At 44.0% G+C, this 144179-nt stretch overlaps 3 protein-coding genes and 1 long non-coding RNA gene across 7 annotated transcripts in view; 3 read left to right on the plus strand and 1 right to left on the minus strand.

Annotated features, from left to right (window-relative positions):
• Nucleotides 1-3577, plus strand: part of gabra4 (gamma-aminobutyric acid type A receptor subunit alpha4) — a 39400-nt gene extending 35823 nt beyond the window's left edge. The window contains exon 9 of the mRNA XM_015948856.3: nt 1098-3577. Within this exon, the coding sequence (XP_015804342.1) occupies nt 1098-1634 (537 nt within the window). The 3' untranslated portion in view covers nt 1635-3577. The remainder of the gene's footprint in view (nt 1-1097) is intronic.
• A 23097-nt stretch (nt 3578-26674) lies between these two features.
• Nucleotides 26675-31702, minus strand: LOC139069756 (uncharacterized). The gene is made up of 3 exons (XR_011520454.1): nt 31657-31702; nt 29567-29637; nt 26675-26772 (listed from the first exon to the last, which is right to left on the minus strand). It is a non-coding gene; the product is annotated as an uncharacterized lncRNA (long non-coding RNA).
• A 7279-nt stretch (nt 31703-38981) lies between these two features.
• LOC107378612 (gamma-aminobutyric acid receptor subunit alpha-2) lies at nt 38982-116796 on the plus strand. 3 transcript variants are annotated; one of them, XM_070550350.1, is made up of 10 exons: nt 38982-39381; nt 39804-39903; nt 43828-43937; nt 60091-60158; nt 74858-75078; nt 79277-79359; nt 82451-82594; nt 112153-112305; nt 112580-112782; nt 114026-116796. In XM_070550350.1, exons 2-10 carry the CDS (start codon nt 39830-39832, stop codon nt 114332-114334), a joined length of 1365 nt encoding a protein of 454 aa, XP_070406451.1. In that variant the 5' UTR covers nt 38982-39381; nt 39804-39829; the 3' UTR covers nt 114335-116796. The 3 variants fall into 3 exon arrangements, with proteins under 3 accessions (XP_070406451.1, XP_054594182.2, XP_070406430.1); XM_054738207.2 differs by lacking the exons at nt 112153-112305; nt 112580-112782; nt 114026-116796 and adding an exon at nt 86396-87635 and having other exon boundaries at nt 39005-39381; XM_070550329.1 differs by lacking the exons at nt 38982-39381; nt 112153-112305; nt 112580-112782; nt 114026-116796 and adding an exon at nt 86396-87635 and having other exon boundaries at nt 39759-39903.
• An 11305-nt stretch (nt 116797-128101) lies between these two features.
• The window catches only part of guf1 (GTP binding elongation factor GUF1), a 25731-nt gene continuing 9653 nt past the window's right edge, over nt 128102-144179 (plus strand). Inside the window, exons 1-14 of one of the 2 annotated variants that reach the window (XM_015949141.3) lie at nt 128102-128527; nt 130176-130287; nt 130389-130537; nt 130622-130702; nt 130788-130865; nt 130939-131022; nt 131099-131163; nt 131248-131451; nt 134313-134452; nt 135365-135488; nt 135759-135891; nt 136202-136345; nt 138310-138443; nt 140364-140465. In XM_015949141.3, the coding sequence (XP_015804627.1) occupies nt 128351-128527; nt 130176-130287; nt 130389-130537; nt 130622-130702; nt 130788-130865; nt 130939-131022; nt 131099-131163; nt 131248-131451; nt 134313-134452; nt 135365-135488; nt 135759-135891; nt 136202-136345; nt 138310-138443; nt 140364-140465 (1727 nt within the window). In that variant the 5' untranslated portion in view covers nt 128102-128350. The remainder of the gene's footprint in view (nt 128528-130175; nt 130288-130388; nt 130538-130621; nt 130703-130787; nt 130866-130938; nt 131023-131098; nt 131164-131247; nt 131452-134312; nt 134453-135364; nt 135489-135758; nt 135892-136201; nt 136346-138309; nt 138444-140363; nt 140466-144179) is intronic. The other variant, XM_054738194.2, reaches the window with a different exon arrangement.

Consider the following 144179-nt stretch of genomic DNA (forward strand, 5'->3'; position numbering starts at 1 on the left):
GGTCGACATGGTGAAGGATTACATCCCCACGTTTGCCAGACACCGCCTGGGCACCCTGCGTGTGGAGCAGGTGGAGGCTGCTGGGGAGAGGGCGGTTTGAGCCTCTCTGCTGGGGATGCTACTCCTGTGACCTAGTCTCAGATAAGCGGGTGAAAACATAAGGATGTTACGATGTTTTTCCTCAAAAAATAATGTTAATATTCTAGGTACATCTGAATGTAGAAATCTATAAATAAATGTGTCAGCTCATGGCTAAATATTTAGCTAACAAGCAAATTCAGACCGAAATAAAGGCTAAAAAGTAAACGTGAGGTGGCGACGTCCTCGATCTAACATCTCACATTCGCAGTCAAAGCTCAGTTCACTTTTATTTCAGTACTCTACTACTGATTTGTGACATGATAATAAACCTCATGAGTTGTCCTTAAAAGACTGAAGCTTGGTTTATGCTTGACGCATTCACTTTCCGCGCGGTGATGCGGCTCGCGGCTGGAACGCGCTTCACAACTCGCAGCGTTTATGGTTCGTGCGGCTCGTCTCTGCGGTGAGCCAATATTCTCCCAAACTGTAGGGGGCAGCATGGAGCTCTACAGCATGCATCCAACACTACACCATAGTAGAAGTAGAAATTACTGTTTACAACATGACATTTCAGCATTTTTAACAGCGTTCTCGTCTTTTCCGACAGTGCGAGCTATTTCTCTCCAAGAATTATTAACAACATGTTGATCACGGTGATCTTTGAGAGCTGAATCATACAAATGTCTGTATTTACGAACCTCTGCCGTGCCGGTCCGCCATGTTTTTCCGTGTCCGACCGTCCGCGTGGTTAGAAATTTTCCGAGGTGCGCGTTGCGGAAATCTTGGGCCGTGCGGAGACGCGGTGGAGGGGCGTGGTTGTTAAAATGACGCAAAATGACGCAACTTTTCCACGCGGAGCCGTGCGGACCTCGCGGACGCATCAAGCATAAACCAACCTTTAAGGCTGTGGCCTTCACTTGAATGATTTTCCACATCATCTTGGTCCTCAGTCCAACATGATGCAAGAGTTCTCTAGAACCTCCTTAGCATGTAAACGTTTGTGTCTGTTCTTACAGCAAACCCCTGACACCAACGGCTCTCTGAGAAAGCGACTCAACTACATTTCACACCCGGAGCAGAGCGGTCAGCAGAGAGCCCAGTCCACCACCAACATCTCAGGTTTAGGACGAGGCAGACCACTGAGACCTACAGCCGCTGGCGCCAATGGCAGTTCCTCCACGCTGTCCCGCTCTAGTCCGAAATCCGAGAGTCTGCTGAGCGTGGCCTCCTCCTCCGCCCAGCTGGTGAAGGGCACCCCTCAAGCAGCTGCCTCCACTCCTGATGTGATGGTGGGGACGCCGTGCAAGCAGGACGTCAGCGCCTCGTCTCTGCAGCATCTGCTGGGGCCCAAGCTGGAGCGTCTTCAGATGATGGGGAACAAACTGGAGCCAAAGCAGACGCCATGCTCTCAGCCCACCACTGCTGGCATGGGTGGAACCAGTAAAATAGACAAATACGCACGGATCCTGTTCCCGGTGTCTTTTGGGGCATTTAATATGGTCTACTGGGTGGTCTACCTATCTAAGGACACCATGGTGGCCAAGGATGGCTAGACCTTGCTCTCACAACAGGAATCAGTGTTTTTCTTCTAACTAATAAGGAATATGGGAGTTAGCATTCAGTGAGAAGAACCAGCTGGTTTGACAAATGGATTCTTATCCTCACAAATATGTTCATCTTTTTCCTGGAATGCTGGGAATAAACCAACAAAAGTATCCGACTGAAGAGGAGCAATAGTCTGGAATATTCCCCTGTTCTCTTTATTCCTCATCTGATTATTAAGGTCTTCATCGGTTTCAGCTGCCTGCCTCACAATCCCCGTTGGCCTGCAGCCAGCAAAAAAGCATGGGATTTGGCCATTTTACTATTTTTGTATGCTGCACTAGTTGAGATGTTTGGATCTGTGTGCCATCATCCAGAACTGAACTACAATGACACTGTAAAAACATTCTAAATATCTATATTTATTAGGATAAACAGATTTATAGTTAATGAAAACGTGTTAATACGAGTGGAGCCTTTTAGTGAAGCATGCATTTGACACCAGATGGATGAGAGACCCAAGTTCAAACTTGGGAATAAATCAGAATGAAAAGACTGGAGATGTAGGATTTAAGCTTCCTGTGTAAGTGATTAAAAATATCCATGAGAACAAAAACAGGAAATGTGAAGGCATCTGACGTCATTTCATCAATAAGCTGCTTTATATATTTTTTTAAGGGACTTTTCTTGCTTGCATCATTTGTTAATAATTGAAGCAGGAACATTCAGCCATTTTATTTTTTCTTCCTCCGGCTCTTGGAGAGTACAGACGCTTCCCTCCTCTCCTCCCTGTCTTATCCCAAGGCTCTTTGTCCTGTCTTTGTGTGCACGGCACTTTCTGCATATGTTCTGGAAACTGGAAATGATTAAAAATGGACCTGGTCAGTTGGTCTCTCAACGCAATTGACAAAATTTTTTAAACGATGAGAACGGGAGAAGGGGCTCCCGGATGCCCCTCTGGGACAGAGCCAGCTGGGCACATCATGGACTCCTGGAAGCAGTGGAACCTGATCTGCCTCTCTCAGCTGTCTATAGAGGATTGTGAAGATGTTTGGATATTTTTCATTTTGGTGTCGGGATTCCTGCTGTTTGGCCTGAGCAGTTACCTGGCATACCGGAAAATTAACGAGCTTTCGAGGAATATTGGCTCAATCCCGGAGCTCAGGGATGGATTACACCGTGCTGTGAACTCACAAACTCATATAATTGTCAAGATGAGTCGTAAGCTTGGAACTTTGGCTGAGATTCAGACTCTGGCACAAATGGTGGATTTGATCAAAGAGAGAGTTGACGGATCAGCACGGACTGGGATTGATTAATAACGCCATTATTGGATCTAGAGGGGTTGAAGACCATCAGAACAATAAGGCAGAGAGGAAATTATCTCTGTCCCCAAAACAATTTTTATCTGAATCTGGTGCCCTTGAGCCTGTGAGGCTGAAGAGATAACTCCCCCCTCAGAAGAAATGTGGAATGCTGTCATCGCTATGGTAACTCTTTCTCCCTATCCCAGCCTGGGCGGGACTGTGGCCGGTGAAGGCCGTGCAACCGGATCTAGGAGTCAGTGTGCTCTCTAATGTCCAAACGGAGGTGACGAGCGCTACTCTTGCGGCTGCATGCACTGAAGTGAGGACAGTCCTACCCTACCTCCCCACCTATTGGGCACTTATGTTGTGTAATGTCTGAAGTCTGTTGCATATCTGTCTGAGGTGTTTTTTTGCATAGCAAAGCTGCCCTCTCTGTTGAGGGTAACTCTGAAGTGCCTTTTTTTCCCTCCCCCTGACTCTATCCTCATATAAACCCTCTTGATCTATTAAGGTAGCGCGACTCAGGTTGCGAATGACCACAGTCACCAATTCTTGTCATGTGTCTATGTATGTATGTCTGATCTCAGAATTGTGTGTACTGAAACTCTAATTTCCCTCTGGGATTAATAAAGTATCTTTGAATTGAATTGAACTGAATTGAATTTCCAGACCTTTTTCATTTTCTTTTGGAGAATTAGGGCGAGGCTATCAACTGTTAGTGCGCGTTAACTCTTTAACACTCGCTGACCCACATATAACGGCTGTTTCCTGTAAATCATTTTAAACCAGTCAGCTGAACAGTTGAAGTGACGTAAATCCTTTACAGGATTTTGCTGTTTTTCATGAAAACATCAACAAATAGAAAAAAAAAACAGGCAGAGGTAACTGAACCCATGGTGACTCCCACACAAAAGTTTGAGGCTCACATGTTTTTTGTAAAACTACTGAAGTTCAGAAATCAATGATGTTTGATTTGCTAAACATGATAAAAATGCAGGAAAATGCTGTGATTTATCTGTGTGGGGAAAACTACAGAGACCATTGTCAAGTTTGTCCTCTTTAGGCTACCGTAGAAACATGTCAGTACAACAAGGTGATTTTTGATCGAATTCTCGCCTTTTGACAGTCTGAAAGTGGTACTGTACTCATTTGTTTAATACATTTACAGTGGCCTCTAATAGGAAGAAATTCCAGATCAGAGTTGAGCTTCAGATGACAAGATCTGAACTCTTATTTCCTGATACTCTGGCATCTCGTCTCTGACTGGCTAACAGCAACACAACTCTATCACAGACTGTTTGCTCTGCAACGTTGATGCTTTATCTCCACAAAAAACACAAGCCTGGAGGAGTTGTGCAGTGTGGTGGAGTTGCTAATGCTAACAGTTAGCTTCTACTAGCCTAGATGTTCTCTGATGTTTCTGGGACACTAAACCTACAACAGACTTCCCCGTTGCGAGTCAAGATGGGTGAATCTATGAATGTTAAGTGACAGTTTGATGTAGATCTGCATATCAGAAGCTAATGCAGGAGATGCTAATGCATGAAAAACTCGTAGTGGCCGATAATTGTCCAAGAAATAATGAGTAAAAAATGGTTTCACAGTGAAGTACCACTTTAAGGATGTGCACGAGTACTATAATCATTCTAAAGATAATCTGATCTGATATTCCTGCCGTGTGTGATGTGGTAAGAGTGATCTGGTCTGCTTGGAAGCACGTTGGGACCGCTTCGACCATAAATTGGGAATATTAAACATGTTGGAATGCCTTGGTATGAAATCAAGGACAAACAAGCCTGCTGCTTGTTGAAAATGACATGTAGCCAATCAGACCAACCATGAATGCCTACTCTAACATGACATTTGATCTTGAGAGATTTTGCAAGATTTCCCATCTGATATGGCATTGCTTTTGTGTGAAATACCTGGTGTGTATTTTTTGCTGCTTTGCCACAAACTCACAGTAGGTCCAAACCTGTAATATCTATGACTTTCTTATGTGTCACATTTTGAAAATTCAAGGACCCCAACCCAAAACGACAGGATTTGCAGTCTTATTTTCTGATATTTGGACATCTTGCCTTGGATAGGATAACAGCAACATGACTCTACCACTAACTCTGTCTGCTCTGCAACGTTGATGTTTTATCTTCACAAAAACTGAAGGAGTTCTGCTGTGTGGTGGTCACTTAACCCGCCTTGCCTGCTGGTGGTGGTCGGAGGGACCGGTGGCGCCTGTGCTCGGCAGCCTCGCCTCGGTCAGTGTGCCCCAGGGCAGCTGCAGCTACATCGTAGCTCATACCCACAAGCGTGTGAATGGGTGAATGACTGATTGTGTTGTGAAGCGCCTTGGGGGGTCATAGAACCCTAAGAAGGCACTATACAAATACAGGCCACTTACCATTTACCATTTGTTTTCAACAATGGCGTCCTCCTTGGTCGTCTCCCATGTGGTTCACTTTGGTTCAAACAACGACAGATGGTGCAATCTGACAGTGATGTTCTTTGAGCTTGAAGTTCACCTTGGATCTCTGTAGAAGTTTTTCTGGGCTCTCTTGTTACCATTTTGATTATCTATCTCTTTGATTTGTCATTAGTTTTCCTCCTGCAGCCATGTCCAGTGAGGTTGGCTACAGTCCCATGGATCTTAAATTTCTGAATAGTCACAGGAACATCTAGCTGCTTGAAGTTGGTCTTATAGCCTTTACCCTTAATGTGCTTGTCTGCAATTTTCTTTCTAATCTCCCAAACAACACAGTGGGTGTTTCTAAATGTCAAGGCGCCTGGCCTTGCGAGGCGATGTCTTGCAAGGCCAGGCGCCTTGCTTTTGAGGACACTAAAGAAAACAGTTAAATGGAACAGACTTGTGTCACGTGACCGCAGCTTCCACGGCGGTCACGTAGCGTCATGCGACACGGGAGACAACGTTATATTTTATAAGTATTAGTTTCAACATAAATATATAACGAGCCTTTTACTTTTTAAATTGTGTATATGTTTATTAATTAAAAAATATAAGCGAGTTACTACCCGCTAGCCACCGAAGCTGTAACTACTAAACAACTAACCAACCATAGATAACTTTTTTGGATCTAAAAAATACATTTGAAATTAGTTGGCTTACTTTTAAACTTGTCCTCATAGTAGCTACTCATTGTAGTAGCTGCTGGCTTCTGATCCGCCATCCTCTTGAAAATATCGCATTGTATTCTGGGTAATTTTTGACCAAGGCTAGGCTACAAGACACCTCCAATGTATCCTCGCCCAGTTAGCTAAACGGTAGGGCTGGGGGTAAACGATTATTTTTAAAACGATTATTCTGACGATTATTTTATCGAATAGTCGACTATTCTAATGACTATTTAGAAAATTAATCTAATGATTATTTTTCTATTGCACAATTAACAAAAACCAGAAAATCTCAAATAAATTTCTCAAAAAAATTGATAAATTCTTTCTGTAAGAGAATAAACACTACAGGCCTTCCATTTTGTATAACACTGCGTTTATTGTGTTGGTTGGTTATGTTCTGGTGATGTGTAGAACTTGGGAGAGCAGGCTGCTGCCTGAGAGGTGGTAGAAGGTGGAGTGTCTCCATGCTGCTTTGTTTTGGTCACTTATGTGCGTGAGGCGAGTGGTCTTACGGGTTAAACCAAACTCAGGTGATATTTTACACTAAACCGAAAACCCACAACACTCTAAATGTAATAAAAGGGAGATCTGCACCACAAAAAAGATGAACTCTAAACCAAAACGTAACAGCTTATCCCAACGCAAGAAGCTGTTAGCGAAGATGCTAACAGTAGCTTTACCAACATTAAGTTCAAGTTACCAAGTTTAAATAAACCAAAAACACCCAGCAGCAAACAGACCAGCACGGAGGAGAGACTGCTACCACCAAAACAGCTCTCCTCATGTCTGAAAGAAGCTCCTTAATGAAGGGAGAAGCGCTCCCAGTGATTTTCTACATCTGCGGTAGACACGAAGCAGCGCATCTGACCCCGGAAGTTGTTGTCCGTTACCGGGAGACGAAGGCGGGCAAAACAGGAAAATAATCTAGTAGTGGACGGACGTTGTTCCGGGTCTTCGGTATTTGGCGGAGATGTTAGTGAAGGCGGAGAAGAGGGCGAACTAGAGGAAAAACAGGCAGATTCCTCCTCTATTTACAAACTCCTGGGGATGCAACAAGTGGGCGCGGTGCGTCGACTTCCGGATCTGACGTCGACAAATTTTTAGAATTGAGCCGTCGACTTCGTCGAGGCTTCGCTACAGCCCTACTAAACGGCTAACAAACGGAGAACACACGCCTCGGTAGAACATGAACAATTGGAACACGTCTTCATGGCTGCTTGGTGGCGCAGTTATTAGCACTGTTGCCTCGCAGCACGAAGGTCGCAGGTTCGAAACTCGGCTGTGGCCTTTCTGCGTGGAGTTGCATGTTCTCCCCATGCATGCGTGGGTTTCCTCCGGGTACTCCAGTTTCTCCCACAGATCACAACATGCCCTATAGGTTATAAATTGTAAGTCGCTTTGGATAAAAGCGTCTGCCAAATAAATAAACATAAACATTAACGTATTGGCGGTTACGATGACGTATCTCCTAGGCAACCGGGGCGGGGCCAAGACATCAAGACAAGGTTCCTTGGCATTGAGAAACACCCAGTGACTACCTGGGGTCCTGTATTTAGGCCCACTGACTGATTACAAGATTGTAGACACCTGTGATGCTAATTAATGGACACACCTTGAATTAACATGTTTCTTTGGTCAAATTATTTTCATTCTCTTCTAGGGTTACCATCATTTTTGTCCAGGCCTGTTCTATGAGTTTATTTTTTTTTATTATTCCATTGACGCATGTGTTGTGTCTACCACTAGGGGGGCAGTATTGTAGAGGAGAACGTATGTAAGAGAAGAAAAGAAGGAGTGAGCGAGTAAAGATGGATGCCTGAGACCGCTACATGTGACGCAGGTTGAATAAAGCTTGGGAAAGGAATTCTTGCCGACTCGCGATATTTTCTGAAACAACTTCTGATCATAACAGCATAGTTGAAAATGCTGACTTTCATTGGTTAAATTGCATAGAATTTTTATTTATTTATACTTTTGTCAGATTCAAGTTAGCTCTGTGACCATTGTGGGGTTTTATTTCATTGCATGAAGGGTACCAACGGTTTTGTCCACGTCTGTTTTTCCTTTTGTTTGACGACAACAGTTTGGGGTCTGTTTCCTAAAATATGCAATATAGTGGCACAACCAACTACTTTCTTGCTCACAATTGTTTTAATGAATGGATACTTTGCATATTTTTCACATTTTTAAAGAATTTTTTTGGAGCCGGTATGTGCTAAAATGACCCTTTACAGGGTTACTGAAAGGCCATCCAGCCCCTATCGCCCCCTGTGGCCAGAATGTCCCTCTTGCAACTTCAGAGTTGCCAGTCCAATCTGTTGGACTTAGAAAAAAATTGAGCTGACATACCTGGCACTACAGTCTGCTTCCAGCATGTTTCCTTCATGAACACAGCTGTTTTAGTAATAATTCCCTCCTCTAGACACTAAAGAAGCTGGGAGACGTTTCAGCTGTTACATTAAGGTGTTAAAAAGATGAACGCACAGAGACAAGATAGGTTTTGATTTTGGCTCCACAAACTGACACTAGGGGGTGCTAGAAACAAGTCAAAAAACTGCCTAGTCTCCCTTTAAACGTCTCCAAAAGACTCTCCCAGATCCCAGATCCTCACAGAATTTCTTAGTCAGTCTAATGATTTCTGTCAAACAATGAGTTTTTATTCTGAAAAGTCAAGCTGCAGTCAGGTTACTATCGGGAAGTCGTTGGTTTTGTTAAAGAAACCTTCAGCACCTGTGATCCATGAAGACAGCTGAGACGTGATTCAAAAATTTGCACCCTTTTATTTGTTTTTAAAAATCATTCTAGTTGAGTAATAATTCCACCCTGGACATAGAACGGTTCTAATCCTGAGTTAATCTGGCATCCCTGCCTGTAAACGTCTGACCACCCTTCAGGTGTGTTCCTGACAGGAACAGTTTGAAGACCTTGTGCTGTTCCCAAAGCCGGCACCCCTTGCTGGTAATTCAATTGTCACACAGGTTAAAGGACGCCATTATCCTGATAACATGCGGAAAATTGTCCTTCCTGCTGTTGTGTAACGGGATGCTCGAGGTGACATGGAGGAGTTGCTGTTGTTGGGTTCTCTGTTTGGTAAAAGTGTAATGTTCTGTGTCCCCTTGGTCCCCAGCCCCCTCCTGTTCTTCCTCAGGTTCTCCTCATGTGCCTTCTTGTGCTCCCCAGCTCCCTCTAGGCTTCCTTCATGGTTTCCTCCTAGCCACTCCCTTGTAATTCCCATTCGTTTGCATTAGTCCTCCTCACCCCTCTAGTAATTAGTTGTTTACTTCTGCCCTCAGTTTCTAGGTTTAGTTATTTAATGTTTTATAGGTTATGTTATCTTCCCCTCTGCTTGGTTTTCCCTTCCCATTTAGTTAATTGATTTCACCTGTCCTCCCTCCAGACCTCACTCCTCACACCTGTCACCTGTTCCCCTGATTGCTTCCCTCTGTGTTAAAAGCCTGTCTTGTCCCTCAGTGTTGGTTGGTTCATTGTTGCATGTGTCTGCGTTGCTCGTTCCCCTCTCGAGTCTGTGCTCGTGTGAGCTTTTGTTTGTTTTTGAGTTTTCAGTGAGTTTTTGAGAGTTACCCCTTCTTTCCACCGGAGCCGTCAGCGGCGCGAGTCGGCCGCGTCTCAGGAGCAGCATGTTGCGGCCCTTACGCGCCGGTTCTATTTTCTACGCGCGACGCCTCTGAAACGGGTCAAGTTCGACATTTTTGGGGAAGGAAAGACAGGAAATCGGACGCGGAAACGGAGCGAAGCTACAGAGATTTTCAGAATAAAGAACGTACTGCCTTCCGGTTGCTTTACTTTAAAAAAAACGTTACTAACTGTGCGTCCCCGTGAGAAGTTATCACCTAGCTAGCGGTCTCCTTTGTTTTTCAGGTCCGTATTGGCGATGATAAAATGGACAGAACATAAAACACAAACCACGTTGTAGTTTTCTCCTGCTTGTTGTTGTGTTTACTGACAAAGTCACTCGTGTGACTTCGTGCTCGGTTGGTGACAGCTGCTCCCCTGCTGCTTCGCGTCTCGTGGGAAGGGCCAAGCAGCAGCTTACGCGAGCAAGACGTGCTGCTGACGGCTCCCGTGGAAAGACGGGGTTAAGTCTTATTATTTGTGCTTTGGATTTTGGCACATCCTCCTTTAATAAAGGAATTGTTTTCTTTAAATCTCTCCTGCCTTGAGTCGTTCTGGGAATTTCTCCATCCTGGGTCCAACCTCCTAACACTCAACGTGACTAAAAGTCACTTTCCGTTGTCATGACGTCCTTCCAAAGAACATTTAGCCATCCTATATGTGTAAACGTATACACCTTACAGAGCTACGGTCGGGCTAGCATTGTGAAATTCAAACGTTTGTCTGGCATCTGTGTCAAAAAATCTCAAAGGTGTCTGACATTTGGATGAGAGAAGAGATGTGACGGCAAGGTCAAGCCTCCTTGTTGTCTGGGTTTGAGAGCTGAACAGTTGGTGGATGAGCTCACCACCTGTGTGCACCTCATGGGCGCATGTGAGGACTCATGTCTCATTTCTGGCTCCGGTTCATGTAGTCCTGCTGTTTGGCCTGGGCCGATCAGCTGGTCTAACAGCAGCCATGATGCTGTGTGGACGTGGACAAAGACAAAGCCTGATGGATGGATCCAGATAACGCATTCAGGTGTGAAATAGATTTAGATGCCATACCCTCCCGGTTGGTCTCCTCCCTCCCTCTGTCTCTGTGTGTCTGTCAGCAACAAAGTACAACCTATGTCTCGTTATAAAAAAACACGAGACATCCGTGTCCTAACGAGGAGCCCGACAGCAGCAGATTGATGTTCTGTGTTTAGATTCGGCAGCTCCCAAAGTGACAGTGATGGACGGGCCTGCGGACGCAGGGCTGTGGGTTGCTGCTGCTGTGCTCGTATGCAGATGCTGTTCAGATTAAAGATGCTCATGATGGCTGACTTAGACTAAATATGAGAAGTGCAGGAGAGCACTTTGAGTTTAAACACCTGATTATGAGTCAAGTTTGAACAGAAAGAGGCCTGGGACAGCTCATGTAAACAAGCAGTGGTGTTGCATGCCCTCTAGTGGCTCAACTCATTTATTCTTATTCTTAACACAAATCACCTGGTGTCTGTTTTGTCGTCAGGAAACCTGAAGCTCGTCATGCTATAAATTAGTTATGTCTATGAAAAATTGTTTTATTGACTTTTTAGTTTTGGAATGACATTTTAATCCTTAACTCAGTGATGAAAACAAATATGTGCATAATTAATTTAATTTAAAGAGGTTCCTCACTTACATCAATACATTTACAGTAGACTCTAGCAGGAATGAACGCCTTGTGAGTTGTTTTTCGGGAGGAAAAGAGCTCAGATGCTCCTGTTTGAGGATTCAGCCAAAGGAGAAAGTAGCTTCAGACAGCGGGATTTGGAGTCTTATTTCCTGATATTTGTATTTCTCGCCTCTGATTGGCCAACAGCAACACGACTACCACTGACTCTGTTTGCTTTGCAACGCACACACCTTCCTACCCTCACACCACAGTCTTCTCCTCATCCACCTCCACTCCACAGTACCATCGGGCTTCCTGTTCACCAGGATTTGGGATCGGTGAAATGTCAATGTTTCCTGGACTGAATGGCAAGAACTTTTCATCGGGATCCCAAACTTTTGAGTGGTGAGGTCCATACAATGACAGCTCCAGCAGAGAGGTATCTCCTCAACAACCTTCACCAGCTCCACCAGAAGGATGTCCTGCCCACACAGGCTTGTACAGTAGGCAACAAGCATGATGAGTGCATCACTTCATCTGCCTCTCTTCTTACCCGGATGCACCATCACTCTGGACCAGGGTCCATCTGGACTCATCAGACCAGTTTTTAATAATGCATTGGACAGTTCTGAACCCCGTTTTAGTCATTTCTGCATCTCCTTAGATGTTTTCTCTGCTTGATGCATGAAAATAATCTGACCCTTCTCACACAGACTAACATCTTTCCCACGACCACCAGATGTGTCTTTCCACAGGGTTGTTTAACAAATGAGAAGCAGCTCATTGCGCCAGTTGGGTTAAATAACGTGTTGCATCTGAAAGATAATCACCCATGCAGTAATTGTCCAGTAGAAGGCTCGTACCTATTTGCTTAGTTAAATCCAGGTGGAGCCTTGTTGGGGGTCAGGCCGTACGTAACCCCACAGAAAATAAAAACTTCAAAATCAACATAAAGGATGCTTTAATGGGAAAACAGACTCTCAAAAGAGAAAGATTACTGACCAGGACGCTTTAATCCTGCATTCCTGCAGTAAAAGATGAGAATTGCTCAGAGATGATCCGCCCAAACCGAACCCTGAACCACATGAAAACTGGTTTACTCTACACAGAAGAAAGACTGAGAAACCCTCAGATCAAGTCAGAGGCAGCAGATGAATGGATGAGAATCTCCAGCATGGTTTTAAAAGGGGGCTTTGTCCACATTTAGCTGTGGGAGCTGAAATGGTCCAAACAAATCTCAGAGAGAAAATAAACACGAAACAACACGTTTGCTTGTTTGGACAACCAAAATGACATGTGATGCATTTTGCAGCATCAAAAGACTTTGTGGAGCATTTTTGAAGTCCACCCAGGAACAGTTTGAACCAGGGTCGTTTATGTTTCCACTGCAGGAACCGGGGAGAAACCGGCCTGACATAGCGAGGTAGTGCTTTTAAAAAAACTGGAACTCTTGAAATGACCGAGCAGCGCTGAACATAAAGAACTGCAGCAACAACCAGTTTTCTTGATTCTCCTTGTGGATCAGACTGTAGTGGAAACGTTCCAACTGGAGCCGAAGAAACGATGATGGTTCAGAGTAAATACTAATGGAAATGGAGCTTTTGTGAGCTGTCAACCCGCACCCCCTCCTATGTCATCAGAGAAAAGCTCCAGCTCCTCGTGACCCCTGACAGAATAAAGGAGGTTTAGCTGATGGATGGATAGGTGGGACATAATTAATGGAATCTTATCTGAACGTTGGGTAAACCAAACCTTGACGGTTTTAACCATTAATGATGGTGCATAGATAATGGTGATCACGAATCAAACATTCAGTTTTAACCCATAAAAGAGAAGTGACTGTTTATATGATTTAAACAAAATACACTTTCAGCCTGTCACATTCAGTCATGGTGAGGATTAAAAAGATGGAGGGGTCAGAACGCTTCTGGGGAGTTAGAGGTGGGAATGAGATCGGAAAGTTTTGTGCATCCTGGCTCGAAGACGTTGCCGTTAACAAGACCCTGTTATCAGTCCATCGGGGGTAATTAGAGCACGGATGAAATCAGGGTTGATTCCCACGGTTTGGAGTTTTGGTCAAAAACAGTTATGATTAAACTTTAGCTTGCTGGAGATAGCTGCAGAAACCACAGAAAACAACCACTGGGGGGAGTAAAGTGTTACACATCGCTTCAGTCTGTGACACTCTTGTTTCTGTGTTTTTACTGTAAAGGATGTTTTCCAGGCTTGTCTTGAATGTAATCAACTGTCTAACAAGCAGCCACACTCACAGACGCTACTTCCTGTTACCTGTCTCAACCACCTGGGATGAACCAGGGAGGCTTGCTGCAAAGACAACCGCTTTTTATTCATACATCCTACAAACACAGGGCTCAAGTTCATTAATAAACATACTCCAGAACAAATTTTGTGCTAAATGAGATCAAATGTCCCTGCGATGGACTGGCTCTCTGTCCAGGGTGTACCCCGCCTGATTGTCCGTTGGCCGCTGGAGATAGGCACCAGCCCCCCCCCCCCCCCCCCCCCCCCCGGCAAAATTTGTGATTGGCAGCTGTGTCCCCCCCACTTTAAAAAAACGCCTGCTGATGAGGATTTTTGTTTTACCAGCTCAGATCTTATACCAGGGGTCGGCAACCTGTTCCCATCAAAGAGCCATTATTACCCGTTTCCCACGGTAATTTTGGACGGACCTTAATAAGCAGTGACTTAAGTGAAGCAGGCAGGTCGCGCTAGAAAATTTCGTTTAAAAAGACATCATAAATGTTTTCCCCGTCATTTTTATTTATAAAATATGAAGTAAAAACTCACAATTTAATTTTCATTGATTTGTCATTAATATGTAGTCTACATCCGTGCGTTAAGTGGACCATCTTCCAGTAAACGCAAAGCTCCAGTCCACCTCTCCAAATGCGTAAAATGTGCATCAGCCGCTAGTTAGGCGCGCCGCGCGCACCGTCAGCTACGTCAGCCCAAACAAGAGCAGAGCAACTAGAGACAGAATAGAGGATAATTGTGTCTGGATGTGGATGGAGATTACATTTTACAGCAGCCTGATCATCAATTAAACACGTAACCCATCACCTGTCTTCTAGTCCATGCTATCAGCATTATTTTAATTGGTGCGTGTGTGTGTGTGTGTGTGTGTGTGTGTGTGTGTGTGTGTGTGTGTGTGTGTGTGTGTGTGTGTGTGTGTGTGTGTGTATGTGTGTGTGTGTGTGTGTGTGTGTGTTTTCCACTTCAAACACTGGTCTAACCAACCAGACCAGCGTGTCCAGTAGCATATTAATGTTACAATTAAACAGTTCCACTTCATGTAGGCTAGGAACGTTTCACCTGCCGTGGCCCGACCGCTTCTGCTCCACATAAACTTTGTGCGTGATCAAATGTCTCTACGCGTCATGCGTCTCCATATTAGAGATGGGAACAAGCGCTGTTCAGCCAAAGTTTCATAATTTCATAAAAAGAACATTTTTCCAAGTGACACATCCCTCAGAGAGACCGGGTTTCCAGACTGTTTCAGTGGGAGGAAATCTTATCGCATGCGCCGTGGTTCTGCACTGCGCTGCGAACCCCAGATCTTCAGCTCACTGTCCACCGTGAGCGCTCCGAGCCGCGCTGAACACAGTGTCCAGTATAAAGAGCTCTGATGTTCTGATGGGAATATTTTACCTCCGCGATGTGCGTTAACGATTAAAATGTCAGCTCATCCATGCGCATCAGTGTGCGTTGGGGTAATTCTTTCAAACCAAGCAACATCCTTGAGTTCATCTGTCAAAATAAACAGTCAAATGGAAATATCTGTAACCTGCCGTTTAACTGTTTTGCCTTCTTGTGAAGATTGTTGCAAAGAGAAACAACTAAACTTGATTAACCCCAGAGCCACGCAGACAACCATGCAGAGCGCATGCGGGAAGCTTCCTCCCACTGAAGCGAGTGTTTTCCAAACCCGGTCTCTCAGAGAGACTTGTCACTTAGAAAATGTTCCCTGATGATGAAACTTTGGCTGAATAGCGCGTGTTCCTGTCTCCAATGTGGCGACACATCCAGGAGCCGTCTGAGGAGAAGCCCAGAATCTCACATCCTCTTCAGCTCATAAAGTGCCCATATGATTACGCACAAGCGTGACCGGTCAACCACCGCAGACCGGGTTGGACCTGTTCAGGTTTACGCAGACAATCTACATTTAGAATTGGCATACAGATGTAAAATTAATGCAGTAAAATATAAAGCATTTTATTTAAATATCCATTCATTATTTTACAAGCACAGAGAGCCGCATCAGATGGATGGAGGAGCTGCATGCGGCTCCAGGGCCGCGGAATGCCGACCCCTGTGCTAGCCTACTTTATTGTCCCCAGCAATTCTGAAAACAAACTGACGCCCTTGCTTACATGGACAAGCACCATCTTACATTGGTGATCTTCTTAGTCCCTACACCCCCAGCAGGTCCCTGAGGTCCAGTGATCAAAGTTGTGCAGCACCAGGCTAAAGGTCAAAGGTGACAGATCATCTGCTGCTGTGGCCCCCAGACCCTGGAACTCTCTCCCCCTGAGCCTGAGATCAGTGGACTCAGGGGTCTCCTTTAAAACGCAGCAGAAGATTCAGGCTTTTGTGTGACCTTCATCGCCACCCTCTTCTTATTCTGTTCTTTTCCACCTTTCTCAGGATCCATTGAATTACCTCTTTCCTATTCATTTTCTCTCTCCCCTTCCTTACATTTGGTTTTCTCCTTTCAAACATATTTTTAATCATTTTTTAAATCTTTAAAAATGTTTTTGTTTTTGTGAAGCGCCTTGTGATTTTTATCTTTCTAAAAGATTGTTTTCTCTCTTTCTTTCTTTACATCATCTGCAAAAGCAGAGATTTGATCCTCAGGCCATAAAACAGATCCTCTCCCCACCTTAGCTGCACCTAGAAGTCCTGTCCAAAAATGTTTTGAACAGAATCGGTGAAAACGGGCAGCCTTGGCGGAGTCCAACTGCGAAGGAGCCCAACTTACTGCCGGCAACGCAGACCAAGCTCTGACAGCGGTCATACAGGGACCTAACAGCCCATATCTGAGGGCCTGGTAAACCATACTCCTGAAGGGACGCGGTTGAACGCCTTCTCCAAATCCACAAAACACTTCTTCCTTTAGTTCCACGGCCAGGACGAAAACCACATCTGTCCTCCTGAATCTGAGGTGTGACAGTCCAGCAGACCCTCCTCTCCAGAACCTCTGAGTAGATCTTCCCAGGGAGGCTCAGAAGTGTGATCCCCTGGAGTTGGAACACATCCTGCGGTCCCCCTTTTAAAACAGGGGGACCACCATCCCGGTCTGCCAATCTAGTGGGACTGCCCTCAATGTCCATGCCATATTGCAGAGCTGCGTCAACCAACATGGCTCCACAACATCCAGAGCCTTAAGAAACTCCGGATGGATCTCATCCACCCCTGGAGCCTTGCCATGAGGAGCTTGTTGACCACCTCAGTGACCTCGGCCCCAGAGATTGGAGAGTCCAACCTAAAATCCCCGGACTCTGCTTCCTCACTGGAAGACATGGCAGTGAGACCGAGGAGATTTACTGATAATTGTCTACCAACGAAGTCTTTTGTTCTTTTTTAAAATGATTTGAATTTGAACGTAATGCTGAGTGGAAACAAACAGATAAATTAAAAAAATCAAATAATCACTAATGTACAGTTATTTAGTTATAATTCATATTTTTACTCATTTTAATCCAGTGTTTTCCCTGTAGGGGCCCTCTGCCCGGGGGGGGGGGGGGGGGGGGGGGGGGGGGGGGACTGTTGCTTCCTAGGCGCTCTACAGGTAGTGTGTAATTGGCGGTGGGGGGGTCTATGCTCTCCCTCCTCTGAGCGCACTGACTTAGTTGCTGTGGAAGACCTGATGATGCCGGGGCAGACGGCTCCTCTGATGGTTTCCTTGCCTTACCTTACTTGGCTCATCTGGACTCAGCCGAATTTACATTTTTACTGATGTGTGTGTGTGTGTGTGTGTGTGTGTGTGTGTGTGTGTGTGTGTGTGTGTGTGTGTGTGTGTGTGTTAATGTTTTTAAACTGTTATGGGAATTTGGGGTCTTTTTAATTCTGTAAAGCACTTTGCTTGAAAAGCGCTTTATAAATAAAATCTGATTGATTGACTTATTTGATCCTGTAAAACCACCATTATTGTGCGTGACGGGAGTAGGCGGGGTTTTTGGCTCCGTGTTTCTAAAGCGTGGACTCCAACAACACAACAAGGCAGCACCTGTTAATGGGTTCTAGTGGGTTCTAATTCACACCGGCAGCAGGGAGCCGCCAGTGGTGCAGGAGTCCCTCTCCCAGCATGAGACTTACATATCATCTGTGTTGTATGTGAAGCATGCACGGCGCTGCTGCTGGCTCACGTCTAGGGCTGGATCAGCCATGAACAGCAAGGGTTGGACTTTTGACCAAAACCTCTTCTCCGTCATTGTTATTCCTTTCTCCTATAATGTCCATTACACATACATGCAATTATGCAGATAACTGAATAAGATACGTTATAGAGTTCTGGCTTTTAGGACATCCAGTAGCGACTTTCCTTACCGAGGAGTTGGCAGCACTGTTGGCTATTGCTCAGAGTCTGATTTATTGTTTGCAACTAATTCAGATGGCTGCAGCCCACCTTCGCATGCATCACCGTATATCTCCTTTAGTGGATTCACTTCACTGGCTTCCTGTGGATAATGTTGACACGCTGGCCCTTGATGCTTCAGCCAGGAAGCTATGGTCAGCTCAGGAATCCTAAATCCTAAAGCAGGAGGCTGCAGGAATTTTACTTCATTATTTATTTTGTAGATTTATTCTTGTTGTCTCTTTTGTGGTTAAACTGCTTAAGATGCTGATCGATATTCATTATTTAAAATGTGCTTTTTGAAAATTGAGCTGGAATAACTGGCAATTTACGCTCAAGTTCACTAAGAAACTATTTGAACGTGTTCTTCTTTTAACCCTCTCAGGCTCAAAATAAGTTTTGATAAAAGGACGAACAACTAAGTCCTTCAGGGTAACTTCAGAGTTAAAAAATGCTCATGAAAGATATAAGTATGTGGAGTAACCAGGTAGGTAGGTTTTAATGTAATAATAATTAATAAGAACGCCTGCCTCCAGACGGTTAAAGATGATCGGTCACTCTGAGTTTAACATGCAGGCTAAACGTGAAAATCGTCTTCTAGCCGTTTCCTGCATTAGCCACTGATAGACGATAAACGGGGAAAAGCTCAAATCAGAAAAGCCAGTCAACATTCATGGACTCACCCATCCTCGACTGTGTAACGAAATAGAGTGATGTAACTATCTAGAGTTGTATTTTAATACACTGTAAGTAGATCACTTTTTATAATCAGAAGAATAGGTTGTTTTTATCATCAGGGAGTTCATTTAAACACTCTGTATTGACTTTGAGACAAGAAAAGAGAGAGAGTTGGGATCGTTTGAGAATCTTTAATTTCTTAATTATAAATTCTTAACAATCTACCAGGACTAACTCTGTGATGGATGAAAATGGATTTGGATGTTGTGTTGGTGCGTGTGTGTGTGTGTGTGTGGTTGGTTCAGACTCCTTAGGCTGACGTCATTGAATCTGGTAGTCTTTGTTATGACTAGATATCACGAGGCTTATAAAGTGATGACATGAGCCGCTATTTTGCCGTGTACGTACCCAGTGGGGGGGCCTCCCAGGTAGATCAGGAAATGCCAGGTCCAAGAACCTCGGATGTGTACTGGAGCTGTCGAAGCAGCGGTCGCAGCACGTCAAAGCCCGTCTGAAGGGTCGACCCCGGTACCAATCGGCAGCGTCAGCAGGTGCTCTTACTTTGAAAGGATGTCGTCTGTTTGTTAAACGACGAAAATCTCCAACTTCACAGTTCTTAGTTTAAAGAAGAAAACACATCTGGCCAGGCTGTGCTTCTCTTTGGGATGACGGTGAATAGAACTGAAGTCAAAATGGAACTGAGCTTAAAATGGCGTTGCCTTGTTTTATATCTCTGAATTGTTGATAAGTTTTAGTAAAGCGGATTGGACACTTTAAGTCAACAAGCCAGATTCTCCTGCGGCAGCCAAAAGCTCTGATTGGTTGGAACAATGTGTCATGCGTTTCTATGGAGATGAGGGTCAGTCTGTCTGTGCAATAGTCCTGTTTTCATTAAACACATAAATCATGACATCTTTATTCCAGAGAACATTCACTTGATTATTATTGATCAACATATGTTTTGCTTAATTTTTTTAATCACAAATAAAGTACTTTGATTAAGTAAAAGCGTTCTTCTTCTCCTTCGGGCTCTTCTCCTGGAATGTAAACAGTCTGAGGAACACCCGACCTTGGCTTTTATACACGGGTGTTACTGTGTACAGGGGCAGCTGTGTGGAGCTGAAAATTCCGAACTTCATAACCTTACATATCCCCCCTTTTCAAGGTCAATGTGGTCCTTCAAGAGACCACTTGGTCGTTGAACAAACCCAAGTTATGAAGAATCTTGACAACAGAACAGGATAAGATCCTAAGGGAACAGCCATCTGTGGTGAGGTACGAACCCCACGCCGGAGAACAGTCTCGCATACTCGGGCAATAAAGCAAAGCAGGAGCAAATCTTGAACGTATCCACGAACAGGGTAGTATTCCAATTAAAAATCCATTGTTGTATCCGCAGGCAGGGTAATATTCCAAATAAAAATTGAACTTTGAAAGAGTACTTATCGTAATCCACAAAAAGGGAAGAGCAGTTGACAGTAATCCCAACGAATGAGGTGTCCCAGCAGCCATGCCGGAACCACAGTCGTCCAAGGCCAACGAGCCGGAGCACCCTCAGGAGTAGTCGATGCAGATGAGGAGTCACGGATCCACCCCCAGGAAGCAGGATCCTCACAAGCTCAGCAGAGGAGAAGAGCACAGTGTAGGCACTTCAATGTAGACACGACAAAAGTGCATTTCATGTCATCAAAGAAATAAAAAATAATAAAAACCTAACTTTATGAGTGCCTTTTGTACTATGTGTTAGTTTTATGTGTAATTACCCATGAAGTGAAGAAATGGATGCAGCCCTGACTGTGTAAGATGCAAAAAGGGATGATGCGAGAAGCAGAAAAATGAAAGAAACCCTAACTGGTATCAGTGAATCCTCACTGTAAATACACGCTGTCAGGACAGGGGCAAAATTGGTTATAGCCCCGTAGGATAAATCAAAGAATTGATAATCACAAACATAATTTTCACTGTTAAAATCAACTGGTCAAAGGTACTATAAAAAAACAGAAATGTAAATCAGTACTAAAATGTAAATCAGTGGTTAGTAATCATGTTCATGTTAATGTACCCCTAAGGAATTGTGATTAGTAAAGATAAAAAAAAAAAAAAGTTTTGGACAACAGTACTATGTGGCCTAACCCACTCACTGTTACTTGGCCGTTTACCTGACTCCAGGAGCCCACAGCACGTCCGTCTCAACACACCTTAAGTCTGCACGAGACGTATAACATGGAAGACAACCATGCACACTCACAAACAAACAAATTTGTGTAATCAGAGACAGAAATCTGTGGAACCAACGGGACGTATTTATCATCCCCCTTTTGAAGTCGGTGGATTGTTGTTGTTGGTATCGGCCAAATCTGTGGGACCCTTGTGCAGTTCGATATGGTCCCTGTGTACCCATTTGTAGACGGGCGCCTTGTTTTTGTCGGCGATCTTGATCTGATACACGACCGGAGAGATCTTATCTGTAATCAGGTATGGACCCGACCATTTGGGCAAAAGTTTCTTAGCCAGCTTCCCCGAGGTCGCCTTATTGTTACCCGTTTTGGGAGCGAAAATGTAGTACCAGGCCTGATCACCTACATCGAGTTCGGAATGTGAGGCTTTCTTATCGTAATAAGATTTTCTGCCTTCAGCTGACTTTTCCAGAGATGCCTGTGCGAACGAGAATGCTGCAAGCAGGTGAGTTCTCAGGTCCTGCAAGTATTGGCCGCTCGTACAAGCCGGGGCTGTGTCGGACCAAACCGGTCGTTGATACAGCAGGTGAAGCGGTAGAGTCATTTGTCTGCCCGTCATCATGTTCAAGAAGATGTTGAACTCAGCTGGCGAGTTGGAATAACCAAAAGGACACCAGGTGAAGGTGTACTGCCGGTTGGCAAAGGAGAAAGCAAGTTTGTGTTGGTCCGATTCGTGGACAGGAATCGTCCAAAATCCGGACGCAATGTCAAGTGTGGAAAAGTACTTAGCATCTTTCACTTTTGGAAGCTCCTGCTCCAGGCGTGCCATAGGCCACCTAGACAAGGGGACCTGTTTGTTGAGTTGCCGGTAGTCAATGGTAAGTCGCCACTTACCACTAGGCTTCAGTACCGGCCACAACGGAGCCGAGTAGGTGCTGTTGCAGGGTCGAATGACCCCGTTAGCCAAGAGGCTGTCAATGATTTCCTGGACCGGTTCTATGGAAGCCAGGGGAATCTTGTATTGCCGCACAAAGGACGGCGGTGCATCTGGCCTGGTAGGAATCCGGACTTCATGGATAGTGGTCAGACCACAGTCCAAGGAGTCAAGTGAAAGAAAATCCTGGTACTTTAGCAAAAGTTGTCGTAGCTGGTCTCGCTCGACCTCGTTTGTGAGAGCATCTGCTTGGTCTATTACCTTCTCAATCTGGGACAGAAGTTCCAGGGGTCTACCCGGTGGCTTCGAGAGTGGTGGTGAGGTCGAAATCGCGTCCCCCCACGAAAGACTTGCCACAGAAAGGCGTCCGCCTGTGTCAGGCCACGGTTTGTACGGCTTTGGCTTCCTCACACGTGCAAACAGTTGTCCGGACGTGCAGCTGATTCTAGCGTCAAGGCGTTGGAGACAGTCCAACCCTATGAGCACGGGCATCCTCATCTCCTCGCTGATGTACACGAGGTGTTTAAAGGACATGCCTCCTATCGAGATGTTGACCTCAGTCGTCGCAGCCGCGGACGATGAAGCGCCATAGAAATCGTCAAAATCCTTTGGGCCTGAAATGAGTGTGGGGGGTGAGATGTCCTCCCCCCTTCGTTCGCACATGCTGCTGTAAAGAGCTCCGCTGATGAGCGAGATGTCCGCTCCTGTGTCTAATAATGCGACACAGCGATGTCTCTGATCTACAGTGACCTCCACTGCGGGCCTATTAGATCCCTTTCTCACGACCAGAGGTGCAAGCAAAATTTTTTCAGATACGGCGGTAGCAGTAGTGGTACTGCGGTCGTCATCTGCGGGTTCATCGCCTAACATCGCCACGGATGGAACGACCGGAGAGGTGTTGTCGCTTTCCTTTGAGGTGTTGTTGTTTTCCTGTGAATCAGAACCTGTGAAAACATTAGCCTGCAGCATTTCAGTCGCATTTTGCGGCTTCTCAGGCAAACACGGAGCCTCTGACCGGGTCGCCTGAGAATCACGCACAAATTGTTTGACGCCCTCTACGTCTTTCTGAAGATTGCAGATCATGTTCATCATGTTAGTCATCATTGGAAGGAAAGTGTTTTGCATCGCCTGAAGCTGAGATGATAATTGCATCGTTACCTCTGAGTCCATTTTCCAAGATAGTAATTAGCTACGGTAGGTGCTAACGAGTATTCCGGTAAGGAACAGCGTGGATCAGGCGCCTATTGAATGGAAATAAATTTCCGACGGAGTCTTCTGTCTCCTATTACACAAATGGATGCACACAGTGTCACAAACACCGCGACAAACAATAAACAGACAGTTCCAATGTATTAAACAGGAGAAATGTTTACCCTCAGATGTAGGTCCAAAATGGCCGTCAGCACACGTCAGCACTTAAGGTGTTTTGATGAAACAGCGCCTCCTGTTGGAGGGTGATGAATTTGCACCCCCCAGAGAAGCTGAATGAGGAAGCGCTCGCTTTTTTATTCTGAACTCACACATTGGACCAAATCCCAAAATATGTCTCAAAATCGGCACAAAGTGTAATAAACTGTGCAGATATCATGCTTGGCTCGCCAAAAGTAACGAAATAGAGTGATGTAACTATCTAGAGTTGTATTTTAATACACTGTAAGTAGATCACTTTTTATAATCAGAAGAATAGGTTGTTTTTATCATCAGGGAGTTCATTTAAACACTCTGTATTGACTTTGAGACAAGAAAAGAGAGAGAGTTGGGATCGTTTGAGAATCTTTAATTTCTTAATTATAAATTCTTAACAATCTACCAGGACTAACTCTGTGATGGATGAAAATGGATTTGGATGTTGTGTTGGTGCGTGTGTGTGTGTGTGGTTGGTTCAGACTCCTTAGGCTGACGTCATTGAATCTGGTCGTCTTTGTTATGACTAGATATCACGAGGCTTATAAAGTGATGACATGAGCTGCTATTTTGCCGTGTACGTACCCAGTGGGGGGGCCTCCCAGGTAGATCAGGAAATGCCAGGTCCAAGAACCTCGGATGTGTACTGGAGCTGTCGAAGCAGCGGTCGCAGCACGTCAAAGCCCGTCTGAAGGGTCGACCCCGGTACCAATCGGCAGCGTCAGCAGGTGCTCTTATTTTGAAAGGATGTTGTCTGGTTGTTAAACGACGGAAATCTCCAACTTCACAGTTCTTAGTTTAAAGAAGAAAACACATCTGGCCAGGCTGTGCTTCTCTTTGGGATGACGGTGAATAGAACTGAAGTCAAAATGGAACTGGACTTAAAATGGCGTTGCCTTGTTTTATATCTCTGAATTGTTGATAAGTTTTAGTAAAGCGGATTGGACACTTTAAGTCAACAAGCCAGATTCTCCTGCGGCAGCCGAAAGCTCTGATTGGTTGGAACAATGTGTCATGCGTTTCTATGGAGATGAGGATCAGTCTGTCTGTGCAGTAGTCCTGTTTTCATTAAACACATAAATCATGACATCTTTATTCCACAGATCATTCACTTGATTATTATTGATCAACATATGTTTTGCTTAATTTTTTTAATCACAAATAAAGTACTTTGATTAAGTAAAAGCATTCTTCTTCTCCTTCGGACTCTTCTCCTGGAATGTAAACAGTCTGAGGAACACCCTTGGCTTTTATACACGGGTGTTACTGTGTACAGGGGCAGCTGTGTGGAGCTGAAAATTCCGAACTTCATAACCTTACAACTGTTAAGTCTGTTGTTGGTTTAGCGTCCAGGAAACAGAAGAGAACACCTCAGCTAGTAGAAGCTAACCATTGGCATTAGCAATGCCAACACATGGCAGAACTCCTCCAGGTTTGTGTTATTTGTGGAGATAAAACATCATCGTTGCCGAGCAAACAGAGTCTATGTTAGAGTCGTGTTATTGTTAGCCAATCAGAGGAGAGATGACCGGATATCAGGAAGTCAGCCTCCAAATCCGGCCATCTCCAGCTGACTTCTGCATCCTCAAACTGGTGCACCGGAGCTTGTTTTCCCCTCGAGTACAACTTACAAGGCCTTTATTCATACTAGATCGCACTGCAAATGTATTGATTAAGGGAGTAATCAACAATTTTAGGAACATTAGATTCAAGCATGAGTCATCTTCTTAGTATAACGTAAATACTTTTGGGAATCTTTGAGTCGAAATGGGAAAAAGTGGAATAAACTGTTACATCAGCTATTATTCACTTTTTACCCTCGGAACATGTTTACTTCAACCTTAATCTAGAATCAGATTCATGTGCTGTCAACTCGTCTTCCTCCCAGAAGTCAGTCAGATGGTTGTCATTCAAAGCAGCTGTTTCATACACAAACACAAAAACAGCCGCGCAGCTCCTGCATCAGCCCATTTCTCCAGCCGACTGAGAGGTTTTCCAGCATGTGTCAGCTGACACCAGGTGTGAGAGCCCACGCTTCAGCTCTCTGCTGTTTGCGCACGAGCTCCGCTGTTAAATTTAGCTGCGGACAAAAAGGGACTCATTGTAGCAACTGTGAAGCTGAAGATGACAGATGCAACGCGACTGACAAAAACACAGAGGAATTGCACTCAAATTGGTTGCCATGGTAACCGGAGGGAAATTATAAGCAGGGAAAACCGCTACCACATGAGTTACAGGGCTCGGGTCATGAAACTGACATGGAGCAACACGTGTCTCTAAGTCAGAGGGGGATGTCAGGAGACAGCGTTAGCGTTTTGGAAAGGCGGCATCATCTGGGAGCTGAAACCATGACCTCTCTGTGAACTTTTAATTTTTCTCCATCTGTAGTTCAGAAAAAAACAGGTGTCTTCAAGACCAGTGATGCAGGGGCTCCACCAGAAAGTTTTTAAAGGGGTGCTCAAGGTTTGGCTGCTCAAGCAGGATTCCAGGGTGGATGTCAACAATCCCTTCACAGGTTTCTGGGTCCTCCTTGGTTTTTCTAGGTCTTTCCAGAAAGCGTCTTCCCATAAACCAGAGGGCATCTTAATCAGACCCCTCAGTTGGCACTTCCTGATGTGGAGGAGTGGTCGCTCAAATCTAATCTACCAGCAACCCACGGGAGATCTGGCATCTCGTTCTTTCTGTCATGTTCCAAGTCTTATGAGGACTAGATGGACCAGCGAGTTCAGAGCTTAACCAATCAGCTCAGCTTCTTATATACCACTGATCACACTCAGCTATAAAGTTGTTATTTTGTACCCATCTCTGTAACTTAAGGGTTTGACTGACACATGGCGCATTCAGATTTAACTACGATGGTTTGAAGGTGACCTCAGACCTTGAGAGTGTCAGAAGAGCCTTTTCCCTCTCTCTACATCTCCATTCTGCAGTGCATGGATTGTTGCCGAGGTAACGGGCCTTGTCTGGTGAATCAAGCCAAGCTGGCATGCGGCTGACATAAACATGCTGCATGGCAGGAGCAGGGATTTTCCTCCTGAAATGACTCTGTGAGCTATCAACCACCTGGTGCTGTGATGTGCGCTCATCACATGAAAACTGCCGCTGATGCTCAGCTGCTCTGTTTGGTGATCAGTACATAAAGCGTAGATACATTTGAAACCCCGATGTGGAGACATCTTCTTTAAGCTGTTTCTTTCATCTCCGTTCAGATCTAGGAGGTGTGTTTTCCCGATTGTCTTGCGGGAGGTGCTGTGTGATACTGCGAGCAAGTTTGTGCAGATGGTATGGCCTATCTGTAAAGAATGTACGTTCCTACACACACACACACACGCCTGGATCACATGGAAAGATTTTAAAATAGTCAGACAATGTTTAAAGTCCTACAGTCCTATGGTTTGTGGTATCTGGCCACACGGCAAACACTTCACACAACATGCAATTCAGTTCCACTCATGGATATTTCCTATCTAGACGGGTACTTTTGCTACATCTCTCAAGAGCAAACATGAATTTGGAGAAAAACAAAATGAGCAGAGGAGGTGTGTTTCAGTCAACTCACCTTCTGGTTGGTTACATGACACATTCAACATGTAGCAAGCTTGTTTGTGCTTGATTTCAGACCAAGACATTCCATCTTGTTGGATATCCGACTGGGGCAGTGCTAATGTCCTAAGGTAAGCAGACAGAGCACTCTTAACACATCACACATGGCAGGAATATCTGATAAGATTATCTTTAGAGGTACAACAGTAATCTGGGATGTCCTTAACTCATTCACTGCCAGCCATTTCCTGATCGCTAAAGGCATTCGCTGCCAGCGTTTCTCGCCGTTTTTACTGTGTTTTTAAGAGTCACTGAACGTTACACGCTAGGATGATGTCAACGACAAAGAAACCAAAAAAAGAGAGGAGACTCACCTCTTACATCAGGAAGAATCTGCGTGTTTCAAGCTTTGTCCGTTCTATCATAATCCATTGTGGAATTGTGATCGGCAGACGCTTTTCCGGTTCGCGCCTCACTTTTTTTACAGGTACAGCCCAAAACGATCTCCTAACACATGGATTTTCTGCTTCCTGATCACGTGACGTGTGCCGTACACGGATGAAGATCGGCTTCAGAGCTGAGATGTTTGTTTTCTCGGTGCGGGGGCTCGTTCCGACGCCCACACAGTAAAAAAATGCAAATGACGTCGTCATTCGCAGCAAATGAGTTAATTTTGTCGAAAAGAGACAGTTGAGCCAAATTGGGCCTTTATTTGTTTGTTTGTTTATTCACGTATTCACTCATTCATCCACTCGCCTGTAAAAAAAGCACTCCCAGTAAGTTTTTGTCAAATCTACAACTGACTAATTCGGAGTCAGCCATATTCAAGATAGCCGAAAAAGCTAATCCACATCAGGTAACACAAACATGGCTTCAACTCAGTAGGTGTTACTGCTGCAGGGTTAAATTGGATCTGGTTTTAGTCGAGAACTACAAGGATATTCTGTAATACACATATGTCAATCTCAAGGCCCGCGGGCCAGATGCGGCACGCGGAGCATTTTTATGTGGCCCGCGAGATAAATATCAAAAATATATTAAAACTGGCCCGCTGGCCGATTTTACCACAAATACTTCAACTCCCATGATGCTTTGCGGCGTCAGCGCGGAGCCGACGCGCCCCCTCCTTTGTGTTTTTTCCAGCGCCTGCTGCCGGTCTCTGCAGCTCCGCTGTCTCGGACAAACTACACTCCTCTCACTCAGCGCCGAGTTCACTCAGCTGTTTTCTGACGTTGAAGCCCAGAAACGGAGATTCTAGCTGCTCAGTAATGTGTTCACGACTGAAAGAGAAAGTTTTCCAACTAACGTTCAGACAGAGCTGATATAACTCCAGCGAACAGCGACACGCTCAAACCAGCATGACTCTGTGGCTGCTGTAGTTGTTATTTTTCCTCCCCGACACACAACAACGTGGTCAAGCTGCTCAGACATGTTCATCAGCACAAACCTATGTGAGCACCTGTTGTCATCTAATGTTGTCATTATTATGATGAAGATGAACAAAACAACAGGAGTCTCCTCCTCAGGTCAGATCAACCCCATGATGCAGGTATCTGGCTGGAACAGGTGAGCATCACAGTAAACCAGTGGAGCAAACTGAGCTTTAAATATGTTGGTTTGATGCTCTTTTTCTGCTCCAAAATATGAAAGTTAACAGGTGAGAGGTTGCATTTTCATTTAAGATAAAATGATATTTTATTTTGTTGTTGGCCCGTGAGAAAAGATTTAAAAGATTTAAAGATTCAAAAGATTTTAAAAATGCTGATTATACCACAAGTAATGAATACCACTGATGCCTTTTATTTAAAACTGACTTGCTCGTGTGTAATTTGGTTATTCCACATTCAGTGTTAATGCAGAAATAAGTTTGTTTCCAAATTTAAAGGTTCAAAATTGCATAAATGTTGATAAAGAAAATGTGCAAATTTGCCGTCACTTTTTCAAAAAATAATAAGTTTGGCCCTCGACTCCGTCCCAGAGTTTCATTTCGGCCCCGTGTGAGTTTGAGTTTGACACCCCTGGTGTAATATAATGTGACATTACACATAGTTATTTTCACATTTTGATCAAACCAACTGTAACTCCACTTTTCCTCTGCATATGAGATTTTAGTGTAATAACTGTGAAACAGTGTTTCCTCACACGGAGGCGAGTCACCGGGGCCCCCTTCTAGAGCTAGGCCTGGAGGTGGGGCAAGTCGGCGAGTACCTGGTGGATGGGCTTTTACCCATGGAGCCTGGATGGGCACAGCCCAAAGAGGAAATGTGGGTCCCCCTTCCCATGGGCTCACCACTTGTGGGTGTAACGTGTGATTGGTGGTGGCCGAAGGCAGGGACCTTGGTGGTCTGATCCTCGACTACAGGAGCCGGCACTTGGCTCGTGGAATGTCACCTCTCTGATCGGGAAGGAGCCTGTTGGTGTGTGAGGTAGAGAGGTTCTCACCTTGACGCATGGCTCCATTACCAGAATTAGTTTCCTTGACAGGAGCTGGACACTCTTCCACTCTGGATTTGCACCAAGATGGGGCAACTAGTAGCCCCCCCCCCCCGCGTGCGCGCTCAGCGCTTCTCATTGGGGACTAGATGGACCAGCGAGCTCAAGGTTGCCTCCACATAGCCTCCCTCTGTTGTTTGTGATTATGCACCAAACTACACATCAGACTACCCACCCTTCTTGGAGTCCTTGGAGGATGTGCTGGACAGTGCTCCATCCAGTGACTCCCTTGTTTTGCTGGGGGACTTTAACGCTCATGTGGGCAATGACAGTGAGACCTGGGGAGGTGTGGTTGGGAGGAACGGCCCCCTGATCTGAGTCTGAGTGGTGTTTTGCTATTGGACTTTTATGCTTATCATGGATTGTCCATAATGAACACCATGTTCAGACATGAAGGTGTCCATATGTCTTCTTGGCACCAGCATACCTTGGGCCGCGGCTCGATGATCAACTTTGTTCTCGTCTCATCTGAACTGCAGCTGCTGCATGACTCGACACCTGGGTGAAGAAAAGGGTGGAGATGTCAATTGACCACTGGTCAACTGGTGGAGAGTTGGCTTTGATGGTGGGGGAGGATGTAGGTCAGACCTGGCAGACTTATACATATTGTGAGGGTCTCCTGGGAACTTCTGGCAGAGAAGTTTTAATTCCCAACTCTGACAGAACTTCCAAAATGTTAAGGGGGAGGCGGGGGACACTGAGTCTGAGTGGACCGTGTTCCGTGCTTCCATTGACATTGGTGGCCGACTGAAGTTGTGGCCGCAGGGTTGTCTGTGCCTGTCAAGGTGGCAATCCCTGAACCCGCTAGTGGACACCAAAGGTTAGGGATGCCATCAAGCTGAAATAAAGAGCCCTATCAAGGTTTCTTTGGCCTGTGGGACTCTAGAGGCAGCTGATGGGTACCAGAGGCCAAGCAGGATGAGGCCCGGGTGGTCACAGAGGATAAAACCCCAGCTTGGGAGGAATTTGGTCAGACCATGAAGAAAGACTTTTGTACAGCTTTCAGGAGATTCTGGTCCACCATCCTCAGGTAAGTTTTTTTGTTTAAAAGGGGGGGATGGCAGGATGTGTTCTAACTTCAGGGGGATCACACTCCTGAGCCTCCGTGGTAAAGTCTATTCAGGGGTTCTGGAGAGAACGGTCCATCGGATTGTCGAACCTCAGATTCAGGAGGAACAATGTGGTTTTCGTCCTGGCCGTGGAACACTGGACCAGCTCTATACCCTTAGGGGGGGTCCTAGAGGGTATGGGAGTTCACCCGACCAATCTACATGTGTTTTGTGGAACTGGAGAAGGAGTTGGACCACGTCCCTTGGAGGGCCCTGTGGGGGGTACTCCAGGAGTATGGGGTACCAGGCCCTCTGACATGGGCTGTTAGGTTCCTGTTTGACCGGTGTCAGAGCTTGGTCCGCATTACCAGCAGTAAGTCGAGCTTGTTTCCGGTGAGAGTTGGACTCCGCCAAGGTTGCCCTTTGTCACCGATTCTGTTCATAACTTTTATGGACAGGATTTCTAGGTGCAGCCAAGGTGGTGACGGCATCAGTTTTGGTGGCCTAAGAATTTAATCTCTGCTTTTTGCAGATGATGTGGTCCTGTTGGCTTCATCAGAACATGATCTCCGGCTCTCACTGGAGCGGTTTGTAGCTGAGTGCGATGCAGCTGGGATGAGAATCAGCTCCTCTAAATTAGAGACCATGGTCTTGATTCAGAAAAGGGTAGAATGGCTTCTCCGGGTCAGGGATAAGGTCCTGCCCCAAGTGGAGGAGTTTAAGTATCTTGGGGTCTTGTTCACGAGTGAGGGAAAGATAGAGTGTGAGATAAAAAGGCAGATTGGTGCTGTGTCTGCAGTGATGCAGGCGTTGTACCGGTCTGTTGTGGTGAAGAGAGAGCTGACCCGGAAGGCAAAGACGGTCGACCTACGTTCCTACCCTCACATGGTCTTGAGCTTTGGGTAGTGACTGAAAGAATGAGATCACAGATACAAGCACATGTGGAAATGATTTTTCTCCATAAGGTGGCTGGGCTGGGCCCTTAAAGATAGGGTGGGAACTCGGTCATCCGGGAGGAGCTGGGAGTAGATCCGTTGCTCCTCCACATCGAGAGGGACCAGTTGAGGTGGCTTGGGCATCTGGTCAGGACGCCTCCTGAACGCCTCCCTGGTGAGATTTTCTGGGCACGTCCTACTGGGAAGAGACCTAAAGGAAGACCCAGGACACGCTGGAGGGACTACGTCTCTTAATTGGCCAGGGGAGGCCTTGGATTTCTCCTAAAGTGCTGGCCCAAGTGGCAGGGGAGAGGGAAGTCTGGGCCTCCCTGCTTTGGCTACTGCCGCTGTGACCCGATATGCATGGGTAATTAATAACTTGAGATGCATTTTTGCATTTTGCTGCTCATCAAGCAAAATAACACAGATGGAGACTGCTGCACACCTTTACTGTGTCTCTCGTGCCTTTATAGAACCACGTTTTTGATTACCACACAGTTATTGGGCTGCTCTCCCTCCAACTCAAATCTCACCAGTCGGTTTCTGCTTGTCTCAGCTTGTATCTGCATCATTCTCCTGATATCCTGCCTGTTGAGTGATTATCAGTCCATCCAAATGGGTCCTGAAAGAAAAAAACCAGAGTTAATGAAGTAGGTTTGGTTGCCAGCAGCAGAACAGACTGGTGTTCTCAGCTGTTTGTTAATTAAAGAGCAGGTTCTGTGAGAAACCAATTTTACTTATTATTTCACAATCAGAAAGCGTTTATTACCATATGTGTGAGAAATCACAACATTAGGAAATTGCTGCGGTTCTTGTTGCAAAAAGAAAGAAAACAATAAGAGATAAGGATAGGAAGTAAGAATATAATCATGATAAAATAATCATATAAAATAGCAATACTAAGAGAAACAGCTACAATATGCAAGACAGTGTAGGTCCTAATCAGAGGGGATGAGTTCAGGTACAAACACAACACAGGGTCATGTGACTGAAACAAAGCAGCTGGAGTGGGCAGTCCTGGGATTGTTGTCCATGAGTCCAGCAGCAGAGGAGAGGAAACTGTTTTTGTGGCGACAGGTTATGGTCCGAACGGATCTGAGCCTCCTGCTCGAAGGGATCGAGTCAAAAAGACTGTATCCAGGGTGACACGGGTCAGCTGTCGTCCAACCTGCATGCCTCAATGTCCTAGAGGTGTGCAGGTCCTGTGTGGAGAGGAGTTTGCAGCCAATAACCTTCTCAGCGGAGCGTACAACACGCTGCCGATTTTTCATGTCCGAGGTGGTAGCTCCAGCACACCACACAGTGAATGAAGAGGTGATTGAACAGGTAGTTTTGAAAATGATCAGTCACTCTGAGTTCATCATGCAGGCTGAAAATGGTCTCCTACCCATATTTCCTGCATTAGCTTCTGATAGAAAATAGACGGTGAAACTCGAGGATTAGAAAAGCCCGACAGATCTGTTTCACACTGTCAATCAACGTTCTTGAACTCACCCACTTCAGCTTGCAACAGGGAAGGCTGTTGTTGTTTTAGAGTCCAGGAAACTGCGTAGAAAGTATCGGCTAATAGAAGCTAACTGTTAGCATTGGCAACCCCACCCCACAGCAGAACTCCTTCAGGACTGAGTTGAGTTATTTGTGGAGATAAAACATCAACATTGCAAAGCAGACTGAGTCAGTGGTAGAGTTGTGTTGCGGTCAGCAAATCAGAGGTGAGTTGTCCAGATATCAGGAAATAACACTCCAGGTCCTCTCTTCTGACACTGCTTTGTGTTCTGGTAGAATTCTACATCCTCAAACAGCTGCACCGGAGCTTTTTTTCCACAGAGTACGACTCACAAGGTGTTCGTTCCTTCCAGAGACCACTGTAAATGTATTATATGAGTAAAGTTGACCCTTAACATATCTGTAAGTCTGTGTTACAGAAGTCACAGGAGAGCCAGTGGAGATCCCTGGGGGGGGGGGGGGGGGGTCCCCTGGGGGGGGTCCCCCTCACACAAAGTTGCCCCCACCCCCACCCCCAAAGTTATTGTAAATTTATAAATGCTATCAGTAAACCTGTATTTTCTTCTAAAACCTCAACATAAAAGTTAGTCTGCAAATACAAAACAATGTGTTTTTAATTGTTGAGAAATTATAGTCCCCCCACCACCCCTCAATTCCTCAAGTTGGTACGGTCGGTCCACACGCGCCGTTTCCAACGGGCGGGGCTGCCGGCTCTGCCCCGCTCACAGCTTCACGGCAGCCCGCAGGCTCACAGGAGGCGGGAATCAAAAAGCCAGCGGTTTCCAGCAGTAAGTCATTTATCACACGCTTGTTCTACAAACTTAAATATGTATGTCAGATGTGGTCATAAATGTCAAACATAGACACCGATTATCTTTAGATTTTGATCACCGGTCGGTCGGAGGTCCCTTTATGACAGACCACCACCACCACAGTAAAAAAAAGTTGTCACTCCATGTTCTCTGGTCATTCCAGGATTATTCCACTATTATTATTCCATTCACTAAGGTGATCAAAAGTTCCTTTTTCCGGACACGTACGCTTTCATGGTCTGCCCCTGGAATCTGCGGAGCATTTATAGATCGATGAAAATGTCCGCGTTTCATCCTATTTAGCAGATGAATATGGTAGAATCAAAACTAACTGGTCTGATGTGGAAAACCACAGCGTTTAACCGCTCTTATCCCGTCTTCCCCAGGCTCTGCAGCTGTTTACAACATGTCAAAGTGCAGGTGCAGCGTGCAGCTTAGGGATGAACTGGTAGCAGCAGATGTGTGGTGGAGGCACGTTGCTCAGAGCTCTCAGTGTAAAACATAGAGCCAAAGATCCCGTTGGCCACACAGACCCAAAAACACCATGACAACTGAGAAAAGTGAGAGATCGATTAAACTGACAGATAAACTTTAGAGTGTGTTTAGTGTATTTGTAAAGTAAATGTTTTTAATTTTTATTATTAAAATGAAACAAATATTTCAAGAATATATTTTTAGATTTTGTGTATCTTTTCATTCAGTAGGACTTAGATAAAGTTATTAAATATTACAGTTATTCTCTAATAGCCTACAAACATTTCTATGATTTATTAAAGAGATTTCAGTCATTCTGATACTTGACTTGTGAAAGCTGATTTGAAATTTGTTATTTTTCTAGACATATTTAGAAGGAAAATTTCAACTATATTAAAATCAACATGAAACTATCTGGATTTTAGTAGCTTTCATGTTATGTGATTTAATAAAATTTTAATTTGACATTTATGTTCTCTCTCTTTGTTGTGAAAAAGTTAGATATGTTTTAGTACTTAAAATGAATGCTTTGCATCCGTCCACACGTGTAGCTGTTGGCCAGCTGATAGCCGTGTCATTTCAGGACATGTTGCTTCAACTATTAACTTTTAAATCTTTATTCTGAATTGCTTATTCCGTTTTAGCCCACAGTCTTGTTATTGAAATGAAAACAAAAAGAAAGGATGCTTATGGAGATGTACAAAATTAGCAAGATATTATTGTTGATCAGTATCCTCCAGCTCCGTTCTAATGACAACGTCCCATCTGTGTGTGTGTGTGTGTGTGTTGCTGTCCAACTGTCAGCAGACCAGGTCAGTTGAAATGGCAGAGAAGCGAAAAACAGCAGCCATCAGGTCGTTTTTAATGCTCCAGAACGTCAAGTAAGTAGAAACTTGCATTTTGATAAAGACATCTATAAGAAAGAAATGAAATTGTTTCTAAATGGTTTCATTAGGCAAAGTCCAGTCACTGGAGCACAGGCAGCCAGAGCCGGTCAGACACAGGCACAGAGTGTCAGGTCAGTCTCTTATGAGGACATACAGTGTTGTATGTAGAGAGCTGTTTTTTTTTTCATGTCCCCCCCCAAAAATTACTCTCTGAAGTTTTACTGTTTATTGTCCCCCCCAAAACTGAAATGGGATTTCCGCCCTTGGTGGTTAGCATGAATGAATGAATCAATCAATCAAAGATACTTTATTAACCTCAGAGGGAAATTAGAGTTTCAGTACACACAATTCAGAGATCAGACACACATGGGCAAAGACACATGACAAGAATTGGTGACTGTGGCCATTCGCAACCCTGAGTCGCGCTACCTTAATAGAGATGAGAGGGTAACATGAGGGTTGGTTCAGGTGGAGGGGAAAAAAAGGCACTTCATAACTACCCAAAAAAACACCTCAGACAGATATGCAACAGACTTCAGACAACACAACATAAGTGTCCACTGGGTGGGGTGGTGGGTTGGGACTGTCCCCACTTCAGTTCCTGCAGCCACGATAAGCAGCGCATGTCACCTCAGTGTGGATGGGGGAGGAGCATTAAGGGTTGGAGGTTTGCAGTGACCCTGGAACGTTTCAGCGGCCTTCCCGCAGTCCCACCCAGGCTGGGAAAGGAGACAGAGTTGAGTTGCCATAGCGACGGCACATTCCACATATCTTCGGAGGGGGGAGTTTTCGTTGGAGCCTTGTAGGCTCAAGGGCGCCAGATTCCGATTCGAAATTGTTTTGGGGCCGGACAGAGATAATTTCCTCTCTGACTTACAGTTTGTTGGTCCACAACCTCTCAAAATCCCAATAATGGACATTAAACTATCCCAATCCGTGCTGATTCGTCCACTCTCTCCTTGATGGCATCCATCTTTGTGCCAATAATGAATCTCGGCCAAAGTCCCAAGCTTACAATTTATCTCAACAATTATGTGAGTCTGTGAATTCACAGCACGGTGCAAACCATCTCTGAGCTCCGGGATCAGGCCAATATTCCTCGACAGCTCGTTAATTTTCCGGTAAGCCAGGTAGCCTCCAAGGCCAATGAGCAGGAAACCCGACACCAACACCACGAATATCCACACGTCTTCAGAGTCCTCCACAGACAGCTGAGATAAACAAATCAAGTTCCACTGTTTCCAGGAGTCCATGATGTGTCCAACTGGGTCTGTCGCGGAGGGGCATCCGGGAGCCCCTTCTCCCGTTCTCATCCAGGGGCGGAGTTAGGCCCGGCTACTTGGGCTGAAGCCCCGGATGTTTCATGATAAGCCCCGGATCTAAATCGCGGAAGTAACATGCAGTACCAAAGTCCAACAGAGAGGGCGCAGCTGGCAGTAGTTTGTACACAGCCTGCCTGAGCCTCCACCACTGAAGAAGAAGTCCTTCAGCAGCCGGCTTCTTCTACACTCTCTGCCTGAAACGCATGAGTGAAGATGGACATAAGGACGTTTTTTAGACCAAAAGTACGGCGACAGACCCCCAGCTTTGATGAGACTGGTGCTGACTCAGGTTTGTGAGTCTTACTTGAAAATATTTGTTGTGCTGCTGGTTTGCCTAAAGTTAGCTTACTATCAGGTAAAGTTGTTGGAGAAAGAAAGGGAATATTTACTATCATCTCACACTAAACACTAACAGGAACAATACTCTGCCCTGAAAATGCTGAATATGTAGCTTCAGATTAAAAATTATGCGGTACAAGACATATATATATGATGTTGACTAGTGTGTGTCACGTGTGTGTGCGCGCGTGTGTGTGTGTGTTAAGCCCCGGATCTTCTTCAGTCCTAAATCCGCCCCTGTTCTCATCGTTGAAAAAATTTTATCAATTGCGTTGAGAACCAACTGACGAGATCCATTTTAGTGAATTTCAGTTTCCAGTTTCCAGAAAAACTGCAGAAGCAGCCGTGCACCCAGCACACACAGACAGACAAAGGCCTTGAGGATAAGATATGGAGGAGGGGAGGAAAAAAGCGTCTGCACCCGCCAAGAGCCGGAAGAAGAAAAATAAATAAATAAATAAATAAATAAATAAGGGGATTCATTTAAGCAATGCTCCTATACAGGAAATTATAAAGACACTAATATAAATGAGACACCGGTGTTTTGGTTTGTGTTTATTTGCTTGTTCCTGTACATGAATTTGATCAATGAGAATCATCAGTTCCACTGTCAGACCTGGCAGCAGTCGGGTGTGATGCAATGCATCGTAAGAGTGTAACCCAGAGGTAGTGCACGCCAACAGAAAATGCACGCGCTCTCATCAAATTAACAGTTTACTCTGCTTTGTTTTTTTTTTTTGTTTTTTTTTTTTACTTGACAAAGTGCCCAAGTGCCACTAAATTGACCTGCTTCATTGATCAGCTGCCACAGGTTTGGACAGGAGAAAGATCAACGGAGCATCCTCCCAGCCTGGAGGGATGCAGTGACTGGTGAGTGATGGTGCAACCTTTTAGATCCAGTGGTCTGATTTGTTTTGGTTGGGCTTGAAGGAGAACCATCCTTCCTGACTGCTGAGGGACAACATGTCTGGGTTATTAGCCTCAAGATCTACCTGCTTAATGCCTGCTCGACTCAAATGAGGAATAAGCACAAATATTTTGTAAATTTAGTTTACTATAGTGTTGCTATATTAAAGAATGTTTCATGTGAGCGTTTTGTTCCACTCTTCTTGTAGAGTCGGAGGGTTTTCCAGCAGGAACAGCCTGTTTAAGGTCAGATGTTCTCCTTCAGGATGTTCTGCTAGAGATAAGAATTCATGGTTCCATCAGTTACAGCAAGCGGTCCAGGTTCTGGAGCAGTGAAGCAGCCCCAGACCATCACACTGGCATGCCTCGGCGGGTTTTGGCTGGCCCAGCGCCTTTTGTTCTTGTACTGGCTCGCCTTTCCTCCTGGGCTCAAGGCCTTCTGCTGGGCTTCCTGGTTGTGGTCCACCTTCTTGAGGTATCCCAGCATGTGTGACCCTCTGCCTCTGGTGCTGCTGATGGGTTGTGGCACCCGGGTGGATGCAGTTTATTGTGTCAAAAATTCAATAAGGTCAACTTTCCTGTTCTGCAGCAGATCCGCCATTCTGTCTGCCAAAAGATGTCTCTGATGAATGTCAGACGGCTCTTTGTTTTCTTTTTCTGTCTGCAGCAATTTTCCTTGGAAATCTGCCATAAATGCCATTTTTTACACCACATCTGTTGTTTTAATGTGGGAGCTCTGACCTTAAACTGATCCAAGTGAATCTTGCAGTTTTTAGATGTTATTCTGGGGGTCTTGAATTGTTTAAGAACGAGCCGGGATGTGTTGCTGTTTGAGCCTATCTTTACACCTCTGGGTGGTTCGAGGAGCAGAACTCCGGTTTTTAATTAACGTTATTAATCGCACTTCAAGCACGTTCTGGTTTCTCATCCCTGCAACTTGACATAAAATGCACACTAACCTGCACAAACTGTTTGCACCAAATCAAATAGCTTAACTTGTTTAATTCATAACCTGCTTTTTAGGAGAATGTGTGTCCAAATGGGACACGTCGAAGCCCGTGGATCCACAACAAATAGTCGACTAATCAGCAGGCCTCATCTAAGGTGAAGGCATTTTGTGAGAATCATAACTGGAGGGAGTCAGAGAAATACATGCTAATGGTGAAAATAGTATAATTGTAGAAAGTGCCGAAGAAAACTAAAAAAGAACTGTGTCCGTAGCCCAGCACAGAGTAGTAGCAGGGCCCTGCCTCCCACACACAAACACAGGTGCTAACCACAACACAACACATGCAGCGTTGGGGAGAGGCTTTCTGCAGGAAGTCGCATTAATAATTATAATTAGAACATCACCAGTCATATTAACATTTTCATGTGCACGTGTATTAGGGTTTAAAGAGCACAAGAAAAAACCCGCTTTGGTGATTTTTATTTCTGCACAAACATCAAAGCCTGCATCACCCATGGGCTAGTGTGGATGACATGCAGCCCCATCCCGACATTCCTTTGTGCTGCTGCAAGATTCAGGAATCTGGCTGACTGCCCAGCAGACTGTCTCTAGGACCCAGCGTGTCCCCTTTGTAGTTTTCGTGTGGAGGAGGACTGGGATGTGCTCCTTCTATCCTTCTATCACGATTCACATCGCGGCTCCGAGCTGGAGGAGGATGCTGAAGGGGGTGGTCTGAAACCAGGAGCAGCGCCCCCACCTGCTGCTTTTACCTTTTCTGTTTTTGTTCATATTTATTAGAACCCCCTTTAGTTTCCATCGTACCTCTATTATCATTATTATTATTATTATTATTGTATTCCCATGTTGGGGCTGAGATGAGATGAGAGCCGGTGCGCGTCGCGAGCATCCTCCTTGCTGACTGGAGTCATGAATTATCCAAGCTTTACTCCACAGAGCCGCTCCGTCTGATTCAGACAGGAGGGAGCGCTGATTCCTCCTTAACTTTTCATTTAGAGCATCTTCGACGGTTGCAGCTGCAGCAGCAGGTACTTTTGCACCTGAGGTGAGTCCGTCCTCCTCCTTCCCTTCCCTTGCTGGACGTAGACACAATTTAAGGCTCATTCTTCCATGCTGGCTCTGAAGGACCGCTGAGGAGCGTGGGAGAGCAGCCTCATCCTGCCTCCTGATTATTCCCGTCATTCCCTCCCTATTTAGGCTTTTTCTCTCGGTATGATTCAGTATTTGTTGTGATGTGAGCTGAGGTCAGGTTGGATGTTTCTGGTTAGGTAAATGAAAGCTGGGACGTGACAGTGAATACTAATTACTGTCAGCGACCGTCTCTGCCTCCTTTTCTCCCCCACCCGTCTCTTTCCTCCCCCCGGTTGTCTTCATGTACTTATGGCACGCTGACGGGGACTCCCTCTGAAATCGGGATTATAGCGCCGCTAAGGTCATCGACTTAAACTGAACCTGCGTTCCTTCCAGCGGCTGCCAGGCCAACTGGAGCGGCCATGTGGAGCAGGGAGAGCGCATCCTCCTCACCCCTCATCTGCCTGCTGCTGCTCACGGCGCTGTGGGAGATCAGGTGCGTCTGCTGGACACACACACGCACGCACACACACGCTTTGTCTCAGGGGAGCTCATGCATGGATCTTCTTGACCGCTGATGATGAGCGCAGCTTCAATCATGCTATAAAGCTAAAGGACATGAGGGAAATAATCCAAAACCAGCCTCACAATGCTGGCATGAGCAGTTCTCACTTTTATGGCTGCTAGGGGATCTTTAATTCGACTCCAATTGGGATGAAATGACCTCTTTTTCTTTGCTTTACAATCTCAAACTGACAGGTTTGGGGGACAAAAGTCCAAGCACATGCCTCTATTTTATACTTCATTGTGTTTTATTTGAAAACCTGTTGGACTTAAATGGACCAGTGGCAGATCAGGTCAGGTGCTACAAACCCACTGGGACTATTGGAAAAACAATGTCACAGGAAATGTTACAAACATATTCCAGCCCCATTAGATGCAGCTTACTGGGACATGGTTGGACAACCGTTTTGCTTCATAGACCCAACAAAGAGTTGAAAACCATCCTCAGAGGTTAAGGTCCATACTGATGTGACATCATTGCACAAATATATTTACGAGAGCCTCTAGTTCCACCACATCCTGAAGGATCTTAACTGGACTGAGATCTGGTGACTGTGGAGGCTGTTGGATTCCCGTGAACTCATGGTCATGTTCTAAAAATCAGTTAGAGGTGATCTGACATTTGTGACGTGATGCATGATCCTGCTGGAAGTAGCCTTCAGAAGATAGGTCCATGTGGTCATAAAGGGATGGAAGTGGTCGGCAACAATACTCAAGAAGGTTGTGGGGTTTAAACCAGGTTCCGGTGGGAATAAGGGTGTTTGTCAATGTCAAGGCGCCTGGCCTTGCGGGGTGATGTCTTGCGAGGCCAGGTGCCTTACTTATGAGGACACTCAGTGGCGTGTCTAGATCTATTAAAATGGGGTGGCCCAGGTGAGGCACAACTTTTTGCATGGGTGGCACCAATGGTTATGCTTTTTTTGTTTTACCCTCAAGCCTTTTGTAGACAACGAAAAGCCTATTTAAAGGTAAATTAGTGTGGTGGCACCTGGGGTGGCCAATCATATTCCAAGGGTGGCATGTGCTACCCCAGGCCACTCCCTGGACACGCCCCTGAGGACAACTGTCCTTCCTTGGTCAAAGAAAGCGGTTAAATGGAACAGACTTGCGTAACATCATGTGACACGGGAGAGAACGTTATATTTTATACGTATTAGTTTCAATATAAATATATAACGAGTCTTTTACTTTAAAAATTGTGTATATGTTTATTAAATAAAAAATATAAGTGAGTTACTACCCGCTAGCCACCGAAGCTGCAACTACTAGCAACAAACCAACCATAGATAACTTCTTTGGATCTAAAAAAAACATTTTAAATTAGTTTTCTTATTTTTAGACTCGAAATTTGCCCCCGAAGTAGCTGCCGGCTTCTGATCCGCCATCCTTTTGAAAATACTGTGGTGTATTCTGGGTAATTTTTGACCAAGACTAGGCTACAAGACACCTCCTGTGTGTCCTTGCTCAGCTAGCTGAACGGCTAACAAACGGAGAACACACACCTTGGTAGAACATGAACAATGGAACACGTCTTGGCGGCTCCTGATGACGTATCTTCTAGGCAACCAGGGCGGGGCCAAGACATCAAGGCGAGGTTCCTTGGCATTGAGAAACACCTTAAGTTATGTTATGGCTAATCATTAGCAGCTCTATCACCAACTCTATTTGCTCTGCAATGTTGAAGTTTTATCTCCACAAATAACACAAACCTGATGTTGTGGGGTTGCTAATGCTAACGGTTAGCTTCTTCTAGTCGAGACATGCTCTGCTCTCTCCTGGATGCTAAACCAACAACAGCCTTCCCTGTTCATGAGCAAAGATGGTGAGTCCATGTATGTTCAGCTATAGTGTTAAAAACTGTAATCCTCAACTGTGTCATCATTATTACAAGAACAAAAATCTTCCATTAGGACCAGAATGAATCCTGATTGGGTGGGCCAGTAAGGATACGGCAGCGGAACGTCACTGCTTCAAATAGACGGGAGTGTTTCAAACCATCAGCGAAGCGCCAATTTCCAGAAGCGGCACGCCATGCCGCTAAAGATCCTGGAAGTGGAGAGGAACAACATCATATACGACATCAAACAGCGATATCAAATGTGATTTCCTTTTCTTTTTTTTTTTTGGTTTAATGGCTGATTGCATAAAAAACCGTGACTCGGAGTCTCGAGGGATCTTGTAATCTCACGAGTCCAGCGAAGAGCACAGCAAGGAAGCTGTGCCACTGCCAAGACTCCCCCAGTGTGGAAAGGACCGCTTTGAAGTTGGCGAGTAAACCGTTCCGCTGCCGTTTCGCGCCGCTGATGCTTTCAGTGTGAAACTGGCGTTCGAAAGATGCTGCCCCTGAATTTGCCATTACATTCAGCCATAATTATTGAATTGTTGCACGTGGCTAACTATGGCCAGTGACAACAACTGCTGATTTAGTTTTCATGAGATGAAAAAAATATTAACTAATATTTCTGGTAGCTTTAAGTACTTTTTATTTTTGAGGGTGAAAACCCGTCCAAATACATTTAAAACAGACATTATGACGAGGAACATGGTTGAAAGGAATCAGACATTTGTACTTTTGTAGATGCCTAACTAGCTTTTAGCTTCACACATTAGCTATCCAAATATGAGTTACCATGCTAATGTTAGCTCAGAACAGCTAAATGTGATTCCTTCTGTATCAGTGGACACATTTTGTTACAAGATGGCTACAATGCTTTCAACTGCTAAGGATTTGTTGATCATGTGTTATATTTAGTTTTTGACACAGTATCAGTAAGTGCAACTCAATATTCCACACCAGGGTTTGCATTACAGGGGAGCTAGGAGGAGCCCGGCTCCCCTTAAAGGGAGGTGGGCTCCCCGGAAGGCCTTAACTGACACACCCAGGGGGAGCCTGATAAATGACCCGTCCTACCCTGCTGCTCTTACGACATTCTCACTGGGCTCCCCCAAAAGCCTGTGTGTAATTCGAGCCCTGGTCAAAAATTCAATAATAGAAGCTAATTAAATGGGTATGTGCCAAAATTAAACCCCCCAGATGTAAGCAGTTACTAATTATTTCATATTTAAAGAGCAAGTCACCCCCTACCAGAGTCTTAGTCCACTCCCACTTCATGTTTGAAGCATGCAACAAATGCTGTTGCCTGGCAGATCGAGAGGGCGGGGCCGCCAACAAACACACACACACAGGCTCACAACGACATTGTGACATCATAAGGTACCAACTAACATCACAATGTACATCTTAGCCAATAGTGGTGCCAGATTTAAATTCAAATGCAGTGCAGAGTTTTTACCTGACAATGGCACAACACTGAGTTTTAGGCAGAATATTTAAATTTTAACTAAGATGCGCTTAAGTGCCAAATTATTGACTACACGTGCCTACAGCACGATTAGACACTCATTTATATAGATTATCAGCAAAAACGCTGATTTGGGGGTGACTTGCTCTTTAAAGCTTAAAGTAAAATAAGTCATTAACCTGAGCCTGTTACTGCAGAGCTGGCTATGATTAAAATAAGCTATCGTATGAGACCTTGTCAGCATTTATTTACCAGGAATCTGTGTACTGATTACATTTGCATTTTTGTTGTGTTTTGGCTCTGGGATCAGATAGCTCTTGAATGTTGTGACTTGAACTGGGTCAGCCATGATGAGAAACGTTGTGTATCCGTGTGCTTGTGTGGGCATGTATGCAGTTGCTGCCAGATAAAGATGAGCCCTTTGCTTTTCATAACCCAAAACTCAGAGGAAAACAGAATCTAAACAGATCTGAAATGTGATAAGGCCTTGTCTATTGGATTGTGTGTCTCAGACAATTACGTTGGTTTTAAATAGTTTGCCCTGTTCCATCTAGATCAGTGAATGCTGACGCCGCATCTGATGACCTCAACATCACATTGTTCACACGTATCCTGGACAGCCTGCTGGATGGATATGACAACCGTCTACGGCCTGGTCTTGGAGGTGAGGGAATGATGTTACTGTTGCTGGAATTACACGGGTCCTGCTGGTGCAGTTTCATACAATGTCTAATTGCTGTTATGAAACTGCACGTGTCTCCCTTTTGCTAATGGTTGACAGCCAATTTGTAGTGAGAACACTTCATTTAGCATCAGCCTTCATGGTACCAATACCCTTTGGCAGCAATCCCCTCAAGAATAGACTCATAAACACACTCTGTGTGTGAAACAATGAGATTATGTAATGCTCAGGCCACTTCCCGGTCTCGTTAGACCCTACAGATGGCTATATTATATTATTGCTTGTGATTCTTGTAGGAAACCCCAGCAGGCGAGAAGACTCTTGGATGCTACACAACAACACTGACTTTGTGCTTTAAGCTGACAGTGTTCACAAGGGAGTTTCCAAAATATCTCAGAACCTTTGTGAGGGTTCTTTATTTCATCACGTGAGTCGCAGGGCCTCCAATCATGTGACTTCAATTTTAAACATGTTCAATTTTAAATTTGCATAACTAATTTCTACTCAAAATAGTTGTAGAATCATTGAACACATCTGGAACCCTTCTCGATTCCTCTTCAGTAGCTTCTTAATTTAGTTTCTGACAAGGTTGCAGGTTTGAATCCTGAATGCAGCCACTCTGCATAGAGTTAGCATGTTCTGCCTGTTCATGTGTGGGTTTTCACCAGGTTCTTTGGTTTCCTCCCAAAAACCAAAAACCTGCATGTTTGGTTGGTTGGAGGCTCTAAATCAGAGGTACCCAATCCTGTTCCAGGGGGGCCGGTTTCCAGCACATTTTAGTGGTTTCTCTGCTCCAACATGCTTGATTCAGTGGTGGAATCAGTGGCGGATTTAGCAATTTGGGGGCCCAAGGTGAACACAGACATGGGGCCCCCTTACACAAAATTTCCAACAATCTTACCTTTAACTGGATTTGCGAAACTCTCCCCTCTTCTGACGTGAGTTATTTTCCCTTTTTATTAGTCCTCCTCTTTTTTCCTGTATTTCGCTCCCTTTGAGTGCTTTCAATATTTGCTCTGCTTTCTTCTTCCTGTCAGTGCTCCTGTGCTTTTGCCTTTGTTTTTGTTTTTCTATTTTCCATTTTGCTCTATGTTTTCCTCCCTTTAAACATTTTCCATTGTCTTTCCTTTCTGCTTCCTTGTGATGTTTACATTGAAAAACGACGTCACTTTTGAAAGTGAAGATAAAAGCTTTTTTGAAGCAAGCTGCATCTTGAAGCCACTAGGATAACTCCATTTCATGCTTAATGTTTTGACTACGCCCTTTTGTATCCTACGCCCACGGTAAAATGGACATTTGACCGAATTGTGACGTTTACCCTCTTGCTATTTAACCTTCCTCTCACCCCCATCCTAACCTTAACCAGCTTACGCATGCAAAGCTTTGTTTTGCAATTCATCGTTCCTCTCAAACACGCTTAACGGAAGATGTAGACTGACATACTGGGTTGAGGTTAGGATGGGGGTGAGGGGAAGGTTAAAGAGGTTAGAGGTGAAATGTTGGTGAAATCTCTGTTTTATCGCGGGCATCAGATACCGTCGCTCTGGCACAGCGCGTCGCCTCCTGACGCGCTGGGGATCCCAATGACTCGGAAACAAACGCTTGGTCACACCGCGTCATTTTTTGACGCTTAGGGTGTGAGAATGTGTTGTCTAAATTGTGTGTAGATGTTTGTGTATGTGTGTGTGTGTGTGTGTGCCCGATTTTTTTTTATTTCCCCCTTTGTGAGCCAGCCCTTTAAAACCCACCCTGCAGAGGTTTACTGTAAATTCTATCTATTCTATCTGTTTCCACTATCTGAACTTCAGGGTAATTTTACCATAACTTCCTGTCATGCACATATCTCTATCTTCAGTGGGCAGGCTGAAAAGACGGTTTTCCAAGCCATTTTCAGGAACAAACGGAGTACCAGAGGTGTGGACGCAAGTCACATGACGTGGACTCGAGTCATTGTTTTAATGACTTCTGACTTGACTTGATAAAATCTATAAAGACTTATGACTTGACTCGGACTTGAACGCCACTGACTTGCGTCTTGAATCGACTTGCATCTGTTGACTTGATGACTTGAGCATATTTGACATTTCAGCACAAAAGTGGCACGACGTGGACAAAAATCATAAATCATTATTTGTTCTGGGTTTGATGTACTGCTAACTGCAGCAGCTCTTTGTTTATAATCAGTTTCAGTTGCACTTCCTGCTTGTTTGAGCAAATAAACGAAGCTTTAAGAAGCTTTTATTCTGGAATTTATTTATTATCATTGTCATTAAATTAAAGTTGGACAGATGACTTGATTATGACTTTGAAATTCAAAGTTAAGGACTTGGACTTGACTTGGACATGGTTGTCTTTGACTTGGACTTGACTCGAGATTTGACTGGAAAGACTTGTGACTTGTGGCTTGCAAAGCAGTGACTATTTAGCGACCCGATCCTTCCCATTCCATGCCAGTTTGGTCGGTGGAAAAGGCCCACTGGTCACACCTCTGCGGAGTACCTCTACTGGGGTAGGTATTCAGAATGAGTTGCTGGGTGGGACCTGTGGTGAACTCATGCTGATTGGTTGTAACTCAGCAGGAAATGACTCGGCAGACGTTATCCAAAACAACTGGTATTTGTAAAGTTGGAAGAGTTGCTGTTGAAGCAGAATGAAAGGAAAAGAAATAAGCACCATTCACGCTGCTTTAAAATTGTTGTTACTAAACGCTCAACATTTAAAAATGCTGAGAAAATCCTCCTATAACAATGTAATTCAAGAGGCTTTGTTGTCTCACAGAGCATTGTGAAAAACTGCGCTTTTTCTGGTCATTGAACACCACATTTGACATCACACAGCCACTCTCCCGGTCCTCCGAATAGATTAAATTACACTGTAATTTGACAGAAAACCTTTAATGTCATTGATGTCTATGGATGCTTTTTTGGTGCTGATCGGTGACATCACTCACTCCCAACGCAGTATGCTGGTGATGTTTGTGAAAAGTCCTGAAAGGGCTGAATTTGTATGGAGACAACAGCTGAGAGGACCAAGCCATCGTATCTCCCGGTCAATTTTCCCCTTCCAGAAATTTCCCAGAACTCCCACAGTGGAAACTCGCCTTCTGTAGTTAGTTCAGATTATTTCAGTCTTAATAGCACAGTGCACTTCAACAGTTGCTCACTTCATAAGCCCCAGCGAAGGTATAATTTGCATTATAATACTAACCGAAAAGATCTTCCATGCAGCATTTATCTGCATCTCATTTCCAGATGGCCCCTCACCCCTAAAGCCGAGCTCTTTCTTAGGATTTGGTGCATTTTATATTTCAAACTCCAGCTCAGACGCTACCACATGGGAGCTCAGCTTGTTCTACTGAATGTACAGTAGAGGTATGAGCAGGTTCTTTTTATTGTACAGTTTAAGTAAAACAAACTGAATTGGCACATTTGATGAGTCTGGATGAGGGTTTAGGGCATGGCAGAGGATGATGGAGGGCTCATATCATGGATGTAATTTATGGGGGACAAGTGGGACATGAAAAAATAAAAATACAAATTGCTTACATTACATCACAGTACATGATAAGACGATCACTTTTACGGATTTCTGACAAATCGTACATAATTTCTGAAAGGGGAAAACTCCGGAAAGATACTTTAAGATATTTGTGTCAAATGTGGGACAAATGACATCATAATTACATCCTTAACAGCTTGCATGTGGACCGGGACCCTAATGAACCCCTGGATGAGGAACTTTTTCTTTTCTTAGAAGAGGATAAACCTGAGCTTTTCAATGTTAAATCATGGATTTGTTATTATGACATGAATCTGATATTTACTAAAATTCTGTAAAGCCAGAATATCACTGGGCTGGAACTGTAGCCCAAATGTGAACAGCACAGGACCTCGTTCTCCTGTCACCAGAATTTTGAATCTGTTCAAAATACATGGACAAAAATTGTCTTTCTTAAGTCTCAATGTTGTTCCAGGCGTCTGCAACCATGGAAATGGTAAAATGTCAATCATCAATTGTGTAAAATGACTATTTGCAACCGTTATTATTGCCCTGACACGTGCAATATTTAACAAAAACACACTCCAACACATATATTTTTACACATCACAGCCATTCAGATGTATATTTGCCTTTTATGTGTCAGGTTTGGCTCCAGTGGAAGCCAAACCTCAACGAGTGGTGTCTCACTGTACCTCTCCAACGCACGCAGGCCATGCACCAGGCTGCTGATGGAGACACGCTGAGACATCAGATGTAGTTTTCCACATTGTAGACACATTAGATCTTTATGCTGCATCTGTGGGGAAAATACGTTAACGCTCCACTGGACCTGGGTTTATAGCACATTCATAATGCCAGAATGAGAGGTTCATCACAGCTGTACGAGTGTGCTCGCCCTCACACGCAGTCCTGTCGACTGCTTCACGTTTCATGTAACGTGAAAAAGAGAGAGGTTGGACAAAAAAAAAAAACAAGAAGCCTGAATCCCAAGGTATCCTATTGAATTTTTTTTTTAGCCAGCCTCATCAAACATTCAGTCATTTATTTAGAGCTGCCACACATTTGCACACACGGTCAATAGAGAGCAGATTGCAGAGCGATGTGTCCTGACAGTGATGTAACTCTGTGGCTCTCTCTAAAAATGCTTTTGAGTTTCCTCAGCTGAAAACGGCACTTGAGGACAGCTGGGTGAAGACAAAATGGCTGGAACACTTTGTGATGTTAAACTATGAACTCACCATGTTGTGTTCGGCAGCTACCAATGGTAATTAACCCTCCGATCCCTCGTCAGATATTATATAATGTTTCTCTTGCGTGTTTCGCTGTGTGTCGCTGTGGCAAACCATCCATAGATAAAACACTCTACAGCTTAAATTCATACTAATAGTAACAAAGATGGATGTCAGAGAGTAATCTAGTGCAGGGGTTCACAAGAGTCAACTATTTTTGAGGGTAGAAGAAAAAAGAACTGAAATTGTTTTAGCTGCATTTATTTAGCAAATAATCATGTTAAACAAGGCAGCTAGCTTTGAAAGGATACTTACTTTTAAAAATAGTATATTTGAATTAAAGTCCTTAGCAGTCATCATTTTACTCATAGACGGCTCTCGGAATGGCCTAAGTTCAGAGAAATAATGCATATGCCCTGCCATCCTAATAGAGCTAAGGCCCAATTCACATGCCAAGATAATTATGCGAATTTTGTACCTGATTCTCCTCTTCTGACAGTGACTACGTTTACATGCAGCCAATATCCGGGTTATGATCGGGTTAAGGTCGGTATTCGGGTTTCTGAGTTGATCAGAATAACCCGTTTACAAGCATAAATAGAAAGAGTTACCCCTAACTTGCATAACCCGATTTAAATGCGGACGTTGGGGTAGCGTCAGGACGTATGGACTACGTCAAGACGCAATATTTCAGTTACCTTCTTGTATATTTCGCTGTCTCTGTACTTTCAGCCGTCAACAAAAGACATAATGTTCATACTTTTCACCAGACCGATGAAGACAGAGGTTTCCTCGTCACTCCAAAAGTGCGGTGCTGTGTCGCGACTCGCCATGTTGCTCCCAACTTGTTGTTTACTTCCGGTGTTCTGGCGCATACAAGACGTCTCGCTACTCAAAAGACCAAGATTCCTTGCGAACAGAGCATGTGCAGAACACACGCTTTGATGGGGATATCCCGATATGCGTTTACACGACCAAACATTCGGGTTAGAAAAGGGTTACCCCAGGTGTAGTAACCGGGTTTTTAAAAACCCGGTTATGAGCATATCCGGGTTTTTGGCGGTGTTTACATGGCTGTGCGGAACTGGGTTATTGTGAATATTCGGGTTTTAAAAGGGTTACTGGCTGCACGTAAACGCACTCAATCTTATAGGTGCACCTGATTACAGTAATGGTTCTAAAGATAATCTTATCAGATGACCCTGCCATGTGTGGTGTGTTAAGAGTACTCTCGTCTGCTCAAAAGAATATCAGCCCGCTCTGATCCAAAATGAGGACTACTGAGCAAAAAATGATGTTCAACCTCATGTCAACAGTCATGTACGATACTCTGGCATCGATCTTTTTATAAATGCTTTTACTTCTAATTTTACCAGTTCAGCTTGATTTACTTGTTAAACTAAACGTGTGGAGACTTAATTTGGGAGATATATATTTTTTATTTTTTGTCAAAAAATGTAGCTCACATCCAAATAAGAAGTGTAAACATTTGAAATTAAATGATTGTTTAAAAATGGATGGCTGATTCACAATAAAATGCATAATGTCAGGTCTTTATGTACATATTTTGTATGCTGTGACAAAATGCATATGTGAGATTAAAAGTACAATAAGTATGTTATGGTCGGCAGTTGTATCAGAAAGTATCACGAGTAGGCAATAATTCCTTTTCCAACTTGTGTCACATGTAGCAAAAACAGGCATCCATCTTAACTCTTTCACCCCTTCTCCTTCTCTCACTCACTTACTTACTTTCTATCCTAGCCTGCCCCCTGGTGGTGGACAAGACAAAGTATGATCATATTGGACGGACGGTTACACTCAAACAGATTTCATTCTCAGCCGGCCGGAGGGGTTGTCAGTTTTCCTCCCTTACAAAAAGCTGAAGATGAGTGTTGTCGTTCTTTTAAGTGGTGTATTTGCAATTGACGGAGTTTTTGCATGCAATTGATATTTGTGAAAAATTCCAGTCAGGTTTTAAGAAGGCACATAGCACAGAGACTGCACTGCTCAGGGTCAAACAATATTCTTTTAGCTACTGACTCTGGTGATTTTGTGGTTCTGGTACAGTTGGATTTGTCTGCTGCCTTTGACACCGTGGATCACAGTCTCCTGATTTCACGGTTACAAGAGTCTGTTGGGATTAAAGGAGTTGCTTTGGACTGGTTTAAGTCCTATTTGACTGAGAGGTCATTTTGTGTATCATTAGGTGGCTTCATGTCATCTCGCTCGCCTCTCGTATGCGGGGTTCCTCAAGGATCGGTGCTGGGCCCGTTGTTGTTCTCTCTGTATTTGCTACCTCTGGGTTCTATTTTTACGAAACATGGATGTTCTTTTCATCTATACGCAGACGACACCCAGGTTTATATTCCCATTAAACGTGGCCTACCCAATTCTTTAGATCCTCTTCTACACTACCTCGATGAGGTTAAAACCTGGACGTCTGCAAATGTTTTACATTTTAATAATGTCAAGACTGAGGTCATGCTTTTTAGTCCTAGTGTGTCCAGTGGGCCATGTTCTGCTGACCTTGGTCCACTAGCCCTATTTTTGAAACCTGTAGCGACCAGTCTGGGAGTCCGGCTTGACAGTGATCTGCTTCTGGAAAAGCAAATCAGTGCCGTCACGAAAGCCAGTTTTTATCAGTTAAGGAGGATCGCCAAGGTTAAGTGTCTGCTCTCAAGTCATGACTTGGAGACGGTGATTCACGCGTTTATTACATCACGCCTTGACTATGGCAACGCACTGTACCTTGGTCTTCCTCAGTCTCACCTCTCCCGTCTTCAAATGGTGCAAAATGCAGCAGCACGCCTATTGACGGGTTCAAGAAAGAGGGAGCACATTACCCCAATTTTAGCTTTGCTGCACTGGCTGCCTGTGGTTTTTAGGGTCCAGTACAAGGTTCTTTTATTGGCTTTTAAAGCTGTACATGGCCTTGCTCCGCAGCATCTGTGTGAACTTTTAGTTACTCACTCCCCGCCTCGGTCACTGAGGTCAGCCGACCAGTTTCTCCTGGAGGTGCCGAGAACAAAGAGAAAGCTCAGGGGTGATGGAGCTTTCTCAGTAGCAGCTCCAAGGTTATGGAATGCACTCCCGATCCAGATTAGGATGGTTTCATCACTGTTGGGTTTTAAATTGCTTTTAAAGACTCATCTGTTCTCAGTTGCTTTTAATTCAGTTTGAGAATGCATCTGTTTTTAGTAGCTTTTATGTCAGTTTGATATGTTTGTTTTTGTCATGTTTTTACTTTGTGATGAACTTTTTATATTGTTTTTAGAATTTTTAGGGAACTTCTGTTGTTTTTGGCTTGTTAAGCACTTTGGTCAGCTTTTATGCTGTTGTAAAGTGCTAATAAAGTTGACTTGACGTGACTTGACTTTACAATCTGTGAGCACATGCAGTTGCCAAGTCTGCACCGGCAAAGTGTGCTGCACCAGCATTTGTAATTCCACACCAGCCCGCAAAAAGCTTTGGAGTTGTTGACGGTTACCCAGTAAATAGAGCAGCCTAGATGTTATTTCTTGGAGCCATGGCATCTTTTTTTTTTATTCAAATATCGGGTAAAGAAGGCCAGAGGCTAACGTTGAGCTAACGTTGAGCTAACAATGCTAACAGTGATTTAGAAACAAATAGTCGGCTCTCAAGCTACATTTTTAATTATCAATAACTCAATATTAGAGTGAAATGTATTTAGAAAGAAAAGAAAGAAAGAAACTGATCTTTTATATAGCGCCTCTCAAGATAAAAATCACGAGGTGCTTCACAAGAACAAAAAATGCAATGTAAAAAAGATCCTGGAAAAGGCGGGACCCACTTATACATTTACTGTGTATGACCAGGACTGGACTGAGACAAAAAATCAGCCCGGGGTTTTTGAGCCGACACTGGCTCTCCAGATATTTAAGTAAAAACAATGATGCCTAATTTTTTACACCAGGGGTCTCATTTATCAAACATGGCGTAGAATCCTTACTAAAACCGTACTTAAGCTCAGCAAAAAAAATGTACTTACGCCAAGTAGGTTTGTGATCCATCAAAACATGGAGTATGCACAGCTGCACGCAATCTCCGCTTCATAAATCACACTCTACATAGAAAGGTTCTCAGGTGTTTCTGGGTCACATCCCGCCCTCAACACGCCCACTTTCTGCCATAAATGGTCAATGCAAAGTGCCTCGTGGATTTCATGCATATACATAAGCCGGCTCATTGCAGCGCTCCACCATTAACGATCGCGATCGCAGATCATGGAAGCGCTTTTTCACTGAAGCAGAAATTGAGGTACTTGTGGGTGAGGTGGAGAAATGAAAAGAAGTGCTTTTGCAAAACAAATAAGAGAAAATCCACGGAGTGGCACAGCTTGTTCTGTGTGCGCACAAAGCGCTACAAGTGATAATGCTGCAGGATTTCATAATTTTGTCCTTCTCAGCAGCAGCACTGCAGGTGCTCTCCATGTCCATCATGTGCGTAAACCAGGTCCTTAGTCAGCTTAAAGTTGCGCACATTTTTCCACCACGTTTTTTTTATAAATCCCAAAGTTTGCATGGAAAGTTGCTTACACAGTTTTCCAACCCCGTTTTGTGCGTAAGCAAGCTTGATAAATGAGCTCCTTGACCATGGTCCTCAATATTCCATATCGATCATGTTTTAGTTGCAGGAACATAGATGGACTGATAAATCGAGAGGTTTGCCTTACGGCTCAGCTCTCTCTTCACCACAACAGCACCCACATTACTGCAGACACTGCAGTGCAAGAACCCTAAACAGGTTTATAATTTTAGAGCCCTGAACACATCACGTCTTAGACTTTAGTCAAAGCTATTTATTTGGGATGCTTTAATTAATTTTCTGTAATAACTTCTTTGTAGGAATAATCAATGGGGGCTCATTTGTGTGCTACCAATAAAATTGAGCACAGTTTGTTCGGCGCTGTCAGATCCATCCATCCGTGGCATCGAATAAAAGGTTCACCTCTTTGAATGGATTCCATTCACTCTAAATGCTTATGAATTTATTATTATTATTATTATTATTACTGATATTTATTCATTTGTTTTGCAAATGCTTTTCATCCCATCCAAGCTGGCAGAAGTTGAGCTGACATTTGGATGGTTGCACGGTGGAACGCACTCTCCCTAACACATGCAGGTTGAGTCTTACCAATTAAACATGGCTCAGCAGACCCATCTGTATCGAATGAGTCAGGCGGCATGAAACGCACGTTTCTGGGACTGTTGTTGCAGAATGAAGGAACTTTAGGTTTTCTCCTTGTTCCCGCAGAGCGTTGAATGCACTCCTCTGAACGGTAATCACGTATTACCCATGATGGTTTGCACCTTTTTTGACACTACAAAAACTTTGGGATTAAAATAACCGCAGTCACCATTTGGAGCTTTGCTGTGGGTTTTTATTTCTAATCTGAAATGTCTAAATTCTTTATTTATTTATTTATTTTTGCACTTTGACTGTTGTTATTAAATGTAATGAAAAAATGCCAATCAAGCAGCTTTTAATGAATTTTGACATATTCCAGAAGGGATTCCAAGTCTACGTGTAGGTATGTAGCGGTACAAGTCAGCATAGTCAGATTTCTCTGCACAAAACATTCATCATGGGACAGTTCCCACAAGGAGGTGTAAAAGTGCCACACACTAGCAAGATAATTCAAGAGCTGCATCCCGACCTATGATTTGTCACCTTGTGACTTATTATAAGAAGGAAAATCTGAAATAGCATTAAAGGTGATCTTTGGGAGTGGATTTTTGTTCTTTGTGAGAAATGAAGTTTGTTCTGATCAGACTGACAAGCTAACAGCTAGTGTAATTGTAGATAGATGTCAGAAGTAGCTTTCTAAATCTCAAGTCAGTGAATTTTTAATAGCAGTTATTTTAGCCAAGATATTGTCAAAATAAGAGCAGAAGTGTTACAGTTAAACGTTTTGCTGTAAATAATCTTTAAATTTATTTAAATTACATGTCATATAAAACTTATGCCAGATTCAATGTGTTGTGTGTCAGTGTGACAGAATAAAGTGTTTGCTTAAAAATGTTTGACGATCTGGTTTTAAAATTATAGAAGTTCCCAGTCAGGTGGCACTTGTGGGACTAGCTCATCAATCGTGACACAAGTAGTCTGTATTTTGCCAAACTGAGGCTGTTCAAAGGTATATTTGTGATTAAAGGTGTGGTTGACTGAAAATTGTCCCCTACACCTACCTGCTGCATTAGCTTCTGGTAGAAGCTAATTGTGAAACTCTAGGATTGGAAAATCTTCACAGATCTACCTCACACTGTCACTTAACATTCACGGACTCAGCCATCTCGACTCACGACGGGGAAGACTGTTGTTGGCTTAACATCAGCAGCGGACGTCTCGGCTAGTTTAAGCTAATTGTTAGCATTAGCAACTTCACCATATGGCAGGACTCCTCCAGGTTTGTATTACTGAGATAAAATATCAACGTTGCAAGTCAGATAGTCACATTGCTGCTAGCCAATCTGATAAGATGTCCAAATATCAGAAAATAAGACTCTAAATCCTGACTCGTGTGCTCTCTGCTGTTCTGACGGTAATGTTTCGGACTGCCTATCTGTAGATGGTTCCCCACAAAATGTTCCACCAAAGACCCAATGGCTGATTTTCCTCACCTCCCCAACACACAAAACCCACCTAAGATTTAAACAAGGATAAATGTTGGTTTTCTTTCGTGGAAGGGAACCTTAATGTCAGAGGTGGATTTAAATGAGAATGCATTTCACGTGATCTGCTACAAAATAAATAAATCAACCAAATGGAGGGTTCTGTGTGCTAAAGAAAAAAAATACAATCTATTTAAACCAGCCCCGAGCACATGCCAAGCCCTGCTCTACATAACCGTATATCTCACTTAATGGATTGAACCTATTACCCAGCAACCTGCCACCACCTCCTGATTTATATTAGCTTATAAATAAGGCAGGAAGGGAACGCTCAATAAAACAGCCTGAGACTTACAGTCAAATATCACTGTCTAAATCAGGCACTAATAAAAAAAATTACTGCGTCCTCCTGCAACTTTGACACAGGTGTGGAAACATTTAGACTTTTTTTTTCAGCTTTGTGGTTTCACAAGCACCAGGTTGAAGGATTAAATCCTGCCTCTGTCCCAAAGTAAAAGACAAAGTCAACACTGAAATAAAAAAATCAGCTTGTCTGAATTTGATTTTTGTAAAAATGTAATTAAAGAAATGTTGTAGATAGCTCTTTGAACAACCTCAGTTTGAAGAAACAGAGATCAGGTCTGACCTTATTGATGAGCTAACAGTTAGTCACAGCAAAGCCAGTTCTACAGATAGCTATGGTCGGGGGTGGACTGGGACCAAGTCCCGGACTCTATCCCGCTGAATGTGACTGTGGGGTGGGGGGGGGGGGGGGGGGGGGGTTTGGTTTGTGACGGCCCAAACGGGACAATGCCAGAATGCCAGATAGGCCATTTCACCCCTGGTTGTTGTGTTTTCACATCTGGCCTGGTCCGGTCTGGTCAAGGTAGCGTCGGCCAGCCCCTACGCAGCCAGGTTGTGTTCACGCCTTTTCAGGAACGCAAATGTCTTAGAGCATGTAGGCAAGGCAAAAGACACAATGAGAAGTCCGTGAATAGCTTGGATTAGCATGGACAAATCTGCTGCCCCAGAGGTAAGCAGGATTTGGACTCTTTATTTCCTGATATTTGGACATCTTGCCTTTGATTGGATAACAGCAACATGACTCTGCCACAGACTTGCAACATGGTGGTTTTATCTCTGCAAATAACACGAGCCTGGAGGATTTTTTTTCTGTGTGATGGAGTAGCTAATGCTAATGGTTAGCTTTAGCTATTCAGGACGTTCTCTGCTGTTTTCTTGACGCTAAACCAACAACTGCCTTCTCTGTCGTGCATCAGTTTGGGTGAGTCCATGAATGTTAAGTGACAGTGTGACGTAGATCTGTCAGGATTTTCTAATCCTAGAGTTTCACCGTCTATTTTCTACCAGAAGCTAATGCAGAAGATAGGTGTAGGAGATTATTTTCATGCCTGCATTAAAAACATACAGCGACTGATTATAATCAGAAATAATCATTTTAAAATGTTTTTTTAGTGAACCAAACCTTTAAGTACCACGTGACCTTAAATTAAGCGCGGCTGGATTTGGATTATGATGTTAAACACAAACATACAAGGTGATCCTTAGGGAGCCATATCCTGCTGTGGGTTTACTGCTGTTGTTGTAAAGCTCTTAAGGTGGGATGTCTAAATTAGATTTGTCTAAAGTTGTGCTCAGGATCCCACTGTGGGTTACAAAACACCAGCTTAGAGGTGCTCTCAAGATAATTATGATGATTAGTGGGGAAAACAATCAAAATATTAATCACAAGTGGTTTTTTTTTTGCTTCCTTAATACTTTTAGTTCACATGATGTTAACATTTTGTGGGTCCGAAAATAAAACATTTAGGAACAACAAGAAAAGCCATTAAGTTTATTCTATTTTAAGGATTCAATTAAATTCAATTACATTTTATTTATAAAGCGCCAAATCACGACAAGAGTCGTCTCAAGGCACTTCACATAATAAACATTCCAATTCAGGTCAGTTCATTAAGCCAATCAGAAATAATGTTTCCTATATAAGGAACCCAGCAAATTGCATCAAGTCACTGACTAGTGTCAGTGACTATACAGCAATCCTCATACTAAGCAAGCATGCAGCGACAGTGGAGAGGAAAACTCCCTTTTAACAGGAAGAAACCTCCAGAGAATCCTGGCTCAGTATAAGCAGCCATCCTCCACCACACACACACACACACACACACACACACACACACACACACACACACACACACACACACACACACACACACACACACACACACACACACACACACACACACACACACACACACACACACACACACACACACACACACACACACACACACACACACACACACAAAGTCAAAGTAATATGTCTATAGTTACATTGTGATGTCTTAGTAAATATTATATTTGGTGAGAGATAAACTTTATTGTATTTATCCTAGTGAATCTATAATTAAACGGGTAAACTAGTATTAGCACATCAAAAGTCAAGGAAAGCAAAAAGTTATTATCAGGAGAGGGAGAATGTTTAAGTGGTTAGCAGCAGTGTGCTAGTCGATGGCCCCCTCCATGAGGCCACCACAGCTCAGCAGAACGTCATTGTAGCTTCTTCTGGGGAGAAAAACACTTAGAGAGAAAATAAAGTTAACAGCTGAAATAGCAGGAAATACTAAGAGCAGATTGTAGAAGAAAGTAGTAGAGTGTGGAAAGTGGTCAGTGTATCCTCCAGCAGTCTAAGCCTATAGCAGCATAACTACAGAGAAAACTCTGGATAATCTATCCTATTTAGATGGAGGCATGTTGGAGGCAGGGCAAGGGAGAGCCATCTTTACCGACTGTACACTCCACCTCCCTCTACTCCCCCACTTGTCCAGATTTAGGCTAACATCAGATTTTAACCATAGGCCCTATCAAATAAAAATGTTTTAAGCCTATTCTTAAAAGTAGACAAGGTGTCTGCCTCACAGACTAAAGCTGGGAGCTGGTTCCACAAGAGAGGAGCCTGATAACTAAAAGATCTGCCTCCCATCCTAACTTTAGATATTCTGGGAACCACCAGTAAACCTGCAGTCTGAGAGCGAAGTGCTCGGTTAGGAACATATGGAACAATCAGATCACTGATGTATGATGGAGCTTGATTATTAAGAGCTTTATATGTGAGAAGAAGGATCTTAAAATCTATTCTGAATTTAACAGGTAGCCAATGTAGGGAAGCCAAGACAGGAGAGATATGATCTCTCTTTTTAATTCTCATCAGAACTCTAGCTGCAGCATTTTGGACAAGCTGAAGACTTTTAACTACATTCTGTGGACTTCCTGAGAGTAATGAATTACAGTAATCCAGTCTTGATGTAATAAATGCATGAACTAGTTTTTCAGCATCACTCCTGGAAAGGATGAACAAATAAAAGCATTACATTTTACATGTCCCACATGGACATGCTCTTTGTCTCATATTTTGCTGGTTTGGATGTGGTCATCCCACCTGAGAAGCATCATTGATGTGGGGGACTTGGTGTGGTCCAGAAGGATCCAGCAGATCCATACTCAGGATCAAATATTGAGGAGGTGGTTAAAGTGATAAATGATGAACTGATTAAAATTAATAACTGGTTTGATATAAATAGATTGACACTGAACCTTAATAAAACAAATTTTATACCGTTTAATGATAAAAAGAACAGTGATGTGTCATTGGAAATAGATGGGATTAAAATTCAAAGAGTGAAAGAAACTAAATTTCTTGGAGTTCTTATTGATGAAGACTTGACATGGAAATCCCGTATTAGTTACATAAAAGGTAAAATTGCCAAATCCTTAGGAGTATTACTTAGAGTCAAGTTTTTACTGACTAATTCTGGTTTGTTGGCATTGTACAATCCACTGATTGTTCCATACTTGACTTATTGTGTAGAAATCTGAGGAGCAACATACAAAAACTATACACAACCCTTATTTATTTTACAGAAAAGAGCTCTGAGAATCATCATTTATAGTGGCTGTAGAGATCCATCGAGCCCATTGTTTATTACATATAAATTACTGAAATTTCATGATTTAAAAGACTGGAAAATCTTACAAACCATGTATTAGGGCCAATTTGGGTACTCTGCCAACAAACATTCAGGGGATATTTGAAAAGAGAACTAGTAATTACATGCTGAAAGAAACTGATGTTTACAAAACCTAGATTTAGAACTAAAGTTAAGGAGTGGAAAATATCTGTAAATGGTGTTAAATTATGGAATAACCTTAAAAGGGAAATAAAAAAAACTCTGTCATTGAATATATTCAAAAAATGTACCAAATTTAGTGAACTAAATAATTATGAAAATGTAAATTAAATCAATGATCATGATCGCGCTGGAATTTAGAACAGGAAAAAGTTTTAAATGAATCTGTGTGTCTGACATATGGTAATTATATAAAAATTGATTATTTCTTCTGGAAAAGGGGGCAGAAATTATAAGATGTTTTTCTTCATTCTGCTCCTTTTCATTCAAATTTGATTTTTTTGTTATGTATTTCTTATTGTTTATATGTTTTCTTTGTTTTTATTTTGAATGAAATAAAAAAGAGAAAAAATAAAATAAATACTGAGCATCTAAAGTATAAAAGTCACTTGGATGCTGGGTCAAAATGTCAATAATCGGACAAAGCTGTTGGACAATTGAAAAGAACAAAAACTGAGTCCGATCCTCTGGGCCTTTTTATTTTTGCAGCTTTTCTTCTATCTTTTATGCTTCTTCCTTCCTGGTGCGTCGATGGCTTAAATGGTTTTCTTTGATCCAGACAGGGTAACCGAGGTGAAGACGAACATCTTTGTCACCAGCTTTGGACCCGTTTCAGACACAGACATGGTGAGTCCAAGACTGTAACATTTATTCATTGTCATCAGTCCCTGTTCAGGACAGTGGGACGCTTGGCTCGCTTTGTCCTACATTTGTTGTGGCTTTCCCTAATTACGTCCCTCTGCATTGTTTGTTTGTCTTACACACACACACACACACGCACACAGATGCTCTGATACAGAAGCCTGTATTCCTCTCGTAGCATGATGTCTCCACATCCAGGCTTTTTAATCTCATACATTATTAAAAGTCTTCTTGTGATTTACATCACTCGTTTGTTTATCCTGAGATTTCCTGTGTATTATTCTGAAACATGGAGCAACAACCACATCATATCTTCTCCCTTCCTTCTGTTGTTTAAAACCTGTTTTCCAAGTGTTTGATGAATTGATTTAGCAATAAAGATGCAGACTGAAAGTAAACCAAGAGGGCTTTTAGCTAAAAGCAAAGTCATAAGTCATGTAAGAGCAAAATAAACTTTTTTTATTGAGTGTGGCTGAAATCCCAGTTCCAGATCACCACCCACATGTGATCTCCTGTGACTAACTGGCCCAGAGGATGATCAGTCCACTAATTGCAGCCAAATCATCCCTGGTGTCTTAAAAAAACACGGCACACAAACAGATGGACAAACGCACACATAAGACAGACATTCTATCATCACAGAGCATTTTCATTTATTAAACACCAGCTTGCACAAACAGACAAAGCTCTGCAGATGTTAACCCTTTGACGCATGAATTGTGAAATCTTCAACCATGATTTTTTAAACAATTTTTTTATTCATCTTTAGGTGTGAATGAAACAAATTTCAACAAATGTGTTTTGTAACATTTTGTTAATTTACTAATAATTTATTACATGTCCACTTCAGTGGACAGCGTGCGTTCTGAACATGAAATATGTTGGCTTGACTTACTGAAGTCCAAATGGAGGGGCTCACATGCAATAAAGTCTTCAACAGCTGTGCTTAATAGCAAAAATAAATAAATAACAATTTTGAGTACCTGTCCACTGTAGTGACCATTATGCATCAAAGGGTTAAGGTCAAAATTTACCTAATCGACTCCAAACCAAACCAAACCAAACGTTCTCCCTTTGTGAAACCCCCCAATTTAGTATCCTAGCATATGTAGCATGTGGTGTTTTATGGTGATAAAACATCGATAAAGAATAAGAAAAGCAAGCTTTGGGTGAAGATTGTTGTTTCTGTTTTAGTTGTTTGTTAGCTTTGTTAGCTCGCTAGCTACACATTGCTACGTGCTGTTAGGACAACATATGCTCACTGCACGGAGCAAATTTAAAAGTTGTCACAAGTTGTGCCAAACAAACTGGAATATCTGAAAACCTAGACCCCAGATCTGTTAAATTTTGACACTGAGGGCGGAGGCAGGAGGCCTGCCACAGCCTCATAACCACCTGACTAATTGCCGAGCGACACTACGGAGGGCCCAACTCCACCCCGAAATCCACAACCCACCTCCCCAGTGCGCCTTAAGCCACAGCATCCGCCCATTCATTACCCACCACCCCTACATGTGTGGGAATCCAGATAAGGCACACCTCGCAACCATTAACACCCAACCAATGCAACCCCTCCAGGGTAGAAGCCAGCAAGTCTGGTCGAGACCCGGAGCGCTGTCCCACCAGTGTTTCCAGAGCCGCCGCCGAGTCAGAGCAAATAACTGACCGTGGTGGAGCATGCTCCCCCACCCAATGTAGGGCACACATAATAGCCACCAGTTCAGCTGTAAACACAGAACAGCCATCACGAAGCCGGCGGCCACAGCTGTAACCCAGACTCGGAACCAACAACCCCACCCCCACTCTCCCACTCACCGGGTCCTTTGAGCCATCCGTAAACACCTGCAAATAAGACCCCCAAACCGTCCCCAAAAGACCCATAAAATCATCAGCCCTCCCGGCAGCCCGTTCCCGTCCCAAGAAGGAAAAATCAGCCTCAGGTACAGGCAAAATCCAGGGCGGAACCTCAGTCCATACCAAATGAGAACTCACAGGCCACTGGAGAAATCCCAACTCCACTGCCCGTCTCTTCAATAGATCCGGAAAACCACCCCAACTCCTCTTCCCGACCCCTCGAATTCCCAAAGTCAGCTCAACAACGCCGTCGCAGGGGCAGACTCCCACATGCCCTTAACCCCCAGCAGGTAACAGAGCCCCAATTTGACCCGCCGAAACTCCAAAGGGATGTCCCCAGCCTCTACAAGGAGGGCTGACACCGGGAACAACCTAAATGCCCCAGTACACACCCTCATAGCCGCTGCCTGCAACACATCTAGCTGCTTCAGGGTCGATGACGCAGCCAAACCATACAGGAAACTCCCATAATCCAAGGCCGATCTGATCATACCTGCATACACCAACATCAAAGTGGTTCTGTCCGCCCCCAGTCCGACCCAGCCAGACATCTCATAACATTCGGAACGCGGCCACACCTGGTCACCAAGCCCCGCACATGTACCCTCCACGTCAATCTCTCATCCAACCACATGCCCATGTACCTACACACTGACACCCGTTTCAAGTCCCACCCCTCCAACCGCAGCCCCACCTCAGGACCCTTCCTCTTAAAACCAAAAACCATATACTTAGTCTTGGTAGGGGACAACACAAAGCCCCAGCGTCTCGCCCAAGACACCACACCATCCAAACTCTCCTGCGTCTTACGAAAAACAAAACGAAGATTACGACCACGCTTCCAGAAAGCCCCATCATCTGCAAACAGTGACCGTCCCACATCAACACCAAAGGAGACAAACAGACCGTTGATCATGGCATTAAACAAAACCGGGCTGATCACACTGCCCTGCGGTACCCCATTTTCCACCCTGACCGACTCGGACAGCACCGAACCCACCCTCACCAGGAGCATTCTATTATGTTGGAAGCCCCTGATCCACCGCCACATCTTCCCCCGTACCCCAGCACTGTACAGAGACATCAACAGCCCATCCCTCCACAGCATATCATATGCCTTCTCTATGTCCAGGAACACTGCCAAGACCACCTCCTTATTCTTCAAAGCCCGCCTGACCTTCAAATCCAGGGGTGCCACCGCGTCCATAGTGGAACGCCCCTGCCGAAACCCACACTGGTACAGGGCGAAGATACCACCGTGCTCCAGGAAGTACACCAATCATGAGGAAACCATATGCTCCATCACTCTACATACTACAAACGTCAAAGCAATGGGCATGTACGAATCCGAAGCCCCTGCAGGTTTCCCAGGTTTCAGAAATGGCAAAATGACTGTGTGCTTCCACTCAGCTGGCAAGCGACCAAACAAAGTTAATAAAGGACAAGACCTCCTCCAGGAATAGATCCCCAGCGTGCTACAGCATCGGGTACACCAACCCATCCCTCGCAGGACTAGTATCTCTCCCAGTACGAATGGCTCTCTTAAGTTGGAGAAATAGAGGTTCAGATCAACCGGCCCCTCCTCATCCTCTAACAGCTGGCACTGAAAACCCGACACCTCCCTCTCCCGGTAAGCACAGTCCTTGGCCGAGACATTCGCTGAGCTATTTACTCTCTGAAAGTGAGCAGCCAACAGATTTGCCTTCTCCGCATCATCCAACACCAACCGGCCTCCGTGTACAAGCACTGGAATCCTGTGCCCAACCCGCGCACCCGACATCCTGCGAACCATACCCCACAGTGTCGTGACAGTGGTATGAGGCCCCAACGTGCCACAAAATTCCCTCCAGCCAGCCTTCTTCACAGCCCTCACCACCCTTCTAGCCTGTGCTCTCAACCTCTTATAGACCAGCATGTACCCTTCCACCGGATGCTTCCTAAGCTGCCTATTCGCCCGATTCCTGGCCCGTATCGCTACGCCACATGCTTCAGTCCACCACGGGACCATCAACCGCCTAGCAGGGATCCACTTCCTAGGTATAGTGGCCCTGGCCACCGAACACACACACCCAGAGATAGCTGAATACCAGCCATCCACATCCTCCTCCCCTCGCAGCTGGCACCCTGCATCTTCCAACTGTTGCGAATACAAGGACCAGCGAGCACGCTTAGTTAAACCCCATAGCCAGACTGCTCGAAGCCTCCACCATCTCCCTACAAAACTCCACAAAACTGGCAGATGATCACTACCCATGGCTAAATGCTCCAACACCTCCGACAAATAAGCCACCGCTGCCAAGTCAGCTGAAGCGAACGTCAGATCCAACCCCAACAAACTCAAACCATCACCCCTGAACCAAGTAGGCCTCCCATCATTCAACACCACCAGCCCCGACCAATCTAAAAAATCCTCCAAAACTTCACCATCCCCATCAGTGCGCCGGTCCCCCCACAAACCACTCTGGGCATTAAAATCCCCAACACACAACACAGATGCAGCTTCCCTCCACCAACAATCCGTGAAGATCGTCCCACACCAGGATTACAAAAAATCACTACTGACACCACCCCTTTAACAGACCACACCTCAACAACCACACACTCCAGGTCACCCGCAACCAGTCGCCAACAATACTGCAGCCCATTTTTGAGAAACGTGGCGCAACCCCCACCTGGTCTACCCACCATATCTCTCCTTTCACAAACATAACTATACAATTTCAAATCCAGCATCGGTTTCAACCACTTTTCCTGTACACATACAACATCAGGCAGCTCAGCCATCACTTCCAGCATCCTCAAACGCCTGACTATTAGCTACCAAACTACTGGAATTCCAATGCAGGACTTTAAAGGTCTTCATCATGTGCTGATCTCCACCACAGCCCCTCCCTCGACAGGCGCACCACCGCCATCCTCTACCAAAACCACACCCTGACCACCCCCAACGCCGGGACCACCCATCCCCCTCGAACAAGCAGTCCTCCAAACCTCACCAGGATCCACATCAGAGAAGCCCAGAAGCTTTTCAGCCACTGCCATCACCTCACGCACCGCATCCGACTTGCTAGATGCTACATTCCTCACCCTTCACAAAGCTTCCACAATAAAAGCCAGATACCGCGTTTGATCCCCCACCACCACCCCACTACCTCCCAACATCCCCTTGTCCACAACCAACGAAGCCGCAGCACCTGCCCCAGCCCCCCGAGGCCCCACCCCTCCTCCATCCTTCAGCCGACACCGCCTCAGCATATGAAACCTTGCGGTCTGACCAATAGGTCTCAACAGCCACCGCTTCACGATACAACGCACAGCCTCGAAAAGTAGTCTGTTGACTGCCCCCACATTGGAACAACAGAGGGCCTCCTCACATTGCTGCCCACCATGGCCGCCCCCGCACCTCCTACACCACAGAACTCCCATGCAGACTCACCACATGGCCAAATTTCTGACACCGAAAGCACCTCAAAGGTGCCCTCTGAAATTCCTTGACAGAATATCTGACGTATCCCAACATGACACAGCCAGGCAACTCAGTCGCCGAAGGACAGCAACAAGGGCGTAGTACCCCAGGCATTGAAGCCCAGTCGGCGAACAGCTGTAACAGAACCCCCTCTAAGACTTTGAAGAACCTCAGACTCAGGAACGTCATTTGGAATGCCATACACCACACCCTGAACACCAGCCCTAACCCGTGGCACCACCACCTCGACCCCGACATCCATAAACTGCTTAAACTTGAGCGCCTTGTGCCGCTGCACCCCAGTACTGCACACCACCACCAACATCCCACCAGGAAAGACAGAAGCATCCTCTACTTCCCCTAATGTCTCCTTCAACTCCTGAGACAGCCGCAGCGGGCTGACGGAAGCAAACCCTCCCCCAGTAGACGCCCTCACTCGAACAACCAGGCCCAATTCACCAACCCCTCCAGCCCGCGGCAGTTTAGAAGAACCCTTCTCCACCACTCCGTCCGGTGACGAGGCGTTACAATCCTTCTTGGAAAGGCCCCTACTCTCCACAGGCTTAGCACCGGCACCGGCACCCTCACCGGCCCGCCGTCCCATACCAGCACCGAGAGATTGAACGGGAACAGAGAAGGAAAAATCGTCTTACCGGACCTAACAGGCCATCCGCCGATCCACCAACTCACTTCCCGGCCAATCGAAGCCGACACCCCAGTGAACAAATACAGCAGAGCCCCGTCAGAAGCCTGAGAACTCGAGCCCGTTCGACAAAGCGACCCAAAAAGTCGTAGCCCGACAGTCGCCGCTCGGCCATGAAAGCACACCTCCTTCCCGCAGTTCTGCAGCTTCTTCCTTTTATCATCCTGCCAACTATGCACACCCGGTGCGCTGTCTCAGTCACACCCACCTCTTCAGGTGACTATCATCAGTCATGTCAACAGTGGCAAAACAATCTAAACTAAACATGCACATGAAGCCAACAACACACAACAAAATCATGTAATAAAACAAAACTCTTAAGAAATTCAAACAATTATTAAAAGAATTTAAAGCATCAGAAAACAGACACATTCCACTGTGTGACATATTCACCTGTAAGTGAAGGGGGCGGAAACAACGGTAAATGTGGGTTTAGATGTGGCGACCGCATGAAGAGGTGGAGGAGAATGTTAAAGAGTATCTGAAATATATAAACACATTAGTAAATACCCTATTGTGGACCAGAAACATGAGCGTCATGGTGGCAGGATACCACAGAACAGCACTACGCCCTCTGTTGTCCTGGTGGAGAATTGCTTTGCAATGCTCCGCTGCCTGAACAGAAGTTCGAATGTGAAAACCTTTCCGACAATCCGTGTGAAGTATAAATCAGGCTTTACACAGAGGGTGTTCTGTGCAGCGGGGTGAGAGACTTACAAAGGCAAGTACCCCCGGCTGCAGACTGATATGGGGCGGGCTCTTATGTCCAATGGGCACGGTCAGTTGTTGAGACGTCAGGTCTCAGGCATCATTAAGTAGAAGATAAAAACAACTCTTTATGGAAATAGATAACTAATAAATGTGGAACAAGGCATCCACCTTCATTCTGAGCATTCTCCCAGCTGCACTCTGGAACATTCTTCTAAAAGCATTACACTGCCACCTAGTGGTTCAGTACACAAGGAGAAACAGACGGCTGCTACCACTTCAAATTTAGGACAAATTACCAGAGTCTCAAAAAGAAAAAAACTATTTGAAGTCACAGACAACGAAAGGCGTTTGGACCTAATAAAAACAGTGAATGGTGTTTAGCACTCTCTTGTTTACTGTGCTAATGCAGGTTCCGGTATGGATAACCGGCAGAAGGGGTGAGACTTCCATGACCGTGTTTGTGATTAAAAGCTTGCTTGTTTTGCAGATTTGTCGTTGCATCTTTAATGTTCAGGGAATAAAATAACTAGACCTTTGAAACCACATTACTTAAAAGGGACTGGTTGACAATAACTGAATGTAATTCATCTCAAACACATTAAGAAGCGTACATTTTCCAGACAATGGCAAAGAAAAGTCTTGGTTGGGCTATGAGTGAAAAGATTTCCCTTCATAGTCCATATGCAACTATTCAAATCAACGGTTAGAAAATGACCACAATTCAGAAACAATAATTTATTCCCCTTCTCCAAATACACAAATTTACAGATAGCCAATTTTGAAATTTACAGAAACATTCTACTATAAAAATTATAATAATAATAATGTTTACACCTGCAGTTTATAATGTATATTTTTGACCCTATTTACATTTTATTTTGACATTAGTTTGTTTTCCAGCTTGAGTTTCAGTCTCACACAGTCTGTGTGTCTTAACTAATCATCTGCTCAAAGCATGCACTCCTCAAATCACAATACTCAGTTCCACTAGTAAGTTACACCAACACCATAAAAACTGATTTGAGTTGTATGAAAGCTAATAGTTTAGTGGAACCAGTTGACATAACTGTAATTTTGGCCGCTTGTATCTGCAATCTCATTCTTCCGGTCACTACCCAAAGCTCATGACCATAGGTTAGGGTAGGAACTTAGATCAATCAGTAAATCGAGAGCTTTGCCTTTTGGCTCAGCTCTCTTTTCACCACGACTGACCGGTACAACGCCAGCATCACTGCAGATGCAGCACCAATCCACCTGTCGATCTCATGCTCCACCTTTCCCTCACTCACCTGGATGAGAATCAGCCCCTCTAAATCCGAGACCATGCTCTTGAGTCGGAAAAGGATAGAATGCCTTCTCCAGGTCGGGGACGAGGTCCTGCACCAAATAGAGGAGTTTAAGTATCTTAGGATCTTGTTCAGCTCCTCTTTAGTCCAACAGTTAATTGCAGGTTGTTCAGGCTAAATCATCACCCCTCCACCGCCGTGCTCAACAGCTTTTGTGCTGCCTTTTGGGTTTCTCAGTAGATGGTCTTGTGCATTAAGACCAAACAGCTCTGCCTTTGTCTCATCTGTCTAAAATACAGAGGTACTATAACATGGTGCCATTTTTTTATACACAAACCGGGTATGGTCACCCTGGGAAGCCACATTTTTTTCCCCCTTTCATCTATGTTAATGTATTCCTACATATACTTGGCAGGCAGAGGCCATCCCACTAGGCTCAGAACTTTGATTTTCCTTCTATGAATAAATAAAAGATGTCATTTATTTTTCCTCTGATGTTCTGTTTGACCCAATCTTTAGACTGGATGAGAGCGACACAATGTCTTTTTGCCGTATAATTAAAATATGGCTGAATTACCTCTTATTTATGTGTAAAATAACCACAAGCTCTTTCAAATTTAGGTTTTACACTAAAAGTACATTCTCAGACTTTTGTTGTGTATAAACAGGTGTGTCAAGAAGTGAAAACAGCATGAAATCGTCTCTCTTTTTCTAGATAAATACATTCTGAAACTTGCCCGCTGTTAAGATTGTTGCTGATGTGGCAGTTGGTAATATTTTTGTACTAAAGAACAAAACTGGAGGAAATAATTTAAGAAACGCAACAAGAAGACATGAATAAGTTGAAAGATGGATAAGAAATAATGATTATTGACAACTGTGTGGTTAAATGTGTGTACAGGTCCTTCTCAAAAAATTAGCATATTGTGATAAAGTTCATTATTGTCTGTAATGTACTGATAAACATTAGACTTTCATATATATTAGATTCATTACACACAACTGAAGTAGTTCAAGCCTTTTATTGTTTCTAATATTGATGATTTTGGCATACAGCTCATGAAAACCCAAAATTCCTATCTAAAAAAATTAGCATATCATGAAAGGGTTCTCTTAACGAGCTAGCCTAATCATCTGAATCAACTAATTAACTCTAAACACCTGCAAAAGATTCCTGAGGCTTTTAAAAACTCCCAGCCTGGTTCATTACTCAAAACCGCAATCATGGGTAAGACTGCCGACCTGACTGCTGTCCAGAAGGCCATCATTGACACCCTCAAGCAAGAGGGTAAGGCACAGAAAGAAATTTATGAGGCTGTTCCCAGAGTGCTGTATCAACGCACCTCAGTGGGAAGTCTGTGGGAAGGAAAAAGTGTGGCAGAAAATTCTGCACGAGAAGAGGTGACCGGACCCTGAGGAAGATTGTGGAGAAGGACCGATTCCAGACCTTGGGGGACCTGCGGAAGCAGTGGACTGAGTCTGGAGTAGAAACACCCAGAGCCACCGTGTACAGGCGTGTGCAGGAAATGGGCTACAGGTGCCGCATTCCCCAGGTCAAGCCACCTTTGAACCAGAAGCATCGGCAGAAGCGCCTGACCTGGGTTAGAGAGAAGCAGCACTGGACTGTTGCCCAGTTGTCCAAAGTACTTTTTTCGGGTGAAAGCAAATTTTGCATGTCATTCGGAAATCAAGGTGCCAGGGTCTGGAGGAAGACTGGGCAGAGGGAAACGCCAAAATGCCTGAAGTCCAGTGTCAAGTGCCCACAGTCAGTGATGGTCTGGGGTGCCTTGGCAGCTGCTGGTGGTTGTCCACTGTGTTTAATCAAGGGCAGGGTCAATGCAGCTAGCTATCAGGAGCACTTCATGCTCCCATCTGCTGAAAAGCTTTATGGAGATGAAGATTTCATTTTTCAGCACGACCTGGCACCTGCTCACAGTGCCAAAACCACTGCTAAATGGTTTACTGACCATGGTATTACTGTGCTCAGTTGGCCTGCCAACTCTCCTGACCTGAAACCCGTAGAGAATCTGTGGGATATTGTGAGGAGAAAGTTGAGAGACGCAAGACCCAACACTCTGGATGAGCTTAAGGCCGATATCGAAGCATCCTGGGCCTCCATAACACCTCAGCAGTGCCACAGGCTGATTGTCTCCATGCCACGCCGCACTGAAGCAGTCATTTCTGCAACAGGATTCCCGACCACTCCTCCTTGAACCGTCACCTTATCGTGGTGGAGGAGTTTGAGTGCCCTAATGATCCTAGGAGCTATGTTGTCTGGGGCACTTAGTGCCCCTGGTAGGGTCTCCCATGACAAATTGGTCTTAGGTGAAGGGTGAGACAAAGAATGGTTCGAAGGATCTTTCATGGCAGTTAAAACGAAGAGTTGGAGTACCCGGCCCGGAGGGTTACCGGGGTCCCACCCTGGAGCCAGGCCTGGGGTTGGGGCCCGTGAGCGAGCGCCTGGTGGCCGGGCTTTCGCCCATGGGGCCCAGCCGGGCCCAGCCCGAACCGGATACATGGGCTCGTCCAACTGTGGACCCACCACCCGCAGGAGGAACATGAAGGGTCCGGTGCAATGCGAATCGGGTGGCAGACCAAGGCGGGAGCCTTGGCGGTCCAATCCCCGGACAAGAAAACTAGTTTTTGGGACATGGAACGTCACCTCGCTGGCGGGGAAGGAGCCGGAGCTTGTGGCAGAGGTTGAGCGGTACCGGCTAGATATAGTCGGACTCACCTCGACACATTGCATTGGCTCTGGAACCCGAGACCTGGAGAGGGGTTGGACACTCTACTTTGCTGGAGTTGCTCCGGGTGAGAGGCGGAGGGCTGGGGTTGGCTTTTTGTTAGCCCCGAGACTCTCTGCCTGTGTGTTGGGGTTTACCCCGGGGGACAAGAGGGTAGCTTCCTTGCGCCTTCGGGTCGGGGAACGGGTCCTGACTGTTGTTTGTGCTTATGGGCCAAATATCAGTTCAGAGTACCCACCCTTTTTGGAGTCCCTGGGACGAGTGCTAGATAGTGCTCCATCAGGGGACTCCATTGTCCTGCTGGGGGACTTCAATGCTCACGTGGGCAATGACAGCTTGACCTGGAGGGGTGTGATTGGGAGGAACGGCCCACCTAATCTGAACTCGAGCGGTGTTTTGTTATTGGACTTCTGTGCAAGCCACAGTTTGGCCATAACGAACACCATGTTCGAACATAAGGATGCCCACCGGTACACTTGGTACCAGGGCAGCCTAGGTCACAGGTCGATGATAGATTTTGTAGTCGTATCATCTGACCTGCGGCCGTATGTTTTGGACACCCGAGTGAAGAGAGGGGCGGAGCTGTCAACTGATCACCACCTGGTGGTGAGTTGGATCAGATGGCAAGGGAACATGCCGCGTAGACCTGGCAGACCCAAACGCATAGTGAGGGTCTGCTGGGAACGCCTGGCAGAAGAACCTGTCAAGACGGTCTTCAACTCCCACCTCCGGCAGAGCTTTGACCACGTCCCGAGAGCAGTGGGGGACATTGAGTCCGAGTGGGCCTTGTTCCACTCTGCGATTGTCGAGGCGGCTGTTGCTAGCTGTGGTCGTAAGGTGGCCGGTGCCAGTCGTGGTGGCAACCCCCGTACCCGCTGGTGGACACCAGAGGTTCGGGGAGCCGTCAGGCTGAAGAAGGAGGCCTACAGGGCGTGGCTGGTCTGTGGGTCTCCGGAGGCAGCAGACAGGTACCGGATAGCCAAGCGGGGTGCAGCAGTGGCAGTTGCCGAGGCAAAATCTCGGGCGTGGGAGGAGTTTGGTGAGGCCATGGAGAAAGACTATCGATCGGCTCCAAAGAGGTTCTGGCAAACTGTCCGGCGCCTCAGGAGAGGAAGGCAGCAACTCGCTCACACTGTTTACAGTGGGGATGGGGAGCTGCTGACGTCAACCGAGGCTATAGTCGGACGGTGGAAGGAATACTTTGAGGAGCTCCTCAATCCCACCAATGCGCATTCCGAGGAGGAACCAGAGCTGGGAGGCCTGGGGATGGACTGTCCGATCTCAGGGGCAGAAGTTGCTGAGGTAGTCAAACAACTACACAGCGGCGGAGCCCCGGGGGCGGAGGAGGTTCGTCCTGGGTATCTCAAGGCTATGGATGTTGTAGGGCTGTCATGGTTGACACGTCTCTACAACATTGCGTGGTCATCGGGGGCAGTTCCTAGGGAGTGGCAGACTGGGGTGGTGGTCCCCATCTTTAAGAAGGGTGACCTGAGGGTGTGTTCCAACTATAGGGGGATCACACTCCTCAGCCTCCCTGGAAAGGTCTACGCCAAGGTACTGGAGAGGAGGGTCCGATCGATAGTTGAATCTCAGATAGAGGAGGAGCAATGTGGTTTTCGTCCTGGCCGTGGAACTGTGGACCAGCTCTATACCCTTGCAAGGGTGATGGAGGGGGCATGGGAGTTTGCCCAACCAATCCACATGTGCTTTGTGGATTTGGAGAAGGCTTATGACCGTGTCCCCAGGGGCACCCTGTGGGGGACGCTCCAGGAGTATGGGGTGGGTGGCTTTCTGTTAAGGGCCATTCAGTCCCTTTACCAGAGGAGCGTGAGTTTGGTCCGCATAGCCGGTAGTAAGTCGGACCTGTTCCCAGTGAGGGTTGGACTCCGCCAGGGCTGCCCTTTGTCACCGGTTCTGTTCATCACTTTTATGGACAGAATTTCTAGACGCAGCCGTGGTGTGGAGTGTGTCGAGTTTGGTGGCAGGAGAATCTCGTCTCTGCTTTTTGCGGATGATGTGGTCCTCCTAGCTTCATCCAGCTCTGACCTTCAGCTCTTGCTGGGTAGGTTCGCGGCCGAATGTGAAGCGGCTGGGATGAGGATCAGCACCTCCAAATCTGAGACCATGGTTCTCGACCGGAAAAGGGTGGCTTGCCACCTCCGGGTCGGGGGAGAGGTCCTACCTCAAGTGGAGGAGTTTAAGTATCTCGGGGTCTTGTTCACGAGTGAGGGTAGGAGGGATCGGGAGATCGACAGGCGGATTGGTTCGGCGTCTGCAGTGATGCGGACGCTGAGCCGATCTGTCGTGGGGAAGAGGGAGCTGAGCCAGAAAGCCAGGCTCTCGATTTACCGGTCGATCTACGTCCCAATCCTCACCTATGGTCATGAGCTTTGGGTAATGACCGAAAGAACGAGATCGCGGATACAAGCGGCCGAAATGAGTTTCCTCCGTAGGGTGGCCGGGCTCAGCCTTAGAGATAGGGTGAGGAGCTCGGACATTCGGGAGGGACTCGGAGTAGAACCGCTGCTCCTCCGGATCGAAAGGAGCCAGTTGAGGTGGTTTGGGCATCTGGTCAGGATGCCTCCTGGACGCCTCCCCGGGGAGGTGTTTCGGGCATGTCCTGCCGGCAGAAGGCCCCCGGGTCGACCCAGGACACGTTGGAGAGGTTACATCTCCAATCTGGTCCGGGAACGCCTTGGGGTCCTGCCGGAGGAGCTGGTGGACAAGGCCGGGGAGAGGACGGCCTGGAGCTCCCTAATTGGGATGCTGCCCCCGCGACCCGGACCCGAATAAGCGGAGGAAGACGAAGACGAAGACGAAGATTCCCGACCAAGTATTGAGTGCATAACTGAACATAATTATTTGATGGTTGACTTTTTTTGTATTAAAAACACTTTTCTTTTATTGGTCGGATGAAATATGCAAATTCTTTGAGATAGGAATTTTGGGTTTTCATGAGCTGTATGCCAAAATCATCAATATTAGAAACAATAAAAGGCTTGAACTACTTCAGTTGTGTGTAATGAATCTAATATATGTGAAAGTCTAATGTTTATCAGTACATTACAGAAAATAATGAACTTTATCATAATATGCCAATTTTTTGAGAAGGACCTGTATCATAAACAATGGTAAAAAAGACCTAGAGCAGGGGTGCCCAATCCTGGTCCTCGAGGGCCGGTATCCAGCATGTTTTAGTTTTAATTCTTCTTCAACACAACTGATTTCAATCAGCAGGTGATCAACACGCTTCTACAGAGCCTGATGAGCTACTGCACAGGTGATTCAACCAGTTAATCAAGTGTGTTGGAGCAGAAAAACCACAAAACCTGCTGGATACCGGCCCTCCAGGACCAGGATTGGGCACCCCTGACCTAGAGTAATACTAACCTCTTTTTAAGAGGCTACTGTTCTCAGCGGAGCGTGACTGCGTTTCTGTTGCAGTTTCAGTGTCCAGAGATCTATATGTCAGAAGCTTTTTAACTGTGATGAAGAAAAATAAACAGCCCAGCATCTCTCACTTCCTCCCCTGTGTACTGCGTGTGAATCACACAAACACTCTCACGCATACACCCATTTCACATGGCAGCGCTGTCCGACCGAAATTCCCTCTAGTGTGTGGTTTCTGGTGACAGCAGAGGACTTTTAGGCCATAGCTTGCCTCGGCCTCACAGGAAAACACTGAATCAGCCAGCCGGTAGGAAACCGGAGGGCACAGGCCTCACCTAGATTGAGCTTTGTCAAAGAGAGAGAGGCTTTAAAGTGGCAGCTCAAGTCAGATGTGAAGCTGCTGCTTATAGGCATTCATAAAACATAAGAGTGGAAAGTGCCCTGACTTTTTTATAGCTCAAATGGGACTTATTTTAAAAATAACATGAGTTATTGGCACAGGTTTACGAATTGATCTCCTCTATCCTCAGGAGTACACCATAGATGTTTTCTTCAGGCAAAGCTGGAAGGATGAGCGGTTGAAGTTTCACGGGCCGATGAACATTTTGCCTCTGAACAACCTGATGGCCAGTAAGATCTGGACTCCAGACACCTTCTTTCATAACGGGAAAAAGTCTGTGGCTCACAACATGACCATGCCTAATAAACTGTTAAGGATCAAAGATGATGGGACGCTGCTGTACACCATGAGGTAATGAAAATCTTCCTGTCAGAGTACCATTTATAATGCAATGATTGTTCAGTTCTTCTGAGGTGTGGTTCTGGGGAAAGGTTATGGACATCCTACCAACCTCAGTTAGGAGCCATTAAATTAAATCAAGAAAACAGCAGAGAACGCCCTGACTAGTTAAAGCTAACCGTTAGCGTTAGCTACTCTACCACACAGAAAAAAATCCTACAGGCTTGTGTTATTTGTGGAGATAAAACAACCATGTTGCAAGTCTGTGGCAGACTCATGTTGCTGTTATCCAATCAAAAGCAAGATGTCCAAATATCAGGAAATAAGAGTCCAAATCCTGCTTACCGTCCACCGCAACCCTCTGCGGCAGCAGATTTGTCCAGGCTAATCCAAGCAATTCACGGACTTCTCTGCACGTCTTTTGCCCCGCCCACATCACAGGCATCTGAACCATCGGGAGCCTAAGTCACTTACGCATCATGGGTCCCCGGAAGAACAAAAAATGAATGCAAGTCAATGGGGCTAAAAATGCCATTTTCTAATTCTGCTTGTGCTGTGCCATGGATTTCACATATGATGTCCGTGAATTTTAAAGACACATTTTGATACCAAGAACCAAGGGCGTCAGTTTGTTTTCAGAATTGCTGGGGACAATAACCATACACTTGAGTGGGGTTTAAAAACTGCTGGGGACAATAAAGTTGGCTAGCACAGGGGTCGGCATTCCGCGGCCCTGGAGCCGCATGCAGCTCCTCCATCCATCTGATGCGGCTCTCTGTGCTTGTAAAATAATGAATGGATATTTAAATAAAATGCTTTATATTTTACTGCATTAATTTTACATCTGTATGCCAATTCTAAATGTAAAGATTGTCTGCGTAAACCTGAACAGGTCCAAGCCGGTCTTACTGTGAGACCGGGTTGACGCGTCACGCTTGTGCGTAATCATATGGGCACTTTGTGAGCTGAAGAGGATGTGAGATTCTGGGATTCTCCTCAGACAGGCTCCTGGATGTGTTGCTACATTGGAGACAGGAACACGCGCTATTCAGCCAAAGTTTCATAATCAGAGAACATTTTCTAAGTGACAAGTCTCTCTGAGAGTCAGGGTTTGGAAAACACTCGCTTCAGTGGGAGGAATCTTCCCGCATGCGCTTTGGTTCTCTGGGTGGCTCTGGGGTTAATCAAGTTTAGTTGTTTCTCTTTGCAACAATCTTCACAAGAAGGCAAAACAGTTAAACGGCAGGTTACAGATATTTCCTTTTGACTGTTTATTTTGACAGATGAACTCAAGGATGTTGCTTGGTTTGAAAGAATTACCCCGATGAACACTGATGCGCATGGATGAGCTGACGTTTTAATCGTTAACGCACATCGCGGAGGTAAAATATTCCCATCAGAACATCAAAGCTTTATACTGGACACTGTGTTCAGCGCGGCTCGGAGCGCCCCCGGTGGACAGTGAGCTGAAGATCTGGGGTTCGCAGCGCAGTGCAGAACCACGGTGCATGCGATAAGATTTCCTCCCACTGAAGCGGTCTGGAAACCCGGTCTCTCTGAGGGATGTGTCACTTGGAAAAATGTTCTTTTTATGAAATTATGAAACTTTGGGTGAACAGCGCTTGTTCCCGTCTCTAATATGGAGACGCATGACGCGTAGAGACATTTGATCACGCACAAAGTTTATGTGGAGCAGAAGCGGTCGGGCCACGGCAGGTGAAACGTTCCTAGCCTACATGAAGTGAAACTGTTTAATTGTAACATTAATATGTTTCTGGACACGCTGGTCTGGTTGGTTAGACCAGTGTTTGAAGTGGAAAACACACACACACACACACACCAATTAAAATAATGCTGATAGCGTGGACTAGAAGACAGATGATGGGTTACGTATTTAAATGATGATCAGGCTGCTGTAAAATGTAATCTCCATCCACATCCAGACACAATTATCCTCTATTCTTTCTCTAGTTGCTCTGCTCTTGTCTGGGCTGATCAGCTGACGGTGCGCGCGGCGCGCCTAAGTAGCGGCTGATGCACATTTTACGCATTTGGAGAGATGGGCTGGATGCTTTGTTTTACTGGAAGATGGTCCACTTAACGCACGGGTGTAGACTACATATTAATGACAAATGAATGAAAATTAAATTGTGAGTTTTTACTTCATATTTTATAAATAAAAATGACGGGGGAAAACATTTATGACGTCTTTTTAAACTAAATTTTCTAGCGCGACCTGCCTGCTTCACTTAAGTCACTGCTTATTAAGGTCCGTCCAGAATTACTGTGGGAAACGGGTAATAATGGCTCTTTGATGGGAACAGGTTGCCGACCCCTGGTATAAGATCTGAGCTGGTAAAACAAAAATCCTCATCAGCAGGCGTTTTTGAAAGTGGGGGGGACACAGCTGCCAATCACAAATTTTGCCGGGGACATGTCCCCGGCGTCCCCGGTTAAAATGACACCTATGCCAAGAGCACGCTTATTTTCGAACAAGGGGAAACGTTATTTTAGGTTTTGTGTGAAAATAAGTCCAGGACTACAAATGCATTTCACGAAAGTGACGTCATCGAACCAGACACGGAGAAAACGGAGGAAAAAGGGCTGTAAGTTCAGCAAACTTCCCACAGGAGAAAGAACCACCATAAATCTGGTCATTTGGTAAGCAGCAGCTACTATGAGGAGAGATTATGTGGTGATGTCACATATGCGACGTGCCGATTTCTAGTTTGTAGTCATGCTAATTACGAACTTTTACAAGCTAATAAATCTCAAAGTTCATGACTCTTATGGTCGAAACACTCATCATTGCTTTTCATTTAAATTACAGTGCAACAAATGTGTGATCCAGGGCGTAAGGCAACGCGGATTAGAAAATAGCATTTTTAGCCCCGTTGACTTGCATTCATTTCTTCGTTCTTCCGGGGACCCATGATGCGGAAGTGACTTAGGCTCCCTATTATGTTACAAGGGGGCGTGTCCCCCCCCCCCCCCACACACACACACACACACACACTTTTGACAATTAGGCATTTGGTCCCCCCGATATTTAGTCTGCCTTGCGCTCTTTCAAACATTCTCGAAGAAATCCATTCCACTTCATTCTTTAGGATTTCCTCAGCCTGCTGAAATCCATTCCATGTTTTCCTGGTTGCTCTGCTCTGGTACGCTCACATGGACAGGTGCACACAATGTAAAGACCAGTTTAGACAAAAAATGACCTGAAAACCTGTTAATGCCTTTTAGTCTTTATTTTGAAAATCAGTAACAAAAAGTTATTTATTTTAAAGAACAGGAAGTGATTTTTTAATTGCTTAACAATGAGAGAAAATGGCATTGAGTTAAATAACTTTGTTTCTGTGCTGTTATGACCAGAAGTTATGCAAGTAGGCCTATTTCATTTGAAGAATACAGCTATAACAATAATAAATCATTTTATTAGGTAGAGAAGTTTTAAAGCCGGTACACTGAGATTCAATTAAAGACCCAATTTAGGTTTTTATTTCAATATTTTCTAGTTAGTTTTTTTTTTTTTTTTTTTTTGTATGAGTAGGCCGTTGTAATAACTTGTGTTTGACGCTTTGCAGATAGAAGAAGCTCTAAGAATGGCAGTAATCCACTTTGTTGTTGGGCTCAGTCAGACTAGCTTTGTCTGAACTCTTTCACCGTAGCCCAAAAAGTAGCTGCTAGGACTGTTAGCCTGATAGCCTAGCATCTACGTTGCTTAAAAGACACATTTTTTTTATATTTCTACTTTTGCATAAACTAACCAAATACATTTTACAGTGCTATCATGTGTTTGCATGGCAAGGTTGAATGTTGAGACGTGAAGTGTAAATGGTCATGGAAAAAAAATGTAGCTTTTTTTTTTTTACTTTTCTTAGTCTTCTTTCGTCAGATTTAAAATGAAAATTGCCTAAAAGTATACAGACTTGCTTACATTTCATATAATTTGAGCTAAGCTATATGTCAATTACAAATGCAAATCTAAAAGTTAAATTTAAATGTGAAATCTAAAAGCTTGATGGCTACAAAACAAAAATAAATTACATCCATTTCAAGGCATTACAGAAGTTAAGTGTCTTGATTGGTGCATGAGGCTTTGTGAGGGTTGTTTTTTTTTATTTTGTTTATTTATTTGTTTCTAACCTGTGCTGTTTACTCTTTATGCTTTGCAAATTCTGGTTAACGTTCTGTGAATTGGATGCAGGTTAACAGTGCATGCAGAGTGCCCAATGCATCTGGAGGATTTCCCCATGGACTTTCATTCCTGTCCACTAAAATTTGGCAGCTGTGAGTAACTCTGATGATGATGATAGTGCCTGAGGCAACTTAAAGTACAATGCTTTATTTGTATTCGTACTAGTTATTTGGCAAGAGAACAGCCTGAGGACTGAGGGAAGCAGGATGGCATGGCTCCGCTTAATGGCAGTCATCATGCACAGATGAACAGAACGGGCTTCTGCATTTAAACAACATATCCACACAAACTTGGCTGAATAATGTCTAAACTCATCTAAACATTTTGTTTCAGACAGTTTAGTTTCTTTTGCTCAGGTTTAATTGCCATGGCTTCTACATATTTGGATGATTGATTTTTTTCTTTTTTTCAATTATTTATTTATTTATGTTTTGCTTTAAATGAACTTTTGGGGCATTTTATTTGTGCCTTTAGGTAGAGATCATAAATGATTACTATTACTGACTGGTTATGGATCAGTTTCAGTACGGCCTCTATCACTATCAAGTCAAAACAGCTCTGACCTCCAAAACGTTCCAGTCATAGGTTACCTTCTAGGTCTTTACTCTTCAGTCAGTTTTCCTGGTTATACACATGGACTTATAGTTACAAGCATGATCATTGGCAGCTGTAAAACGTAGCACTACCGGTGCATCCAGATCTAGCAGACCATTCTAAATACAGGGTCTTTACAATTAAGACCCTTAAAAATTGTTAAAACGTCTTCAAACGTTGTAGTTAACGTGATAGTGTGTATTTTTCCTGGCGATAGGGGCCAGTACATACCTAAATCATTGCAAGCAAGCAAGCTGTATTTTTGTATTCGAGTAGGACCTTACCAACGAATGGCAGTTAGGGACAAAAATCCTTGGGTGTGCAATTTTCGGACAAGTACTTCATCAAATGGTTCAACCTCCAGCAAAATGACAAGCACATCAGACTCCTTTTCATCACTGGCAACAAGTGAAGAGGTAAATGTGTAAAACAACATTTATGAATGGTAAAAGTTTTGTAACTGCTTGTTACAAATCAGTAAATGTGTTTTGTCCTCACAGGCTCCCGTAGAAGGAAACATAGCGACTAATATGGGGTTGCCCAGATTTGTATTTTTATGGTTATGTCACAAAGCCGCCAATATTTTTCAAAAGCCGGGCATAATTTTATTAATTTTTGAGATTACTGGTAAAAACTACAAGTTGTCTCTTTGTCTTAAATTTGACATGTATTTAAAATAACTGTCAATCAAGAAAAGACACATGTAAACTAATAACTTTAAATAATTCATTCTTCTATACCAGCCGTTTGCTTGAGTTTCCATACCACGTGACTTTACGTATTATTGCTACAGCCTATCCTGCCAATTGATGAAGAAGACAATGAAGTGATACAGTATTTAAAAATATATGATTAAAAGTTTCTTTGTTCATTATGATAAAGTCGTAATTTTATTTTAGAAGGTATTTAAAAGGTAATAAATTTCCTTTTTATATCCTTGCATATACCCTGTAATATTTATGCCAAACAGCCAAGTAAACCAAAAAAGGTTTTTAAAAAAAACGTTGTTTAACTGCATAGAAATTTAGTGGATTGAGGTGTTTTAGAACTAGCAATATATTGGCCTTGACTAGGGATGGGTACCTTTGACATTTGAATCGATCCGGTACTAATTCCCGGTACCTGCAAATCGATACCGGTACTTAACGGTACCAATTTTCGATACTTTTGAGTGTTTAATATTTTAATTCTCTTTTATAATTAAATATATATTTTTCTCAATATATAACCATGTTTGATAAATATCACGATAAATAACATTCAACTGTTTGTATTTTAACATGGTCCTTGTAGTTTTATAAGCTGATAATTAAACTGAAGCAAACATCTTTACTGTGAACTAAATTTACTGTGTATCTTCATTCCTTTTGCCGTCCTTTTTCATTTGATTTTTTCTACTGGGAAGTTAGAATTTCCGAGGAAAAAGCGAACGCACCATTAGTTGATAACAACGGTGGCAATGGAAGCTAACATATCAAGCTAACGATATCTTAAACAGTTTATTTAGCTGCTGGAGCAGATTAAAACGATGATGCCTCACACTTAGATCGTTGTCACTGGTTTCATCTTCACCCAATCACCCGTCGCATTTAGTAAAGTGAAGCCAAACTTTAGAGCGCGTTCATGTTCTTCTAGTCGGAAATTCAGAGTTCCGAGGAGCAAGCGGACGCACCATTAGCGAAACGGAAGCTAACATATCAAGCTAACGTTATCTTAAACATTTTATTTACCTACCTGAGCAGATAAAGATGAGGATGTCTCACTTAGATCGTTGTCGCTGGTTTCATCGTCACCCAGTACCCATCACATTTAGTGAAGTGGACCCAAGCTTTAGCGTGCGTTCTTTCTACCATGCTGCTCTGTTTACAACTGGCTCGCAGCGACCGACGACATAACACTCTTGCGCATGCGCAGCTGTCTAGGCAAGTTCTCGTTGTGATGGACGGGTACCGAAACGAGGCACCGTTTGAAATGACGTGAATCGGTGCTCGGTCGGTACCATGGAATTCGGTCGGTGCCTTAAAAAGTACCGAATTCGGTACCCATCCCTAGCCTTGACTGCATTCAAACCAGTTGTTAGCTCCCCGGTTTTACACATTTCTCCAAACAGAGGCTGTTCAGGAAGCCATCAACAAAGTCAGATAGTAATTATTTAGAACTTGTGTACAAACTTCAAAATGCCTGAACTGTTCATTTAATTGGCTAAAGCTTTTTCTCAAAAACAAACAGCTGGTTTAGAATTGAAGGGACTAAAATCCATCTCTTATCAAGGCATCAGAATTTAGATGGCTTTCTGTGCATTGATGTGGTGACCTGTCATTTGTCCCGTTGATCTTGTTAACCAATTGGACAGAATATTTAGTATATTTCAATTATTGAATATATTTAAATAAGGAGAAACTACCTATTTCTAGGTCTACATCCCCTTTTTTTCCTCGATACAGAATATATTTTTTCTAGAAACCCAGCATCAAATACCGTGAAGTTGGGACATTTCATTTGGGTCACAATATTTTAAAAAAAGAAAAATCATTGATAGCTGCCCCAGATTTATCCCCCAATGAGGTTCTCTTTCTTCCTTTTTTTCAGATGCCTACACAATCTCAGAGGTGACCTACGCTTGGACTCTAAATGCATCTGAGTCGGTCGTGGTAGAAGAGGAGAGCTCTCGCTTGAACCAATACGACCTGCTTGGTCAAACTGTTGGGCAGGAAACTATTAAATCGAGTACAGGTAAGCTTTTGGGGGAGTAAAAAAAAAGAATCCTGAGATAGGGTAGGTCAGTAAGGAGACCCGTCCTTTAAATTCCAGTAAAACAAAGATTAATTTGGAGTATCTATTGAAGTTGGACAGCATTACTTAACTGTGAGGTAGTCAGCCTTGTGGTACTGAGGCATTGGAAAATGGAGCGCCTGGATTTTGTCAGCCTTAATCAGCTGTAGATGTACAATTGCAGAATATTTTTTGGGCGTGTCATTTACATCCATCATCATCCATATCCACCTTATTCCTATCCCCCAATCTTAAAATCTGGCCAGAGCTAACATACAGTAGCATCTTTAGCTACTTTCTGAACTCAGTCACATTCGACGGTGTAGCGTTATGAAAATGCTATTTTCTGCCCTTAACAGCTGCCCTTTTAACACAGTGACAGTGTGCACGAATTGCCAAGGTCGTGCGCTTGCTTTGGTGTTTACATTCCAGGAAAGAAGACAGAAGAAGGACGAAGAACGCTTTTCATTAATTAATCAAAGAACTTTATTTCTAATAAAGCTAATCAAAACAAATGTTAGTCAATAATAATCAGGTGGCTGATCTGTGAAATCAATGTAATGATTTATGTGTTTATTGAATAACAGGACTAACTATGCCAGACATTCTGATTCACATAAGGTAATCACAGGACACATTGTTCGCTCATTCCAATCAGAACCTCCGGTCTGTTGCGGGGAAGAGTTCTGTAGTGTTTATTTAATCTATCCACTCCGATCTATCCACTGTTTAATAAAACAGAACAACGCCATTTAAACTTCAGTTCCATCCAGTTCCAACTGAGTTTCAACGTAGCTCCAACCAGCTCTCAAAACCATCATCGCTAAGTGAATTGCAGACTGGCCAGCTGTATTTCTACTTTAAGCTGAGAACTGTCAAGTTGGAACATTCTGTCGTTTCCTCAACAAGACGACGGTTTCTTCAGAATAAAAGCTGACTTGCTACTTGACGCGGACATCTGCCGTTACTGCCGTGGAGCTATCCGTAGACTGGTTTGTCGTGCTCCAGAAGCTGTGCCATCAGCCGAGCACCGAAGGAAGGTCCGAGTCGACCTGGCATTCCTGATCTGACCACGGGAGTCTCCGACACGGTACGTAGATCCGACAGATGGCGTTTCATGTCTCTTACTCCTGAAGCCCTCCTGGCTGGCTCGCCATTAAATGTAGCGGAATATAGTTGGTATATTCTTTACACTTTTATTATGTCCAGAGATTAATCTACGGACTGGGCCCTTATAATCAGAAAAGGTTGTTTTTACTTCAGGGAGTTTTGTTCAAACACTTTGTATTGACTTAGAGACAAGAAAAGAGAGATGGGATCGTTTAAGAATATTAAATTTTTATAATTATTATTCAAACAATCACCAGGACTAACTTTCTATGATGGATGCATATGGATTTGGAGGCTGAAGTGTTGGTGTGTGTGTGTGTGTGTCAGTTCAGAATCTCGAGCTGCTGCAGGCGAGTCTGGGTTTAAGATGTTTTGACTACGTAACCACGAGGACTTCAGGAGGAAGAGACATGAAACGCCATCTGTCGGATCTACGTACCGTGTCGGAGACTCCCGTGGTCAGATCAGGAATGCCAGGTGGACTTGGACCTTCCTTCGGTGCTCGGCTGATGGCACAGATTCTGGAGCACGACAAACCAGTAACGGCAGATGTCCGCGTCAAGTAGCAAGTCAGCTTTTATTCTGAAGAAACCGTCGTCTTGTTGAGGAAATGACAGAATTTTCCAGCTTGCCAGTTCTCAGCTTAAAGTAGAAATACAGCTGGCCAGTCTGCAATTCACTTAGCGATGATGGTTTTGAGAGCTGGTTGGAGCTACGTTGAATCTCCGATGGAACTCAGATGTAACTGAGATGGAACTGCTGTTAAAATGGCGTTGCTCTGTTTTATTAACTTAGTTGTTTATAATTCTTAGCCAATCGGAGTGGACAGATTAAATAAACACTACAGAACTCTGCCCCGCAACAGACCGGAGGTTCTGATTGGAATGAGCGAACAATGTGTCCTGTGTTTACCTTATGTGAATCAGAATGTCTGGCATAGTTAGTCCTGTTATTCAATAAACACATAAATCTTTACATTGATTTCACAGATCAGTCACCTGATTATTATTGACTAACATTTGTTTTGATTAGCTTTATTAGAAATAAAGTTCTTTGATTAATTAATGAAAAGCGTTCTTCGTCCTTCTTCTGTCTTTTTTCCTGGAATGTAAACACCAAAGCAAGCGCACGACCTTGGCAATTCGTGCACACTGTTACTGTGTTAAAAGGGCAGCTGTTATGGGCAGAAAATAGCATTTTCATAACGCTACACAGGCGAGGTAGTAACCAATCTTAAAATCTCAGAGGCTTATCAGTACCTTAATATTAAAGCCTAGCTTATTTTTCTCTGTCCGCTCCACCAGGGAGAGACACGCACGGACGGAGACAATTTGGCCTCATACTTCTCTGTCTCCTGGGGAGTGTTGCAAAGCAATTCCCCGCCAGAACAAAGGGCGTAGCGCTGTTCTGTGGAATCCTGTCATGAATCCGGTCCAAGATAGTATTTTTATTGTTTTTTTGTACAGACAAGTTTGTCCCTCATTCTCCTCCACCTCATGTCACTCGCCACCTCTAAACCCACGTTTCCCGTCATTTACGTCCACGAATAAAATGCTTTTGCATCTTTTCACTTCTTCAGTCACGGAGGAATAAAACAATCATATTTTTAGAGTTTTTCCGCGAGGTATTTTTCTAGCTGCTCCATGACTACCGCTAGATATCTTCGGCTCAATTTACGTTTTTGAGGGAGCAATGGTGCCGCTGTAAACGGCAGTGGCGTCCTGACCAATCACAAGCTTGCATTCAGCGTCTCGACGGACGGATGTTTAGAAAAGAGAGCTCGACTCCGTCCGTCCTTGTGAGGGCTCTCCAGCAGGCTCGCAAGGATGTATAATCGCGTTGTGTGCATCCGTCCCGATGCAGATAAATTAGGTTTAATAGGGTTGGTTGTGTTTGTTGAAGAAGGCGAAACACAATCTTATTTGCTTAAAAGCAGACATAGAGTTGAGTCAGTCTCATCACCAAGCCTGGGTTTTAACCAAATGAAATACAAACTTTTAGGTTACCGGTAATAACGGCAGTCTAAACACACGTTACAGAAAATTGTATACATGATATCATACCTATTGTTCTTGTTAGCCTGTTGTGAAATATCTTAACCTCCAGCCATCTCTTTTCCAGAGGTCATATACCAAAGTGATGTGGGTGCTCCTCTGCACTATGGGTTTTTTCACAACAAAATGAAACAAACACACAAATAAAATTTTTCTGGGTTCTTAATCTCAAGCTGAAAACTACCGACGCTCGCAGCCACACTCTCTTAATCCGAGGTGCGTGTTCTAAACATTGGGCTTGCAGCCACAAATCAATTTTTCTCTGGTTGTTTGTACAAACACAAACAGTGCAGCGCTCAAGCAGTGTGAGTGCATTTTCCTGTGGTAAATATATTTTAAAATCTTCTTCAAATTTTCAAAAAAATCGCTACTAGCAATGAAATCTCGCCATGCAAGCCACTGTATATGCACTATACCTTCATTATCTCACCAGATGACACTTGCTTCATTGTTTCTCCATGAGCCTAGCCGGGAATAAGGTGGATATATCATATATCAATGTCAAGGACTCAGCCAGAGTATCAGCAGTGCAGTGTTATGTGTTTCACTGAGACGTGGCTGCAGGACCATATCCCCGATTCCAGCATCTCTCTGCCAGGATTCCTGACTGTACGAGCACACAGAGATCTGAAGAGGAGCGGGAAAAGAAAAGGAGGTGGAGAGGCAGTGCTTGTCAACAACAGATGGTGCCATCCAGGTCATGTTTCAGTGAAATATCGTCTCTGCAGCCCAGATGTTGAACTCTTGGCAGTAAGTTGTTGCCCATATTATTTGCCAAGAGAGTTCACCAGTGTTGTCTTGGCAACCGTTTATATTCCACCTTCAGCCAATGCTGAAAGTGCATGTGATGCCATCAGTTCCATTGTCGCTAAGCTACAAACCCAGCACCCCAATGCATTTGTGGCTATATCTGGTGATTTTAATCATGCCTCGCTCTCTGCTATACTTTCAACATTTCAACAGTTTGTCATCTGCTCCACCAGAGAAAACAAGACATTGGATTTGTGTTTTGCAAATGTAAAGAATGCATACTTGTCCAAAACAAGACCTCCTCTAGGACAGTCAGATCACAGTCTTGTTTTTCTCTGCTCAGAATACAAACCACTTGTTCAGAGGCAACCTGTGACAAGAAGAGCTGTGAGAAAATGGTCACAGGATGCTGAAGAAGCCCTGCAGGGTTGTTTTGAGACCGCAGGTTGGATGACTCTCTGCCAAGGATATGAAGAGGACATCAATGCCATGACTGGATGTGTCACTGACTATATAAACTTCTGTGTGGAAAATATCATACCCACCAGAACAGTGAGAAGATTTGCTAATAACAAACCCTGGATCACCAGTGAACTGAAGAATCTGCTAAATGAGAAAAAAAGAGCCTTCAAGGAGGGAGACAGGGAATTATTGAGGAGTATACAGAAGCAACTGAAGATCAAGATCAGAGACAGCAAGGAGGCATACAGGAAGAAGCTGGAGAACAAACTTCAGAGGAAGAATATCAAAGATGTCTGGTCAGGGATGAAGAAGATCACAGGCTTCAAGCAGAGGAAGGATTGCACAGATGGCAGCCTGGACACAGCCAATGAACTGAACAAGTTCTTCAATAGGTTCAGTTCAGGAACAAACCCAGCATCCTCCTCGCCTGTCCCCAGCCAATCAGACATCCCATCCTCCTCTGATCCAACATTTTCCTGTCACACGCCAGCTCTTTTGTCCTCTAACGCAGTCATGGACTCTTCTGGTTCTATAAATCTGTCTTCAACCAAGTCAGGAGATGCTGCTGCCCCATTACCCCCCTCCACCACCACCACCTATCTGTCTCTAGAGGTAAGGTGAAGAGGCAGCTAGAGAGACTGAACAGGAACAAGGCTGCAGGTCCAGATGGTGTCAGCCCCAGAGTACTGAAGGCCTGTGCAGAGCAGCTCTGTGGGATTCTGCAGCACCTCTTCAACCTCAGCCTGGCCCAGGAGAAGGTTCCAGTCCTGTGGAAGACATCCTGCCTTGTTCCAGCTCCAAAGAAAACTCGCCCATCAGTCAATGATGACTACAGACCGGTTGCCCTGACATCCCACATCATGAAGGTCCTGGAGAGACACCTGTTGGCCCACCTGAATAAGCAAACTAGGACATATCAAGACCCGCTGCAGTTTGCTTATCGCCATGGAGTTGGAGTTGAAGATGCCATCATCCAGCTGCTTCAACCAACCCACTGTCATCTGGACAAAGCAGGCAGCACTGTGAGGGTCATGTTCTTTGATTACTCCAGTGCATTTAACACAATCCAGCCTGATGGACTTTGCCAGAAACTCCAGAAGACACAGGTGGGGACCTCAACTATCGCCTGGATTATAGACTACCTGACAAACAGACCACAGTTTGTGAGGCTGAAGAACTGCACATCAAACCAGGCAATCGGTAACATTGGAGCACCACAGGGGACTGTACTCTCACCATTCCTTTTCACTCTGCACACTTCAGACTTGCAGTACAAATCAGAGACCTGTCATCTACAGAAATATTCAGATGACTCTGCAGTTGTCGGGTGTATCAGAGATGGACAGGAAGCTGAGTACAGAGAGCTGGTGGAGTGCTTTGTGGCATGGTGTGGAAACAATCATCTGACCTTGAATGTGAACAAAACAAAGGAGATTATTTTCGACTTCAGAAGAAACAGAGTGGAGTCGAACACTGTTTCCATCATGGGAGAAGTGGAGGTGGTTGAGGAATACAAATACCTTGGAGTTCACCTGGACAACAGACTGGACTGGAGAAAGAACAACGAAGCCGTTTACAAGAAGGGACACAGCAGACTGCACTTCTTGAGGACGATTAGATCCTTCAACTGTAGCAAGATGCTTCAGATCTTCTACAAGTCTGTTGTTGAGAGTGTAATCTCTTCAGCCATCGTCTGTTGGGGTAGTAGCATCAGAAGCAGGGACCTGGAAAGGCTCAACAGCCTAATAAAAAAGGCCGGTTCTGTTCTGGGGACGACTGTGGAACCGCTGGAGGAGATAATGCAAAGAAGGATTCTCCAGAGAATCAAGAAAATGATGGACAACCCTGAGCATTCTCTTCACAAGACTGTCCGACAACAGAAGAGTGTCTTCAGTCAGAGGCTTCTTCAGTTTGGCTGCAACACTGACCGCTACTGGAGATCCTTCCTGCCAACAGCCATTGTAATATACAACAACTCTTTGATGACTTGATTATTATTATTATTCTGAGATACTACAGCAACCAATTTCCCTCTGGGATTAATAAAGTATTTTTAATTGAATTGAATAAATCAGAGGTGGGCTATATACCAAAAATCTACCATAGCCAAAAGTCTGGTTTTAATAGACATCATTTAGCTCATATTAGTTATTTTGAAAAGATGTGTGCAGTTTTTAAATGTTCATGCTCCTATAAGATGCTGGGTGGGCCAGAGTCATGTGACTTTGTATAGTCTAACCGCCATCGTACGGGTAGTTATCATCCATTTATCATTATCAAGGTCAACTGCTCAATATTTTGTGATATTGAGTTGAGGTCATAACCCTAACCCATGAACTTTGTTTAATTATATATATAAACAGGATTAATAAAGTATCATTGAACTGACTATACATACCGTAAATCCTCGAATACAGGCCGGTATTCAATTAAAGGCCGGGTCTCCAATTTTGGCCGGTGCCGGAGTCGGCGGAGGTGAATAATGGCCGGTCTCTTATTGTGGCCGGGTGGAATGTGGTAACAAGCAAGTACGGGGGCGGTTGTGTCATCGTCTCACTTTTGATTTGCCAGTGATAGACCGCGAGGGTAACTTTAACCGTGCGGAGACGAAGAGGAGGCGATTTGATATCAAGTTCAAAGAGAACGTGCTGATTATGCTGCAGAACACTCTGGGGAGCAGTAGCAGGGGTTGTAAGAACTAGTCGACTTCACTATAGTGACATTTTGTGCCTGTCGTCGACTAGTCGCTGTCACGTGATAATGACCGTCAAGATGCAGCCCTCAGAAAAGACAGCAGCCTGCTGTCAGCAGGTGACAAGCTCCTGTGCTCGGGGGGGGGGGGGGGGGGGGGGGGGGTCAACGCGCTGCAGAGCGTCGGTACTGACACGCGATCGTTCATGTCGGTTCATTTCCTTTAATGTTTTCTGTCTTTTATTTGCGCCTGATAAGTTTCGCTGCATGCTGTGGAGCGGGGCGCTGCGTGCATCACCTTGTCCTCCAACGCACTGATCACCGATACGGCCGCCAAGCAGGGAGCGCTCCGCTGTTTTCGCGGTCGGTAGATCTGCCTCCTGAGCACGGCCACAGTAACAATCAGGTGTCGCCACCTCAAAAACTAATTTAATACGCGATCGTTCATGTCAGTTCATTTCCTTTACTGTTTTCTGTCTTTTATTTGCGCCTGATGCGTTTCGCTGCTGTGGAGCGGGGCGCTGCGCGCATCACCTTGTCCTCCAATGCACTGATCACTGATACGGCCGCCAAGCAGCGAGCACTCCGCTGTTTTAGCGGTCGGTAGATCTTTTAGAACTGCAGTTCAAAGGTAACTCATGAGGTGAATATATATGAACCCAGGTAGCAGTTTCTCTTTAGGATTGAGAGGAGATGCAGGAAGATAATAAACAGACAGGACAGAAAAATAGTCAAAAAAAAAAACAAGTTAGTTTTTGTACCTGCTGGTTGCAACAAACAGACACCATTGAAGGTAATCAGAAGTGAGGAACAGAAAATGAAATAATTATTTTAATGTTTAGAGCAGCAGGAACTCTGAGAGGCTGCAGGCGCATCAGTGAGTTTGCGGCTGCTGCGCAGGGGGAGGGGGGAGAGGGCTGAAGCAGAAACTACCGTTGTTAAAAGAAATGTGTTTAACTTTGGAAATGTGGGAGCAATTTTAATTGTCAAAAACTCCAACGAACCATTAGTTCATTTTGCTCAAATAGAAATTTAGGCCTGCCTCTAATACTGGCCCTCCTTCCAATAAAGGCCTGGAGCTTGATGAGCTTGCGCCAAATACAGGCCCGGGCCTGTATTAGAGGATTTACGGTACATACATACATACATACATACATACATACATACTAGCAACAGGCATTAGACTTGCAGAAATAGTAAGAAAGAAATTTTTGTTTAGAAAAATAAACGGCAGTATCCACATTTGACCACGGGATGCCAGTCTTGCTTCATTCTTACATATTGCACCTTTAGGTTGAACAAAAGTCAATTTTAATGTTATAAATTTGCTGTCATTTATCTAAATCAAGAAGATGCTGTTGCAGAAGGATTGGCTTCTCGGTTTAAAGGAAAATATGCTAACGCCTGAGACATTTTGCTGCATCATGCCTGTTAACATAATATAGTAAGAGACAAAATGTTAGCTTAGCCCTGTTTTCTTTTTTAATTTGGGGGAAATTAACACTCAATGTCCTAACCCAAATGCCAGGATTAAACCTGATACTGGCTTCATCATTTAAAAAATAATCTATATTCTTGTTTAAATATTAAATGATACATAAATAGAAATCATTATGAAAACTATCACCATCCTTTTGTTCTGGTTTTAGACCTAAACCAAAATTAAGTTATGCTTTAAGATAATCAGATGTCAAATTCAAACATATGATTTTAAAAAAGCATGTCGTTTAGAGCATGGATGTAAAAAAAAACGAGGGATACATTAGAAAACAGGTGACAAGATAACGAGGGCTAAAAATAGAAGCTTCTTATGTGCTAACACAGATGCAACGAAACGAGGACAGAACTCGAGTGAGCATCCATATGGCTTTGTGTGTGTGTGTGTGTGTGTGTGTGTGTGTGTGTGTGTGTGTGTGTGTGTGTGTGTGTGTGTGTGTGTGTGTGTGTGTGTGTGTGTGTGTGTGTGTGTGTGTGTGTGTGTGTGTGTGTGTGTGTGTGTGTGTGTGTGTGTGTAGAAGAATGCATCATAAACTAGTTGTATTATAAATTAGCCCTGAGTGTGGATTTAATCAGTGATGCTGTGAGGTTATCAGGGTTCTGTAAAGTTGCCAAGAATCTATCAAATACAGATTAAAATTATATTTATTTAAAATGAACATTGTAAAGGATAGATTAAAATCATTGCAGAGGTACAAAAATAATAATAGCTGGATCCTTTTTGCTTTTATTCTAGCATCCTTGATGTTTTGGTCCATCAGTGGGCAAAGCTGGTGTTGGTGCTCCTTTTTACCACCTGAGCTTGGTGGATCCAAGTGTCCTCCTCTAAAGGGAGGTGGTGGTTTAAACATCCACCTCATCTAGTTGTTTAAGGAGTGAGGAGCAGCTCTCTGCACTGGTATGTGTTAAATAACTTGCTGGCAGCTGAAACATTTGAATCCCTGCAGTGAGAACAAAATGAAATGCTGATTTGGTCCAACATTAGCTTTTCCCGGTAGCGCAATTCTAATTTACAGCAGATTTTTCCATAAAGGGCAAGGAATCCAGCTCATGAAAACATAAATATGAATCACCCCTTTCCTTTTCTGAAGAGGAGATGTGTGGCAAAATATAAGACATAGGGATGTGCTAAATAACGAACAGGGACTGCTGCGAGTAATCTCTCTGTGGTGATTAAGTTGGAAATAAATGCCCTCCAGGGTGCGTATAAACAGCAGATCTGAAGCAGGTGGAGGCTGCGTGGAGACGAGCAGCCAGCATACGTAATAAATAGGCCGCCACATCAGTGCAGTGAGACGTGATGGCTGCGGACGAGGCTGGTTAAGCTGTTACAGCTGAGAGGGAGCACAGCGATGCGGGGCCAGTTCATCTAACAGCGTTCATCACCAGAAGGAAAAAAACACACAGATTTGATGTTGTTTATCTGGGATGGTAATAAAATAAAAATGAGTGGGGCAAATGAAATCAGCAAAGGTTTGTGAATGAAGACTGATGGAGCTGAAAATTCACACTCAAGTCAGCAGACACACGGCTTACTGCACGCTGGTTGCCATGGTAACAGTGCACGTTGCCATAGTAATGTGTGCATAAACTAATTATAAAGTTCTTATTTAGCATTCTTAAAAGCCTTTGAGAAAATAAAACATACGACAAATGAAAACGCGACAGAATTTTAAAAATAAAACGTAGTATCTGAGGGTGGGGGGGACACCGTGGGACGCAAGGAGACACCAGGGGACACTGGTTCCCCACTCATCTTCCCCAACTCTTTTGAATAGACCTCAAATGTTTTCTCAAAAAGGTTTTTAAAATGTTGGTTTAAGAGCAAGTCACTCGCTACTAGAGTCTTACGCCACTCCCATGTCCTGTTTGAGAAATGCAACAAATGCTGTTTTCTGGCAGACCGAGAAGGTGGAGCTGCTAAGAAATACACACACACAGGCTCACAACGACATTGTGACACCATAATGTACCAGCTAGCATTATAGGGTACCTTCTTAGCCAACAGCTATGGCAGATTTTAAATCTAATGCAGTGCAGGGTTTTCACCTGAAGACGGTGCAACGCTGACATTTTTAAGCCTAGAGCACACCGGAGGCAGATGCACCGCACCCATGCCTTCATCTTAGATAGAAGCCATTATATAGTTGATGAGAGTGGGTACGCGGGAAGCACCGCGCCACATCCCAGAAGCACTGAAAGCACTGAAGATAGGCGCCAGTTCTATCTAAAGCACCGCCGTGGCTGTTTACAACATTGTGGATTACTTTACAACAGACATTACAACGCGGAACAGCTTCACGGCACAAACCCAGCCGCAGTTTTGATAACTTTCAAATACTTTTGATCTCAAAATATTAAAATAAATGGCGCTCTTACCCATTTTTAATGAATTAGAGTCTAACAAAACATGACGGCTGTCATGGTCTGCGTCCTGCGTCTCCTTGTCTGCATCCCTCCTCAGGTGCCTCCTTGTGGTCCCCAGGCCACTCTAGGTTTTTTTCCCTTAGGTGTTCCCAATGGCGGCACCAGGGGGTGCTATAACTACCCCTGGATTAGTCATTGCACCCCCATAGCACCCCCAAGTAAATATTGGATTTTTTTTTTTACAATTTAATTTTAATTGAACGTGTGGATATGATAATATTTAACATACAAAACAAAAATAATCAGTAAATTATCATATAGATAGTACAAACTTAAACCAAAACAGGAAATTGATGTTAACCTTTGACCTCATTTTCCACCTGCGAACGAGTGAAGGGTAGAGCTAGTGGTAAAATGGATCGGTTTTTGTTGACCTCATGTCCACGGGTTCAGTCAGAAACGAATGAATGTTTGAAAGTGATCTCAGACCCACAAAAACCTACGGATCTGGACGAAGAGAGTCAACCCTCAACCGCCGCAGCAGTCCAGGGTTTTGCCGCTGCAAATGCTAACGCTAACGTTACCTATGTCACGTTGCAGGTTAGGAGGAGGTTAGGACCCAAGATGCAGATAACACCTGATGACATGAGGCAGGAGCGGTTTAAAAGTAAAATCCTTTTTTATCAAGATGAGGAACCAAAATATCCAAAAAGGGCAGGATGCCAAAAACAAAAGTCCTGAACACCAGGAGAGCGAAAGCTCACATAGAACACAAAACAACGCTGACACAAAACAATGGACCAACAAACACAGAGTGAGAAGACAAGGCTTATATACACAGAGAGGAGCAATTAGGGAAACAGGCAGCAGGTGTGTGGAGTGAGGGCTGGAGGGAAAGCAGGTGCATACAATTATCTAAATGGGGAACAAAACCAGAGGAGGGCAGATAAACCTAAACTATAAAAACACGGATAACTAAACTTAGGGACTGAGGTTAAATATAAACAACCAATAACTACAGGGGTGAGGGCTGAGGAGAATAATGGGACACGAGGAAAACCTGGAGTGGGAACTGGAGGGGCTGGGGAACAAAGGGACACAAAACATGACAAGCTAACCTTGCAACACTATAGGTGGTTTTCTGTGTGGCTGTATGTGTTTATGATTTCATGGAAAAGTCAGGGATTGTTCATATGTTTATGATGTGTATTAATGATTGTTTCAGGTGTTGTTGAGGTGTTGTGCACGCATGTGTATCTGCTAGTGCTGAAGGTGTTTTAGAGAACTATAGGTACGCATGACCACTTCCTTCATAGCACCTGCAATAAAAACATTAGCTCCTTCATAGCACCTGCAGAAAACAATTTCTGGAGCCGCCACTGGGTGTTCCCCCCAGGTTTCAGCGTCCCCGTGTGTCCCCAACCCCCTCCAGTCTCTCTAGGTTTCCTTTAAGTTTGTCCTTAGACACCTTTTATCATTAGTCTTCTGTTAAGTTAATCTAGTCTGTTTTCTCCCTCTAGTTCATTTTGCTCCCTTCCCCATTTTTAGGTCTGGTTTCCTCCCCTGCTCTGTTGTGCTCCTCCTCTGTTTATTGGTCTCACCTGTGCACAATTCCCTAATCACCCAGCCCTTTTGTATATAACCCTGTCTGCGTTTGGGTGTGGTTGTTGGTCCATTGTTTGTGTCAACGTTGTCTCGCACCCTCTCTAGGTATTTGGAATTTCTCTAGGTCTCTTGTGTTTTTGGATATTCCCAGGTTTTGAGTCTTGGATTTTTGGTTTTTGGCTTCCAGCCCTTTGGATTTACCCCTAAATAAAGGATTTTTACGTTTTCACTACTCCTGCCTTGTTTCATCCTGGGTCTGCATCTTGGGTCCTAACCTCCCCCAACTCACAGCGTGACAACAGCAAGTCTGATCACGTGTAAACAGTAGAGTCACTTCCCGCTTCCTGTTCTCAATTCCCGTGTGATGTGAATATCGCGCGACTTTCGAAGAAGCGCTCAGTGGCGTGTCCTCTGTGACCGCTTGACTTCTCAAAATCGCGTGCCTGCCTCTGGTGTGCCCAGGCTTTAGGCAGAATTTTTACATTTTAACTAAGGTTCACCAAAGTTTGACTACACGTGTCTACAGCACAATTAGACACTCGTTTATATAATTTATCAGCAAAAAAAGTTGATTTGTGGGTGACTTGCTCTTTAAAGACAACAATGAGAGTAAATTCTCCTGAAGGTGTTATTCTTAGGTCCTGACAAGGGGAGTTTTCTTTAAGGTTGTCGTCATTTAACCAGAAATAGTAAACATAAAATCAAATATATGCTTTTTACCTAAGCTATATTTGTGCTCTAAGTCAAGGAAAAGAGATGTGTGATGGATCTGAGAGCATGTAGTATCTCAGGTCTCAGTCAGTGCCATTGATCTATTTTTAGTCAAAGCTCCTGGCTCGGGAAAACATGAAGAAAGATATTTTCACTTCATGTTTAATGGTGAGAATTGTGTTAATTTGTAATTTTTTATAACCATGTTTTAAACATTTCTTTTTTTTTTACAGTGTTTTTCTTTTTTATTGTTATGTTTGGTGTTGTTTTAGGTTGGTGTGTATGAGCTTAAAGAGAGCCTTTTCACTCGAAAAACAGCTTAAGTTATGATTAATTCCTGTTTAATTGTTGCAACTTATTTTTTAATAAATAAAAAATGTAAAATAATGTATTTTTTACCTGAATATTCACCAGGCCAAAGGGAAGGACCTTGGCGATCTGGTCCTCTTGCTACAGAAGCTGGCTATCGGCACATGGAATGTCACCTCTGGTGGGAAAAGAGCCTGAGCTGCTGTACGAGGTTGAGAGGTTTTAGATGTAGTCAAACTCACCTGGAGGTACAGCTCTGGCTACAGAACCAGTTTCCTCTCGAGGGGAGTCCTTGGAGGGGGTGATGGAGAACGCTCCTTCTGGTGACTCAGAACCAAAGTGGTGTTTTGTTGTTGGACATCTGAGCTTGTTTTATATTGTCCATAATGAGGACCATGTTCAAGGGTGTCCATATGTGCTCCTGGCACCAGGATACCTAAGGCCACAGCTCGATGATCGACTTTCTTGTCATCTCACCTGATCTGTGACCACATGTCGAGGACACTTCAGTGAAGAGAGGGGCAGAGCTGTCTATTGACTACTGGTGGTCATTTGGCTCCCACTGGAGGAGGAGGTTGCCAGGCAGATCTGGCAGGTGGTTAAAAACCCCTTGGTGGCAGAGCCCAGGGGTGGGTGAGATTTGCTCAGAGTTCCTTAAGGCTCTGATGTTGTGGGACAACTCTAAAATATTGCATGGACATCGGGGGCAGTTCTATTGTCTCCCTATTTTAAAAGGATGACCGCAGGGTGTGCTTCAACTACAAGGGAATCACATTCCTGAGCCTGTCTGGTGAGGTCTGTTCAGGTTTCTGGAAAGGATGGTCTGCCAGATAGTCAAACTTCAGATTCAGAAGGAACTATGTGATTTTCCTCTTAGTTGGGGAGAACTTGACCATCTCCATATCCTTAGCAGGGTCCTGGAGGATGTGTGGGAGTTCGCCCAAGCAGTCAACATGTGTCTTGTGGACTTGGAGAAGGCATTGAACCATGTCACTCTGTGGGGGGGGTACTTCGGGAGAATGGGGTACCAAGTTACTTCATACTGGCTGTTAGGTCCCTGTAAGATCAGTGCCAGAGCTTGGTTTGCATTGTCGGCAGAAATTTGGGCTCGTTTTCATTAAGAATTGAACTTGAGGCCATATTTGTCTTTGTCACCAACCCTGATCATAACCTTTATGAAGGTGGCTCGGGCATCTGGTTCAGATGTCTCCTGGACACCTCCCTGGTGAGGTTTTCTGGGCACGAGCCGACCCCGAAAATCATTTAAAAAAGTGGATGAATGTTTACAACACTGAACTAATGCACAGCTTTTATCTCAGTTGTTTCTCACTTCATTTGCAGATTTGGTTGCAACAGACCATCTCTAACTATCATCTGTCTCTAACTGTCTATCATCTCTAACTTTCTGGTTTGCCGAAAGTAAATAGGGATCAATACTGTTAGTATTTTAATATTAATAACATGTTTTACTTATATAAGACTAAACATGATAGTCAAAGTACTTCTCACATACATGATGAGATCAAATGCTAAAATTAAAAAGAAAAAGCATTAAGATCAAATATTTAAAACACATTTAAAAAGATGTTTTGACAAGTGGACAGTTTGGTGCAGTCTCCTATTCGACTGTGGGAGGGAGTCCCGGAGGGATGGAGCAGCTCTGATTAATCTCCCCAATCCCTGAACTCGGTCCTGAGTGGCATATGGAGGGGGTTGGAGTGTAATGCTGAAGAGGTTTGGTGGTGTAGGAGGAGAAGGCTTTGGAGACTATTGAGAAAAGCAGGATGGGACCAAGCACAGAACCTTGGGGAACACCTAAGCATGGAGCTACCAGAATAGAGTTTGAATGTTGATATGAATGGAGGTTTGTTAGTCAGTGGGTTCTTTTTAGGGAGGATTGTGAGTGAGAAGAATTATTCGGTTGGTGGCGAAAAGAGCTGCTGCGAGGTCCAGGTGGGTGAAGCTGCTGAGGCTTTCAGAGTCTATGAAGAGAAGGGATTCAAAAGAAGGTTATTTTGATGCTGTGATGTGAACAAAACCCTATATGGCAACTTTTAAAATCATGTTTATAATTCCTGTAACATGCGATGAAAACAATCTGAAGATATTTTGAAAACTTTCAAATGTGGTTCCAAGGTTATCATACTGGGCTGAAAATGCGATGTCGGAAGATTGTCTGTCACTGATTGGTTGGGGGAAAGGGTGTCCCACACTGTCTTGTTGTGCTGTGTTTTTGTATCATGTACAGATCAACTCATGCAACTTTTCAAATTCTAGAGGCCACTCTGCTATGACAAGCCCACTCAATAGAGCTGTTTCTGTAGAGTCAAGATGCACCCTGGTGAAATAGAGGTATGGGTATGTTGTCACATGGCTGTCTAGTGTTGATGAGTTATATCAGATTTTATTAAAATAGCTTGAGGAGTTTGTCCCTCGTGGAGTACAGGTGCTGGCCAGTAAATTAGAATATCATCAAAAGGTTGAAAATATTTCAGTAATTCCATTCAAAACGTGAAACTTGTACATTATATTCATGCAATGCACACAGACCAATGTATTTCCGATGTTTATTACGTTTAATTTTGATATTTATAGGTGACAACCAATGAAAACATCAAATCTGGTATCTCAGAAAATTAGAATATTCTAAAGGCCAATGAAAAAATGTTTGTTTCTCTAATGTTGGCCAACTGAAAAGAATGAACATGAAAAGAATGTGCATGTATAGCACTCAATACTTAGTCGGGGCTCCTTTTGCCTCAATAACTGCAGTAATGCGGCGTGGCATGGACTCGATCAGTCTGTGGCACTGCTCAGGTGTTATGAGAGCCCAGGTTGCTCTGATAGTCGTCTTCAGCTCCTCTGCATTGTTGGGTCTAGCGTATTGCATCCTCCGCTTCACAATACCCCATAGATTTTCTATGGGGTTAAGGTCAGGCGAGTTTGCTGGCCAATCAAGGACAGGGATACCATGGTCCTTGAACCAGGTGCTGGTGGTTTTGGCACTGTGTGCAGGTGCCAAGTCCTGTTGAAAGGTGAAGTCTGCATCCCCATAAAGTTGGTCAGCAGCAGGAAGCATGAAGTGCTCTAAAACTTCCTGGTAGACGGCTGCATTGACCCTGGACCTCAGGAAACAGAGTGGGCCAACACCGGCAGATGACATGGCACCCCACACCATCACTGACGGTGGAAACTTTACACTGGACCTCATGCAACGTGGATTCTGTGCTTCTCCGCTCTTCCTCCAGACTCTGGGTCCTTGATTTCCAAAGGAAATGCAGAACTTGCTTTCATCAGAAAACATAACTTTGGACCACTCAGCATCAGTCCAGTCCTTTTTGTCCTTGGCCCAGGCGAGACGCTTCTTGCGCAGTTTCATGTTCAAGAGTGGCTTGACACACGGAATGCGACACCTGAATCCCATGTCTTTCATGAGTCTCCTCGTGGTGGTTCTTGAAGCGCTGACTCCAGCTGCAGTCCACTCTTTGTGGATCTCCCCCACATTTTTGAATGGGTTTGTCGTCACAATTCTCTGCAGGGTGCGGTTATCCCTAGAGCTTGTACACTTTTTTCTACCACATTTTTTCCGTCCCTTCACCTGTCTGTTAATGTGCTTGGACACAGAGCTCTGCGAACAGCCAGCTTCTTTAGCAATCACCTTTTGTGTCTTGCCCTCCTTGTGCAAGGTGTCAATGATTGTCTTTTGGACAGCTGTTAAGTCAGAAGTCTTCCCCATGATTGTGGTGCCTTCAAAACAAGACTGAGGGACCTTTTAAAGGCCTTTGCAGGTGTTTTGAGTAAATCAGCTGATTAGAGTGGCAGCAGGTGTCTTCTATATTCAGCCTTTTCAGAATATTCTAATTTTTTGAGATACCAAATTTGGAGTTTTCATTAGTTGTCACTTATGAATATCAAATTTAAATGTAATGAACATTGGAAATACATTGGTCTGTGTGCATTGCATGAATATAATGTACAAGTTTCACGTTTTGAATGGAATTACTGAAATATTTTCAACCTTTTGATGATATTCTAATTTACTGGCCAGCACCTGTATATTGATCTTTAGCTTATAGCCTCCAGAACTAAACTGTTCACTTTTGGGAACAGTGGGCGGTTTGAGAAGCTCGGCTGTGAAGGTAAAAGTCTTCTTCATGGGCCTGAGCAATAAGTTCTCTTCTCACAGGCTGCTCCAGATTTGCAATGTTTTATGAAGCAGTTTTCTTGTGTTTCAGAATAGTTTGGTTAAAAATATCTCACATGTAGACTTTCTGTCTAAATATCACCTTTAATACCTAATACTTAATACTTCAATAATTAATTCTTACACTAATACATATAACATCCAATTTGAGTTTAAAGCTGCGGCCAGATACCCCAGTATGTGTGCATGTAGATATCTCTCAGTCTACTGTTCCAGCAGTTCTCCCTTTAGGTATCAATTACCAGGATGTTTTATTCCACCAGTGACTGAAAGTCATTATCAGGGGAATCCCTTTCGCAGCCCCACTAAGAGTTCCCTTTCATGCACTAAATGCTTCTATCTAGGTTAAGTGGTATTTGATGCCTTGGTAGAAGACAAAATGCCTGCTCTTGTTTAACTAGTCAGTCCACATTATCTGATTGGCTGGCTTTAAATGAATCATTTATTGCTCTTGTGTCGCTGTTTGGTGTGGCGTACTTGCAAACTAGGTCATTTGGCACAAACGAGTGTGCTCTCGGGCCTGACAGGGATGGATATCTTGCATAAGTCAGTGGACGTTTCACAGCACTGTTACAAAAGTCCTCTTAGTGAAACATACGGTTATTTTAACAGTCCAATGCACTTGGTTTTGTTCTGTATAAAAACATTTACTGTCTACCTGTGTTTATTAAATACCCTCACCTATAATATGTTGTTTTATTCTCCACCTTTAATGTTACATATAATTTTTGCAGCTTTTTTAGAACATCCATCTATCTATTCTTATCTGCTTATCTGGGTCTGGGTTGTGGGGGTAGCAGTTCCATCACAGAGGCCCAAACTGTCTTTTCCCCAGCAACCTGTTGCACTGGTGGAACCCCAAGTTGTTCCTGGGCCAACATGGAAATTTAATCCTGTCCGTTTCTACTGGGACGATCATGGAGGCTCCTCCCAGCAGGACATGCCTGAAAGGCACCGAGGCATCCTGACCAAAATATGTGAACCGCCTCAACTTGCTCCTCTCGATGTGGAGGAGCAATGACTCTACTCTGAGTCTCCCGGCTAGCTAAGCTCCTCGCCCTATCTCTTAGGTGGAGACAGGCCACCTGATGAAGGAAACTCATCTCTACAATCTTGCCTTTTGGTTTGTTATCCATAGCTCATGACCAGTGGTGAGGTTGTAATGATTTATGGAAAGGAGTCCAAACATTTCTAGACAAAGGCCAAATTGCCAAGTTAGGGGTCTTCACAAGCCACAAAATGTATTTTTTTAATTTTCATACAATAAAAACATTATTTCATGGTAATTTATCAAATTTGTACTTCTCAAAATAGGTCTAAATTATGCAAATTATTGAAAATCTGTTATTAAATATGACCTTTGGATAATTTTTTTATCTGACGGCACCATCTAGTGGCTAGGGTTGTCACGGTGTGGAAAACTTAACCTGGCACTCGAGGAGTACAGACGCTTCTCTTTCCGGCCACTTATCTTTTTTTCCCAAGGCTCTTTGTCCTGTTTGCCCACAGAGCGCTTCTCTGCATTTCTTCTGAAAAACTCTATTTTTGCTAACCATGGATTTGATAAATTGGTCATTCAACGCGATCGATACGATTTTTTCAACAATGAGAACGGAGCAGGGGGCTCCCACATGTCCACAGGGGACACACCCGGTGGGATATATGCTGGATTCCTGGAGGGAATGGAAGATCATATGCCTCTCCCAGCTGTCCATTGAGGATATCGAAGACGTGTGGACATTCGGCCTGATGATCACTGGATTTCTCCTGATTGGAGTGAGAGGATATCTGGTTTTCTGGAAATTTGGGAAGACGGGAGCGATTGGAGGGCGACCCACACCTACGGAAAGCACCGTCCGTATGGAGACTTCTCAGACCGGGACGTTTCTCGAGGTGAATCGTAAGCTGGACAATGTTCTAGCTGCGATACCGGCATTAGTGTGCAAAATGGATGTCATCTCGGAGAGAGTCACCGGACGGTATGGACAGGCTTAAAAACCCAAAATTGGCTTCACTGAAGGACTGGAATGATCAGTTTAAAGACTGAAGGCAGAGAGGAAAATTATCTCAGCCTGACCCAAATAAATTCTTGTTATCTGAATCTGACGCTCTGGTAGCCTAGGAATGCAGGCAGATGCTGTGAAAACCCGACCCCCCCCCCCCAGATTGGTGGACTTCAGCCTGGCGAGGTCATCAACCTGCAAGAGTCAATGTGTTATATGCTTCCCCCAACATCTCCCTCCCAGCTATGACTGTACAGTGGCTGAGCCCCGTAGATGGCTGCTCTCGCTGGGGGAAACAGGATTCCCCCCCCCTCCCCCCCCCGCCTTCCTATTGGAGTCTCATGTTGTGTTGTCTGAAGTCTGTTGTATATCTGTCTGAGGTGTTTTTTTGCAGAGCAAAGCTGCCCTCCTGGTGGAGGGTAAATCTGAAGTGCCTTTTTTCCCCTCCACCTGAACCAATCCTCATGTAACCCTCTTATCTCTATTAAGGTAGCGCGACTCGGTTTGCGAATGACCACAGTCACCAATTCTTGTCATGTGTCTTGCCCATGTATGTCTGATCTCTGAATTGTGTGTACTGAAACTAATTTCCCTCTGGGATTAATAAAGTATTGATTGATTGATAGATTGATTGATTGATTGATTGATCGATTGACTGATTGATTGACTGATTGATTGACTGATTGATTGACTGACTGACCAAAATTATCACGGTTTTCCATATTATCGCGGGTATTTTTTTTAAAGTGTTACATTTTCAGACAACTAAAACCTTTTGTATCAGGAAAATATTGTCCTCAGTCTGTCATGTTGGGTACCAGGTGTTTGACCCACGACATACAGAATCACCACAAGTAAACAGAAGATAAAATAAACAAGATTTATTATAGAAATGATAAAACGACGGGAAGAACAAACTGGAACTGAAGGCGCTGCGAAATAGCAGGAATAACGGCAGACTCAGGGAACTGCTCAGCGGGGCGGAATCTAGGAAGGAGAACTAAGGTGAGTATGCTGACGGTTTAAGGGGCAGAAGGCAAGAAGGTAAGGACAGTCTCTGGCTTACGTTTCTTCAGGCTGAAGGGAAGCAGGGGGAGAGGTGAGTCAGGTCTGGGTGAGTAGGTGATCCAACAGGTAGGAGCAGGTAGGGGACTGAGAGCGGGCGACCAGAGTGGAGCAGCGAGACGTAGTGTGAAGATCCGGGGTTATTGTTGTAGGAGTAGTTGGAATAGATGAGGACCTGAGCAGAGTGGGATAAGCGGGTTAAAATACCAACAAACAGATCACTTGACTGGCGAACAGATCTACCCAAACTGAGTAATCAACCAGCGTGGAGAAGTGTCATGCTGCTCCTTAAATACTCTGGTGCCATGATGATGATGCCAAACAGCTGGGTAACCTCAGCCACACCCACCTGCAGGCAAACTCAGGGAAAACAAACAGGAGAGTTACCCAGACCGTGACAGTACCCCCCCCCCCCCCCCCGACCCCAACGGACGCCCCCTGGTGGCCTAGCAGAGGAGGCGGAGGAGGAGGCAGACCGGGAAGCCTTGAAGTCCCAGGTGAGGGCAGGATCCTCGATGAAGGACCGAGGAATCCATGAGCGTTCCTTGGGCCCATATCCCTCCCAATCCACCAGGTACTGAACACCCCGGCGGCGAACATCCAGGAGCTTACGGACCTGGTACACCAGGCCACCACCGACAAGCCAGGCAGGCAGAGGTGGAACAGGAGGCAGACACAGAGGACTGGAGGAGACTGGCTTGAGCAGGGAGACGTGAAAGACGGGATGGATTCTCATAGACGGGGGCAGGGACAGACGGACCATGACAGGACTGATGACATCGGTGATAGTAAGGGCCAATGAACCTGGGGGTAAGTTTCCTAGTGGTGTTCCTGAGTTTGATGTCCCTAGAGGAAAGCCATACCTTCTGGCCTGGGACGTAAGCCGGGACTGGACATCTGTACCGGTCCGCTAGGCGGCGGTTACGATCAGCGGTTCGCTGGAGAGATGCTGTGGTTTGTGTCCAGATTTGTCTTGCCCGGCAGATGAACTGGAGTCCAGAGGTGTCAGGCACTGCATCAGAAGCGAACAAGGATGATTGGTATCCCAGGGCGACTTCGAATGGAGACTTCCCTGTGGAAGAGGAGGTGTGGGCATTGTGTGCATACTCGATCCACGCAAGTTGTGAGCTCCACACTGAGGGGTTTGAGGAACATACTCAGCGGAGCATGGCCTCCAAGTTCTGGTTCATTCTCTCACACTGCCCATTGGATTGTGGGTGGAAGCCTGAAGTGAGAGAAACTCGGGCCCCCAGGATGGTAGCAAACTCCTTCCATAGACTTGACAGGAACTGGGGCCACGGTCGGAGAGGATCTCCGTAGGGATTCCATGGAGGCAGAACACATGTTTGATGAGCAGATTAGCTGTTTCAACAGATGAGGGGAGAACTTTAAGAGGGACAAGGTGACAGGATTTTGAAAAACGGTCTACAATGGTTAATAATATGTCATGAACTGAACTCAGAAGACCCTTGAAGACGCCAACACAGTAAAAATATATATAAAAAAGTCTTTATTTAAAGCAGAGGTACCTGGAGGGCAAGGCTGAGGCAGGTTCAGAGGCAGGCTAAGGTCAAAATGGCAGGCAGCGAGCAAGGCAGGGGTCAGGAGAAAAAACAAGGTTTGGAGACAAAAATCAGGCAGGGTGGATGGCTGGAGAACTACTGGCAAGGCTGTAATAATCTGGCATCTGTTGACTGGATGGCTGGTTCTTTTATAGCAGGGGAAGCAGGTGAATGGGATGAGGCTGATTACAGGAGCAGGTGGAATGAATGGAGCTGATTGAAGCTGACAGAGGTTGCTGGGGAAAACAGGGCTTGGCTGGAGCTTGGTGAGAGGACAAGGTGAGCTGAATGAGGAGGAAATGATAAGGCAGATGAGGGTAAAGGATGGGAGACATGACATAATATGGTAAATCCCTTGGAGGGTGGCAGGCACGTGACGAAGTCTAGTGAGATGTGGGACCAGGGTCGAGTGGGGATAGCAAGTGGATGGAGTAGACCAAACGGCGGGTGATTGTTTCCCTTATTGCGGGCACACACATGACAAGTGTGGATGTACTCTCTGACGTCTTTGTAGAGGGACGGCCACCAGAAGGACCTGCGGATGAGACTCAAGTTCCTACCTACTCCGGGGTGAATGGAGAATTTGGCTGTGTGTGCCCAATGTGTGACAGATCCTCTCATGCGGGTGGGCACATAGAGCCTTTGAGGAGGACCGTTACCTGGGTCTGGTTCAGTTTGTTGTGCCTCGAGAACCTTGTCTGTGATGTCCCAGGCCACGGCTCCAATGATGCAGGCTGGTGCCAATATGGTGGCAGGTTCCAGGTCCTTGTCAGCAGCGTACTGGCAGGAGAGGGCATCGGGCTTGATATTTTTGGAGCCCGGTCTGTAAGAGATCGTAAAGTTGAAACGAGAAAAAAAACAGGGACCAACGGGACTGACGGGGTTTAACTGCTTAGCTTCTTTCAGGTATGACTGGTTCTTGTGGTCTGTCCAGATAATGATCGGGTGCTCTGCTCCCTCTGGCCAGTGTCGCCACTCCTCCAGGGCCAGTTTGATCGCTAGCAGTTCCCGGTCACCAACATCATAGTTTGATGAGCAGATTAGCTTTTTCAACAGATAAGGGGAGAGCTTTGAAGTTGAGAAACTTCCTGTTTGCAGCCGCGAACGAAACTGTCAGCAAAGTAAAAAGAAACCTTTTCTGTGTTTTATAAAAGAACCAACAATGCAATTACAACATGCCCTTGTAATGTGTGAGTCTTTATTATAAAAAGAGCTTTGAATATAAAACTCAATAATTTACAGCTTAATCCAGACTAATGGGCTCGACACACGGGAGGCGACATCGCCTCTCCTCCATTCATTTTCAATGAGACATGTGCAACAAAGCGATAATCGCGGGTCTCCCTCCTAACAAGCGAAACGCGATAAACGTGCATGTGAAATTTTGCGCTCGTGCACGTGTCGTGCACAGGCAACCCAGCGATGCGATCCCAGAAAGTTGAAATATTTTCAGCTTTTCATCGCTGTCGCTCGGACGAGGACCAATCAACGGAGGTTTCGTTCACTGACCAATGAGCGGACAGGATGCTCCGCACACCTCCGAGCAAACATGGAGGAGAAGTTGATTATTATTATGTTTTATAGTAAAATCAGAAGTAAGATTTCACATAACTCTAGCAGCACCTTGTGAAACATCATATCTACCACTTTATTAACTCTGAACCGCTTAAATAACCTTAATTCCCTCCAACCTGACACAGCCAAACAAAACAACGGAAGTTTGGATTTCGCCATGGAACAGAACGCGTAGACGGCTTTGCCGCTGGCCGCTGCCGCGGATCGCCTCCCGTGTGTCAGGTAATTAAAGCGACAGCAACAAATATCGCTGATCGCGGTCGTTTGTCGCCTCCCGTGTGTTGAGCCCTTACATAGGGAGCCTAATGGGCTTGACACACGGGAGTCGACAAACGACCGCGATCAGCGAAATTCGTCACTATCGCTTTTATTACCTGACACATGGGAGGCGACTCGCAGCAGCGACCAGCGGCAAAGCCATCGAAGCTTTCTGTTCCATGACGAAATCGAATCTTCCGTTGTTTTGATTGGCTGTGTCAGGTTGGAGGGAATTAAGGTTATTTACGCGGTTCACAGTTTAAAAGGCGGTAGAAATGATGTTTCACAAGGTGCTGCTAGAGTTATGTGAAATCTTACTTCTGATTTTACTATATCAAAAAAAAAATCCGACAATGGGTTCATCCCATATTACAAACCAGAGAAAGAAACGGAGAATACCATCATTTAATGAGGGACTTAAAGGACGATCTGAGCTGTACGGAGCATACTGTCAGCTCATTGGTCAGTGAATGAAACCTCCGTTGATTGGTCCTCGTCCGAGCGGCAGCGATGAAAAGTTGAAAATATTTCAGCTTTCTGGGATCGCGTCGCTGGGTCGACTGTGCACGACACGTCCACGAGCGCAAAATTTCCCACGCACGTTTTTCGCGTTTCGCTTAGTAGGAGGGAGACCCGCGATTATCGCTTTGTCGCGCTTGTCTCATTGAAAATGAATGGAGGAGAGGCGATGTCGCCTCCCGTGTGTCGAGCCCATCAGTCTCCTCCCTTTCTGGTCGATTCATGGGTCCCTGGAAGAACGAAAAAATGAATGCAAGTCAACGGGGCTAAAACCCCTATTTTCTATTCTGCTTTGCCTTACGCCCAGTTGTACTGCAGTTTAAATGAAAAGTAATGATGGGTGTTTCGACCACGCCAGTCTTGTACTTTGAGATTTATCAGCTTGTAAAAGTTCGTAATTACCATGACTACACACCAGAAATGGGCACGTCTCACATAATGTCCTCTAGCTGCTACTTACCAAATGGCCATATTTATGGTGGTTCTTTCCTCCTGTGGGAAGTTTGCTGAACTTACAGCCCTTAACTCTCAGTTTTCTCCGTGTCTGGTTCGATGACGTCTCTTTCGTGAAGCGTATTTGTAGTCCTGGACTTATTTTCACTCAAAACCTAAAATTGCGTTTCCCCCTGTTTGAAAATAACCGTGTTCTTGGTATCAAAATCTGTCTGTAAAATTCACGGACATCATATGTGAAATCCATGGCACAAAACAAGCGGAATTAGAAAATAGCGTTTTTAGCCCCGTTGACTTGCATTCATTTTTTTTTGTTCTTCCGGGGACCCGTGGTCCGAAAGTAGATGGGCGTGACTTAAGGTACCTATAGGCAGGATGTCTTTTCAATTATACATTTATTAATAAATACTTTCTTCATCACTCCCCCTAATTCATCCTAAATGAGACTGATGATACACCGAGTAAACAAGAGAACATTTGCATCTCCTAAGTCTCAGGGTGGTTCCCTACAGCTGTAGGACAGCAGGTGTTCTTATCTATATAATAATTAGGTTTCCTCTAAGTCAGGGGTGTCAAACTCATTTTAGCTCAGGGGCCACATTGAGGGAAATCTAGTCCCAAGTGGGTCGGACCAATAAATAAAAAAAAAAAACTTCAGATTGTTTTCCTTGTTTTAATACAATCAATATAAAACAAGGCTGGAGCCTGAGGACAGTGTAGTACAAGTACAACACCTGAAGTGTACTTGAAAATTTGAAAAAAATAAAAAAATCAACAAATAAAAAAAACATTCCTTAGTGATTCAAAGAGCTTACAGATCACATGGCTAGATTAGTTTCATGCAGCATATTTGACTCATTTTACTTTACATCTTTTAGCTTTCACCAGCACATCAGTATCAGAAGTCACATCCTGAGTGGCGGCCAACTTCAGGATGTGATTCAAGTTCTTGTGTGAGCCTTGAGCGCAGCTTTGTTTTATTTATACTCATTACAGAGGAAACTTGCTCACAAAGATAAGTTTATTTTCTCTCTACATTGTAAAGTATGAAAATAAAGTTTACACAACCATCTCGCGGGCCGGATTTAACCCGCTTGCGGGCCGCATCCGGCCCGCGGGCCGCATGTTTGACACCCCTGCTCTAAGTGAAACAATCAGGCCTCTCTAAAGAAAACCTAAGCTGTACAGGTTCCTCCCCCACCCCATTACACATTGCATTACGGAGGCTGATGTGCAAATTAAATTACACATGATGCAGACACTCAAGAGTGCACTCAGCGTAACGAGGAGGTTAGTATGAACTTCACTGCTAGAACACAGGAAGTACAACTATTGTGACATTAGATTAATCGCATACGGTTAATCTTTTGGGATTGATCCATAGGGATGAACACCCTTCTCCCCCCCTCTTTTTTGTTGCTGGAAAGGAGTTTTTCTTTGCCAAGTAGCAGCCTGAATCAAGGCCCTCATTTCAAAATTGCAGCAAGTGAGTTATGTTCCTCTGTTCTGTTGCCATGGGTAACGCATCTTTTTCTTCTCATATCTAATCTTGGCCTCTCTTTGAGATCTCTTCCACTTGGAAAGCCAGCCTGTTAGCACAGCGCTGGCACCATTTTGTGCATCTGCCAGCTATTAGGCTTTGCTAGTGGGAAAACACGCCATCTATTGTTTCATGTACGGAAGAATTATGGGATGGAAATACACAGTCGCTAACTGTACAAGGTTCGTGTATATCTGACAATTACTCCTCTTAAAAATTAGCTAAAAGCTTGTGTGTGTGTGTGTGTGTGTGTGTGTGTGCGCACGCTGGGGGGGGGGGAATACTACAAATACTCTAATAATTTATTTTTTAACAAGCACACTTTGCTTCTGAAGATATGGTAAAAATTAGTTTATGTTAACATGGTAAATTATTTCATCTAGTAGCTTCTAGTGTTGTACAGCCCCCCAAGGCGCTTTATAGCACAAACAGAATGCAGAAATGTTTATGTAAGATTTGAAACTCCTCACAAACTTCAGATCTACCTTCTAATCAAAGATGGCTGAGCCCATAGAGTAAAGATTTGCAAAGTCTACCTTTGTAAATTAAAAATGAATGAAAGCTAGGATAGTGAAAGGAAATAAATAAATAAAAGGTTTAATCCTTTGATGCGTGAATTATGAAATCTTCAACCATGATTTTTTAACAATTTTTTTCATTCATCTTTAAGTGTGAATGAAACAGATATCAACAAATGTTTTTTGTAACATTTAATAATTTACAAATAATTTATTACATGTCCACCTCGGTGGACAGCGTGCATTCTGAACATGAAATATGTCGGCTTGACTTACTGAAGTCCAAACGGAGGGGCTCAAATGCAATAAAGTCATCAACAGCTGTGCTTAATAGCAACAAAAAAAAAATATTTTGAGTACCTGTCCACTGTAGCGACCATTATGTATCAAAGGGTTTAGGGTTTTAATGAAGCTACTGCTAAAAATTCTAAAATACGTGAAAAAAGCTCAAATCTAATTATGAATATAATATTTTACTATCTAGGCTTTGTGTCAGATACAATTCTTCACCTTCATGAAATATAAAAAGATAGTCAAGATCAAAAGAAATGTTATTGTTGCCACCAGTGCCTGGTTAGGGTCCCCATGGTAACCACCAGTGTTGAGAACGTTACTTTTAAAAAGTCATTAGTTATAGTTACTAATTACTTTGTCAAAAAAGTAACTCAGTTACTTACCGAGTTACAAGATTATAAAAGTAACTAATTACCAAATAAACTAATAACTATTTTGTTAAGTTTTTCATTAAATAATGCAAGAAAAATGGGTTCCCCTCTTAATTAAACTTACTTCATTTACTATAAGCTACCACAATACTGAAATATAAATGACTAATGACTGGAACATATTAAAATGTTGTCCAAATGTTTTTTGTAAAACTGAATAATTGAAATAAATAAGTACTTACAGGAGGAACTACAAACAGGAACATTACACTTATCTAGACTATTGAAATGCTACTGTGTGATATTTAACAAGACCCCAATCAGCTCAAATTTATAATTGCTAATAGAAACTCCTGTGAAGGTTCCTGAGCCTTTAAATGGTCTCTCAGTCTAGTTAAATTACTGAAATAAATGTAATTTTGCACAGTTTTTCCAGCTTCTCATAATTGTGTGTTTTAGTAGCATTGCTGGTTCTAGTAATGGTTAAATAAATAAATAAAATCCTTTAAAAATGACACTAGAAGAGGCACAAATCTGATGCAGGACTTACATTTACTAACTTGGGTCAGACCCGAACACAGAAGCTGGGTGGTAAAGACACCCATGACGCCTGAGACTGATGCTTCAGTGTTACAGCGGGACTAAAGACATGATCAGAAACAGGTTACAGCTCGATGATCTAGGAAGGTAGAAGATCGTGACCAGGCCCGGATTAATGCACAGGCTTGATATGGCTTAAGCCTAGGGGCCCACGTGTTTTCTGGGGCCCCCATTGGCCAGCTAAAAATATATGATTTTATTTAAATGTACATGCAAGAATATTCTTCAACTGTATTGGTCGACAAAATCATAAGCGACACTGATTGGGTAAACATTGTGGGGTCTTGAGTTAAGTAACGTGTCACGTGACACTTCATATTCATGTATTTTATGATAAGCCGGCTTATCAGTCAGCAAATTCACACCTTCCATTAGAGCAAGCCTCTGATTGGTGGGTAGAATCAGCCCACATGGGCTTAAGGCATGCTCAATTCATCATCATTCATTATCATGCTGATTACCCAGAAGCTGAAAGTGTCTCTGACTGCATTCCTTGCATACCTAAGCAAGGATGTGTGGAATCAACCGGGCCAGGCTGGGGCCGACTGGAGCTGTCCGGGCAGGGCCGACCAGGTACAGATGGGAATGGCCCATCAGTATCAGGCGTGTCTGAGCAGGAACATGTTGAAAACATCATTTGTCTGTAAGCGCTACAACACTCTGCATGAGCGTGTGCGAAATGTGGCGGAGCTTTCAGCTCCTTCTAGAAGGGGAGGAGGAGCTACATTCAAGATCCTCTCTTCTCCTTGATGTCATCACGCTACGGACCAAAGGATTATCATTCTGTGCTCATCCAAGTAACATCCCAGAAAAATAAATGAATAATTTCAGAATTTGTTGAATTGCGTTCAAGCTTAAACTAAAGGAAATAAAGTAAACAATAATAATTATTCCCGTCTATTACAAAGACAGTACAGCTCAGCATAGACAGGTAATTATGAGCGCCTGTCAGGAAGTGGATAACTATTATTATTGTAATTCATGTTGGGGTTTTTTGGCAGGTGAGTACACAGTGATGACAGCTCATTTCCATCTAAAGAGGAAGATCGGCTACTTTGTCATTCAGACGTACCTGCCGTGCATCATGACAGTCATCCTCTCCCAGGTGTCCTTCTGGTTAAACAGAGAATCCGTTCCAGCCCGGACCGTGTTTGGTAAGCATATTACCACTGGCCGGGTTATTTTAAGCCTTCCTACATTATTATTATTAGAGTATTCTAATTCCCCATGACACTAATGTAATTTAACACCAGTGTTGTGATGATTCACTCTCACATCTTAAAGATCTCAGCAGGCAGGAAGTAACAGTAGTGGGTAATTAAAGGCTTTGTGGATTTTAGACCTTTACAAGACTTGTGTGTGCATTTTTAAATAAACATGTTAAAATAGAAACATCATAAAGTATTATCCTCTTGTTTGATCTCCTAGGTGTGACCACCGTCCTCACCATGACAACTCTGAGCATCAGCGCCAGGAACTCGCTTCCCAAGGTTGCGTATGCCACCGCCATGGACTGGTTCATCGCTGTCTGCTACGCCTTCGTGTTCTCCGCTTTGATTGAGTTTGCCACTGTCAATTACTTCACAAAGCGCGGCTGGGCCTGGGATGGGAAGAGCGTTGTGAGCGAGAAGGTAATGAAGAAGAAAACGTGTCTTCTGACAGACTCCTCTTTTAAAGGAGAATTCATTTGCATTGTAATGTGGCAGATTGGGGCTTTAGAGGCATTTGCTGGAAAGCGCAGGAAAGAAGAGCAAAAGCTGATTTATGCCTCACATTCTTAGTCAATGTGTTTAATCATTGCAATATTTAAGAAGTGGACTTTAAAAGTAGCATAGACTGTGTGGATTATTTATGGCTACAGGAAAAACCGCATAATCAGTTGGACAATAAATACACAAAAACTGAAAAATCTCATGAGGAGAGTCCCTAACTTCTTAATTGTCCAGTTTCTAAGATCCAACGTAGGAAAATGTAGGTTAGGAGGGAAAAAGTGCTAATCTGGCAAGCATGAGATTTAAATGGATGCAGACAGTTTTGATCAGGAAATTGATGGATGAAGTTTAATTTCAACCAATATGTGAAATCGGGAGACTCGTCCCCTGTTGAAGGCTGACTCTGACATTTACAACCTCTGCTGCAGGAACATCTTAGTCTCATCCTTTAACCCTCTGAAACATTTGGCAAAGTTTAAGGTTCAGATGTTTCAACTGGCTGTGTCCCCATCTCTTTCAGACAAAAAAACCCATGTGGATCCATTCCAGGCCCACTTCCAAGCTGCCTTTGTTTCTAAACTTCCAGAAGAAATAGTGGCGGAGCGATTTATTTCTTTTCTGGAACAAAATTACATTTCTGATCATAATCAAAAGTACACTCCTCTGGAACTTCTTTAAGGGTGTCAAGTCAGGCTGCCGACTCTGAATAGTTTAGAGTTCTAGTTCTTGTCTTCGCTTTGTACCTTCTCTCTGTTAGCTCGTTTTACAACATGTATGCAGATGACACCCAGGTGTTTGGCTTCGAGCTTTTAAAATGATCAGATTTACTTGACTGTCTGTGAGACATTAAAGTGGCAGTGTGTAGTCCCCTGGCGCCAGGGGGCAGTTCATACATTTCAGGGTAGTTTTACACCCTATCACCGTGACTGTCGCTAGTTTACAACACATTATAGTGAATGTTGTTTCAGCTTGCAGCCTCAGCGTGACTCCTAAGACTTTGATGGTCCTTTCGTCGTGCCTCAGAGAACAAACAAATTATTCACCAAAAGTGAACAGGCGCGACCAGCGTCCTTCATCTGCATTCATGTTAAATACATGTACAGATGTGAACAGGGAAGGTTACACTTTTGACAGTAACTAATCATTTTTGATTTCCCAACAGAAAAAAGAAAGGGCATCCATGGTGAAGAAGAACAACGCCTACGCTGTGGCTGTGGCCAACTACGCTCCAAACATCAGCAAGGACTCCAGCACCCTGCCGACCATCGCCAAAGGCGGCACTGCCGATCCAAGCAAGCCCAAAGCAGACGGCAAAGCCCAAGAAAGCAAGAAGACATTCAACAGTGTCAGCAAAATTGACAGGATGTCTCGGATTATGTTTCCCGTTCTGTTTGGCTCTTTCAACCTCGTCTACTGGGCCACCTACCTAAACAGAGAACCAGTTATAAAGGATATGGTCCCCTCGAATTAGAGACTCATTCTGGTCCGAGGGATAAGAGGAACCAAATACCTCCAGCAACTGTGCACACACACTTTTACAGTCCTGGATTTCAGTGTCATCTTCTATCTCCACCTGTTTTCTACACCAACTGCAGCACTTTTGAGAAAGCCTGGCTTTTGTAAATGTGTATTTAAATTTAAGGTTTCATGGTGACAAAATGTGCAGTTATGTATTCGTGTTTCCTTAAAAGTATGTTTTCCGGTTGCTTTATGTAGCCGCTGTAAATACAAGGTGTAAACGCATAAACACTTATGTTTTATTTACGATTACTTCTTCGCACGGGGAATCATGCTGGTAATGTCAATCTTCTTGGTATCACAGTATCGCGTTTTCTTTTGAGAGAAAGAACAGATTATGCATTATTTGTCTTTAGTTTGTTGCCATCTGTGAGTGGCTAGTTTTATTCTTTGTGTCTAAGCTGGTGAAAAGCACACCTGTGTGATACTTCAAACTTGTTTTCTTACATGTGACAGCAGCTATGGGGCTGTAACCACATGCTGCTTCCCTGAATAATTGGAACAATCTTAACTGAAAAGGATCTGAAAATGTGCGGGATGTTGTGTGGTTTAGACCTTCTCTCATGTTGTTTTTAAACATTTCTTTGGAAGAAAGAAAAGGAATGAATCAGGAGCATTTTGTTCGACAAAATGAAACAAAACCATTATTATCGGCACGAGACAAAGAACCCGAGAACGACAGAAACCACCGGAACATTTTATCAAACTGTGTCTAAACTCACCATCAGACACTGAGCAACATTAGCATCTATCTGGACAATGTGGCTTTGTCCCATCCACCACCCTTTGGCTATCATCCCGGGGCCACATACGTCGGAAGCAGACAACTGCATTTCCAGAGGAAACGAAAGTGCACTAAACACCAGTAGCCATTTTCTACGTCCAATCATCTTTTGTTATCCATAACTTCAAATGGTGGTTTTTTTGGGGGGGGGGGGGGGGGACTCTGGAAGTTTGTCCTAAGTTGAAGTGGTAGCAGCCGGCTGTTTCTCCTCTGCTATTATCGAGAACCAAAGTTGCTTTGAGCTGTGTTATTGCTGGGTTTTTAGAACCTGACCAGCCAGAGTCTGGGAACTCTCCTATTCAAATAATCCCACCCCCTGAGAATTCTAACCGAGCCAATCAGCGCTGAGCAGCGTACGTCACACACCACAACGCACATCGAAGGTGACTTCTGAAGCAAAGTTCGCTTCAGCTCTTTCCTCTGTTCTAAATGACTTGGACATGTTTCGTCAACCACAACAAGTAGAAGCGCTAAAAGCCTTTATTTAAAAAAAAAAGATGTTTGGGCCGTCTCCAGACGCCTTTTTGACAACAGCTAAAGAACTACAGTCATACAGTCTGAATTTCTGCCTTTTTTCTGATTGGTTATTTTTGAGCTGGCTAGTCCCACCCCTCACGTGCCTCTCTGCCTGCGACATTTACCAGACTAGTTCTCTGTGTAGAATTAAACAGAGGACGAGTCTGGCAGGTCTATGGGGTGCCATTTGTAAAGTCAAACAGTCATAATGTAACAGCAATATTTTTGGTTGTTTAGCATATCATAAGAGAAAAAATTGGGAGTTCACTTTTTCAAAGTCATATTTTCACCATGTAATTCATACATTTATAAATGTTAAAGTTTCCAAATAAATATTTAGTTAGCAAGCTAAATATTTAATTAGTAGTTAAATATTTATTTTGCAAACTAAATATTTAGGTCTGATCTAAATATTTAGTTTGTAAAATAAATATTTAATTCACTAACTAAATATTTAATTTACTAATTAAATATTTATTTTGGAACTAAATATTTAATTTGTAAATTAAATATTTATTTCCGAAAAAAATATTTAGATCCCAGCTAAATATTTATTTAGGAGCTAAACATTTAGTTTGCTAAATCAGTATTTGGGAAATAAATATTTAAGTCTGACCCCAAAATATACTATATAAATATATTTCCCAAATACTGATGTTGCAAACTAAATGTTTAGCTCCAAAATAAATATTTAGCTGGGATCCAAATATTTATCTCGGAAAATAAATATTTAATTTACAAATTTAATATTTAGTTCCAAAATAAATATTTAATTAGTAAATTAAATATTTAGTTAGTGAATTAAATATTTATTTTACAAACTAAATATTTAGATCAGACCTAAATATTTAGTTTGCAAAATAAATATTTAACTACACATTAAATATTTAGCTTGCTAACTAAATATTTATTTGGAAACTTTAACATTTATAAATGTATGAATAACATGATGAAAATATGACTTTGAAAAAGTGAACTCCCAATTTTTTATCTTATATATGCTAAATAACCAAAAATATTGCTGTTAGATCATGACTGTTTGACTTTACAAATGGCACCCCATACAGGCCAGGCTAGGGTTTTTAGACAGTTGCGAGAGAACCACTTCACTCAATTTTTATTTAGATTTTTTTGGTATCACCACAACATATTTCACGCTGTATTTATAGTTATACTATGTTAGAACATTTTAAAAGACATAATTTTTTTAAGCAAGCTTGTAGTGTAGATTTGCTTTTCTAGCTTAAGAGCGCTCTGGTCTGCTTGGAATGACGTCAGGACCGCTCCGATCGTAAATCGTGGCTTTCAGACATGTTGGATTGTCTTGGTCTGATTCCAAAAACAAACAAGTGACATTTCATGTGACATGTAACAAATCAGAAAGTGAGGTGACAGATGTGCGATGCACGTTCTTCCTCCGCCATGTTTGTTTATTCAAAAGTCACATTTCTTTTGGAGAGGTTTTGACCGGAGAATTTTTGTGTGTGAAATGGGCTTGTGTGTAGTATTTACTGTTTTGCCACCAGTGGGAAAGAAGTACTTGATTTTTTTTACTTAAAAATCAAGTCACCCCCTAGTAGAGTCCGCTCCCTCTCCCTGTTTGAAAAATGCAACAAATGCTGTTCCCTAGCAGACCGAGAGGGCAGAGCCGCTAACAAATACACACACACAGGCTCAAAACGACATTGTGACATCATATGGTACCAACTAACATTCTATGGTACCTCTTAGCCAATAGCGATGGCAGATTTAAATTAAAATACAGTGCAGAGTTTTTACCTGACAACGGCACAACACTGCCAGTTTTAGGCAGAATATTTAAATTTTAACTAAGATGCACTGAAGTGGCAAATTATTGACGACACGTGTCTGCAGCACGATTAGACACACATTTATTTAGTTTATCAGCAAAAAAAAGTTTATTTGGGGGTGACTTGCTCTTTAACTAAAATTAGCTAAAGTGCCAAATTATTGACTGAACGTGTCTACAGAGTAACTAGACACTCATTTATATAGTTTATCAACAAAAAAAGTTGAATTGAGGGTGACTTGCTATTTAAGTAAAAGTACAGATCAATTAGGTGAAAAAATTACTTAATTAAAGTGGGAGTATCCAAGAAAATGTTGGCTTAAGCAAAAGTATCAAAGTCAGCATTTTCATATGTGCTTAAAAGTAAAAAAAGTTAACGTATTTTCCTAACATTTAAATATGCGTTTTGTGTGTAGAAGTGTGTTGTCACACTGGAGGGAGGAGGCAGAAGTATTTACCTTTGGAACTCCAGTCTGGAGCAGAATAGGGAGTGTCCTGCCAGTATCCATCAGACCGAGGGTGGGGTTTATATAGTGGAGTAGAAAGTACAGATAATTGCTTTTAAATCTGTTTAAGTAAAAAGTAGGCCTCAAGAAAATTACAGATACAAAAACCTTGTTCTCAAGTACAGTAACAAGGTATTTGTACTTTGTTAAATTCCATCACTGGTTGCCGTACACCACCCACTGTAGGACAAAAACTAGTGTATCCATGATGTTTTTTATCGCCACGCATGAGGCCTTTTTAAAACCGCCCGACTATTTAAAAGTCCTGCCGTGTGAACTGAGTCTAAGCACATCAAACATTTCTTCACCTTTCACCTCTGACTCCTCCCCCACCATCTCTTTCAGACTTTGTTTATTTATCTTTATGAAGTTGGTTGCTTGTGGAGTTATAGTGACTTCATACTTGGGTCTGAATGCGCTCTAAACTCCTGGGCCATCAGAAACAACATTCCAACATTCAAGAAGCTGTGAACTAACATTTTTAAAAAGCGATTTATCGCTTGGATGACTTGTTTATATTTTTAAATTGAACAAACTGATGTCTCAGTCTTGTGATCATTTGGCTAAACTGTGAAGCTACTCCAGCTCTTTTATCTCCTGGACCCTCAGTGGCACTGGTCGTTAAAGAGCAAACAAAATGGAAGGAAGATTCCATACAGAGTAAAAACAAATGTTATAGCTAATTCAGTTTATTATTTAAATAATTTCATGGGATATTATTGTGGTGCAAATTCACAGAAACCTCTGCTGTGATCTTGATGAGGCTCTATGTGGTTTAAAGATTTCCTCATTTTCTGTAGCCAGTTTCTGGTTGTTTACAACATATTTCATGTTCTCAGAAGTGATCTTAAAGTGCATCCAGGTCTGAACAAACTTTAAACTGAGACAGGAGCTGGATCTGTGCCCCAGTGAGCTCTAGTATTAAAAAAAGATTTTATATATATATACATATATATATATATATATAATGGGAATTTATTTCAGACTGCCACTGAACTTTTGAGAGATTAATGAATATTTAAAAAAATCAGTATTTGTGTAATCTTTTTTCATTATTGTTAAAATAACAGGCATATATTTTTGGGGTTGGTCAAATATTTTCTAGTTTTCTTTTAGTTTGTGATCAAAGTAAGGATTTCACACACCCTGAATGAGGGTAACAGGATATATAAACCTTTTGGCTTAAAATAGGGTAGTTTTTTCTACGTAAATCCCTTATGTTCAGCCTCATGTTAGCTGTCATGTACGATACACTGGTGTTGGTCTTTTTCATAAACGCTTTTACTTCCAATTTTACCAGTTCAGCTTCATTTATTTGTTAAACCAAACTTTGCATGGAGACACAATTTAGGAGACATGTTTTCTTTATTTTTGGTCATAAGGTATAGCTCACATCCAAATTGAAAACTGAAACATTCCAGACTGTTTGAAGAATGGATGGCTGATTCAGTGCACAGTTTTCAATAAAACACGTAATTTCAGGTCTTTATGTCTATTTTTTGTATGCTGGGACAATATTGATTTGTAAGATTAATGGAAGTAGGGAAGGGAAAGACTGAAAAAAGCATGGATGGAAAATATCACAATGTGCGTTATGGTTCTTTTTTAATACAGCAAAGTATTAATTTTACCTTGTTCTGCTGACGTTTTGACTATCCCTGTAGCCTTCCCCAGAGCTTTGATGCTGTCGGTGCACCGGCGTCACTTCCTTGCCCGTTTAAACATTAGCAAAAGCAAACACTGAGACTAGAACTATTAAACCCATGGTTTATTGTTGCCACGTGTGGGGCCTCCTATTGTTTTTAAAATCCTCTGACAATTTAAAAATCCTGCCCTGTGAAATGGGCCGTATTAAAGCAGTTCCTAAAGGAACACGAATTATCTGCAGCCTTTCAATTCAGAGGTTTAAACCAATGTAACCCATAGATATATAACATAATTCTGGATGTCGCACCGTCCACTCCACTCATTTCTCAAAATGAAGCAAAACGGGAGGTTCTCATCCCCGCCTCATTGGCCACACCACATCACACGTCTCCAGACAATTCCAAAAAAGGGGAAAATGGTGGAACTGAGAGTCGGGCTGTTATGGTTGGAGCAAATGAACCAATACAGCTACTAGCTAACTGAGCTAACTCCTGAAGCGTTTGTGGCAAGGTGGAGAAATGAGGGCCCGGGCAGGATTTGATCCCCGGAGTGATAGTCACGCGAGATAACCAGTCAGCCAAAGGGATATCTCAGTGGCCACGTAGCCACAAACTCTGAAACAGTCAACATAAAAGAAACAAAAACCTGCTTCAGGTCAGCAGGCTGTCGCTGTCATGCTGGCTGAGAACAGAAGTGCTGTCATGTAACCAAAGCAAAGCTAATGAGTCAGTATGTGTGTAAAAAGTCTGTCTGGCCAAAATGATTCAGTAGTTTTCATCAGCTTGAACATCATGACACCGACAACGTCCACACGATGATCGTAACGTGGAGCAGAAAGCTGAAGAGCAGATGTAGCTAACTGTTGAAGCTACACAGAATAACCCACATACATATGTACGTAGACGCCTCGTGGACTGGCTGTCCAACTGTCTGTTGGAGCTGTCGTAGTGGCCGGCCGCCATTTTGGATGGGTCTCCATTTGCCCCCAGTGTCACGATCTGCCCCTGCCTTCCTGTCTGTGTCCCTCTCCTGCCTCATTAGTCCCTATTGGTTTCACCTGCCCCTTGTTAGCCTGCCCATGTGTTCCTCATTTTTCCCAGTGTATTTTTACCTCCCGTCTCGTTATGTCCTTTGTCAGATCATTGTTGTTTCAAGTCATCGTTGTGTTTTGTTCCTGCCGTTCCCGTTCTGTAATTAAATTCATTTTTATTTTTCTGAAGCCTGCATTTTTACCTCCTGGTCAACTATTCCACACATGGTTCATCATCTCCACTCCACACATCATGACACCCAGTGCATTCATTTCTACTGAGGAAGGTGTTTACCCAACTAAAAACGGCACAGAAATGGGCGTAGTTGTTCACTCTGCATCTCTTTTTACAGACACTGCTCTGCATTGACTTTAGAGTGAGAGGAGACCCATCTCAATCAATCAACTTTTATTTATACAGCACTTTATCCTACAATACATGCAACTCAAAGTGCTTAACAAATTAAAAAGGCCCCGCATACCCACATTCCCACCCATCTCCAGAATTTTAAACACAGTCTGACAATAAAAACCCCTTCACAACACTCATCCTCCGGCACACACACGCAAACACACACACACACACAACCATGCCCCCTTCCCCATGGTAAAAAACACAATTGACTGAGATCAGATGAGCCAGACCAGCTAAGATAAGGATAAGGAAACACCATCAGGGGAGCCAACCGCCCCGGCAGCAGCAGATCCACAGCAGCAGCTGAGGCACTGACACCGGGCGCCCAGGGCAGGGGGGGCAGAGACCCCCACCACCACCTAGGCACACCTGGAAAGCACCCAGGCCACCAAAGCTGACCACCACCGCCGGGGCAGAGGGCTCTCACAGAGGAAGCACTGGAAAAAGGTTGAATTAAGGTTAAAATATAAAATCCAAAGAGCGTGAAATCACAATGTTATGATTAATATGTTTTAATAAGTGAATGACTTATTCTAGTTCACTAGACACACTGACACACGTAATGTAAACAATTGCATGACACATTGCTGTTGCTGATCCAATCAGAACCTTCCTAGTCTGAAGCGTGGTAGAGTCTCTGTGGTGTTTATAAATTTGCCAACTTTGATTCGACCAGAATTCAAAACATCCAGATTAATAAAACCAGTCCAACGCCATCTTAGTTCAGTTCTCAAGATCTCACTGAGTTCACCGCATGCTAAGCGGAGTAATCGGACCGGCCATCCGAACTTCACTTTTTCAGCTGAGAACCATCAAGCTGGAAAAATCTGTTGTTTTTACCAACCAAGCAATAAAAGCTGAACTCGCTGACCCTGACGCTGTGAACCACCTGTCGCTTTTTATCTGGAGACAATCCAAGGACTAGTCTGTCGTGCTGTGACGCTGTACCATTGGCTCCAGTACCGAAAGGAGGGTCTGTGGACCTTGACATTCTGGATCTGTGACTGAGGTCTCCCTGAGGGTATGTGTGTGGATGCGACAATATGGCGTCTCATGTGTTTATGACTACTCCGGTTAAACTCTTATCAGTTAGAAGCAAAACATCATCCCACTCAGACTTGCCTCTCCGGATACGAGAGTTCTGAATAACACTCATTCACACACACCATCCATCTCACACCTCATTCAAACAGAACATCCATCATTAGAGAGTTAGTATTGTTTAAAATTATTTTGTCATAAATCATCTTAAACTTTTGAAGGACTCTCTCTCTTCTCTTGTCTCTCAGTTAATACAAAGTGTTATCTAATCCCTGCTCTAAAAAGTTCCAATCTTCTGATTAAATAACCCAGTGGTCCGTAAGATGGATTTCATACTCGATATGAAACCTCAACGTCTCACGGCCCTTAATTAAATGTAAATTACTATCATTACAAAGGTACACACTGGTGCACCGAGCAACTGGGAGCAGATGTCTCATGCTATAACCATCCCCGTGTCACTGAAGGGAATTCGGATGAGCCACAGAGTTAATGTGTTAACGGGACGGTAGTTCAAACTCCTGCTGACTTTATTTGCCAAATGCAGGAAGGGCCAAAGTCTATGACGGCTGCTGAGTCCGAGACTGCAGGTTGATGCCTGCGCCATCTCTAATGGAAGCATGAGTCTGCAGAAGCATCAGTAGGGGTAAATCTGCGGTCTCCAGCTCTGCAGCTGCAGCTTTCTCGTCAACCCAGTCGAGAAAGGTGTATGTCCTAGTGCACATGCGCGGATTGTCATTCTCTTTAATTGCTCGCGGAAGAGCGGTTCGGAGCACAAATGGTTTATTTGTTGCTAATCTGCAGGGAATATCTTCAAGAAAGTTCTACAGAAAGTAGCACAGGGTCCTCAGAAATGTTGCTAGGTTTGTCACTAGGCACTAGGAACAGCTGAGTTGTTCAACTGAGTTGTTTGCTGAGTTGGCAACACTGCCTCTCGCTCTACCACTAAACTAAAGATAGCAAACGCTACAGGTTTTGCCTGAGCTTAAACGCGCATGACGTCATCACGCAGTATGCTGCCTCTGGGAGGCACTGGAGAAGCAGGCTTGTTCAACCCGAACATACACTTTTTCTGTGATCTTACAGGAATACAGAGGCAATCACAGTAATAATCCCATGGATCATTCTACAGGACCAGGGCATTGCAGGAGAATGTTTATGTTTATTTATTTGGAAGACGCTTTTATGCAAAACGACATACAATTGTTAACCAACAGGGCATGTTGTGATCTGTGGGGGAAACGGGAGTGCCCGGAAGAAACCCACGCATGCACGGGGAGAACATGCAACTCCAAGCGAGGCAACAGTGCTAACAACTGCGCCGCCATGCAGCCCAGATATATCATGGCCCAGTTGAGTACTGAACCCAGATCTCCTGCACGGGAGACCTATAACTTCACCACTGGCCTGCCAGGAAATGTACGAGGAAGACGTTTTACAGAGACTATGTGTAGTTTTCACCATTAATTTCAGGAAATACCCATCAACATGTTGTTGAAAATTAATTAAATGATGCCCAGTTGTTGAAAAATATTGGCAGCTTCAGAATAAATGACCATAGAAATTCAGTCTAAAATACATGGGAGTGGGTCTAAGTCTTTGGGCGATGCGTTGACATTATTATGGACAATGGGTTTCCATAGGCTCCAATATCACTTTTTTGAGCCCAAATGGGAGGTGGCCACCACCGCCATTTTGACCGTGTCACAGGTTCCGTCAAGACCAGACAATTCCATAAAAGGGAAGAGAGGTGGAGCTGAGGGTGGGGCTGTAAGCCTGGGATCAACTGACGACACCCGGTCGAACTAGCTACAAGCTAACCTGAAGCTAACCCAAAGCTAATGCGGAGGTGGGAGCTAAGCTAACGGAGGTAGCAACCTAGCTACAACCAGAGTTAACTGTGCACCACACCAGAGCTTCTGAGTCAGAGATACGCCGGGCTGACCGCTGGGTAAAACCGGGTGGAACACAGAGGCCTCCGAGACCTGTGGAAAGGTTTCCTTCCCAGAGCTCCACGTCAGCCCGCCCAGCAGACAGAAGCCGCGATCAGACAGAGATGGACCGGGCTGCGGGGAGAAACAGCCGGCATTCCGGGTGGAAAACATCAGTCTCCCGAGAGCTCCACAAGCCGATAGTGGGAACCCAGCTCCACCAACATGTTATATTTCAACCCATTTTCTACAGTGCAGCATTATGTTAAATGCACTGGGTTTTACTCTATTACATTTAAATTTCATGGTTAAACAGTACATGTTCAAATCTAAGCTCAGCTCGGCAGTGACCTAAAATACATAAATATAATTTTACTTACCGAAAAAAATGAAGTGGAGACTCCTTGGACGCTCTATTAGTGCAATTAATGCCACAGCAAGTCATTTTGTCCAACAATTTCACAAATAATATCCAAACAAGAATACACACACACAGAGACTCAAAATCCCGGAACAGTTTCCAAGCCAGACTGAGGCCTTTCGACGGAGCTAGCTCTATGGTCACGTGGGTCTGATGCTCATTAATTATACAGAATTTTAGGCTTTTAATACACTTAAACAGAAGAGTGAGAAAAACATTCACCCCCCTCAGAGTTGTCATGAGTGTAAACTAGATAATTTAAACCTAAAACATGTTCTGGTACCAGGCTGTAAACATGTTTATTTCTGCTGTGAAATTGGTATTTTTAACATGGGAGTCAATGAGGATTTGCTCGCTTCTGACACCAGCCCCTAGTGGATGAGGGTGGAACTGCAATGTTTGGTACTTCCGGGTTTGACTCAATTTTAGAGCTCCATTGTGGGGGCTTGGGGCGATGCCATGTTAGATGCCATGTTTCCTTCTACGTAATCTCATGAGGACAATATGCATTTACTGATTTGTAACAAACGGTTACAAAACTTTCACCAGTCTTAAATGTTGTTTTACACACAAGTCTGATGTGCTTGTTATTTTGCTAAAGTTTGCACCCCCCAGGGCTTTTGACCCTAATGGACATCCATTGGTAAGGTGTTACAGCAACACAAAAATACTGCTTGCTTGCGACGATTTAGGTATCTACTGCCCCCTATGGCCAAGACAAATACACACTGTCACTTTAAATTTCTATACATTTTGGTTGTTAAACATCCTTATGGTCCCTTTAAATAAATAACTTCCATTATGTGTTCTGACAGACTTTTGCCTCCTAACACATGACACTTTGCCTCATTATCTGTAGCATTTACTGAGCTGGGTCCATTTCATTTTTGCTGACTCCGTAGTGTAATCAGTTTTGATTCTAACGAATATTTTCTGGATCAATTTTTAATCCAGAAAATATTCATCAGATTTCTTGGCTAAAATAAGTAACCTGGCAGCAGCACCGCCCCGTGTCGAGTCGACACAGTTTGAAGAACTCAAAATATCGCGAGAATTGATCTTGCAGCGCAAGGTTATAAGATATGATTGACCCCAACTGAAAAAGCCAAAGAAGATGATGTCACACAGGTAGTAATCAGTGTACATGCTGTGGATGACTTCATATTGACCATTTTTGTACTTGATTGTTGATTAGCTGTGGCCGCCATCTTTAATAGAGTTCACTCTAAAAGTTCATCTGCTGTTGGATGTAATGTACATCCAATGGATACTTTATAGGAGTGTGAATGAAATTAATTCTATGATTCATATGATGTCGTAGACTCTCTTACACACATACACATAAAATAATAGTTATTGAAAGTTTTATTTGTTTTATTTTCAAGATCTTACAGTCAAAGGGCCGTTTGTTACTGGTTACAGCCCAGTGTTTTCACAGCAACATTAGTGGAGCAGCTCAGCTTTTCTTCTCCAGGAGAGGATGATGACGCTTCTCTGCTGCCAACAACTATTATCTTAGTGTGGTGGTTAACCCCCACAAAAGCCCTGTGGCATTGAGCTGGAATGAAAAGCTCGCTGAAGTTTCATTTTCCCACCTCTTTCTTGGGCTCTGTGCTCCGTCCACAGCTGACCCCGCTTGTCCCCTTGGAGACTGCGACCTGACACAAATCAGTGCTGATAGATGGGGAGTACTGGTTACACGGCACAGCAGAGCTGCTTCATACATGCCTCCAATTCTTCATAAATATATACATACACCTTTGTAACAGTCAGATTGGAGCATTCAAATATGAGTTGCTTCAGGATGGGTTGTCTTAAATGACACATATCTTGCCTTTGGCCTTAGGTTCTACAGTTGCCAGTAATTTAAAGGTGCAGTGTGTAAGAATAAAGTAAAATTTCCACAGTGAAATAATCCCAAACCAGTCTATTGTCTCAGTCGTGTTGGAATAAAGGTTACAGTGAAACAGATTTCATTCTTGCAGCTGGGGGGGGGGGGGGAATCCATTTTTCTTTTTTCAAAATAAAGGAAGGAGGGTCATGGCTACTGTTTACCATCAGTGAGTATAGGATGGTTGTGTGAGCTAACGATGCAATACATTTTTGCAATTGTTTATTTATTTGTCATTTGTAAGTTAACTACTGCTGGCAAAAAGCAAGAGAGTTGTTTAAAGAGTAACTGTAATTAACTGATTCCTATTGATTCACCTGTTAAATGTTTGAATTACATATTTTCTAAATATGTACAGGTGAAACTAGAAGTTTTGGAATATGGTGCTAAAGTTCATTTATTTCAGTAATTCAACTTAAAAGGTAAAACTAATTAATGAAACAGACTCATTACATGCAAAGCCAGATATTTTAAGCCGTTACATGATATAAATGTGATGATTATGGCTTACAGGTTATGAAAACCCCACTTTCAAAATCTAAGATAACTTAAATATTGTGAAAAGGTTCGATATTCTAGACTCAAAGTGTCACACTCTAATCAGCTAATGAATCCAAAACACATGCAAAGGGTTCCTGAAACCTTTAGATGGTCTCTCAGTCTAGGTTGGATTACTGACATTCTGAGTTTCACCTGTATTTGATGCTATAAAATCATGATGATTCCATGCAGGTGAGTAAGTGGAACTTTCAGCCTCACATCCTGAGAGCTCAGACTCCAAAGATACAAGATGTCCACAAGATATCATGGCTTGAATTTTTAGCTTGGACATGAAGACCCACCAGTCCCTGTTACAGTGTGAGTTCTCTATTGGGAAACAAAAAGACTTATAGTGATGTTCCATCTTTACAAAACGCCTCTGCAAACTCTTACCTAAGGTCAAACAAATCCATCACAGGAAAAAAATGCTGTGAAATAAGTGAATTTTATGCAGTGTTTGGAAACCATCTGCAACAGAAATCTCATAACTAAAGCGAAACCTAAGATTGGTGAGATATGTAAATATTTAGGCCAATAATTGCATTTTCCTCGTGAAACTTTAATTTCCCTGTTGTTTCAAAATGTTCCTGAGGAAATGTTACTCTTGGGCCAGACCAAATCCTAATTGTAAATGTGTTTGTAACCGACCACTTGTATTTCCCAGCAGGCTGAATATCTAGGCATTAGCAGGCCTACAGCAGACAGGTATGTTTACGACCCTCAAAGCAAAGAAAAAACAAATGGGGGGCACCAGCAAGAAAAAAGGATGACAAGCAGAAAGTGGGGCTAATAGAGGCTTATGGTTGCACAAAGATGAGAAGCAATAATCTATTCATGTGCAAGAGGCAGCTTCGTTGTCATGGCAACTGATATCCATTTTTATCCTCCATCGGGGGGGGGTCACACTGTCAATCTCTTTCAAAGACTATGTCAACAAGAAAAACCTTTGACGCCTCTTTCAGATATTAAAAATAACATAAAAACGGTTTAAATACCACAGATAGTCGTTGTTGGTTATATAAATCTGTGTATTTAAACAAATAACTAATCTTATCGGGTCATTCTAAAATTGCTGTGGCTAAATTACCTCTCACATTTTATTTTATTCTATTGGCCGGCATCATGATTACTGGTTTTAAAAATACAATTTTGTTTCAGTTAAACGCATTAGCTTAGTAAAACACTACATTTCCCAGAAGTCTGTGCGCTGACCTGTCAACTAAAATGTCATCCTCCTGAGGGCTCATGGTTAATAAGGATTAGTTATATCTATCTCGTTTTCTCTTTTTTTAAATATCCGTCTGGACCAAATACTGAATGCCCGCTCGTGTTTTTTATGATTTTTGCTTTTTAAACGTCAAACTGTTACAAAAGTGCAGCGCTGCTAGCTAGCATTTAGCTACATGTTTACGTTGTGAGGCTAAAACGCTGAAAGACATGACGCTTTCTCTGGCTAAACGGTTCTGTGAAATGCCGCCACTATTGAAACGTGTGTTGCAGTTTAAAATGTGCAGAAGGAAAACCCAAAGCTACGCAGTGTTCCGACACCGCTGGATGAAAGGTCTCCCTGTGTTAGCGAGCAGCTTCAGGATGATCAACACACAACCTGACAAGGTAACAAACATCTGGAATAAACTTCTCTTAACAAGTGGACGCATATAGAGAGTGGTCTGTTGGAAAATCCTAAAGCAACTATTAAAAATGTATCACGTAAACAATTTTTAAATTAGTATGGTAATTAAAAAAAGGAAAGACAACGTTGTTCGATGATTCTGCGATTGATTTAGACTGTCTTAAATAACAATTCAAATTAAATAGCTAAAATGTCAATTTAGCCTCTGGTTTAACACTTCAAACTAGATTTATTTTTGTTTTGAGTGATAAATCTCATTTATGGCTTTAAAAATATACATCAAATTTCTTCTTTCCATAAACAACTGTCGCTTTACTGGAAATTGCATTACGCTTGCAGGTATCTATATTGCTCTGCAAAACAAATCATTCTCGAAAAAGCATTCGAGCTCATTAGAATTATAGAGAAATTTATAAGGAGTAAATGAGTGTTGTCACTCTTAGAAAAATCATCTTTAATCTGCTCTTATATAAAAACTACAACACCTAGACTTTTTCAAACCTAAAGAGCAGTTTCTGTAAAACAAAGTTTGTGATTTGTGAAGGTTTAGAAAAAAGAATTTATTTTGCACTTCTTGACAAATCAAAAACAGAACCACGACCTATTAATGCCATTTAGGTTTACAACTTAGTAGGCACATGTTCAATGAACAGCCTCTTTCAACAATGGAAGACGCGTTCTGCAGTTGCACACATCTCCTTTTTCTGGATACAAAGTCATCAATGAGGGCATCTGTTGCTGTGCTGCTTCTGAGGTATGCTGATTACAGCTCAGACAGACTTGGACCATATGTATTGCTGTTTTCCTACATAATAGTTATATATACAACAATTATAGTATTGATAGCATGGATTGAAAGGCTATGAACCTAAGGATAAGACAGGCTAAATGTAAGACAGAGGTGAAGGTTTATGCATTTAACGAGATATTTAATAAATGTTAATCAGGCTGCTGTAAAATGTAATCTCCAGTCCACATCCGGACACAATTATCCTCTCTTCTGTCTTGTGATCAGCAGCAGCTGGGATGTTTATTACCACAAAGTTGTTGTTTTTTTCTATTTCAACAACATGCCCACTTTCAAATGATGCACACTCTTGTTTTGACACAGTCATTCTTGAGCTTATTCTCTACATTTCCGTTTGGATAACCTCTATCCAGCTCCGTCCACCCGCCTGAGGAGGGTGGTCTGTTGGGACTTGGTGCTGCAGTCAGCTTCCAGCACATTTCCTGCATGTTTTAGATCATGAACACGGCTGATTTGTTTAATTTAGTGATGAATTGCTCCTGTAGACACTAATGAAGGCTGGGAGACATTTCAGCTGTTATAGATTCAGGTGTTGAAAGGATGAACGCACAGCAACAAGCAGGGTTTTGCTCTCAGTTCCACAAACAGACACTAGGGGGTGCTAAAAGCAAGCCACACCTGCCTCGTTTTCCTCCAAACCCTCAATTCTGCCCTTCAATACAGAATTCTGTCACTTTTTGTTATAAGCTCATCACATGAAGGGGAAACGAGCTGTTTGACAGTTTCAGGTACCTGAAAGCATCACTGGCTACCAGTATTGGCTGTCTTACCTGTTAAACTCACTGGAATGCTGCTGCTGACTCTTTTCCTTCTGATTTAAGGAAGCCGTTGACCTGTCCAAGTTCCCCGTGGACAGAATCAGGAATTTCTGCATCGTGGCTCATATTGACCACGGGAAAAGCACCTTGGCTGACAGGCTGCTGGAAATGACAGGTACCACAAGTTATTTAAACGTGAATGTAAAGCCGTGTAGGTCAGCAGAAAGCCGTGTAGCACCAGTGATAGTCACTGATGAAGTGTGGGGGTGGGGACAGGTGCGATTGCAAAAACTGAGAAGAACAAGCAGGTTCTGGACAAGCTTCAGGTGGAGCGGGAGAGAGGGATCACTGTGAAGGCCCAGACGGCGTCGCTGTTTTACCACCATAAGGGACAGCAGTACCTCCTGAACCTCATCGACACGCCGGTAAGCGGAACCGCGCCCAGACAAAAAGAAGAGGTACTCATCGTTTGGATCTTTCAACATCAAAACCACATTCATTCTGTCCAGGGTCACGTTGACTTCAGTTATGAGGTGTCTCGCTCACTTTCTGCATGTCAGGGCGTCCTGCTGATTGTTGATGCCAATCAGGTATTTGCTCGTTTGTTCTGCTTGTGCGTACTTGTGTTTGTGATCTCCGATTGCTATTAGCTGACAGGTTTGTTGTTCTGTGAAGGGGATTCAGGCTCAAACCGTTGCCAACTTTTACCTGGCATTTGAAGCTCAGCTGGCCATCATACCTGTGATAAATAAGGTACATTCTGTCCTTTTGTTGTTGGGGTAATTCCATCTGCACGAGGCAGGTGATTCTGACATTTCTTCCCCAGATTGATTTGAAAAACGCCGATCCAGATCGAGTGGAGTCACAGATAGAAAAAGTACTTGATATTCCAAAGGAAGAATGCATCAGGGTAAGAGGGAGCACACGTGAGCCTTCGTTTACATCGGCGTAAGGCCTTTTCATGAAAACGCCTCCTTTTTTATTAGATTTCAGCAAAACTGGGAATGAATGTTGAAAAGGTTCTCCAGGCGGTCGTGGAAAGGATCCCACCGTAAGAATCTCCCCGGTAAAATGTGTTTTACCGTTTGTTTTGTTCCTTTTGTGAAAGCTTGTGATATTCATCTGTTCCCTCCAGACCCACAGGGAGCATCGATGAGCCGTTTAAGGCTTTAGTGTTTGACTCCAACTTTGACCACTACAGAGGAGTGGTGGCAAACATCGCTGTGGTTGGAGGGCGAGTCAACAAAGGGGACAAGATCGTGTCGGCGCATCTCGGCAAAACCTACGAGGTCAACGAGCTGGGTCTTCTGAGACCAGATGAGCACCCGACACAGAAACTGTACGTTTGTGTCTCCAACAACAAAACTCCCATCAGAAGCTTCTTTGTTTGTTTTCTAGAAAATCTTAAACCTAAAGGCAACTTTTTTGTTTGACCCAAGTTCTACTATTTCACTTTTAACCCATTCATATTTATAGATGTACAAAACCATCAGACTTCTGAGCTGTCCTGAGTTTCATGTCTGGCCTGGTTCACACCACAGGGTTTAAAAACTGTCTTGAAAATTTGTCTAAACTTGAGAGACCACACACGTGGTGATAAAACGTCTCAGATAAGAGTTTTGGTCTTGCAGTGTGTGGTGTGCTAAACACAAACTGATTCCTCTTAAGAACAATTCCTCGATAAACGGGGAAGCCTTGAGATCTAGTGTGAGGAGGATTGTGCTGCGTGCTTCTATCAACGCGCTCTCTGACTGGCTACACGTCACATTCAACTGGTAGCACGCCTGTTTGTCCTGATGTCCTCGGCTATCGGAACAAGATCATCCAACTCGTTTGATGTCCCAGGTTTATGGTCAGAGTAGAGCTGGGCAATAATTCAGTAAGGATATATCTATCGATAGACGTGTGATTCAATAGAGGAAAAAATGGGTCAATAAAAAGTTTCTTTTGTTGTTATAGCCTATCAGGTAGTTTAATACTAGACTCATGACACTCCCAGCCAATCAAAAACCTTGATCCAGGCACACCCTCCCTTTGCTAACCTACAGACAGCATGTCACTTAAACAAGATGTCACAGCGAGGAGAGTAGAAGCAAATAGTCCCAGAACAAGGTTACCGGGGTTCACCATCGTGGCAGTACTTTTGTCCGACATAAAAACTGCTGTTTGCTAAATTTGCGGAGAATCCATAAAGATCAAGTCTCGGAATACAGCCAACTTGTTTTATCATAAAGTTATGACATAAAATGGCCAGGGCTGCACTTAAAACACATGTTCTACATTTTTTATCCATCCATCCATTTTCAGCTGCTTATCCGGAGTCGGGTCGCGGGGGCAGCAGCCTAAGCCAAGAGGCTCAGACTTCCATCTCCCCAGCCACTTGCGCCAGCTCCTCCGGGGAATCCCAAGGCGTTCCCTGACCAGGTGAGAGACATTGTCCCTCCACCGTGTCCTGGGTCTACCCTTGGGTCTCCTCCCAGCTGGACGTGCCCAGAAAGCCTCACCAGGGAGGCGTCCAGGAGGCGTCCTGACCAGATGTCCGAGCCACCTCAACTGACTCCTCTCATGAAGGAGCAGCGGCTCTAATCTGAGCCCCTCCCGGATGACCGAGATTCTCACCCTATCTCTAAGGGAGAGCCCAGCCACTCTGCAGAGAAAACTAATTTCAGCCGCTTGTATCCGTGATCTCGTTCTTTCGGTCACTACCCAAAGCTCGTGACCATATGTGAGGGTAGGAACGTAGATCGACCGGTAAATCGAGAGATTTGCCTTCCGGCTCAGCTCTCTCTTCACCACGACAGACCGGTACATGGTTGCATCACTGCAGACGCAGCACCAATCCACCTATCGATCTCACGCTCCATTTTTCATTTTTCGTGAGCAAGACCCCGAGATTCAAATGACCAAATAAGGCATTCCGCCCTTTTCCAGCTCATGACCATGGTCTCGAATTTAGAGCAGCTGATCCTCATCCCAGCTGCTTCACACTTGTCTATTAACCACTCCAGCGAGAGCTGGAGATCACCTTCTTATGAGGCCAACAGGACCACATCATCAAACAGAGACTCAATCCTCAATCCAGGACGAAAACCACATGGCTCCTCCTGAAGGCCCCAGACTCTGCTTCCTCACTGGAAGACGGGATCGAGGAGGCCTTCAAAGTATTCCGCCCACCGATCCACAACGTCCTGAATAGAGGTCAGCAGCACACCATCACCATTGTAAACCGTTCTGGTAGCACACTGCTTTCCCCTCCTGAGATCCCTGATGGTGGACCAGAATCTCCTCGAAGCCATACGCTTTTTTCTAATTATCAATAATCATTGGTGAGTAGGATTTTTTTATTGATGAGCCTTTTTTTCCATATTGTCCAGCCCTAGATCAGAACAGTCCCAACATGCTTCCAATCAGAGCAGAGCACTCTTAACACACCATACACAGCAGGATTATCTGATAAGATTGTCTTTAGAGCCATTACAGTAATCAAACGCGTCCTTCTGACTGTTGGAAGCAGGGATTTGATTAGAGTTAGTGTGAACCAGGCCTAAGCTGGCAGACAAATACAATAAAACCATCAGTAAACTAGTCTCTGCCTCTAGACTTTTACAACTTCTTAAGGTTTTTGCACATTGATGATTAAAGACCAAGTTCACTTGTTATTTCAACACATTTGCAGTGGTCTCTACTGTAGATGAAGTCTTATTTGCTGTTATTTGGACATCTCACCTCTGATTGGCTAACAGCAGTGTGACTCTACCACTGACTCTGTTTGCAACATTGTTTTATCTCCACAAATGACACAAGCCTGAAGTTGTGCCGAGTGGTGGAGTTGCTAATGCTAACGGTTAGCTTCTGCTAGCCAACACGTTCTCTGCGGTTTCCTGGACACTAAACCGACAGCAGCCTTCCCCGTCGTGAGCCCAGATGGGTTCAACCATGAATGCTAGTTTTCGATATGACGTAGGTCAGAGTGGCTTTTCTAGTCCGAGCATTTCCTCGTCTATTTTCTGTCTGCGGCTAATGCAGGAGATGGATGTAGAAGACTATTTTCACGTTCTGCCTGCATGTTAAACTCAGAGTGACGGGTCATTTTTCAAAAATAATAAGTAAAAAGGGTTTCTCGATGCGCTTGGTCTTTAAATACAAACGTCTTATCATGTTTTGAGAACGGTTTCCACGGTGCATGATCTTGTTGTCTAGGTTTGCCGGCCAGGTGGGATACATGGTAGCAGGGATGAAGGATGTGAAAGAGGCCCAGATCGGAGACACACTCCACCTCCAGAATCAGCCAGTTGAAGCCCTTCCAGGCTTCAAACCTGCAAAGGCCATGGTGTTTGCTGGTAAGCAGGGATGTGTATTTTTGAAATTCTGGCGATACGATACATATCACGATACAGGGGAGACGATACGATGTATCACGATGTATTGCGATACATTCAGTCAGACGTTACAAGCAATTTTTTTACTGAATTTATTGTAAGAATGTTCAATAAACAGTCCAAACTGATACGTAACATGTTTAACATGAGGCATCTGAACCATGATGGAGGGATTTACATTTCAATGGTGGAAACAAAACCCGCTGCACACTGCTGCCAACTAGCGGGTGGCGATTGAATTGCACAAAACAAAAAGAAAATACATAAAAGTTTGCATGTAAATTCTTTCAAGAATTAGATACACGGCTTTTGAATATCGATGTAATAATCGCAGGAAAAAATATCACGATATATTGCCATATCGATATTTCCGATACACGGCTTTTGAATATCGATATAATATTGCTGGAAAAAAATATCACGATATATTGCCATATCGATATTTCCGATACACGGCTTTCGAATATCGATGTAATAATCGCAGGAAAAACTATCACGATATATTGCCATATCGATATTTCCGATACACGGCTTTCGAATATCGATATAATATTGCTGGAAAAAATATCACGATATATTGCCATATCGATATTTTCTTACATCCCTACTGGTAAGAGCTGCCCTCATCCTCAGCTGCTTCTGGATTCCAGTGCAGAATGATGTAATCCTATTACAATGAACCCCATTACAACCTGGGGCACCATTAAAGGTTGGGACTGGTATCCCTGTATGATGGATAAGCTCCCTGTGGGTTAACCGCTTGTGGTTTCCTTTAAGTGCATTTTGTGTTTCTCCAGCCAGCATGGTGCAATCACTAAGTCCTGTTTGCTGCTAATGTGCACTCCTTTTATTTTTTGGTTTCCATTTCCTCAGGCATGTATCCAGTGGACCAGTCAGAATACCCCGCCCTCCGCAGTGCCATGGAGAGGCTGACCCTGAATGACTCAAGTGTGACGGTGCAGAAGGACAGCAGTCTGGCCCTGGGAGCTGGCTGGAGGTCTGATAGCATACGTTCAATTAGAAACATCCAAACAGTAATGAGAGTTCTGGGTGTGAGTTTTCCAAGTTTTTAATCAAAATTTCAGAAAATAACTCAAGCATCCTGGAACTTGAAAATGATTTGGGACAAAATGTCTGTCGGGTTTAACCGTGATCCCGATTAAAATCACCAGACCAAAGGGTGTGAGGCTGTCGGTTAGGTGTCATTTAGAGCCCTTGGATCTGTGGCAGTGCTAAAACTTAACTGCACCTTCTTGTCCTCCTGCAGGCTTGGATTTCTGGGTCTTCTCCACATGGAGGTGTTCAATCAGAGGCTGGAGCAGGAGTACAATGCCTCCGTCATCATAACTGCCCCCACCGTTCCCTACAAGGCCGTCCTCTCCTCGGCCAGACTCATCAAAGTGAGCGCTGTCCGCCGAGTTTGGCTAAAGCTGATTACAGCTGAATGAATAATAGATGGAGGCTGTCTTCTGTCTCTGGGACGCCTTCCTGCCTATCCTGAATGATAAATGTGGGATATTTGATGGGAAATCCTTAGAGGAACGATCAAAAGCTTTCTGCAGAGACCGCAGATCAAACCTGGATACCGCTCTGGCCACGATAGTTGGGAGCGAATCCTCTTTTTTAATTAATTTTCATATTTCTGAATAAATGTGTTTTTGTAGGATATCCCTACAACCAGCTGATGGTTACATCTTCATGTCTCTGCAGGAGCATGGCAGTGAGGAGATAACCATCGTGAACCCGGCTCACTTTCCGGACAGGTCGGTGGTGGCGGAGTATCTGGAGCCCATGGTGCTGGGAACCATTCTGGCTCCGGACGCGTACACGGGCAAGATCATGAGCCTCTGCTTGGTGAGGAGGAGGCAGATGAATGAATCTGGGCTGAATCTATAACGTCGGTCATGGGGTTAAGGTTAAAGGTGGTGACAGGACAGCTGGAGGAAAACTGGCTTAGTAAAGTTTCATCTGACTGAGCCTGATTTATACTCCGTCTGCGTCAGGATGGACGTACGCCACGCCATTATCTATCCTCGCGTCGCGGGCCTGCTGGAGAGCCCTCGCGAGGACAGACAGAGTCGAGCTCTCTTTTCTAAACATCCGTCCGTCGAGACGGAGAATGCAAGCTTGTGATTGGTCAGGACGCCGCTGTCGTCTGCAGCGCCGCCATTGGGCCCTCAAAAACATAAAGAGCCGGGGATAACTAGCGGCAGAAAGGGAGCCGCTTAAAGAATACCTCGTGGAAAAACTTTAAAAAATATGAACGTTTTATTCCCCCGTGACTGGAGGAGTCAAAGCAAGCGTTTTATTCGTGGACGGAAACGTTGGTTTAGAGGTGGCGAGCACATGAAGGCTGAGGAGGATGTGACAAATTTGTCCGTGTTAAAAAGTCGCTTAAATAAAAAAAACGCAATGTTAACACACCATCTTGGACCGGACACGTGACAGGATACCACAGAACAGCGCTACGCCCTCTGCTGTCCTGGTGGGGAATTGCTTTGCAACGCTCTCCAGGAGACGGAGAAGTCCGAAGGCGAAACGTCTCCGCCCGTGCGTGCGTGTCTCTCGCTCGTGGAGCTGATGGAGAAGTATAAATTAGGCTTAAGCCACAAGACTTCTGAGTTTACCCATAATGCACCTCTGTTAGTGCGACCCAGGGACTGTTGTGGCTACAGTGTGCATGTGCAAGCGAATAAATGTTGTATTGAATAGCGCCTTAGGGGGCCGTAGGTCTCCGTAAGTGAATACAGGCCATTTAAAACCAGACAGTTGATGGTTGGGCTCCACCATGAACTCGTCTTCTAGAGTCCATCTGTCTGGCAGCTGGAGATTGGACCAGACTGGGTCATAAAACAGAGCTAGGATCAGCGGAAGACCTTTAGCATGGTGTAGACCAAGTTTCTGGAGCGATCCGGTCAAAGTCCAGAACCTTCAGAGAGGAGAAGAGAGTGGGTCGACATTTCTCTAAAACCAGATGGTTTCTATCTGGGAGTGTTTTTCTTTTTTCGGCTGGAGGTTCTGCAAGCGTCTGGATCCCGATTGTCGTTTCCACTTAAGTTTTTATTTATTATCTCTAATAAATGATAACAGTGGAAGTTGTGTTTTTTAAACACTTTTGAATGGCTTTAGATTCTCCTCAAGGCCGCAAAAGTTTCATTCTTTTAAAATGTTTTCAGAAACTCCCACAACAAAAACAACCCACACATATTAGTGGGTTTTCAATGACGACTCACCTGCACTTGTAAAGCACCTTTCTTTGTCAGAGGACTCTAAAGCGCTTTACACTACAGTGAGTCATTCACACTCTGGTGGTGATGAGCTGCATCACAGCCACAGCTGCCCTGGGCAGAGGTGAGGCCTCCACCACCAGGTAGGGATGGTTTATACGTCTGACCCTACCAACCCACTGAGTACAGGGCTACCGCTGAGCCTCTGTCGCACCAAAACATGCAAATATTAGTGTTTATGTGCCATCTTTTTGACCCACATGGGTTCCCTTAGAGCTCTCATAGATAACTATTGGTTAACTGTACTGGTCCTTGTTCTTGTTGATACGGTGGCTCGTTGCTGCCCCCTACCTGCAGCTCCGGTTGTCCTCAGAACTTCTCCAGAGAGCGTCACCAAAGGCTTTTATTTTTATTTTGTTGACAGAAATCGTCTCTTTGGGTTAGAGTGGAGCAGATGAGCAGCTCCCTAGCTCCTGACAGTTTCTATGACCAGATAAAATAGTTGAAGGTGCTGTAAGAACAGCCGTCTCCTCTGTGAAACGGCTCTCCATCCACATGGGATTGATGACATCCTGGCTTGTCTTGTTTCAGAATCGCAGGGCGGTCCAGAAGAACATGGTGTACATCGATGACCAGCGTGTCATGATGAAATATCTCTTCCCTCTAAATGAAATAGTCGTGGATTTCTACGATCTTCTCAAATCTCTCTCATCTGGATACGCCAGGTAAAATCCAGACAGTCCTGTCTGCTAAACTTTGGACATTCTGATGTTTCGGTCCTTCATGCTTATCAGATATTTCATTTGTTGCACATTTTAACCTAAAAATGAGATCAACTGAAGCCAAATTGTGCAAAAAAGCCATTAGGCCGTGATGTGGTGGAGGGGCTGGGAGCCAGCTCCTGGGTCTCAGCTAGGAGAAGCTTGGATGTGTGAGTCTCTGCCTCAAGGGGAGACCGGCTCTGGGACCTCGTTTGGAAAACTTTGCGTAGAATCTTTACTAAAACTCAGCAAAAACTCACTTCTCATGCGACTTATAAAACTCTGCTTACACACGGCTGCATGCAGTCTCTGCTTTGAACATCACGCCTGACCTTCTCAGGTGTTTTTGGATCATGTCCCACCTTCTGCCGTAAATGGACCTTATGAGTACTCTACATATAAATGGGCCAGCTGATCTGTGGCATCTCATGGGCAACCATGGCAACCCAAAAAATATATATACTCAGGTGCTTGTACACCATGTGGAATCACGGCAGTCATGAAAAATTAACATCAAGTGGCCAGATGGAGGCAAGGAGGAAGATGGCAATAATCGTTGATGCCATCCTGAATTGCTGCATTGTGATTCTCCGGGATCGCCGAGATGTTCCAGATCAAAGGGGAACTTTTTATGGACTTTCATTCAGCCCAAAGGGCAGGACATGCTGCAGCACGTCTGTAAATGCAGCTTTACTTGACCATTTCATCATCTCACCAGCCGCGGCGCCGGTCTCTCATCGCTAAAATATGCTCACGCCTGCTTCAAAACATGCGCACAATTTTTTCTTTATCAATCACAAAGCTTGCTGAGGAGCTGACTCACAGTTTTCACACTCGGATTTCTTTTTTTTTTTCTTTTCTTTTTACAAAAGCAAGCAAGGTTTATAAATGAGGCCGCTGGTCTTTGGTGTTGTAGGTGAAGCTCTTCATTTACTGGTCTGTCCTCTCACCTGGGCTTGTGGGTCAGTGGGTTGAGCTGGCACCTTGTGCTTCCATCCCGGCTTCCCCTCATGTGGGGACACCAAACTCCACACAGACCCACTGATGAGCGGGGGGTATTCTGCTCTAAGGTGCTGTAAAAATCAAGGAGAGAATGAAGGAGGTTAATGTTGAATCAGATTTGCAGCGTAGTGAATAAGTGTTCAGATGTGAGGTTCCTGTGCTGAAGGAGTTATGAATGAAACTGTTCTTGAGTCGGTTTAAGTGCTGACACACCTGCAGCGGTTTCCTGAAGGCAGCATGTGGATCAGGTGATGGCCAGGGTGGGACTGTCCTTGATGACATTCAGTGCGGGGAGAGGGCAGCTGTATCTGCCCCGGTGCAGTTACCATACCACACTGTTGTACAGACATCAGTGGACTCTCTTCCTGAGGCCATTCAGGAAGTAAAGCTGCTGCTGTGGTGCTGTGGGACCAGGGCACATCATTGGTGATGAGGGCACCAAGCATCTGGAAGATGTGGGCCATCTCGGCACACCCACACTGGTGTAGAAGGGGTCCAAGTTGGTGCTGTGCCTCCTGAAATGAACAGTGACCTCCTTTGTTTTGCTGGTGTTCAGATTGAGGTTGTTTTCTGAACCTCAGGACCTCTTCTGTAGACCGTCCTCTTTTCCTGCAGTGAAGAGCCTGCTTTAGTAAACTGAGTCCATTTGTTACAAAATTTAGATCATGATCCAGAGGGCCTCTGGCTCAGCGGTGAGGTGAGGAGCTCCTTCCTCCTGAGGGAGCTCAGAGTTGAGTCGCTGCTCCTTTGTGTCCAAAGCTCTTCGCCGTCCTCTGGGAGGAAACCATTCGCTAGACCAAGAACCGTCTGGATTTATTTTCCTCAGAAAGGTCTCTGTTCTCGGTAAAGATCTTCCGCTCTGTGTTGATTGTTCTCCTGCAGCTTTGACTATGAGAACGCTGGCTACCAGGCTGCTGATCTAATAAAGATGGACATTTTGCTGAATGGGCAACCAGTGGAAGAGCTCACCACCATCATTCACAGGTATTTTATGAGATGGTTAAAACGACTCATCGGAAGGTTGCTTTTGATTGAATATTACATCCAAGTATCACTAAACAAAGCAGCGGCGTGTCCAGATCTTTTAAATGGGGTGGCCCAGGTGAGGCACAATTTTGTGCATGCGTGGCACCAATGGTTGTGCTTTTTTTGTTTTACCCCAATCCTTTTGTGGACAATGAAAAGCCTATTTAAAGGTAAATTAGTGTGGTGGCACCTGGGGTGGCCAATCAGATTCCAAGGGTGGCATGTGCCACCCCAGGCCACTCCCTGGACACGCCCCTGAAACAAAGACAAACATCTATCCTCCATTCATTCTTTTCCCTTTCCTTCCAAGTAGCCAGACCTTCTGCTCAACCTTTCAAAGTGATCTCAGGTCCTCTGCTTTAGACCTTCCAGACCAGTACTTGATGCTTTTAGAAGAGTTTCTTTGTCGAGCTTCTCTGAGTCATTCTGGCATAAAAAGGCTGTTTTACTGGAGGTTTGAACCAGTCAGACGTAACAGAAAAAACGTGCCGCTACGTTCTAACTGTTAACAGCAGCCCTTCACTGTTTTTGTTTAAAATGTGGATATTATTTTAAACCCATTTGTTTTCATTTAAGTATTTTTTATATAAAAAGCTTTTGTTTTATCTTTGGAAAGGAATAGAAATGTCCTTTATTGTCTCTTGAGTGGGGAGATGTAGCTGCAACAGCAGCAAAGTAGACCCCAGCTCCAGAACAGCTTTATACCTGTTTTGTTACATGACTTTCAGGTTCCATCGCTGTTGATCAAAGGCTGTTTAACACACAACTAAACACTCTGGCTGCGTGAAAGTAGAGCATCGATCCATTGGGAGGGGGGGTTAAACTATTGTAGACTGACATTGCACGTTTGTGTCTTCCAGCTGACTGCAGGGTATCCGCGGGTCCTTAAAAAGTCTTAAATTGACTTTTCCAAATTTAAGGCCTTAAAAATCCTTAAAAATTACAAATAATCCTTAAATACAGTTTCCAAAGGTCTTAAATGACCCAATAAACAAGATTCTTTTATTTCTATAAAATTTTCTTGAATTTCTAGTTAGTATTCAGCGTTTTTTGTGTACGATGTTGGCGTAAGCGGAACCGTACACATTCAGTTGGTTGTGAAAGGGGACTATTTTTAGATGAGCACATTAGCTGGTTAAGCTAGTGGGAGCTTGCGCCATGGGGAGGTTTAATGGTAACTGGATGGCTAATCCCACGTTCGCGACGTGGTTAGCACCGGTTCCAGGCGATAACTGGAAATTATAGCTTAAATTCATTTTTAAAAATAGCTTGAATTTGGTCAAAGTGGCCTTAAAAAGGGTCTTAAAAAGTCTTAAATTTGGCTCCCTTAAACCTGCAGATACCCTGTGACTGGTAGATCTGATCTGTAGCAGGTAAAGATGTGGACAAAAGTGTTGGTGCCCTTCGGTCAGTGAAAGAAAGAAAATCCCACAGTGGTCACCGAAATAACTAGAATCTGACAAAAGTAATGATAAATAAAAATAGAAATTTAGCCAATGAAAGTCAGACGTTGCTTTTCAACCACGCTTCAACAGAATTATTTAAAATAATAAGCTTGTGGAACAGGCCTGGACAAAAATGATGGTACCCCTAACGTAATATGTTGTTGCACAAACTTTTGAAGCAAACACTGCAATCAAACTATTCCTGTCACTGTCAGTGAGACTTCTGCACCTCTCAGCAGGTATTTTGGCCCACTTCTCCTGAGCAAACTACTCCAGTTGTCTCAGGATTGAAGGGCGCCTTTTCCAGACGGCGTGTTTCAGCTCCTTCCAAAGATGCTCCATAGGATTGAGGTCAGGGCCATTTTAGAATAGTCCAATATTTTCCTCTTGGCTGTTCTTAGGTGTGTTTCGCTTATAACAATCACCCACCTAACTGTAGTCCAGGAGGGGGACTGCTAATTCACACATGAGGGTACTCTGAAAGAACAACCCTTGAACCCAACATATTTAAATATAGGATCACCCTCTCTTGGCACCAAAGGGCTTCCATACAACCTTCCCCGCCAAATAAGACACGGAACACCAACCACTTGAGATCGGTCCCGGTCTCCCGTCCTGATGCAGCCAGACTCCCTGGAAATGAATCCCCTAAATGTCCCATCTACCGCGCCGCCATAATGCGCTTAGGAAGTCTCTGATTGGTGCACAACGCACCGACCCGAATGCAACTGAAGCAGTCCAAAGAAATAAAAGGGGGGAAATATGCGGCCGCTAGCAAAAAATAGAAAATCAGTGAGTGGTATACCACAAAATAAAAAAGGGTCGATCTCACCGGGTTCAGCAGTCGATGACCCAGTCCATCCACCGATTTGGTTCCGCTGATCGGCGGTGAGGCAGGTGAGCTGGGGTGGTTCCTCTCATCCAGCTGGAGAGCGAAGGTATCCCGGCACGCTCCAGTGCGGGATCGTCGGGGGTTTCTCTCTGGCTTAAACCCCTAATCTTATTTATTATTATTTTTAACAGTCCCCCGTAGACCTACTGAGTTTTCCACTCAGGTACGTGGTAGACTTTTAGTTTGATAACCAATCACATGCTGCAGCAGATCCACGCTGACACCTGCACCATGCTCCGTTTTTGTCCTCTCTGCTCCTCTCTTCCACACCTGACGCAGCCCTCTCTTAATAGCTCGGGTGTGGTAAACAACACAAATACACTGATAAACAAATAAACAACCCCGACTCACCCAACCCAATTACATACAGTGGAAAAGAAAATCACAGTGGCGCAGTTTTACAATTATACTCTGCTACTTGTTTAGACCATTTTATCTTATCTTCTGTGCAACTGAATAGTTTCTTTGATTTTAACACTGATCCATTGTGGCGATGCCACAAGCTGTGTGTTCTGGGTCATTGTTACATTGCAAGATCCAAGACCGGCGAGACCGAGCTTTCTGACACTGGCCGGCACATTTCTCTCTAGAATCCCTTGATGGTTTTGAGCAGCGGTACTCAATAGGCGGCCCGCGGGCCACGTGCGGCCTATGAGCGCTCTCTTGGTGGCCCCCGAACCCCGCGCGCACCCCCGACGGGACCGGAGGTGTAGGATAAAGCTGAGGAAAATAATCAAAGCGATGCAGGCATAAACGATTCTGCATCATAGAAGAGTACTCCATAATTGGCGGCACTAGTGTGGCATCCACATCTGTCAGAGCGGGTGTTCTCCACATTTACTGGGTAGGAAACTTTTGGGCCATTCCCATCTGTACCGGGTCGGCCCGGGCCGGGTAGCGTAGGTTGTTTACATATCTGGGTGGCCTGGTATTTTTCCGGGCCAACCAAGGCTCATTCTCAGCCCTCTTCTCGAGGGGGTCTGCTTCAGGCCGACCAGGGCCAACACACCCACTGCTGACAGCAAATTCACACCTTCCATTAGAGCAAGCCTCTGATTGGTGGGTAGAATCAGCCCACATGGGCTTTAGGCAAGGATGTGTGGAATCAACCGGGCCAGGCTGGGGTCGACCGGGGCTACCCGGCCCGGGCCGACCCGGTACAGATGGGAATGGCTCATTAGGTCCGCCTTTATGTGGTACTGCAGCGCTGAGCGTCGGAGTTGTAACCTGAGACCAAACCCGAACCGAATCAGCCCAATCGGTTCTGTTGGATTTGGGCTGTTGATTGATCAGCAACTGAGAGAGAAAGGGAGGGGGAGAGAGAGAGACATTGTC

This window comes from Nothobranchius furzeri, chromosome 1 (assembly GCF_043380555.1).
Source record: "Nothobranchius furzeri strain GRZ-AD chromosome 1, NfurGRZ-RIMD1, whole genome shotgun sequence".
In the NCBI taxonomy this organism is placed as follows: Eukaryota; Metazoa; Chordata; class Actinopteri; order Cyprinodontiformes; family Nothobranchiidae; genus Nothobranchius; species Nothobranchius furzeri.

Excerpts from the sequence above, each read along its gene's own strand:
- LOC107378612 (XM_054738207.2), top strand. The coding sequence starts at position 39,830 with ATGTGGAGCAGGGAGAGCGCATCCTCCTCACCCCTCATCTGCCTGCTG. Across the intron at positions 43,938-60,090 it reads TCTACGGCCTGGTCTTGGAG|ACAGGGTAACCGAGGTGAAG; the intron begins GTGAGGGAATGA and ends TCTTTGATCCAG. Across the intron at positions 82,595-86,395 it reads AACTATTAAATCGAGTACAG|GATTCCTGACTGTACGAGCA; the intron begins GTAAGCTTTTGG and ends TCTCTCTGCCAG.